General features: G+C 47.5%; 2 protein-coding genes, 1 long non-coding RNA gene and 1 pseudogene across 6 annotated transcripts in view; 2 read left to right on the top strand and 2 right to left on the bottom strand.

Annotated features, from left to right (window-relative positions):
- Positions 1-29,785: 29,785 nt before the first annotated feature.
- On the bottom strand, positions 29,786-34,650 carry LOC144163628 (uncharacterized; annotated as a pseudogene).
- A 3,320-nt stretch (positions 34,651-37,970) lies between these two features.
- Positions 37,971-76,329, top strand: LOC144163622 (uncharacterized). The gene is made up of 3 exons (XR_013320954.1): positions 37,971-38,008; positions 46,712-47,366; positions 75,956-76,329. It is a non-coding gene; the product is annotated as an uncharacterized LOC144163622 (long non-coding RNA).
- Positions 76,330-84,444: 8,115 nt separating this feature from the next.
- On the bottom strand, positions 84,445-97,436 carry LOC144163623 (uncharacterized). 2 transcript variants are annotated; one of them, XM_077694428.1, is made up of 5 exons: positions 96,907-97,436; positions 95,658-95,775; positions 95,022-95,093; positions 93,402-93,460; positions 84,445-85,676 (listed from the first exon to the last, which is right to left on the bottom strand). In XM_077694428.1, the coding sequence occupies exons 1-5, from the start codon at positions 96,963-96,965 to the stop codon at positions 85,529-85,531; spliced, it is 456 nt and encodes a 151-aa protein (XP_077550554.1). In that variant the 5' UTR covers positions 96,966-97,436; the 3' UTR covers positions 84,445-85,528. The 2 variants fall into 2 exon arrangements, with proteins under 2 accessions (XP_077550554.1, XP_077550555.1); XM_077694429.1 differs by lacking the exon at positions 95,658-95,775.
- A 29,604-nt stretch (positions 97,437-127,040) lies between these two features.
- Positions 127,041-144,179, top strand: part of LOC144163629 (uncharacterized) — an 86,878-nt gene continuing 69,739 nt past the window's right edge. Inside the window, exons 1-2 of one of the 3 annotated variants that reach the window (XM_077694434.1) lie at positions 127,041-127,166; positions 136,764-136,865. The gene's annotated coding sequence lies outside the window, so the exon portion shown is untranslated. Of the gene's footprint in view, positions 127,167-134,629; positions 134,772-136,763; positions 136,866-144,179 lie in introns of those variants that run through there. The other 2 variants (XM_077694435.1, XM_077694436.1) reach the window with 2 other exon arrangements.

The raw sequence follows: 144,179 nt of genomic DNA on the forward strand, positions 1-144,179 counted from the left end.
CAACCGACACTGCACCTGCTGTACCCAAGTACTGCCTGGCCTTTCCTTGGTGCTGCGTACGCTTTGCCGCCAGGAATGGTCAATCCTTAATCCATCATCTGGCCGCTTGGACCACCCGTTCAGAAGCCAGCGCATTTGCTCGACGCATCGGTCCAGGCACTGCTTCCATATCAGTGCACCCACCGATTATGTACTTTCAAGTTTGTTACTGCACGTTGTGGAACCTGTCATGATGTATACCTGTTAGCTGTGCTGTGGCCTCTGGTTATTAGAAACAGTTTCATGAAGCAGTGTTGTGCGTTTGGAGTGTCTCATTGCTTAGCAGGGATATTGATGCGAATCTGGGGCCAATGACTAAAGTGCAAGAATAGAAATTGAACTAACTTTGTAGCAAGTATCCGTATGTAATCAAGCCAAGCAAACATTTATAATATTTCGATATGGTTTCGAACTTGCAATACAAATTGGTGTGAAACTACTTTCCATTTCAAGTAAACTACAATTTTATCTACTTCAGATCATACTGGTATTAATCACATTATACCGAAAAGTACATCCCGCAGTGTGTAGAATTCTGACGGCCCTTTTTCGCAGTCTCTCATGACAGGCACGATTCTCAATGATTGGAGGATAGGTGAGGTAGCACCAGTCTTTAAATTAGGGAACGGTACTTCACCATAAATTTCCCTAACAAGCACCATATGCAAGGTTGGGGAACATTTCATCCATTCTCAAGTCTCTAATTATTTGTTATATCACATTCGAATATCAGCACGGTTTTCACAAGGGTTACTTGAGAAACACAACTTTCAGGATTTGTTCACGATCTACATTGTTTCATTGATGCCAGCTTACAAACTGCTGCAGTTTTTGTCAATTTTTCTAAAGTATTCAATCGTATTACACACTCCAGACTACTTCTCAAACTTCACCCTAATGTTCTCACTTGAGTGAAATATTTTCATTTTCCTCGAATGCAGTTTACTTCTAATAAGTATATACTTTTGTTTGAGCTACTTTTGTTGTCCCCCGAGGCAGTTTGCTTGGTCCTGTACATTTTAATCTATATTAATCATCTTCCGTGTTGCGTATACTCCCATATAGGTCAATTTGCAGACGATGTTGTAATTTATCACAATTTCTTTCAACAATGACCGTCAATGCTTTCAGTCTCATCTTAGCACAATTAACTTATGGTGCTGCAAATGGCTAATGTCATTTTTCTCTAAAATAAAGTGCCTGACTTCGGCGGTGGCAGGTCTCGAATTGTAAATACTTCATTAACAACAGCCTGATTACCTTTAGAGACAAAGGTGTCTTGGTAGGCCGGTAGGAGAGGGGGGATTGCATGGTGTATTTCAAAAGGTAGATCGATTAAGAAAATATGACCTGTGATTAATGGTTTCATTTGTACACCAAAACTAGCTTTATTTAACATGTTTAACCGGCTGCAGTGGCTCAGTGGCTAGGGTGGTGTGCTGTGGAGGCGAATGTCGGTTAGATACCGCTTGGAGTGGCTGTTTGCAGACAACACGGGAAGATGGCTGTGTGTCAAGATTTCGGTGCGCACAAAAAATACCCAGGTGGTCAACATATTCCGAAGCCTTCCCCTACAGTGATCCCCATAGCCCAAGTGTAGCTTTGGTGTGTTAAACCACCTTTTCTTTCATGTTCTTGGATTGTTACCTGCTGCCGCAGAAGGTACTTTCTATAGCAACATACAGGTGAAATTATACATAAACGCCATACAATATGTTTTGTGGGGATCCTGGTGCCCGAGCCATTGCGCGGTAGCTAGGTTTGTGCCGTTGCGCAGCGCTTGTCCCCCCCCCCCCCCCCCCCCCCGAAATGCCGGCTCGTCTCGGCGCCACTTTGTAGAGCCGAGCCGTCTACTCAAGATCTTGCCTGAGGTGAAGGCTGCAGCGACCGTTGCGGCGATAAAACACTGTCACGCAGCGGGGGCTCCGTCCTGGAGCTAACCTCACCTCATTGGCCCGTTTGAACGATTCCCGAACCCCACCCTCACCGGGACGCGAACGCGCGCCGTGCGCGGGGGTCCTTTCGAAGAGACGCTAAGGAGTGACAGCCGAAGGTGCGTAACTGTTTTCCTCACCGCCCGGTCGCAGCTCTTTTGCGCTGGCTCTAAGTCCGCTAGCCCTTCCAACTGCCGGCAGGTGCCTTCGGTTGATCCTCAGTCCGTTCGCTCACATATTAGCCGTACCTGACACTCGACGATCACGCCGTGCGGTACGCGCCTGTGAGCGAATGGGCCCCGTCTTCCTCGCTGCTGCAAGCCGATCTGGCCAGTACGGCGATGCGCGCGCGCACAACGGTTGCGCCGCGCCCCGGATTTTGCCCTGACCGAAGAGCCCACTGGCTCTGCGCGCCGGCGCGCGCACACTTGCGCGTGGCGCCCAATCGCCCCTTTCACCTAAAGGGAAGTGCGTACCTGTACTGTAAATTATGTAACTGGGACGTTGGTGTAAATTAAACGTCTTCCCTCCGTACCCTGGGCATATTCCTTTGTCACCCCTTTCTCCACCTGCCCAACAGAGGCGGTGTTATGTTGGCGCGACGGCGTTTCAGTATCGTGAGCGTGCTCAAATAGCTCGAACCCACGGTGGTTTGGTTCCTCGCAGTGTGCATGAGTGCGTGCCTTGCGCAATGCTAGGGTTATGCATATTGTGAGGTAGAGAGACCACAGTTTCCAAGAGCTAAATGTAAAGACCATATTGAAGTGCGTTTGTGGGTCTATCTCATAGTAGTAGTGAAAGGTTCTATGCTTGGGTGCAAGTTAAGAACGGCAATGGCTCATGTAGTATAGTCCAGCGTTTGACGGAATACCGTCAAGACAGGTAAAAGCATTATTGAAACGATGAAACGTGGGTCACTGACCATGTCCAAAAAGCGTTATCAGTGGTTTCGCCTTGTCCCAGTCGTCCACGTGCCCCATCCTCTCACAGTGTTCTGCCAGTGCACTTGTTTTTGCATGGCCCTTGTTCACTTGGTTCTGGTGCTGCCTTAATCTTCTTTTCAGATTGCCCATTTCGGCAATGTACACGAATTTGCATTAGGCGCACGAAATCTAACAAACACCTGGAAGCTTGGCGCATGAGAGGGGTACTTTCATGCTGACAAGGTCAGAACGTAGCTTGCTAGTGGAACGTTCACGATGTGCACACCGCGTTTCTTCAAAATGCGTGCGAGAGCTTCACTGATGGTTGGGGTGTAGGTAATTGCAGCGCCAGGGTTTGTATTTGGGGAAGTTGCTACATCATTTAAAGAAACCGCATGATGCACGGGACAAAGAGCAGACAAAACAACACAAACTCATGGTGCTGCAAAAGGCTAATTTTCACTTATCTCTAAAACAAAGTGCACGACTTGTGCGGTGGCAGGTCTCGAATTATAAATACTTAATTCATTAACAACAGCCTGATTGCTTTCGCTTGTGTCGTCTTTTCTTCCATTTGTCCCGTGCATTAGACCTTTTCGTTGCAACAAGTTTTAATGCAGTCCTTCTGGCTGCGTAAAGCATTTTATTCGAAAAGAAACGAATAGGGCGACAACCAGGAATCCGCATTGAGATGAGCAGGCAGAAGCGTCCACTAAACGGGCTTCCATTCCCATCGGTGAAGCTTTCGCACGCATTTTCAAGAAACACAATGTGCACATCGTGCACGTGCCGACTGGCAAGCTGCGTTCTGACCTTGTCAACGTGAAAGACCCCCTCTCATGCTCCAAGTTTCGAGGCGTTTATTAAATTCCATGCACCGAATACAAATCAGTGTACATTGGTAAAATGAGCAATCTGCACAGAAGATTAACGCAGCACCGGAACGAAGTGAACAAGGGCCTTGCAAAAACGAGCGCACTGGCAGAGCACTGCGAAAGGATGGGATACTTGGTCGCATGGGACGAGGCAAATGTATACTGAAAACCAAGGGCAATCTTTCTTCTCGATTGCTTGTAGAGTCCCTCATCATTCAGACGATGCCCGAAACTATCAACAGAGCGGGCGACTACCTGCAGCATATCTACGAGAACTTATTGCACCGCCTAATGGCCAATATATGGCTTCGTTAGCCGTATATTCGCAGCCGTAGGGGAACTGATACATCAAATGGCTTTTTAAATGCGAATGCATTTATTAGTTGGGGGTTGTCTTGCGTCCATCGAGCGGCTTGCGCCTGCATTCCTCCAGCGCGAGCGCACGTGAGCGCGAGCCTCGTAGTTCTGCCTTCGTCGTCGTCGTCGTCGTCGTAAATGCGAATGCATTTCTTAGTCGGGGGTTGTCGTGCTGCTCCGTCGGCGTGCGCCCGCAGGTGTTATCTCTCCGCGCTCAATGCCGAACGCATGCGCTTGAAGCGAGCTGTACTAGTTTGCTCGAAGCGGCAAGGACTGCGAGTACTGCGGTGTTAGTCTCGTGTCTAACGTGTATGGGAACTTGATATCGCAAACCCGCCGCGGTGGCTCAGTGGCTAAGGCGTTGCGCTGCTGAGCACGAGGTCGCGGGTTCGATTCCCGGCCGCGGCGGCCGCTTTTCTGATGGAGGCGAAAAGCAAAAACGCCCGTGTGTACGAGTTTTCGGCGCACGATAAAGATCCCCAGGTGGTCAAAATTAATCCGGAGCCCTCCACTACGGCGCGCCTCATCGCCTGCGTTGCGTCGGCGCGTTAAAACCCCACAATCAATCAACTTGATATCGCACGCCGTTGCCACGTCTCCCGTTCAAGACACGTCTCCGTACAAGGACTTGTACACCCTTGCCTACACCGGAGACGGAGTCTTTGTGGTGACCGTGTACATCGCGCCCAACCTCACTCGAGACGCCGTTGCCGCGCAGCTGGACGCGGCTATGGAATGTGTGCGCGTGGGCTCCAAACCCTCTGACCCCATAGTCTTGGTTGGCGACTTCAACGTTGACGTGCGCAAGAAGAGTGGCGAGTGGCTGGTCGAGTACATGCAGACCAGGCACTCTATGCATTGTCTCTCTGCCGGCTTCGACACGTGCCCCACTACCATTCACGGGAGTTGCATTGATCTGGTCTTTACGAGAAACAGACGCGCGTATGCTTCTCAAAGACCCTTTGACCGTGCACTTTAGCGATCACAAGGCCGTGATTGTGGCCGTCAGGTACAACGATAACACAAACAGGTGCTGATGAATAAATGATTACGTTCACACTCTCGTCATTAATTACGCCATTACTCGCAACACACTCATCGGTGCACCCAATGCATTCGCATTTCTGCACGATTCCCTTCGGGGAGGTGCGGGGGAATTTTTTTGACTTGGTCAGTGACCTATGTTTCATTGTTATAACAGCTCATATAGTGTATCACTCCACCGAAGCAACATACCCGGATGTCAACCCGCATGCTTCTTGAAAAGAGATTGCACTTATGCGTGACATTCCCTTCTTTTAAAGACGATAGTCTTTCTTGGGCTACTTAAACCCAGAAATTTTGGTCTGTCTGTATGTCTGTCTGTCTGTCCGTCTGTGACTCGATTCAGCCACCCGGCCAAAGTAAAACTATGCCTGCGCAATAGTCTTATATACACTCTAAGCTGGGTAACCCTTAATAGAGGTATACATTTTCGAATTTTTGTAACCTATAATTTATAAGGTACAAATGTAACCTATATCTTCGTAACCTTAATATACGTATACACGTAAGGGTTACTCAGCTATGGGTTACATTGCAGCTTTCAGCATGTATACCTTTATATAAGTTACATGTACCGCCGTCCAAGGTCACACACCTGGAAGGTGTCATGTTGCGCGCCAGGCGCGCTTTCGCCGGCGCCGCTGTGGCGACACCCCGAAGGCGCCTTTCCCGCGTGCTAATTAAACATCGCGTTAGTGGAAGACGATATGTGCGACCATGCTGTCCATAGCACCGTCGGGTGTCTTTTATTCGTCCCTTGAATAAACTGCCGGCCACACGGCTGGGGATAAAAGAGAAGTTACTTTTACAATTCCTAAAATTGCGGTGCCAGAAAGCTTGAAAATGTTCTCTTAATATATATGCATTGCATTACCTGTTCGATAATCGTTACCCAGGTTGTCACCCAAAAATCTTAAGTCTTATAAACAGGAATAACTAAATTTGATGTTTGCATCAGCTTTGTGCCGTTTAAGAAACCAGTATCAAACATGCATGATAAGTCTTTTGGTAAATTGTGGGCATGAATTTGAGCTTTAGATAAACAACATTAGGCTTTATTGAAAGCGAGCTTTAGTGGAAACATGCACTTGATAGCATACTTCAAAAGGACGCCAAAGTTGTGATAACATAGCCTTAAGCCAAAACTTCTTGTCTGACAATTTAGGCCAATATTATCAAAAGAGAATTGCAGTACATGCACACATGTTTGGCATCAGAAGTTTTGAACATTCACATTTATTATTATGAAACAACTGTGGGCTATTTATTAAAAAGCAAAGCTGCGAACCACCCCAATGTTATTATCGTTCCTTAATGAGTATTAGACGAGTGCGGATTCCTGGGCGAATTGGTGTTTCCTATATTGCTTTCGACTTCCTGGTAAAATTCGGTTTATTCATATATCTTTAATAAATGTTGCGTGAACAGCTTCACAAACATGGCCAAATATAGATTCTTTACCTCGATATTTGCACGGATGCATGCAAAGTATTTCGAATTGTTTGGATACTGCCATTGAACAATTTCAGACGAATTCGAGTTTGAGCTACATTTATAAGATGGTTCTCAGAGGTGCACTTTCCCAGTACAGCGTTATTGTCATGGTTCCCCACAGAAAAAACGCAGAGTGTCGGAAAGTAGAAAGAACATTTATTACAAATTGACTGTTTCATACAAAGCAGTGTTTATAGCTATGTTCCCTACATTCTCCTTTCACTAAGAGTCTAATATTACACTTGGAATTCACTCGCCTTTACGAATCCATCTTTACACTTCCCTCTCAGGTTCCTCTTTACAGTTCCACCTGCGTTGTGATTCCCACACCAAGTTATCGTTTTTTATGCAGCACTAATAAGTTTCTAGGCCGATTGAAATCTGTCTTTTGGACAAACTTTAAGTGGGATCTATAATTTCACGCATGAAAAAAGGCGCTTGGAAAAATTCAGAGATAGGCTTCGCAATTTACTTGGTACAGAAGCAGGTACAAAATCAGGGCACGCTGAAGATTTCCCGAGGTCATCTGAATAACTTGTTTCCTGCTGCCGCAGATGCAGGTATATATGTGAGAGGCCGTCACTTGAATTTCCCCACCTTGAGGAGCCATCTAAAGAAAATTTCAGAAAAAGACCAAAATCCAGTGCAACCATAAGCCCCTCACACCAAACCACAGGCATGTGAAGTACGAAAAATATATTGCACGAAAATGAAGACGGAGACCAGACAATGAAATGAAAGGCCACACCAACGAAGGAGTGATTTACGGCCTTTCAAATAATTTCACATCATTTCAGTAATCGTTACACAGAGTAATTTGGCCGCATTGTTCAGAACAACGCGAAGCCACTATAGTCATGCCGGCCAACCTTCCCGAATTTTAATCCTTCCGTATCCCAGTTTATCTCGCGAAATGTTTCTGCATGCTCACCCAGAACACGCAGAAACTTTGGGCTACGAGGTAAACTGACATACATTTGCAAAAAAGAAAACAAAAACATTTCCGCGCATTCATGTGGAGTCACTAGTACACGCAACAGAGCGAACGTCGCACTAAACCCAGGAAACGTGCTTTCACGATGCTGACGCCGTCTGCGTCACATTTTTGGCTGTACTTAAACATCTCCCTCCCCCCCTTGTACTGGCAGTTTCATTTTGAACAGGGATCCCACGTGAAAGCCGAAACGTTTTCATTTCAGTAAAGTGTTCTTATCGGTGGTTTCTTCCTCGGCTATCAGTAAAAAGGAATCGCCAACTTACATTTTTTCTTCGTCCAGATGTGTTGTGGGAGAGGATACATCTAAAACTTGCACCGTTCTTCAAGTGGCATTCGCAGGAGGTCTGTACCTGTAATGACTCGAAGGGTTATTTGGGTTAAAATGTAATAGGCTTTAGAGCTGGGCAGTTGGTATACATTCATAATGAAAGAACACCTCAAACTTGACAAGACGAAGAAAAGAACACAGCACAAGCACTCACTAACCACTGGAGCTTACTTAAAGAGGTCTTTTCGAAAAAGAGTTCCTTCTTGTTAATGAGATAAAACGCGCTAACAAGACGAGGACGAAGAGAGAATACACAAGCACAAGCGCGAACTTTCAACAGAATGTATTTCGGAAAGAACCCCTTTTATACACTTGCTCTCACCACAAGGAAGTATCGCGCATGCGCACGTTTACACATCTCGTAAAAAACAAATTTCTTTTTCGGACAATGATACAGAGGGCGTGCTTACGCAGTTTGCTTTTAAGCGATTTATCATATCTGCTTCTATGATTTCGCGAGTTATTTTTTCTCTGTTTTTCCTGATTACAACACATTTTTGAAAATCGGCTTCACACCCCCCTTCCCACTCGCACGTGCTACAGTGGTGCGCCAGCCATCCGCTACTCCCATTCCTCACATTAGCGCAGTGTTCACGAAGCCTATCGTTCAAGCAGCGCCCCGTCTGCCCTATGTACCGTTTTCCACATGAAAGGGGTATTTCATAGACAACATTTCCCACGCATTTGATATATTTAGTATCGTGCTTTTTGGCACATTGGAGGGGAGGTTTTCTAAAAGGATTGCTGGCTTTACATAGTTTAGTCAATTTGTCCGGCGCAGAAAACACAACTTTGATATTGGCTCGCCCGCCAATTTTCTTTAGATTGTGGGAGACACCGTGCAAATACGGTATAACGGCGAATTTTGGGCGGCTGTTTGTTGCTGCGATTGGTTCATCCCGCGTTGCGGCACGTATCTTTTTTAGGAGGGACTCAGCAATCGAAATCTGCACGTGGACTGGATAGCCAGACTGTGACAGTCTTTGCGACTGTTGACTAAGGCTTTTAGTCATGGTATGGGCACATGATTTTTTGATTGCATTCGTGAAACACATGCTCGCAATACCTCTTTTCACCAATTTTGTATGCGCTGAATGGTAAGGTAGGAGGGGCTTATTGCTCCGCGGCTGATAAGTCCAACAAGTATGATCCGGGTTGAAAGTTGCGAGGGTGAGTGCAAACCTAACGGGGGGAGAGGCGCGCCAGCTGCAGAGCATGTGACGTCACGGCGCGAGGAGAGGGGGAGCAGACGCAAAGGCGCCAGCGCGCGGTCACGTGGGAGTGTGACGTCACGGCGCGAGGAGCGGTGCGGGAGCCGGCGCGGGCGCGCGCAGCCACGGCGCGGGAGGCGGAGCGCGCGCGGGTCAGGTGGGGTGTGACGTCGCTGCGCCGTTGCTACAGACACTCCTCTCCGCTCCTCGCGCCGTTGCTAGGGGAGAGGAGAAGGAGCAATGCGGACGGCGGAAGGTTCGGGGTCGCTTATAAAGTGCATCGCACTTAAAATACTCCATGAAGATGACACAACTGAAGAAACGAGTAGGGCGATCGAAAAAGGGAGAACGAACGGGACCGCCGCAAAACCATCGGCTTGTCAAACTCTCGCTTGGAAAAGTGTGGGCTTATGTTCTCCACTCTCGGCATGGGCGATATCAGTTAAGGAGTGGTAGTATCATTTTATGCATTCTAATAACTATTCGTGAGCGGGTTTGCGCAATATTTCTTTTCATGACTGGCAATTTACGCTCCCGTTTTCTGGTATAAGATCTGTAAAATTTAAGGACATTTACCCCAGCTTTCTCAAAACTATGGCACTAGGGTTGGTTTATAAAAGGATAAACTACAATTAATTACAACCGTTCCATCGATCACGTAATAGAAAAATCCTCAGAGTGTAATAAGTCCCTACAAATGGCATTTAACATGCGTTTGAATCGGTAAACACTTGGACAGTGCTGGAATAAGACATATATACAGAAACTACGGACAACACAATCCTTCACAACAAGAGCGAAAAGGTAACGACAAGTGAGTGAGTGCAACATGGAGATATAGTCTCGCCGAAAATTGTTCCCATCGTGTCCGGAGGGGGCATTCCGAAAGCTTGACTTGTAAACGCAGGATTGCGACTGAATGAGGAATACTTGAGCCATTTGAGCTTTGCAGATGACCCAGTCTTGGCCAGTGAGTCGGCCGAGCACATTAAAAAAAATGCTTGAGTTTCTGCAAAGCTTCACGGCGGAGCTATAAATAGCAAATATATAAAAGTAATAATAAATAAATATACTGCAAGCGCCCTCTTCAGCTTCGGTAAAGCAACGTTAACTCAATTTGCAGATTATAACTGCCTCAGGCATGTTCTCAATGCTGACCTCAAACTACACACGAGAGAGACATATGGCACACAATAAGGTATGGGCTGGCATGCCCTCAAGAAGCACCCCATAGAATGAAAAGTCAGCAGCTTCGGACAGTGAAGAGAATAGAATAGAAACTTGCGAGATTCATAATTAACCTGATCCGTCAATGCCAACTGGGAACATTACATGACTACGCTACTTGAACTAAAAAACAGACATTCGAACAATCCTCATCATATCAGACTCCAACTTACACTCCGACTCCGACTCCAACTTAATGGCTTACCAGACGCCTAAACGGTCTCCGCACCCCTCAAAAACCGCCTTCACAAATCAGCAAACTCGAATAACAACTCGATATCTTGGGACTGATGCCACACATGTGCTAAACAATATATTCAAGAACTATCAGCAGCAAAAGAAAAAAAATTACACCATCTTTCCGTAGGGGAACCCTGAGTAGTATGCGAAGCAACCATGGGGTCGACTGGAGTTCCCATTAGTTTTCAGTTCGTCGTTTCCGTTGAGGTTCAGCTTCGCGTGCCTTCGTTGTATCAATAGCTTTTCGACGTAGTTTGAATGAGTGAAGGACATAAGGCGCGTTCGTAGCACATGCTCCCGCCTCGGTTGGTAGCGCAGTGGGAAGAGCGCCACGTACCTCCCGTTGGGGCTAGAGAGTCGTGGGATCGAGACCGGGCGCCGCTTAACTATTTCTTTTTATAGTAGACTGCGCTGACGTCAGCTCAAACGCTGACGGGGCTGAAGAGACGCGCATGCGCAGTAGAGAGCGGACGGCGGACAAGGGAGGGAGGGACACAGCCCCGTGCGTGAGATGCTCCGCAGCTAAAAAATTGCGCCCACGTCCCCGCGACGGGAACCCTGTGTAGATGCGACGCATCGCGGGGTTCACTTGGTGTTTCCGTTGGATTGATTCTGAAATCGCGTGAAACGTGTCGGGAACGCGTATGATTTATGATTATTATTATGTTTTATGATTATTATTATGTTTTATTGGACAATCGTTGTCAATCTCTCTAAGTGGTATGCGTGGGGCTTCGCTGTCGCAACGACCTTTATTTACTCCATCATTGCTGCTGTAAGTCGGAGCTTATTTTCTTTTATTGCAAGTGTTAATCATTGCCCCATCATGCGTTGTATCAGTAGCTTCGTGACGTAGTTTGAATGAGTCAAGGATATAAGGCAATTCGTAGCATTTGATTCTGTCTCGGTTTTGTGGCGCAGTGGGAAGAGCACCATGTACTATTATGAGCAATATGAAAGGGAACACAGGAACGCATAGAAAACACCCTCAGACCCAGCTATGCGTGATACGCAGCGGCCGCCGTCGGAAACAAAGTGGAAAGGGGGACGCTGTTCTAACAACTGTTCCCATTCCCGCCGTGCGTCTTATCGGCTCTGCGACGATACCATATTATCGGCGAAATGACGTTAGCTGCTGCTTTGTAGAAATCCCAGCGTGGTGGGAGTGCCAACAGTTAGAGGAAGAGCGCCCTCCTTCCCCCTTTGATTTTAACAGCGCCATCCGCGTATCGCTCCGAGTCTGTTTCGAGGCTGTTTGCCACGCGTTCCTGTGTTCCCTTTCATATTGCTCACAATAGTACCTCGCGTTCCGGCCACAGGGTCGTGGGATTGAAGCGGGCGCCGCTAACTATTATTTTTTTTATTGTGCAGGGGGAGGGGTGTGGACGGACAACTCTGTATGGAGGGACAAGACGAGTGAATGAGATGCAGTCGCATCTAAAATTCTGCTCCGAAGATCGTTTGTTACTTATTCATTCTCCAGCCAAACCCAAATGAGTTTTGGGACATCGCATCCTATCACCCAAGCCCTTACTAAGATGCATATCTGTTATAAATTCAGAGGGTGTAGCAATCGACTTAAACCAATGCGCCACTTCCCTAAACAACCATTTCTCCTTTGTATTCAGCGAACCCTAGCCGTACTGAAATGTCTGACTATATTTGGGTCCTGAGGGAATATCTAAGCTAATAAAATCTCAACTTCCATCTTCAAACAGAAGCGATCCATTAGCAGCTAACTACTAAAAAATACCTTACTGCTATCCAGTCTGATTTCGCACGGAAGATTTACACAGTTCCTTGACGTCGGGCAGGTCCCAGATGACTCGAAAGAAGAACAGCTTGTTCCAATTTTCAAATCGGGCATCCATCATTACAGCTAATTATGGTCCAATCTCCCTGACTGGCATCTCATTAGGCTGCTTCAACACATGCTATGCTGTAACTTAATGAGCCGTCTAGAATCGATCGACTTATTTTCCCCACACCAACATGGCTTCCAAAACTACTCGCACCTATTACCCGACTTCCCATATGACTTACCACGCCAATCTTCACATTGGTGCTATTCGACCACGTTCCTCACAGCGCTACACTCCACATACTTTCAAATCTTCTCATTCGTGTTAACATAATTTTCTGAGATAATAATTTTTTAACCAATCGTAAACAATATAAAACATCCGATGACCGTCATTTGCCTCTGACTATGTAACGTCGAGAGTCCCGTATAGGTGCATGCCTCTCCCCACTTTATTAAAACGGGCTCAAGAACTGAAACCCTTCCCGTTCCTGCTTTTCCTCCTTTTTATTGACAACCTACCAAATAATATTGTCAACAAGTTAAGACTGTTCGCGGTCGATTGCGTCATTTACACTGCCATCAGCAACCATGAAGACAGCATTGCTCCTCAGCAGTACCTCTTCGAAATTGCAGCACGGTGTGATAAATTAATAATGCCACTAGACATTGAGAAATGCAAACTGGTATCATTCACGCGTAAAGACACAGTAACGCAGTTCCCCTACAAAATCTAGTGGTCGGCGATTGCCCCTGCAGCATCCTAGAACTATCCCGTTGTTCACTTCTCATCGTCTCCATCTTGGGCATTGCACGTACAAATGATCTGTTCAGATGCTGCAGGCACGCTCGGCTGCCTGCGCCTGAACCTGAAACGTACATCTCCGGACATCAAGATACTAGCCTACATAATATTTGTGTGACCTAAACACAAATACGCGTCTTGAATTTGGTATCCCTCTCAAGCATACCTGACAGTAATTAGGAGCCGTTCATAATCGTACAATAACGCGTGTTCGATTCCCAGCCGCGGCGGTGGCTTTTCTGATGGAGGCGAAAAGCAAAAACGTCCGTGTGTTCGACATTTCGGCGTTTGTTAGAGATCCCCAGGTGGCCAAAATTAATCAGCAGCCCTCCACTAGGGCGCGACTCATCGCTTGCGTAGCGTCGGCGCGTTAAACCCCACAATCAGATCACCGTTCAGAATCGAGCCGCCCGCTCCACCTGCTCACAGTACTCCTCACATATCAGCGTTACCGCACGAAAGCAGTCTTTAAACCTGCATTCTCTTGAATCGCGCCGAATCATATCACGTCTCTGCCGCCTTCATGCGTTTTATTATCAACCGAAAGCCTGACACTGTCTCTTAAAACCACCGAACTCAATCTCACTCCGTATCAGCCATAGAAACGCCATAGCATGACTTATGAGCTCCACTTCATGAATACTCAACTCATTCTTCTCTCAAGAAATAACTCTCTGGAACAATCTACCCAAAACTGTGGCCCCATATGCCGCGAACGCAAACTTTTCAGCGACATACCTATACGCCGTCTGTATTAACATTGCCAAACGCGTGAGCCAAAAAATGGCGGAACAGCCACATTCCTGTTGCTATCTCTTTCCCTTTCTCACTCGCTAGCCTTCCTGTGGGATTGCATATCCACCATCCAGCACCGCTCTGCGTAAACTATGCGAAATTGTGATTCCTAGACGGGGCCCATACGCCTTCTTGTTTTCCTTTATGCTTGTCTGTGATAAAACCTCTGACAAAAAATTCCTTGCGCTGCCGCAGGATGATGCGCGCTTCTGCGCACTCACCTACTTGGACTATAGGTGCTCCTGTTCCATATAGCAAAGCGTGTCAAGCTGCAAGGGTATACGAAGCCCTTCGGGAACGCAGGGCTCAAGCTAAGCGTCTGAGGCCGTCAATTTGGCATTCGAATTAGAACTGGAGCGGTATTTCCGTGATTGTCCGTCTTGAAAACTAGTGTTTTGGGTGCGTTTTATTGTGACGTAGTTCCAGCTGTACGGGGGCTTTGGGTTGACTTTGGCGCAGCAGTCTTTGCAAACACATTTTAAGCGTCTAAACCTATTTTAAAATATCTTTTATGCGTTTATTGCTCCGCCAGCGAACTAACAACAACGCGACGAACAATCGTCTGAGCACTACTAATCGTCTGCTTCGAGAAGCCGCGGCTCATAGCTCCGCCGTGCTTTCCAGGCGTCACATCTGGGTGTTCGCTTTTTGCCAATCAGGGCTTGCTCAAAACGCACATTTTTGAAACGGACACAAAAAAGGAAAAAATAATAGAATACTGCCCCTACTATAGCATCCGAAATAACACTTTTTATGTTTGCTTTTTGCCTACCCGACAGTACATATGTCCTTACCACTATTTCAGTTTTTCCCCTGTCAGTCACTCTTTTTAAAATGCCGCAGGTATGAAACCAGGGACAGGTTGAGTGAGATCCCTGGTGGCTCCGTCACGACACCGCTCCAAGGCTGAAACGTCAATGAAACGATTCTTCAAAGAAAACACGAGAGCTGACAGACATGCAGCGTAGAAGTGGGCGGAGCGTTCGCGATTCGCGGGCAGTGACGTAAGACGGGACGTCCCGTCCGCCGGCCCGTGCCACATTGCGGACGATCGGCTGAGCTAAGAGTCCGTATACTGTTGCTATTGGAAAGCGGGTGACTCATTAGGCAATGTTAATAAAGGCGGTGTTGGAAAAACAAACCACACATTTTTCATGGTATGTACCTTGAAAATGTATTCGTCTACTTTAATGATGTTGTATCATTGGTACTTTTTCATTGTATTTTTTTTTTGTACTGCAGTTTGGTGCTGCCGTTATGCCACTTATATATCTTATGTCGTTGCAACGCATTTTTCGTTTTGTGTGCGTGTGTATATGTGTTTCTTCTGTTTTAATTTTGTTCCCTCGAAGCTGCGTCATACGAGTCTGTTCACCACCGCCCTCTCTATCTAACTCAGTCGGGCCTTTGACGTCGAAATAAATGAACGAATGAAATGAAAGGAACCTACGCCTGCTGTCGGTGATCATGTATGGAGCGGTAACTTGGCGCCTTACTAAACAACGGGATAGAAAACTTGGAACGAAGGAGGAGAGGAGTAAAGCCATAGGAAAACGACCTCCTGGAGCAGGGAATAAATTCGAATACAGGATATCATATTCCAAATACTATAGGAAACGTAAATGCACGTTGGCTGGCCACGCAGTTAGGAAAAAGGACAACCGGTGCACCTCGAGGTTGACACAGTGGAAACGGAGAGACGGGTCAAGTGGGGGAGGGCCAATAACTCGATGGAGGGACGAAATATTAAAGTTAGTAGGCGGATAATGCTATTATGACGAAGTTAGACATTGATATTTTATAACAAGCCTGATAAGCGAGCTACCGAATAGGTATCGGCGCATAACCATGTTGTAATGCAGCTCTCGTGTTCAAAAAGTTTAACTACTACGGCTCTTGTGTTCCAAACTTTTAACGAAGGTGTTAAGGTTGAATATTCACCTCTATGACGTAGGGCAATGTTGGACATATTGACTGTGCATGATTAGCCGCGCGCCGACAGCCCCGAGTATCTCCCCCGCTACCGAAATGCAGCATCCGCTGCAGGAAATTGAGTTAGCACTCAGTACGGTTGAAGTGAATAACGAATGCACAGCGGTCGTATTGCGCCATTTTCACCGGCATTTAGTTTTTGCACATATGTTTAAAAAGATTACGCATAATTGTGTAAAGGAATGAAAGTTCACCTACCCATATAAATAGGAATGTGTCGCCACAAATAACTAGTGTTCAGAAAAATTTGAACGAAAAACCACTACCAAACTATCAAAGAGGCTGCGATGCGTGTAAATAAATATTAACTGTGGTAGACTGCAATTAGAGGCGAACAAGTCGTTTTTTGCAGAATTTTTGTGTCCTGCCTAGCAGATTAATATTTAAGTCTTTTCCCATAACAGGGCGCTGTTGGCTCACCGTAGTAAACTAACTGAGAATCTTAAAAAAAAGCGTTGATGCTTAAATAAGTGGGGCGCTAAATAACGACACACCTGCCTTTTCCAGCCTGCATTGCTGATACGTCATAATATTGGTTTTCTATGAAAACGTCTACGTGCAAGTGGCACGATTAGCACCTTGACGGTAAAACCCGTTCATGAATGGGTTTTATAACTACGGAAACATTTTACTTTCTGGTTTGAGCAGCGTAACATGTCACAGCAATTAAGATTACATGAAATTTCAGAAATAAAATATATTTAGAATTGTGGTGAGCTGGTCGCACTTGCTACGTGCAGAGTGCGTAGTGCAGCGCAGAAAGGAAACAGAATTGCTACAGTGAGGAAAAACATCGCTTCGTGTGGCCATGATTGGATAATAACTGAACGAGTCTTCATAGGTGTATTAGTTACAAAATTTTCGCAGACCCGCTACACACGTAATTCGAACTATGCAACACACAGAACACAAATAAGCCGGAATGGGTGTAAATTGCTTGTTGCATAACTCAGTACCAATTCGGAGTTTTCAAAACTCCTTCCAATGGCAGTTTCGACTTACTCCCATTATTTCCTCAGTTTTTTCAGTAGCATATTGGAGTTTCATTTTACTGCCACTACAATGGGAGTTTCCAGGGGTACCATTGGGAGTGTATTGTTTTTTCCTCCAACTATGAGTTTTCAGGGGGCGTGTTGGGAGCAGTGTTGACCTGCATTCGAGGTTTTTTTGTGTGTGTTTTTGTGCGCTTTATATGCGCTGCAGTGAAATTTATTACTGTATTTTGGAGTTCTTAATGAGGGCACAGGCCGCATTTTTGTTTTTCGTTGGGGATCACGTAATTTCTAGTCTTTTTCCGCTTCAAACGTTGAATGGCGAAACGTGAAAAGTTTGTTTTCTGCACAGTCAATTTATTGCATAAAAATTACATGAATACGATATACGTGTTAACACGTTAATAAGACAATAAAAACACTGAATCAATAAAACACCGACATCGAGAACACAAGGTATCTTGGTAAGAACTTTATCTACTACAACACTCCTCAACGAAAAAAATTTAAGCCATTTGCAAACAATGAGGTCAGCATGTCGTCGGTGCGCTGTTTGCTTGCACCTGCCTCCCAAACGCTGACGTTGCCGCACCCCCTGGCACGTTCCCCTGGAAGCCACAGCAGCACATTCATTAGAGGGATAGCAAAACGCTTTAAATCTGCGGTAACAACTACAAAAGCATACTGGGCATCTGACCTGAAAAAAAAAAGAAACGGCACTGTAAAGACGCTGAACTTGTCACTCTTGTGTCCAACTTTCCGTAATGTCTGAATGTTTATTTAAAGCTGCGCAAAATTGCACTTCTGTCCGAGACACCTACGCGCTCACTAGTTCGTCAAAACGAAGTGCTCTGCTGTTCAAAAGGGTGCGCGACCCTTGTGGCGACCAACTTCTCAAAATACTTCCTTTCCCTCTTTTCCTGGCGGGTACTGTTCTGGGAACAAGCTTCAGGTTTTACAACCCGCACTGCCCCTCTCTCCCCTCACCGAAAGTTAAGGAAAAATTTCGGTCGGTGTGACGCCTGCGCCTGCCCCCCTTCAAAAAAATAAAAAATAAAATAAGCAGTCGTCTGTCGACTCTACGGGTGTAGGCCCGTTCGTCACATGGCGTTTCGTCATAGGCCTGTTCGTAATAGGCCGTTTGGTCACGTAGGATCATTCGTCATAGGCAGGTTCGTAATAGGCCGTTCAGTCACATAGGATCATTCGTCATAGGCCAGTTTGTCACTTTTGGAAGTTCGTCACAGAAACGCAAAAACAAAATTCGTGGCTTTTTTTAGACGTAAGTGGTGATGAGGCATGACCGAGGTCATATGCCAGGCTGGCGGATGCATTGGTATCAGCAGGAAACCGCAAGCACCATTTTAACACAGCCTTGATATATGACCCGCAGTGATACCAACAATTGGAAAGCAGAAACCACCGCAGCAGTTTGGTCCCTGACAGTTCCCAACAATTGCCTATCGGAGCGCAGTTCTATATAAAAGTTGGTCTGAGGCACCTAGAGCGGCACAGTCTTTGGCTTCACCCGCAGAATCCTGTTCTGCGTTTCAGCTGCATGTAAAAGAAACAATATACTTGCATTAAAATACGCACGAAACCAACAATTATGACTCATACACTGCTTTTCAACATACTATACAACTTTATTGGGTGTTAGTATGATACATTTCAGATTTGAATAGCTGTCTATTTTAAATTGCACAGAAAATGACCAACGTACAACGAATAAATACCACAACGATAACACTAGACTCCAAGTGGCATTTTCACATATTCACCTTTACTCAAAAACATGGTTAAAAAAGACGGTACTGGGGGCAACTGCTTCACAAATAAATAGACGTGTGCGTCTACCGCGGCACTGACACAGGCATTATACAAGAGTGATCATCAAATATGCTGTCTTATCAGATAAACCAAGGTAATTCAAAGGCGGAATGACTCATTGCGCTTGCCATACTATGTTTACGCAAAACTGTTTGGGAAAATGCAGTTTGCAATTAAATTGTACGGAAAGGCCTAAAAACAAGCTATACACGGTTGTATTATCACAAACTAACAGTGCAGTGCAAGAGTTTAGGAAAACAACGCTCGAGCCAAGATTAACGATAAAACCTTTTCACACGAGAGGTCATATATAGCATGACTCGATTAATTTGTTCGACAGCACCTTCTGGGTACCCCGGACCCGAAGGAATTAAGTGGTCGTGCGGCAAAGATATGTTAATGATTAGTTTGCATGGCGGGAAAACAAAATGTAGAAACCACATACAGACCAATGGCTGCTATACAAACACTACCTTTTCCGCAGTGCTTGCCGAAAATGTGACTCCGTTTTCTAAATATGTGACTACCAATTCGCCTGTGTTTTAACAGGTTTTAAAAAAGGCGAAAGGAGCAACTGTTTCTGATAAATAGCGATTTTAAAAGTTCCCTCAGCTTTCTCGCAGTTCTCAAACTTTCTAAACGAACTAGTTTAAATTGGTTTTAATGGGAATCGCTAAGATCCCAGTGCAAATTGTTTCGGTGTCTGCTCTTGCCTGGCGCGGTTGTCTAGCCCCGAGCTAGCACGCCAGGATCGCTAAGTTCCGCTGTCTTGTTTCGAGTTACCGCACGTTTACTTTTTTCTTCACTTCTTGAACAACATAAAACCGTATGCATTGCACTATGCGCACTACATACCGCACTTAAGTGTACTGCACTGCGCTCTTGAGAACTGACTTCAAGTAGTGGAAGGCATATTGCTTCTTACTGTAGAACGCACGAAATACACTGGGCGGCAAGCTAAATGTAACTGGTAGCGAAGCTTCCATAGAAGCCCACACGTTCAGAAAATGGCGGCTCTCAACCTGCTCATGGGGCTCAGCGCCATCTGTATGAGGAGGGAACACTTCCGCGGAACAAAAAATAAACCGGATCTGACGCAAGATCCGGTCAAAACGTTACGTCATTTTGGTACCATTAGCGCAAAAAACTGACTTCAAAATATCTTTAGCACACCTCTGATCGCTGAAGGCTCATGTCACTGCCATCTGATGCAAGTTCGCGAGCCCTTGGCGTGTATGCTTCAAGTCAATGCTTTCTTAGCTAGTACAGACTCGTGACAACAGAAACGTACTTAAGCATACTGTCGTATGATTGGCCTCGGTGTTTATAAAAACATCTTGCATTTTCTGTGAAACTTTATTCTGTCTTCATTTATTTCCAGTGCTGTACAAAAGCAATCAGTTGCATATTTTGATTGCAGTGGGTGGCAAACCGGGTACCGGGCACGTACCCCCTCTTCCCCGACCGGGGAATTTGTTTTTCTGTCTTGGGATGCAGAGCACGCTATGACACTGAAACACTCTCCCCGACGCCCCCCCCCCCCCCCCGCCCTCCATTTAAAAAAATTCCCGCGCCTTCCCGCGACTGGAACACGAGTAAATGCAGAGCATTGGGGGTCGTTAATCTTCCGTGATGCTGGAGTAGCAGACACGAGTAAACGTGGGAGCGAGCGTCAACCAAGGAAGGAAGGAGCAACGCAGTGACTGAAGCACGAGCGACCGCTAGCCGCTTTATATTTTCAGCGCGCGCAGTAGAGGGAGAGCAGTACGGGGGGGGGAGGGGGAGAGCGCGCATGCGCAAGCAGCGCGCGCCCTTCCACGCCCCACCCCGCTGCTATCACGCACCTGTTACGCCGAGACCGCGACGGAGCAAACGGGCTGACTACGCCGCATGCGCGCGCCAGTTGCTGTTGAGAGAAAGGAAGGAAGGACGAGAGGCGCACCTGCTGCGGACGCGGAGCTGTGGACGCCGTCCGACGCAGGAAAAGGCGAGGCTAAAAAATGCTCTGCATTTAAAACGTGCCCACTCCTTCCCCCGATACAACTTTCTACCAACGCCACCACTGGGCTGTTTAATTGCGTCGCAAATACGCAGGTTGCGTGCGTGCCTTAAGTATAGATCAATGTTATACACTGCTTGCTCGGTTTGTGTGCTTCAGTTCTAAGAGACGGAATAAGGCATCGTCATGCTATAATCAAGACAATTGAATTTTATTCTAGTACAAACATAAAACAACTTTACTACACTGGACAAAATCAGCACATATACAATAAGTACAAAATGTATTGGGCACTACATGCATTACGATTTTCCTTACGAGCAGAAAAATTGACTTTACCCGTAACACTTAGTATCAGGACCAATGAAAGCCTCACCAGCAGAACTACTTCGAAACAAGAGAACGTAAACTAGGTACTGCATCTTGACGCAGAAAACCGGGCCGCAGTAATGCCGATTCACGAAAGTGCAGCGAGCACACAGCAGCTGTCCCGGCGTCTTATCAAGTAGACATGGGTTTCTCGAGAACTTCACCCAGGATTCACGCCGGCAATGTCATGGTTGCATTGTTTAGGCAAGTGTCGCAACGGATAAGTAAAAAGAAAAAAATAACCAAAGCAAAAGAAAGCCATGGTATTATGTAAAAACACATAGCAGGAGAGATCTGGCAGCAGCGCAGCACGGAGCAGCACAACAAAGTGCAACGATGGAAATATTGCTTGCGCATACAAGCGCGGGAAGCAGCGATCATTACAAGCGTTGCAATGCAACAGAGAAGGCACTGAGATAGACAATTAAAGCGAATCGCTTGAATTCAAGTGTGAATACCCTGCGAAGTCCTAGAGTAATAGACGCCACTTGCTCCGAGCCAACCTGAGGTGAAATCAAGAGATACTGTGACATAAATCTTTAGACCCATTATTTTTCGAAGCACCACCACATCCCCTAACATAACCCCCGTGCACGTATTAACAGTACTATATGTTCGCGTTACCTGTGGAAATGAGAGGAATATGGCGCAGTGAAACGCCAGGCATACGGGAGTTGCTGTTGCAACCTTGTACAGCACATCGTTTCGGTAGGTACCGAGGAAAGCGCTCCGCTCCAACCGTTGGAACCATCGTCCCGTAGTTCACCGTGCTCGCCGGGCACGTTACTAAACGTGCTCACCCACGATACAACGCACCTCGACACTCCACGCACAGCAAAAATTAAGTGCACACCAAATAAACAAGGAAGAACGAATGCAAACGCGCACCACCAAAACACGCGAGGGGCGTTTCCTAGCAGACGATCTTTAGGCGCGCCTTTCCGACTGCATCACAAAGAAATGACATGTGCCATTCTTCAGAGGGCGCTACAGAAAAGGTTTTTGAGAATGAGCAACATATTCATCGGTTCTTTGCACACTGTGCCTAAATAAATGTGATTCAGAAATAAATACAGTTTGTAAAATATAAGCGTTGCTTTATTGTTGAATAAAACTTGGTTTTTTTGCTAGTAGTGTTTGTTCCCTCCTCACCTAGTCGCGCTTCAATCGCTACTCCCACAAGCCCCCATGTTGATGTCGCTGGCAATAGGATCTGAACCACTTTTCGCCCGAAGCTTCGCTACCATTTATATTTACCTTGCTGGGCGGTTTGAAAAATGATAATGGGGAGTAAGTGTGTCTGAAGCAAATACTAATTTCCAAATTACGGTAAGCATATGTATTGCGTGAAGAGCTATGACTACTAGCATTGCTCTTAATCTAGGCAGACTATTGTCATTTCATCAATTCAGAGTAAGTTGTTAAAAGTATATAAACCACAACCGAGGCGGCAGGGGCACGAGTGCGGGCGCGTGAATAAATATTGCCATATCACGGCGCCACGTAGTGCCAGTGTGTCCGACGCTTTTCCGAGACATCATTCTTACCTTTCCCTTTCCTCTCCAACATCCAAACACTTGCAACCACCCGGCTGGCGGTCCAGCTGTTATTACAACATGCAGACACAAGTGCCCGACTTCAGTCGATGTCATACCTAGTAGTATAGCGACACGTATGGATTGCAGGAAATGTTATGGGTTTGCAGTTTTTGCAGTTGCAAGGGTTTGCAGTAGTGGTCGCTACACGAGAAAATAATTACCACAGTGAATTTTATAGGCACAATGCCACTGTAATAAGGCCGAGTACTTTGTCAAGCACTACAGCCAGCTATAGAAAACTCACCTTTTGAATTCAAAAATTCAAGTCCGTCGCGATAGTGGCGCGGAAGGTGGAGCTTTCCATTTTGATTTACGCGTGCTTGGGGGTCCAAAACAGAGTGTCCCTAGAATACTCCGTGGACTATAACGCGGACCGACACTCACACGCTCATCAGAAAAGAACAGAAATGCCATAACATCCCCCGCGACACAGCGCGACGTAGGAATCTGCTCCAGATCAAGGCACTGACAGTGCGGTCTTTTTCACAGGGCTGCATTTGGCGATATTTGAAGTCGTCCGGATCCTATATCTCCGTGGTGATGACTCGCCGAAAGCAAAGGTTTACCGAGCCGGTTGTTTGCCTGGTAATCCACTTAACGAAAAAAAAAAAAAACGCCGGCAACACTGGTAGGCCCAAAATTGCAGCCATACAAATAGCCACATTTTATTTGGAGTCGGACGGTTTATCGACGAGATAACACGACCGTAGAGCGACAGTGAACATCGGGCGATAAGTTACGACATTAGTTACAATGAAGATTGCGTTTGATATTCTTGGGTCGCCTGATCACGCTGACAGTTTTTTTTTGTATAACTAATACAACAGGGCAGCCATTCAATTCATTCATTGTAACAGAAATGTGCATGTCGTTTGCCAATGGAGACTCCGGGCGACCCTTGTAAGCGTTGTTTGTGCGCAGAAGCAGCATAAATAAATAAGCACGCGGCCGGAGAGCGGGCTAACAACACAGGGTAATTTTTGCGCTGCATCGCTGTGTCGTAAGCAGAATTGATTGATTGCGGGGTTTACGCACCGACGCAACACAGGCGATGAGGCGCGCCGTAGTGGAGGGCTCCTGATCAATTTTGACCACCTGGGGATCTTTAACGTGCGCCGAAATCTCGTACACACGGGCGTTTTTGTTTTTCGCCTCCATCAGAAAAGCGCCGCCAAGGACGGGAATCCTACCCACGACCTCCTGCTCAGCAGCACAACGCCATAGCCACTGAGCCACCGCGACGGGTCGTAAGCAGAATCACGTTAGATTGCATGTTGAAGCGTTTTATATTACTCTTGCTCATACTTTGGTGCTTCTGAAGCTGTCATCGTTCAGTTGCGTCTGACATCTGCTCGGTTAGTACAATATTTTTAGCGGGTCTTCACAATGTCAGAATAAACGCTCCCTGTTAGCGAATAAGCAATCGCCATGTATGTGGTGGCGTGCGATTATCGGCGCCGTCTATTGCGGCCGCGCACCGGTGTTCAAATTCCGAGCGTGCACGCATGCCTCCTGCATCGTAGGACAGACATAAGACAGACGTCGCTGCAAAAGAAAAGACGTCTCTGGGGAGAGCGAAGAAGGGAAGCGCCGTGTGCGGCAGGCAAAGCGACGAGATGGTCAACGGAGCAGAAAGAGAGCAAAGGGAAAGCTGGACGGCCGGCGGTGCGGAGATATTATCGGCACGAGCAAACGATTTTTTCTAGGCCACAGTTGGCGCTCCTCTTCATATCTTACTTCGTGGCCGCGACTATCGCTTGTATGACAATTAGGAGCCGGGAAGCTACGCCTGATAACCGCGGAGCGCGCCGATGTCGCCGATACACTCATTCGTCAAGGTTGACTTCAATCTGCCCTGTAATGAACAAAAGAGTCCCTTTTCTTTGTTATTTTAGATGCCAAGCATCTAATTCTCGGTGCTGTGTCTCTCTCTGCCTAGTTGTCGTTATCCGCCGTCCGTACTCTACTGCGCATGCGCGTCTCTTCAGCCCCGTCAGCGTTCGGGATGACGTCAGTGCAGTCTACTATAAAAATAAATAGTTAGGCGGCGCCCGGTTTTGATCCCACGACTCTCTGGCCGCAACTGGAGGTGCGTGGCGCTCTTCCCACTGCGCTACAAACTGAGACGGGAGCATGTGCTACGAACGCGCCTTATGTCTTTCACTCACTCAAGCTACCTCAAGAAGCTACTGATACAACGAAGGCACGCGAAGCTGAACGCCAACGGAAACGACGAACTGAAAACGAATGGGAACTTCAGTCGACCCCGTGGCTGCTTCGAACACTACTCAATGTTTCCCTGCGGGAAGATGGTGTAATTTTTTTTCTCTTGACCCAGCAGCTTACTAGGAGGAGCGTGGAAAAATACCATGCATTGGGTTTGGTTCTCTTTGTCATGGTGAGACATGTACTGCCCTCTTATGTTGTGTTTACGCCAAAACAATAATTTTTATTTTATTGCCCTACACAAAAGCAAAGTACGGCACGTTATTTGTATGCTCCATGATCGCTCACTTGGAAATAGTCGAAACTATTTGTTCTTTCGGTAGAAAACATGTTTTAACCCGCGAATCATTGGAAACTGCGGCTGCTGCAAATTCGCGGATATTTCGCGGCGCCGAAAGCCGGGGCAATTTTTTGCCCAGTATGTGACTGGCGTTTTAACCGGAGGTGTCGTCACCGGATGCCTAATATCACGTGATTTTGCGCTTCCGGTTCGCGCGGTGATGCATGGGCTCGTTGAGAACTGTGCCGCGAGAGCTGCAGCTGCGTTCTACCTCCAAAAAATGGTTCATTGCTCCGCGGTAGGTTGTTAGAACACAAGTCAGAAAGGTAATAAGATGTTTCGGTTCCCGTGAAACAAAGGACGGAACCTGCGATGGGCTGTCGCTGTGAGGCGAGCGACGCAGTAAGGCGACTTGTGGCAACCAAGCGTTGAAGCCCCCCTGTGTAAGGCCCATTTCGTTACAGGTCAGTAGTGCCTTATAATGTTTTCCTTCAAGTAGGAGTCGCATAAAACAACGATTTCTGAGCTATTAACACATCGAAGAGTCGAGTAGCAGAAGAAGTGGGCGTTGTGTACTTTTCGTATCAAAGAGTACATGCCATCTTCGAAATCGACCGCGGATTGTTATTAAAATACAAGTGCCTGTTCACGCGGACGAGTACTATGTATGAACTGTGTGTAATGAAACGTAGTGATCAAACATAGCCAAACTCGTACGCTTTTGTTTACCCTTTGAAAAATATTTGTCGCCGGCAGTGCGCGTTGCCGGAACGGGCTCGCTCCCGTTGTGTGGCCTTGCTACCTCGGCGTTTGTTATTCTCGATTCGGTATCCAATTTCGGCCGCGGCGGCTGCTCTTACGCTCGTGTGTTGGAGATTTCTGTGCACATTCAAGATCCTCAGGGGGTCGAAATTGATCCGGAGCCCTCCACTACGGCGCGCCTCATCGCCTGCGCTGCGTCGGCACGTTAAACCCCACAATCAATCGTTATTCTCGATAAGATATCAATTTAAGATTTAATGAAGAGCACTCGTTTTCGAAATCCTCATGGCTGCACGGGCCGCAGGCCCGCTTCGTTTAACCCGTGGTTGGCTGTAGACTTTTGCAAAAGACCACTTCCTATAAAAAAACGCAGAGGACCACCCGTCTTATGCGGATATGTTTGTGTGATTACGTAGCACGAAGATTCTAGAATCGCGCGACTGTTTCCAGTGTGTTAACTAATGTGATTGGCTCCTTTATTGTCTTGATTTCATGTGCCTTTCTTTATGTAGGATCACCAAACGCTGATCCCAACCACGTAGACTATATCCAGTCACTCTTTTCCCACGACGCTACAACCATGCAGCAGTCAGAATTTAATAAAGGCATGATTAGGGGCTAGTTGGTACAGTCTTGGATTCGATAATAACGTGCGCTGCATGTTTGGACGCGGGACACGGACAGTGAAAAAGACAAAACTTTACGATGGTGCGCAAACTAGCAACTGGTTTATTGAAAGCTTTATCGTTATTTACAAGCATGCGATGGTGAGTGTACATTAATAGGGTAAACATGATATCTTCGTGCGCGTGCGCTCATGTGCAATCGGACTTTTCTATCATCATTTGTATCTCTTTTTCTGTGAGCAGTGAGAAAAAAAGACAAAAAGGGAATGAACACTTTTATTTGCAGCTACGTGTCAACAAAATTCTCGATTTCCCTGTAATTCATATTTCCAGCTACCAACGCCACACGCTGATGACTGCAAAACGATCATTGGCGCTACAGCAAGCTCGGGCAGCCACCTGCACAAGTGCCACCTGCACAAGCGTGCAATGTTGAGGATTCCGAGCAGACTATGGAGTGCCAACAGCGTGTGGAGACCAGCTCTCCAGCGTATGTTACATGTTGTGAGTATTGCAGTTCCTTCGTTCATGTCTCAGCAATGACCTTTAATTTATTTCAGATGCATCTCCACACTGAGTGTGGAGGTGCAGACAGAGCTCGTTCCTGCTCGCTGCACAAACTGCACCCACCTCATAGAGGAAACGAAGACTCTTAAAGCAAAAGTTTCTTCGCTGAAGATTAAACTTGAAGCAATTCGGAACAAGCAGAAGCTGGACAAGGACATTACTACCACGCGTGAGGATGTGGTGCTTTTTTATGCAGGCAACTTTACTAGCTTCGTTATACATGAACTTACTGCTTCTTCTGTGTGAATCCAATGCTACTTTTTGGTGTAAACATTACCGCAGGATTGCCCTTTCACAGTTTGCCGAAAGTGCTGCGCCAGTGACCTACTGCGGATTCCTTCCGGTGTTTGTGTGTGTTCGCGCGTTTTTTCTCTCCCTCCTTAATAATATTGTAACTGTTCTCTCCCTTCTCCTATTCCCCGCACTAGCAGGCGCAGTGTCCACCCCAAGGTGTGAAAATCAACGCCTGCTGGTAAACGGGATTATTTTTCTGTCCTTAAATTTTTTCATAAGAGTGCTTGTTCTAAATTTTACTATCGCTTGATGTGTTAGCGTCTCACTGCACGACCTTTACACTTGTATGCCCCGTTTTTATTTTGTTATGTCAGATCAACGTGTTACACCTTGCAGGCATAGCAAAGGCCCATTTTATGCTCATCTTGAGCACGCTCGCACCCCTCATGCCTGCTGCCCGAAAAAGTTTCCCACTGGGTGCTCAGCTGCTAATGTCCCTGATGAAGCTGAGGCACAACATGTCCTTTCAAGACCTCGCCTACCGCTTTGAAGTCTCCCCTAGGACGGCAAGTCACGCTTTTCGGGCCTGGCTGATATCTATGACGCAGCTCTGTAGGGGCCTGATTGTTTTTCCAAGCCCCGAAGTAGCTCAAAGCTGGCTCACGTTGAAAGAGCAGAAGCACTTCTCCAAGCTGCGAGCTGTCATTCACTGCACCGAAGTGCCCGTTTTGAGGCAAGGTTTATGGTGCATCAAAGTGTATTTCGGGGACGTGCCTTCACCTTGGTTTGCTACCTGTTGAAGCTGCGTAACATATGGTTCTTAAGGAAAAACTGAAAATCTTAAAAAAAAGACTAGCTATTCTTGAATTTAGTTTTTGTTTTATGCAACAGGAATACATGTTTTCTTTAAAGCGTCTGAACATGGACACGCAGCAGATCGTGTAAAGCAACTATAAACAAAATTCCACTCTCAAGTGCCTTGTGGCGGTCAACCCCTATGGAGCAGTGGTGTTTGTCTCTAGGGCATGCGGAGGGAGGGTCTCCGTCAAAGAGCTCGCCATTTCCAGCGGTAATTATTGTTTTAGTACACCCCCTTTTTTCGGTCGTATACTCGGCTAGTTAGTGAGGGAAACATTAAGCTTTTTTTCAGGATTTATGGACCTACTCGAGCCTGGGGACCAGGTGCTGGCTGACAGGGGAGTCTTGTTGCATGAAGAATTGTTCGAAAGAAACGTGCAGCTAGTCACCCCCAGCTTCACGAAGAACCGACAGCAGCTGTTGGAGCGGGAGGTGACTAACTCTAGGAGAATTTAATCGTCCCGGATAATAGTAAAAAGATCCATTGGCCACCTTAAGAAATGGAAAATAATGACCGAAACTGTGCCGCATACACTCGTCAAGTTCTACGACGAAATCATTGTGGTGGTGGCCGGGCTGACCAAACTTTCCCCAACACTGGTGAAGAATGGTAAGAACAACCAACGACTAAACATAACAGTTCTAAACATCTTTTAATGACAGAGTGGATCATCCAAATCTTGCTCATGAAGACAATATATTCAATGAACTAGCAAATGTGCATTTTTATAAACATCGTAGGGTCATTGCAACGAACTATACAGGTTTAAGGACCCCTCCCCTTGCTACTTGAAGGCGATTTCACACGTAAAATGACACTGAACAGACGTAAAACTGTCACATCTGTCAGTAATGGTACGAAAAAAAATGCAACAGGTTAAAGGGGTCGTGAAGAAAAAATTGCGCACATGCGCACATCGTCGGTCGGCACAGGCAACTAGCAGTGACGTTTACTTTGCACTCAGTTTATTTTAAACTTGGTTACTTCTGCCTGCGCCACTCGCCCGCGTTGTTGACTGAAAGTTCGACCATGTTGATTAGTGGTAGTAGACATCAAACAGCTCCCGTTCAGGTGCTAAGGGAGATTCGTCATGGCGCCGGTGTTGTAGCTTTTATCTGACCCTTCGCGAGCCCGTGCTATGCCGACATGTTGTGCAGACGACGGGGAACTGTTACTGGCTGATTTCGCCGACGTCACTTCCCGAACTGAGGAGAAAAGGCTTGGGGAAGCTGTAACTGCATTATTTTACCTATTTGTCCATATTGTGCAACGAAGCGGCTATGCATAGCTTGTTTATCGAAGTTCAACAGTTATAAGCACCCACACGACACCATTTTCTTGAACATCTCTTCACGACCCCTTTAACTTCACATGACGTAGATTACATCAGGATCATTCTTGGAAGAATAATCTCACGCATGAAACTGTTTAGGCTCCCTATGTTGGTGTCCATGAATGCCTCATCTCTTACAATCGTCAGGATGGACCCTTGTCCCGTTGGCAGATGGTAATAAAAAAAGCAGTGGAAATTCCCGTTAAGTTCAAATGGAGCTGTGCGTGAACCTGGTAGTAATATGCACGTGTCAACTTCAAGGTCCCTTCTTTGGTAAAACAAAAGTCAGACATATGCTTTCCCGCCTCTAGCAGGTCTTTTGGCTCGCAGTATTCCAAAACATGTGAGCACTTCACTTCTACCAAGGTCGGCTCATGGCAGTCACAGTAAAACATTGCACCTGGGCTACACCCAAAAAAGGGATAGTCCGCGTGAATCATCAGACCACAATTCTCAAGCCTTGCATTGGTGTGCGATGCACTGAGATACCCTAACAATCTCCTTTTTGCCTCGCGCTTGGTCCTGATACCGTACTGCACGGCAGGGGTATTCAGTGGCCGTGGCTTCAGCATTTTGTTCACCAGTGGGGCACACTTGACCCGCTTAAACCGACACACATCTTTAAAAATGGACGCCGTAATGCGGCCCTTCCGGTGCCTAAACCATGCGGGAATCCCTTTCTGGCCCCGCGTTGCAAACTCTGCGCGGTTTGCTTCATGCTCTGTTACTGACAAGTTACCCATAATAAACTCCGATAGCTCTTGAACATTTTGGCTCACACAGCCTCGGGAGTTCAGCTCCTCGAGGTTGAATTCGCGGAGTGGCTGCTCCAGGCTCAATGTGAATTCCCGAGCTTTCTGCTGCGGTTGCTGAGGGTCTGCTGGCCTTGCCCAGCATCCGGTCAACGTGAACACTCTTGCAGTTGGTATCACGTGATAAAAAGTAATTACCCTTGAAACATAACGCTATTGCTTAGAAGGCAGCGTTTTTTAGGACTCTGATTTGGACATTTCGATAGTGTTAGCAAATTTCATGACTAATTTCAACAGCTTGGAGTTTTCTTCATGCGCACCAAAATCTTTAGGACACGGTTAGCCGCAATAAACCTTCGCTGGATTGTGAGCAAACACTTTCGAGTCTGCCAAAGTCAGTGTCAGACTAGATTATAGAAAAGACCTTCTGCAGCAGCATTCGAACATGAGTCGCTAACATTTGTGCTTAAAATGTTGCTTCCACGCTTCTAGTTTAAATCGTTGCCACATGATAAGCTCAGACAGTTTAAAGAGAATTCAGACAAATCACTTCTACACGGGTGTTATTGTGATTTGCATTTGAATCCGTCGGCAGACATTTTTGCGGAATGTGTATATGCATAATGACTCCGGTTTTAGGTTTGCACTTTTTGAAAGCGATGAGAACTTAGTATGATGCTTATGAATGAGCAGTGATCGCTAGAAAGGTAGCACTTCGCTCACCATTTCGAGTTTTCCTAGAAACTTCTCAACGTTTGGCGTCCCATTCAGCTTTGGCAGTTCCTGCTCTCGAGGACGCGCATTCTCCTGTGTATCACACCTGTGGCGCACATACACGATGTCCTTAGACAATTTCGGGACTACCTGCAAATAAATGCGTGCGGATATGACAGAACATTGATAAAACTACTCGAGTTTGCTTTCAGAGCCTAACGTGCATAATGATGTGTACCGTTTTCAGGGTAGGCTTCACCCACTTGCATGGGAGGTCTGTCGGTGCTTCCTCCTTCAAGACCTCTTGGGTCAGGAAGTCAATTGCGAAGCAGACAGAAGCAGCGTGGCTACAGACTCGTCCCAGCCTGTAGACGTGTAATTTACAAGGCACAGCTGAATGGAAAAATATGTGCTTCAGCCGCTCTGCCTCTAGCATAAGCATGCAGCAGGCCCAGGGTTATGCCTCCATGTCAGAGTTAGGGGCAACCAATCCAATAATGTGTTCAGTGTTCCTACAAATGAAACATTCTTTCTCTGCTAAGAAAATAAAATGAAATGTTTGAATGAATCAATACTTAAGACATTACTTGTCATATCGCAAGACTTAAGCACCCTCACTGGATAAAAATTTTTGTTATGTGTTTATAGGTTGGCTATGGTGCGCGCTAAGTCACCTTCACCTACTAATTAAACGGCACTAATCTTACGATTAAAATCATGCCAAGCTTTACTGAACCTTGTAATTGTTTGCCAGATTTCAGTAGCGCTACTGCAATTTTAGGTTTCGCATAAAATACTTGCGGCTCATAATAGTGTTGGGCCATTCTATAGTGCTGTTCAACACACAACTGCAAAGTGTTCAGGTAAGGCATGCAGTCTTACCCAGCCATGCAGGTGCACTGGGCATCCAGGGTTTCCCCAGATGGCCTCACGCCTATCCAGCAGGTGTACGGCTTTCCCATTCGCTGGGACGGGCTCACTTCCCCTTTCAAGACAGATATGCCGCTCTCCAGTTGTGCAACCTTGATTCCATTACTTTTCCTATAACACAGAAACCATGGTTCAAGACTGAGATGCACTTTCGCAAACCAAAGACGACTGGATTCTGGATTAAAGAGAGTGTGGCCACTCGGCGGCACGACGTGAACTGGCACCTCATGTTGTTCCTTCTGGGCGACACCGTTTCCAGCATTCGTATGAATTGCGCATGCTTCGCTCGCTTCACATAGAATCAGTCACTTCTCAGACGGCTAGGTTTTGAGTACACAGATTACCTAGGGCAGTACTGTAAGAAGGATTTTTTTTACGCAGTGTAGAAGAGTGAGAATCTAGGTTGGCAGGGGCAGGCAAGGACTAGGAAAACAATAATTTAGGCTCTGGCTAGAGGCAGGGGGAGCTTGCAAGCCCTATTAATCATTAGCTGTACTTAATCTGGGTGAGTGAATTGGGGCTGACAGATATGGCTGTTAGTTTCATTGGCAAATATTTGGAGATATTTCTTTTCTGTAAACTTTTCCCCCAATAGAAGGGATGTGACATCTATACAGTATATTTTATAACCGGTGTCTCCTGTGACTATGTGAATGTATAGGGGATGTATATTGTCATCAACAACTTGCAGGTGAGATGAGCACATTGATTGAAGATGAACCATACCATGAAAGAATAACACACAAAAAAGTACAAATACACACAAATCTTTCCATTTTTGAAATATTTGTCTGCCCGTCCCTCTTCGTGTTTTCCACTTTCATAGTGTGATTTATTATCAACAATAAATTCAATTTTGAATTCAATGAATTCAATTGAATGTACAATGAATTCAATATCTACAATGAATTCAATTTTATTTGCCGCTAAAAAGTTGTGCGCCCTACACAGGCGCACATTACGCTTTTTCAGACTACGTATGGGGTACGGTGAGCATGCTCATTCTATACTCTGCCTCACAAGTTGTGTGCAGCAAAGGTGTGGGATCAAGTAGTGGCTCTCAGATTGCTTTTCTTTCACCAGCACTTGTGAATGGTAAATAAAGCTGAAAGCCACGCTCTTGTGCACGCACATTGGACCATGCTGCACACAACTCCTGCGATAAGTATTATCCTTGAGCAACATGTAGTACTTACCAGATTTCACATACTAAAAAGCCTGAACAGACCTGAAAGCCCTCACGGTGTCGCCATCCCAGCACAGCTTGTCTACGAAGTACACACAGATGTGCTCGTAGGTGATTGGGGACCACAGTTCTTCCCGTTCCGCATAAATGTGGTTGCTACTTTTTCCTAAGTCGAAACCTGAACTGGATTCGCTGGAATACGAAACAAACAAAATGATAAAGCAAACGAGCTTTGCCGCTTTCACTATATAAAATGTTATAAGGGCATTCAACAAAATCTTGCAAACAAATTCTAACCACATTAACGTTATCCTCACACTACTCTGGTACAAATAAACACAACCAGACACACGTATCACATGGAAACGAACTGGTCGTTTGTAGCACGCGTTTATGAACGTTCTGTTATTCGCTACCATTATAAGGGCATTCGGTGTGATCGTGATAAACACAGGAACGCGCTTAGTCCGAGTGATCGCATTCGCTGGAGTCAAAGAGCCACGTGATTCTGCAATGGCACGCTGCTCACACACCCTTCAGAGGGCTGGCGTCGTGATGTTAGTCTTACAATCACCATACTACACGCTCACGTTTGCAACGGGCGCTACGGCGAACGAGTATTCCGGGTATTTCAAGACGCCCGATTTTGTTGTCGACCTTACGGTTACGACACGCATATCACTATGCCCCTCTTCGCCCCGCGAGATGGTCATGACGGTGAGCGAGAATTACGGTGATTTCACGACCCCCGATTCGACGGCGAGCGAGCATGTCAGCGAGTAGTACGGTGATATTATGACGCCCAAAAGTGTTGTCAAACTTCGAGTACGGCAAGCATATCACGACGCCCGTTTTCACGCTTTGAGACGGTCGCGACGGCGGGCGAGTACTACGGTGAGTTTACGACACCACGTTTCACGACGGCAGTTACGCCAGTGCTTCGGAGCGCGATTAAAGCGCGCCAAGGCACCGATCGGGTGTTGCAGCTAAACGTGTCCCAGAACTTTCATTTCGACACTGATTTCAGTCCGTGATACGGTATGAATATTCAGAAGCAAATAACGCTGCCTCAAACAAAAACTTACCTAAAACAACTGAACCCTTACCCGACGGGCGAGATAGGCTTACGCAAACACTAACGCACCCCTCGTCCCTCGCTCTCTCGATATGGATGTTTCCGCGTAAAGGCTCGTTTACCATGACCATAGTAGTAACCTTAGGTGTATGAAAACTAATAACTTACCAAGCAGCAGATAATGGCGCAGAATCACTCCCCCTGTTGAGTCTCGAAGATCGGGCTCGACAGCTACAGACCTAGCCGCCGCCGCCATGGTTCTGCTAGCGACAAACTGGAAGTGAAACTACCCATGGAGCCTTGCGGCAGCTGGGAAGCGCCGGTCACCTATTTTGCTACAAAAGCAGCCGCCATTTTCAAGCTCTTACTTAACATTACGTCACTTTTACGCAGCCTAAGTGGCCAATGCATGACGTGATGGTTCCCGCCACCTGTTTAACTTACGTCATGCCTTTCAGCCAATCACAGACAACGCGTGTATTACAGGCATTATTGTTGTTGAATAGCAAAGACAGGCCTGCGTTGTCATGTCTAGTTCTTTTAGTCTGGTTTTTCATTGCCGGCCAAGAATTATGCGCTTTCATAAAGAGAAATAAGGCAAACTTTAGAACTGGTGCCCGTAAACGTCATAAACCGTCAAAATGACGACAGCACACACAACCGCTTTGTCAACCGGAAGCACGTGACCAAATCAGAAAAGACTTCAGGCAAATTGCCCAATTCCCCGGAAATTTGTGCAGTCGAGAATAAGGCCCTAGGGCCCCTGAGATCATAGTCTGAGACCGTACGAATGGTGGACGCTGACATGATACAATTTCCATGGTTGCCAGAGCAATTGTACTCCGCCTGCTAAAAACTTGTTCAGTAATTATTCAACTAAAACAAAGAACTGAAGCCCAATAGTTGCATATAATTGCCTCAGTAATAATTAATAGCTTTTTGAAAAACCTTCAGTGTAATTAGGCTGTAATTATCGAATAGAGAGTAAGTGTGTAGTTTGATTTCTTTTAAGTGCACTAGGAAGTGGCCAGACCGTGGCGCCTGTCTTGCGCAGTGCGGGCGTACAGTATCCAGCTCAGATGTGAGTACGTGCAAAACCTCGGCAAGCCGGCTGCACGCGCTCAGCAAGTGCCTCCCCGGGCGCTTTCGAGGCCGTCATTCGTTGCTTCACGTTAAGAACCTTATCTATTGCCCCTGAAGTGACGCCAGAACAGCGTTTCTGATATGGACTTTGCTACCGCAAGTTCACTACACGCTATGGAGTGGCAGCCAGCCATCGTTCCCGCTGGAAAAGAAATAAAATCAGCATTTCTAATCGTTCCGTTTAAGTTGTTTTATTCATGGAACTTCGTACAGCTTTCGTGCTTCGAACGTTCGCGCAAACGTTCATTAAGGTACAACGAAAAAATAAGTAACAGAAATCGGTTTCTTCTTTAATCAGTGACTATAAGTGAACGTTCTCTACTCGCTTTGCGTGGCAAATTACTGCCCCCATTCAGTCCCGAAAGCTTTTCCTTGGAAGTGGTGGAAATCAGCTAGGACTTCACGAATACAGAGAGAAAAGGAAACTGGAGACGCCGCTGACTGTATTTCGCATACTGCCTTCGGCATGCATTCTTCCAATCCGTTGGCCTGCGATCAACCGTGGTCTTCGTTCCTGTGCTTCAAGGGGACTCCCCGGCGATATCAGCGTTGGCCCATGCGATAAATTTTTTTTTCTGTCAATAAACGTTTCGCATTCAGATAAAGCCGCAGTTCACTTCCCTTGTATTGGAAAGCACTGAGCGCCGCGCAAAATGTCACAGAAAGGAAAATAAAGCGACGCGGCGCAAAAATGCACAGAGATGATGACGGAGATTCATTTTAAGTGCGCCTCAGTACGGATGAGCGGATTCCTTGGCGTTCTCGAGCATGCGATAAGTCCCATTCGAGTTTGATCGCAAGTGTGGTATGAGCGTTGCTACGTCTCGTTCAAATAATTGATTGATTGTAGAGTTTTACGCGCCGACGCAACGCAGGCGATGAGGCGCGCCGTAGTGGAGGGCTCCGGATTTATTTTGACCACCTGGAGATCTTTAACGTGCGCCGAAATCTCGTACACACGGGCGTTTTTGCTTTTCGCCTCCATCAGAAAAGCGGCTGCCGCGGCCGGGAATCGAACCCGCGACCTCGTGCTCAGCAGCGCAACGCCTTAGCCACTGAGCCACCGCGGCGGGGGTCTCGTTCAAATAGTCTCACTACGTATAAGTCACACGCTAAACCGAAAACACGTTGGTTACCGACCCACAGGAAATAAACTACGCAATGCCGTCGACGCCACCAACACAAGCCTCGCCTGGCCAGCAGGCCGCCATGTTACAATTAATCCCGGCATGCTCGCTAGCCGGGCGCGAAACGCCAGAGCAGCATGTTGCCAGAATAATACCCATCGCTTTCGCCGTTTTTAGTAAGCACAAATGCAGCTGGCAACCTTCAAATCGTTGTATCATGTCCGCCACTGCGTGTCGTAGGAATCCAATGCATTAGCTCAGCGGCACGCTTTCCCTCTAGAGTCAGTATATTATCTCTATGCTGGAAACACTAGCCGAACAACCAAAATGGGGACACAATGCAGGTCTCCCGTCGCAGTTTTGCTTGGCTGACGTGCCAAGATTGTTATACTGCAGCGTTGATTCGCGTTGTTTTTGCGAGGGAGAGCGCCTAATTTCAGCCGGCTACCTTATCTTGACGGGGGTACAAGATCGGAGCAATGAAAACGCCCAGACCATCGCTATGTGACCGGAAACGTCGGGGGCAAGGAGAAAGACGTGTTTGAGGGGGGTAATCCGTTGGGCTGGGACAGCGCGGGCGGGCGGCGCGTTAATGTCACTGTCTGGCGAGGAGGGAATGCAGCTTGCGGAACAGCCCAACAGATTGCGCGTCAAGCGCGTTGCCTTAGTTTACATGTTCTTTTACGGACGAAACACACAAAAATCGCAATATCATAGCATATATTGTAAAAATTGCCAGATTTCTATTTGTAAAATAAATAAATAGAAGTGCGAGACACTTTAGCAACCGTAAGTAATAAATACTGCCATTGTTCCAAGCCGTACTGTGCTTGAAAAGGAAACCCGCCTTCTCGCCATGAGTGGGTCACTCTCGCCTCTCGTGGGTTTCTCAGATTGGCGCGCGCTTTTCATGCTGCACAGGCAGGACGGCAAAGTTAGGACTAGCCGAACAAGCAAAATGGCATAGAACTATGAACGCCGAAATCAGGTCTTCCGGTTCCCGAAGTGCCTGCCACGTACGTTGCTCGCGGGCGTTGGGAACACAATCTTAAGTGCAGGGTTTCACTAAACGTAAAGCATTGCTTCCGCTGTCATGCGCGATAAGAGCCGGCAGATAGCGGCATAAGATCCCGCAGCTTTAGTGCGCCTGGGCCCAGCAAACACTGCTGCATCCCCTAATCACGTATCGCCAGCCGCTTCATCTGTCGCGTATGCAAGCGTTTTCCCTCTACCCGACGCTCCCTCTCTTCATCGGTGCGGTGGGGTTTTTTATGCAGCTGCTTTGTACGATGACGTGCAGTCATCGTATCGGCATCGAGGCGGCGGGATCTCTGCTTGAGAAAGGTAGGAGCACATTTTGCAAACGCATGTGTTGGTCGTTCTCTTACAGGTGATAGTGTTTGAGTGCGTCCTAGAACTTGCGTGTACGGCATCTCGTTCGCACTCAAGCCGAAGAAATTATAACTCCGCGATGGCGTCTCTTGGCTTATGCACATGTTGATATGCCTTTTAAATATTGTTTATGAGGAATCCCAAAATCACACTGATACATTGGTTATGATTACATGTATGAGCAAAAAATCCGAAAAATTGAAGTTTTATTCTTCACTTTTTATGGCTATAATTGGAGAGTAACGAAGTGTTTGACTCCTAATTTAAGATAGTTTGACCCAAAGGTTGAGTATCTAGGCGCACCGATTTCGGTGGGCCGTTGGTATCCTGTCCTGCCAAGGTTTACTTTATTGAGGCTGTAAGTTCAAATATTCCACTCCCCCTTTTTGAAGATTTGCTACGAAAAAACGTAGGAACCGGATTTGTACAGGTAATATTTCTCACCAAACACCAAGTCGTAATATCCAGAGGAAGAACATAGGTATTGAAACCTTCCTAAAAACCACGACCGGATTTATAAGTAGCGACATGCACATGCTCGGCGATTCCGCACCGTGTTGTACAAAACGGCGTTCCAAGGAATGGCGTTCCTGGAACTAGTTCCTTTTGGGAGGAACGGAGGAACGCAACCGTTACCGTTTCATTAAGAGTGGGTTGGACTGTAACGGTAATTCGTTACGTTTACGGAGGAACAGCAGAGGGAACGGTGCTCCTTCAGGAAGCGTTCCATCGCTAGGATTTGGCTGTCTTTGACGTCAAGGCTTTAGGGCGCTGTTGCTAGTACAAAAGGCCACAGGCCAGCCGCTACTGTGTCTATCTCCAATTATGCAGCCCAATTTGCCCGTCTTTCCGTAAAACGTGCTTCTTCGAACGTCAAAGACAGAATAACCATGCAGCGGTCGCGCAGCCTGTCGGGCAGGCTTCAACAGGTTCGCACGGCCCTGTCGGACCACAGGCTGCAGATGCGCAGGAGAAGAGCTGCGTCAGCGCCGCTTTGATTCATCTTCTGCATCGACCTCTTCTTTTGTGCATAAAACTGGAACGCGAAACCCGAGCAGGAGGAGAGCGACTGTACCGTGTTCATCGCACGCATGTTATCTACAGTACAGGAGGCGTGCCAGCCGAAGGGGCCGTACCAGACTTCTCTGCTGTGAGTCGACGGACATCAGGGTCACCGGCGTTGCGCCACCACGTGTAAAAACAAGGCGTCAAGACCTTAGCCTCAGATTCTTGAAATATTGCCGCTGCCGCCGAAAACGATGCCACAGCTATCTGATCTCATGCGGAAGAGCAACCACACCTGAGCGAGCGGAATCTGACCTTGGACGTTCTACTGCCCTACGGCACGGCCATGGCGCTCGAACGCGCCACCTTAAAACTTTCTCAAAGACCAAGCGGAGCATCCGTTTCGCGATGTTGCCAGTGCCAGATTTGCTTTGACGATCTGTTTTCGATTTTTGCTGGGAATTATTGCGCCACCTTTTCTTCGCATCATAGCAGTGCGACGACTGTGGTGTATTGTTACGGAACGGTTCCGACCAGTGACTCAGCCGGGCACCGATAGCGAGCCGAGCAGTGCATTCTCACGTAGGTTTACCAACCGTTTAGGATTTTAAAGGACTGCCCGGACCTTTCATACAACGTCCCGAGTCCCGCGCCGTCCCTGTCGGGACAGCTATAGGTCCCGTATTTGTTTCAGACCGCCCGGTTAGAAAATGTTTCGATCTAAAGCACGCTCAACGAGGCGCGTCATGCTCCGGATCACAAAGTTAGCGCGGACTTGTCCAGGCAAAGCTTCAGGTAATGCTACATTTCTACGTGATGTGCGACAACGTTTAAGAGTACATTCTCCAGCAAAAGCTATTGTTGCGACTAGCATGTAGCTATATGAATTGCCACTTCAACAGGCTGCAACCATAAAGAAACAATGAATTTGTCAGGAAGGTACCGTCACAAAGAAAAGTGATTTATTTGCATCCCTATATTAGTAAGGTACCTCTCCCACTTCCCCCTTCACGACTTCCTTTATTGATGAGTTGGTAACCCTGTAGCCTGGTGGCTTCTGCCGTACGCGCAGTTTCTCCGTCCCGACAGCGAGACGCCGGAGGCCAAACTTAAAAAGTGTAGCATAAAATTACAGCAGAAAAGGCTGCGGAAAATAAGCCACCATGATTTCTTCATCCCGCAGAGTAACACTCTGAAGCTCTGGTATTGACAGTCTGGCTCAGATGCTCCCCCGTGCCAGAATTTAAGGAGCAATCCAGTAAGGTCAAACTTATGCGCACGGCACCACATAGTGTTTCAGCGGGCATCAAACAATATACACACAAAACAACCACTGTCCATGCCAAGCGCGCGTTGTATGCTAGAACACGCATATGAGCGCATGCGGAGGCAGTCTCCTGAGCCTGAGGGACTGAACCAACTTATTGTCAAGTATAACACGGTAGTACCCTCAAGAGCTTTGGTGGTGCGGCTTTTCAACATTGCCAACCGTTGAATTGCTCACTTCCTTTCATCTCAGAATTATCCGACACCGGATTTTAATTTAAAAATATATAATGTAACGGTAATGTAACGACACGTTACCATTTCCAAAGTGTAACTGGAACGCGTTCCTTCTCAATATAGGAACTTGCCACGGGAACTGATTTTGTCGGGTTTGAGGATTAGTGTGATCTCCAAATATTTCCACGTTGGCGGGAGAGTTCCTTTCATCCAGTGTTCATTCAGTTATATGTGAACACATTTTCGATGGTGGTGGGGTCCAGATTGCGCCGAAATTTTTGGGGAATCGTGTCCTGTCCAGAAGTGGTGTTCCTTATTAGCCCGTGCATCGTGATTCAGCTTCCTGAACGGTAAATGGTGTATCCAGTTCTGGGTTCGGTGTACCAGTGTACTGTGGTGGCAGCTGTGCGTGTGTCGTGGGCTGAGCTTCGAATGATTTCCGGAGCTCTTGCAGACGATCTTGAGCTGTTTCGGGGTGGTTATGTGATACCCTTTTAAGGTTTTGCACAGCCATTGGTTTTCGATTTTTTGGCGCCCATAGGAGAATAGAAAAGGTGCCAAGGTCTCCGGGTACCTAGGGTTCCCTGCCCTGTATTGCAAAATTGGTTGCAATTTTGCTGGCTCAGTTGTCGAGCATGTCCTTCTGCTACTTGTGTGAGCATGGGTATATGAGTGCGTAGTTTCCTGTTAGCTTTGCGTCTTTTCCAACTCTCGACGAGGCCGCTTCTAGCGTCCCTTAAGTGTTTGAGCTGATGGTCTATGGCTGGGGTGTCTTCGGTAAGAGAAAGTTCTTTTGTATGTTTGGCGTATGTCATGATAAGCTGAGGGGCCCAATCTTCAAGTACGTGATCGTTCCCTGGAGTCCTTCCTATCAGTAAGTCGGCTGTCGCTATTCTTTGCATGGTGTTTTGGTGGTGAGGGGTTCGGAGTTCTTCATTGTCATGGTCGCTTCCTAGTGTTTTATCTAGGCAACTGCAATATTCATTCTTGATGTTATAAGCTAACGTTATGTCGGGTAAAGTCTCACACGAGATGCTAGTGCCAATACGCGTGGGTGTGTCTGAATTGTTGCACAGATGAAGACGATATTGTTCAATTGCGTCATGAAGTTGGATGCATTTTAAATAGTTGCGATGGTAGCCTTACATCGTGTAATGGGTAGTAAACTCCCCCAGTATAATTTATGGCCTTTAGTGCGTAGCTTTACTTCTGAAGAGCTTATCAATTTCTGATAGGAGAGGAGCGAGTGGGCCGTGTGTATTTAGGACATATAGGATTGACTGCATCGTTTTTTTGGGGTGACCTCCACGAAGGAGTAATCAATGCTGGTGGTGAGGGCGTACTGTTGGGCCGTTTGATGAGTGCGGAGAAAAATGGCCATGCAAGCAAGGGTGTCAGTGGTGTAGGGTGTATAATGTGTGAGATTTACGTAGGTGACGTCTGTTACTTCTAGGGCGGTGATATGAGGTGTGTATTGTAGAGTGAAATGAAGGAGTGATCATTTCTTGCCGTAGTATGAGCGACGATTAATTTGCAGTATGAGGGTGGTAGGTGTGGTCACGGCTGTAGGCATAGAGGAAGGAGGTGTCCCCATCATCTCTGGTTGGTACTTTTCTCCCACTGGGATGCCGTGGGAGAGAGCTATGTTTGGATATCTCGCGCTTTTTCTTTTGTGTAATTTCTAGCGCGGTAATGCGTGACTCGACATCTTAAATTTTCGGGTTCATATTCGAAACAAGTTCATGTATGTAGCGTTTGAGGTCCTTAATCATAAGTGAAACAACCACAGTAGTGGATGCGCTTCGAATGTGGGATTGGATCGTGTGTCTTTTTTAGCAGTGGTGTTGGTGGTTGTATTTGGGCACGGGGCTAGGCTGCTTGCTGTTTTGGAAACGTAAATTTGTGTTTTCGACGAGTTTCTTGCGGACGTGGGCGTTTCCCTGACTCTGTGTACACCTCGTTCGCGGGCCCGGATAGGAGGCGGTGTTAGTCGCACCTTGTTGAGGCAGCCTCAGCTGGCTGTCGGGGGGTCACTTCCGCAGAGTATGTACGCTGGCACGCACTCGCGGTTGGCGGTAAAATTTTCCACGTTGCTCGTCACATAACGAAAGGCAAAATTGATTCTTCACGAACAAGTCTTTTTAACAAAGGCGACTAAGCGAGACCCCTTTAAAGGGCAGAAGTAATCTTATCCTTAAAGATGTAACACCGCATTCACTTCCGTTTTCTTGTAATCAATGTATAATAACGTACATACATCAGCCACTACAGCCGGTTGGTATTAAACAATTCCCTGTTCTTCTAACGTAACCTGTGACAATTACGGCAGTTTAGTTACTATTTTAAGGTAACGCAGTATATTACCAAACGATGTGGAAAGATAACTTTCTCCATCGTACATTTGTGGTCAATTGCAGCATAAAGAGGCAGCACAATGTAGAAACGCAGCCTGAGATACGTAAGCGTTTTTATTGGAAAATAGGTTAACGTCGACGCAACGCGAACGAAGGAAACGTTTGCCATCCTAGTGCGTTGTCACGGAATCTAAAATACTACATAGAAAAATTGCCATTCCTGGGCACACAAAGCGTTCATGGTACAAACGGAAGGTCCACATGGGTCAGCTCCGAGAGACAGTGCCGATACGCTGCGGGAAACCGTGATCCCAACCTCGCAAAAGTTAACCAGAGCTTCAAATGGGGCTAGTTGGTTTTTTACTCGGAACATTGCTGGTGCTAGGCGGGACAAGGACGAGGATTTACACACACAAATGAAGCGCACACTACCAACTAATTTATTAATCACAACAAAGGCAACCTATAAAGGAAAAAAATTCAGATGACGTGACAGGAAGAGTTAATCAATCTCGCTGAAAATGTATACAATATTTGCCATGTGCATGCTTTTGCCTACGAACTCTAAAGTAGTTTCATATCTGCTGTCGACAGTGCAATCGATAGCGAACTGATACAGTCTTTTTCTTTTCGGATGGCGTAGGCTTCCCATATCTCGCGGGTGATCGTGTCTGTAGATTTAAAGAGAACCGTGGTGCGTTCGAATTTTGTAAAGCACCCATGTCTGGCGCAGTGGGCAGCCAAGTGCCCTGCGGCTGAGACTTCCTTGCACATATTTTTATGTTTTCTGAGTCGTTCCTTAACGCAGCGTCCCCCCTCCCCGCATGACATAGGTATCTTATATACAACCCCGAGCGGCATGCGACAAACTTACGCATGTGCTTAATGCCACATCCTGTTTGTTTAGCATCTCTGGTTTTGTTAGTCATCTTGCACAATATTGTTTTGGCTGGTCCTCATCGAGAGTCCATCGCGAGCGCGGCTAAGCGAGACATAGACGCTGCGCGGGCTCCGAATTCGACGTCCGCGCTTTCGTAGACTTGACTAATCGGTGAGCATCCTTGCTTTGCTACCTTGACTAAGCAAGATAGCATAGAAAATACGCATTTACTCCCCGATATTGTATGGTATGTCAGTCGGCGACATACCGCTAGCGTTTGCTAGGCGGAACCGGCACCACCCGAACGAATACTGCTGCTCACAATAGCGAGGGTCACCACCGCTCAGGCTAGCAGCGAATCAGAACCTACACTTTACTGTTGTGTTCTTGTGCAGCTAGTAAAAACAAAACGCAACACACGCGCAATCACTGCAACCGATTACGTAACGCGGAGCTACTACGATTCTTTGCGTAACGCCCAGGCACCAAACACACGCAAGACAAGAACGGAACGCTTAACAGACCAACATGGCGGTTACATGCAATAACTTTACAGATAGCGCTGACATATGGTCAGAAAAACAAAATGAAGACGCCCACGTCTAAAAGTAAAATGCTGTGTACGCTAACGTACTTGCTGGAAGGAGTGGGTTTGAGAAACTCCCCTGGGCCTGTAATGTGCGCTTACGTATGCTCCTCACTGTGTTCTTGACTCGTAGGGAGAGGAGCTTGCCAGGTGCTGCAGTGGCTGGAAGGCCGAAAGTTTGTTTGTAAGCCCTGCACAGAACGGTGTCAGGCTTCGCCATTGCATACTTCTTGGGATAGAGGTATGACGCTGCGTGGACCGTTTCGGTTCATTATTATTGCTCAATAAGCCTCATCATGTGTGACTCCTTAAACCCTGAGTGTCTACTCGCTATTGAGCTGATCATGCGAGTTGTGCGAGTTCCTCGTCTGTGTACTTTATTTCCCGGATTTACTTTATGTGCGGGTCAAGGATGCGGATTCGCTTGACGATAGGGAGTTATTTCCCCTCCAAACTGAGCGCCCAGTGGTTCTGCTTATATGAGATGCCGTAACAACGGAGCTAAAGCAGAAGTAGCTGAAATTTCTCTGGCGCGCATTGGACCCATTTCGCTTACGCGTATTGTTGCGCTGTGTATAGCAGACTTTTTAATCTCTTCTGTACCTCCCTATTACATCGCATCTTTGTCAAAACCGTTCTTTCGGCACAGTAGCACAAATCTCGTGAAGTGTCGAGGGGGGCATCATAACTGCCGTAGTAAATACGCTTCGAGAAACAATGAGCTCTTACACTGTGCATATGTTCGGGCTACCGCATGGGGTGAGTGTATAAGATCTCAGATTCGTGTTGTGCTACTAGGTTGTGAGAAAGGACCAGATACAGTTTTGTGTTTGTACTCCACAGTGTGTTTCCTGTATGCTTGCAAGGGATAGCGCTATGGGCTTCTAGACAACGCTCCTTTCAAATGCGATAATAGGATTGTTTGTGCGCCATGCGGGGAGGCTTCCTTCAGTCCGTTTTAGTTATAGCAGAATGTAGTGTGTAGACAGTACGGGAGGGAAACCAAACATCGTTTCAAAAAGCAGTTCGCAACCTTACAATAGCTGTACGCGGTTCCGAATTGTCTTCTCAACGAAGTTCCCGAGGCAACACGTGAGTGATATGGGTCTCAAAATTTCTTCTGCCATCGTTTACTCGCCTTCGGAATGAACACAATGTCGAATGTTTCCAAGCTTCGGAAAGGGTTAACGAATTCGCGGTGCTTGTCGCATATTTTTCAGGGCTTGCACAGTATAGTCGTGTAGATATCTTAGGGAGCGTTAGGGTATCTCACCCTGGAGATGTGGGGCGGGTGAGTGTCACGAGCAACCCCCCAGAGAGAGAGCAACCTTCCGAAGCAGAAGACTAAAAGAGAAAGAAGAAAAAGGAGACATGGGTAATGTCATGGGCAAGCGTCCAAAGAGGGGACGGGAAGAAGTGGAAGAGAAGAGGAAGAGGCAGGGGCATGTAACGAGAAGACCAAGTGATGGCGACGCCATAGATGAAGCTGTAGGCCACGACCCTATAAAGGCACCCAGCCGGCCTTCAGATAGCAGCTACAGGTAACGATCCTGATCGAGGCAACGCGCCCATGACGGCTCCGCGAACGAGCACCGGTGGGGCTGCCTGGCTTCAACGCTCGGGCTGTGCACTTCAGACAAGTTCTGGCGGCACCTGGGGCAACGCACCGTGGGTTCCGGCAGCGTGGCCTGCAAACTTTTAACAGGCCAGCATCTCAAGTTGGGACTGTCTACTTCACCCTTCCGGCTTACAGCTGCAACCCGGAACGCACATGACGGGCAAATTTAGAGAATGCTAAATACTTAAAATTGTGCTCGCGTCAGAAACCTTTTAACCTTACCGCAATGAGGAATCGCGTGTTCTTTTGGCGTTGTGCACATTATTGTCCCGGTACATTAGGTGTCTTGTTTTTCTGCACCCTGTTTGCCCGGCTGATGACGTGACAGTGACAGACACAAGTTTTTCCTTGACTTAAGGTACTGCTACGGATTTGAATTTTCCCGAAGAAAAGCACTTTATCTGCAGATTGGGCCATCGTTTTATCAGCACTACAGTTGTTGCGAGACTTAACAGAGATATCAGAATTGTCTTGCACGCAATGCACTGATTCTAGCAACTTAATCAACTCCTTTGAACGGACGAGAGTTCACGCACGGATGCTCACTTGCAGAAGCCAGAAGGAGAGCTCTCATTACTTTCTTATGACCTGTATTACGGATAACAATTAGTGAAAAGAATCACGGTTTCTGCATTCAGTGTCATCGGACGCTTTGCGGAAGTATTTTTATTTCTTTTTCTACAGTGCAATGACTTTTATATTTGCGCAGGTGGGGTGCATTACAGAAACACCTGGAGACATCATCATACCAAATATCCTGTAAAAACCATACCACCTAAGTGGCTTGGAGAAGGCGAAGAACTTCGCACCCTTTATACGCGCGCCTTTTCAGGAATATTGAGATGGATAGAAGTGGTGGCCGACGCAAAAGCAACAAAAGTGGATCAAAAGCACAAGAAAGCAGAAAGAATGCTATATCTACAATGAAAGCCGTAGGCCCGAGCGCGCCTGAGACACGGGCAGACAAACAAAGAAAAAGAACGAGATCCATGAGCCGCAAAGGCACAACTCCTTCAAAAAAATCTAGAGGCAATGGTCAACGTTCTTCAGACTGCGAAGAGAACAAAAAGAAATTATTAGAGCTTGCAGGTCCTTCTACCAAAAGGAGATCTTCACCAGAAAGCTGCCAGGTGTTCTTCTGCGGGACGTCCTTGATGGCATCCTCCTCGACCTCTGGCTCATGTGGTGGCATTTTGAAAGGGATTTTTGATAAAGTCCCCTGTACTCAGCACTGGTTTGCTGCGTTTGTCTACAGTGACGATGAGGTGGTTGTATGCGAAGCAGCGAAAAATGAAATGGACGTCTTGAAGGGGAAGTGGACGTTACAGGATAAGGGATATATTGACAGGATCAGCAACTTCAAGGTGAGAACTTTTTTTATTCCTTATTAAACAAATGCCGCAGCGGAAAAAAAGCGTTATAGACGGCACATTACAAGTTTGAGAAAAAGAGAAATTTACATTCACAGAGGATATTTGTACAATTCAGAGCCGATTGTATTGAAGTATTGGCTTGACAAAAAGGAATTGGCAAAGCTTCCAGTGCTGGCACGGAATTTCCCTAAGCTTGAAAGAACGATCAATTTAAAGCGACACAATGTGGCGTCTGCAAGTGCATTTCTAAATTTCAGTAATTTGTTAAAACGAATACAAAACTTCGAATCCAGTTTTTTTTCGGCGCGGTGAAATTTGCTCCCAAATGGGGTTTGAGCAGTACAACCCGCCAGCCATCGGTGTCGACCGAGTAAGAAGCTTGCCACCCTGCGCTGTATTTTTCTTCTCTCTAGTCACTCAGGGTTAACTGTGCACGATACCAGACTAAGCAGGCCTATTCTAGAACTGGTCGAACGCACGTAAAATACGTTCAATATTTGTGTCCTTCGTACAAACACCTCAGGTTACGCTAAATAAAATTTAACACCTTTGCAGCTGTCGCCACAACGTAATTTACGTGTACATTTCGTGAACAGTCCGAGGCAAACAAAACACATATGTATTTGTAGGTTTTGTTATTGGTAACAACAACACAGTGCATACAAGGTGTAACTTCCATCTACTTTCGTTTTAAATGTTACATTTGTTAAATTAAAATACATTTTTTACGTTGTCATTTTAAACTTCCGGGTCCTCCGGCTCACTTCTCATTTTACAAGAGAGTACACAATGTCCATAAAAAGCCGAATAGAGGATCAAATAAAACAAAATATCACTAATACAAAGTAATAACCAATGGAGTAAAACAGAACCCTGTGGCACACCACAGTCACATCAACATAATCGGATGTTTTTCATGCAAAACAGAGCAGCGATGTTTCTGTTTCCATCCAGATTATAACATTTAAATCTTAACTAAATAGCGGTAATTTTTCAGGGGAGGCAAATGCGAAGGCGGATCAAAGCTTTTCAAAAATTAAAAAATACAGTCACTATGCCCACCTGCGTCAATTCAAGATAATAAAAAGCGTGACAAAATTTGTTGTTCTCCGCGGTACAGGACAGTGTTCTCAGAAATATGTTGTAATTTTCGATTAAGAATTTGTTCTGTATCGTGTGTCGCATATTTATTTGTATAGGGCGTCCTCAAGTGATCTACGGTGAATTAATTTCTGTGAACTTTTTTTTTATTTCTTCAACAGTGTACATATCTCATAGGAGACCAGGGCTAAAGGCGAAATCTGCGTGACGGGGTCCCGGCCCCCTTCTCGCGTTAATAAATCAATTCACATAATACATTAAACAATTATAATACAGTACTCGCAGCATAATGCAGAAAAGAAAACATTGAAACCGTGCACTTATCAGGTTCAACAAAGTAACAGAGTATTTCTGCAAATGAAGAAAAGAACATGAACATGAACCAGCCTTACCCTCGCGCAGAAATTTTCATTAGCTTACACGTAACAAACACAAAATCAAATACAAAAACGGAAACCATAATAAACACACAACCAAAAAGATAAAACTTGTACTGAGGTTCATTCAGGGCGATGCATTTCGGCAGATACCAAACTATTTCAAAGTTGTTTAGTTCCCTTTCTCTAGTCCATAAAACACCATAAGTACATTGTATAGAGCCACAGGTTGCTGAGTTATCTCTAAAACATTTTTGTTTACTAAAACCGTCCTGCAGTTCGCTTTAAAAGTGGATTGGATGTTGTGAAAACTCGAACTCACTTCTTGCTTATTTAGCGCTTTCGTTGACTGAGAATCAATAGTTTGCTGCCCGTAATTCGTCCTTAGAGGCCATGCCCTTCGTTTTAGATTCTGGATGATATTCGCCTGCGCTTTTAAATGGTAATATACAAATACCGCTCCTGTAAATCCACTGCAGAAGCTTAAAATAATAACCTTGGTCGGCTTTCAGCATGTTGTTTCGTAACTAACAGCTTTCATTTTGGGACCACATTTGTGGGCCGGTACCACGTGTACCATCCCATTAGGTCACACATCTGTTTGTGGTTTATACACTGTTTATTGTTGCAGTGAATTCCTTGACAGGATATCTGCAACACAAACGCCGCTTTTTTGCTCAAGCGGGCACGTGAGGCATTTTGCCTTAAATTCAATGCGCCAACTGCTGGCATTTCAGTGCTTGTGTCCACACTAGCATACGAATGCGCTAGCACTAAGCTATTTATATCTGCAAAACAAAAGTTTTGGTCGTTGTTCCTTGCGCATACCCACTTTGTGGCTCGGCAGGAATTGAAACCTTGGGGACTGATGATCACTTTGCAAAGTTATCAAATATATGAATTGTAAACATACACCTATAGAATAGCGTGTGCAACGTGACACCTGGACGTGATGGCATGTGAGTAGAGATGGTGCACACAGGCTGTGCATAAGCCTGATTCTAGGGAAACTGGGATGCGTCCCAGCCTGCTTGGTGGCGCAAATCACGCCGTATGACAATAAACGAAACCATAAAGAGGTGAAAACGTGAGGAAGCCGGAAAGAAGCGTGACATTCTGTTTTCAAGTCAGTGCAGGCCAAGCACTTCTGGTGCAATGCAGAACAACCGGTCTCTTTTTTGCCTCCTCAAAGCAATTATGAGCAGCCCCAAGCATCTCGTATTTTATTTGTCCATAATAGGTCTATGGCGGGAGAAGCTCTGGGCTGTTTGGAGCTGCTCAGAACTGCGCTGAAAAGAGAAAAAACCTAATAATTAGCAGGATAATAGGCTTCTATCTCCCAAGCAGCCATATAATCTACTAGTTAAAAGTAGGTTGACGGATTGTTGGTAATTCCGTTGTTCTTGAATTGGCGCCCCCTCAATGATCCGAGAACCGGTGGTGCAGTCGAAGACAACGAGGCCTATTCCAGTGGCAGTAGACTTTAATGTACGGAGAGTCAGGGATGTAAACAGTGCGTGAGACGACGGCGTTCACCCCGGCGTGCACCAACACAACCGTCCCTCGTGTCGTCCCACCGCCGTCTCCCCCAGAATCCCCCGATCAACATCCAACACAGCATACACAAATCACAACTTCATATGCTGCCCAATCACAGCCAAGAACACAGGTACTCTCCAATCGCCCCGACTATTCATCCTCGCCATTGGTCCTGCCTTAATCCCGTCACCTCCTCACCCTACTTCCCCTTTAGGTGGAGGAAAAACGTTCTTACGGGAAAGGAAGAGTCAACGCCCTGACAGCCACTGAACGTTACCGCGACGCCATCGCTGGCGCCTTGCTTACTCAGGCTAAGTACTGCTAGACAAGGCCGGCTCCTCAGATCATCCGCCACAAACGCGCGCCGCGTCCGCTGTCAAACGGCGTCGAGCATAGATCAACACGGCGACGTCTCGTCCCGCTAACGACGGAAGCACTCGGTGTGTCTCGCCGCCCCGTGCCCCCGGTACCGTCCTCAGCCGACAACAACAACAGTGAGGGAAACAGCAAAGCACTGCGCCGCCGCCGCCGCCGCCGCCGCCGGCTTTAGGCGCCGGGCACAACTCCCGGGCAATTTTCCTCTCAAGCAGCCCCCGTCCGAGTGAAAGCGGTGGGAGGCGAACAATGCACACTGCCGTCGCGTTGCAAAGCGGCTCGGGACACAGGAAGGACGTACGCTGACCCCTACTCGCAAAACTTACACCACAACAAGGTAACATACATCAATGACATATACCAACTTAACTCCTCCCCCCTCAAGAATGTTACCGGACACTTGCTGTCCGTGTAACATGACAAGAAAAAAAAAATAAATCTACTCATTCTGTTACAATACCATTACATCTGTCAAACTCCAGCCCTCCATAACCGTTGGACAAAGAAAAGCATCACTCTACACTGTTCCCCTAATAATCAAGATAACATAAAACATACTTTTAGGAAAGTACACGTGAAGTAAGATAAACACAAATACGCCTCATATGCAACACATCGCAACAACCCGAACATGCAACCATGCAGCGTGCACCATTGGAGAGGCCCACACGGCATGCTCCTGAGGTCTATTTGGGAATCGCATAGCACCCCTCAAAACTGACGATACTGCTTCACTGCACACCAACGCACACACACACACACATCACCCAAAAACACCTTACACTCCTATAACACCACAACACAAACCCCGCATCAAGGGAATCAAAACTCTTTAGGTCAACAATTCTATCATCAGCCCAACAGAACCCGTTACTGCAATCGCATGTGTTTAATAACCACCCAAATGGGCCTGGGTTAACCGCGTAGAGTTATTCGTCATACCCTAGCCGCGATAGGGCATCCGCTGCCTTGTTCAAGGCACCCTTAACATGGGCGATTTCCAAATTGTACTTCTGAAGTGCGAGGGACCAGCGCATGAGCCTTGCACTAGAAGGCGCGGAACGGGTCAGAAAGGTAAGCGGATCGTGGTCCGTCAAAATCTTCACCTTATTACCAAACAACCACGTGTCAAGGCAGCCCAGAGCCCACACGATAGCGTACGCCTCTCTTTCTATGGCGGACCATTTCCGCTGAGCTGGGGTAAGCTTCTTACTCAGAAAAGCTATTGCCCGGTTAACTCCGCTCTCTTCCTGCGAGAGGCATGCCCCGATCGCCACCTCTGACGCGTCTGTCGCAAGACAGAAATCCTTGCGGGGGTCTGGCGCAGTGAGTCCCGGGACGGCCGTTAGTGCTTCCTTAACTGATTCGAAGGCAGCTTGTGCCTCCCCGTTCCAAGGCAAAACATTCGGGACCCGCTTGCCCGTAAGCGCTGTCAGCGGGAGCACCAGGTGGGAATAGGCGGGAACGTACTCACTGTAATAATTGAGGAGCCCGAGTATGCTCTCAACTCGCGCTTCGTCCTCGGTGGCTTCAGCTGCTCGATCGCCGCAATTCGGTCCGGATCAGGGGCATGCGTACCAGATCCCACCACGTGACCCAGATACTTAACATGCGACTGCGCGAATCGGCACTTGGAAGGGTTCACCGTAAGCTTTGCGTCCCGTATCGTCTGCAACACAGACTTCAAGTGGGAAAGATGGTCCTCCCAAGTCTCCGAAAACACCGCCACATCGTCGATGTAGGCGCACGCATACTGGCGGTGGCCAGCGAGGAGTCCGTTAACTACTCTCTGGAATGTTGCCGCGGAGTTTCGGAGCCCATAAGGCATGACCTTCCACGCATACAGGCCATTATGAGTGGAAAAAGCGGTTAGGCTCTGAGATTCCTCCTCAAGGGGAATTTGCCAATACCCCCGGGTCATATCAAGCACGGAAATATACCTAGCCCCAGCTATGCTATACAGAAGCTCAGTCACGTTCCCGAAGCTATCTGCTACCGTTATGGCGTTAAGGCTTCGGTAATCCACACAGATCCTTATGGAGCCATCCTTCTTCAGTGCACACACAATCGGGTGCGCTCCCGGGCTGTGCACAGGATATATAAAATCCCATTCCAAAAGTTCCGTTATCTGCCTCTCAACCTCCTCTCTCATCGCCATGGGAACCTTGTACATGGGCGGGCGCGCCCGGGTGGTTCCGGGAATTAGCGTAACGCGGTGTTCGCCTACAATGCACTTCCCTGGTCTATCCGAAAAAACATCACCGAACTGCACCAGGACTTCCTTAAGTTGCCTTGCCTGCATGGCGTCCAGACTAGTCACCTGGAAGTCGGTTTTCTCTGCTTTAGCCGACTCTTCTATATGCGGGGCCGTTTCTATGTCACCAAACTCTGCGTCTGTCTCAAACACCACGCCTACGTTGCTAGCTCGGACGTAGTACGGTCGCAACTTGTTCGCGTGGACAAGTCTCTCGTTACCTTCTTCGTCACGTACCACATAGCTATCGTTACGCTGCCTCTCTTTTATTGTGACAGGACCCGTCCACTTTGGTTGCATCTTTCCACCGGCATCCGTCTGCACAACCAGAACCTCATCCCCTACCCTAAATTCCTTCTTCCTGGCTCGCAGGTTATACTTCTGCGTATAGGCCTGCTGAAGTCTCGAGCTTCGTTCGTTGACCACCTCGGCCGCAGCGCTCATTCTCTCCCTAAGTTCCATGAGATAGCCAGCCGCTGGCTTATTCAGACCCGATGGGGGAGCCCATTCGCCGGTCCATGACTTGCGCAGAATGCTCAGAGGCCCTTGGGGAACTCGGCCGTACATTAATTCAAAAGGTGACACACCTGTTACATCATGCGGCACTTCCCGGTAGGCCCAGAGTAAGCATGGAACATAGCGATCCCAGTCACCGCCGTGTTCATCTATCACGTGGCGAAGCATCGCCTTGAAGGTACCGTTCCACCTCTCGACAATCCCATTGCTTTGAGTGTGCTCTGGAGTCGCGAAACGCACACTTACGCCCAACCTCTCCATGAGTTCTGCAGTCAACTTGGCGGTGAAGTTGGTGCCTTGGTCGCTACATATTAGCTGCGGCGTGCCACATCGTGAAAAAACCTCGATCAAGCCCTGGCAAGTGGCTTTTGCTGTTAAGGACCTCAGGGGAATCACCTCCGCCCACCTGGTGCAGAGGTCGACCACGCTAAGTGCGTACTTATGACCCCGCGCTGAACCTGGCTCGAGCGGCCCTATGCAATCCAGGTATACCACTTCGAATGGTGTACTCGGTCTCGTGAGTGGCGTAATAGGGACTCGGTCTGTCACGAGCTTACGAGAATGAACCTGACAGCCATGACAAGTTTGGCAGTGCCGTCGGACGTCGGAAGCTACCCCCGGCCAGAAAAAGGAGTTTTTTATACGCCCCTTCGTCTTCTTCTGGGAGAAGTGGCCGGCACATGGGCTATCATGTGCTAACCCAAGCACTTCCGCGCGCCGCAATTTGGGAACCACGAGTTGTAAACAAGTTTTGCCCTCTACCACGTCCTTGTGGTAGAGAAGCCCTTCTTGAATTATCATACCGTGCGTCCCCTCCCTAGCTTGGCGCCAGGACTCTGCGAGGGACTCGTCGCTCCTCTGCTCCGCCGCGAACGACCTTTCAGTTTCGGGGAGGAAACCCTCGGCCTCGCTGTAACCCGTATCGCTTCCCTCGCCCGTCAGTGGCTCACCGTTCCCGGCCGTCAAAACATTCCCCGGGCGCGTTCGAACCACGTCTCCTCTCTCTTCAACAGTGGCGGGCAACGGTTCTTTAGGGGTCGTCGACTCATAAGTCACAGTGGCGGCACTTGCATTAGGCATGCAGCTAAGCCCGTCAGCTGGCCGCTGAAAAGTTGGCTTGTACGAATCCGCATGCGTCCCTGAGCCGCCACTAGCCGCCGACGCACTTGTGGTACCGCTTAATCTTCCATCCCCCAACGGGGTACCGCCGACCGGTCCCGACACAAGTGAGCTCGCGTTATCTTTCCTACTCACGCCTTCGGCAGCTTCCTGCATCGTCTGCTCTGCTACAATTTCTTCTTCCAATCGCGCCTGCTCCCTTAGCTCCGTTTCCATATCCAGCGCATTCGCACGCAGGTCTCCAAAAACATCGGGAGTGATTAGGGCCCCCACGTTACTGTCAAGTTCCTCTGTCACTGCACAGAGCACCTCCATCCGCTGAGTTGCGCTTCCCGATGCGTCGGGGACCCCAAGAGGAATATACGTAAGGTCTGCCGTGACTGACTTGCCAAAGGCACCCGTGAGCTTCACCTTCCCGCTACTCTGCCCCAAAATTTCAGTGGGCACGTCACCAGCTTTGATTACTGTGATGTCGGCACCAGAGTCAACACGAGCGGTGCACAATTTGTCACCAATGAGTACCTCTACCCACGGGCCATTCTTTGGGAGCCTGAAGTTGCTGTCGCGACTCACTCGTTTGACTTCCTCTCGCCGGTTGTCAACGTTTCCGGCCACCACCCTTAAAACATCCGCGTCTGGGTTCCAGCCCGACCTGCAGTTTCTCTTCTAATGCCCGTGCTGGCCGCACCCAAAACAACGAACTGAGTTCGCACGCGTATCTGGCCCGCGGGGAGACCTGTCCCGATTTCCACTCGGTTGCTGCCCGCCGCCGACCGGTGGTGACGCTCTCTGTGTGGAATACGAGACACTCTCTTCAAAGTTTGCCGCGATCTCGGCTATTTCTTTTGCCGGCATCCATCCCTTCAGCTCGCTTTGGGTGACATAGGCTCTGAGATTCTCTGGCATTAGCTGCTTTAGCCTATCAGCAACCAGAAGTTTCTGAAGCCGCTCAAACGTCTCAACGTTCCTGCTCCGCAGGTAGCACGAAAACATTGTTTCAAGTCTCGTGGCCACCTGGCTCCACGACTCGCCCTCCTGCCTGGTAACCGCTAAAAACATTCTGCGGTATTCGTGTGCGGTCATACGAAGCTCTCGGAGGACTACCTCCTTCAGTTATTTGTACGGCATGATTTTACCGTTGGCCTGGTTAGCGATGAATGCGCCAATTTTTTCGTTCAGGTACGGGAGAAGTATAGTGCCCCGAATTTCTTCAGGAATGTTTAGGGAACTAAAAAGGGCGTCCACCGTCTTAAACCACGCGGGAATAAGAGCGTTCTCTGTCGGCATCGGGGCGAGAGCGGTCTTTAGATCTTTTGCGTGCCGCGCGATGCCAGTTCTCTCACTTTCGAGCTCGCTGTTCCGCTGTGACATCTGTGCGGCTTTGAGCGTCATCATCTCGAGCTGCAGCTTCAATAGCTTCATTTCTGTTTGCACGATATCAGAACTAAGGTCTGTTGCCGTACCGGCAGGTGACTCGACAACCTCGGTATCCATTTTCTCTGACTCCGTACGCGCTCCCGAACGCAACTGCATGCACAAAAGGACCTCAGGAGATGCAAAAAAAAATGTGTCGCCTCACCCAGAAAACGTGCGATGCGTAGCGCCCGGTTGTCCGCACATAGTAACACACGCCAGTTTGTGATTCAGGAAGACGACAGCAACGCTCCGTCCAGCTGATCTCGTCGACGAAACGTTCACCTGATAGTCGTCCTAGCAACCACTGGTCCACCGCCAACACTGACGAAAGGCCACGACTCCAGTCCCACAGCCGTGAATCTTTGGAATTGGGCTCCGCTGCTCTCTCGACGCACACGATAACTCCAGTCACCTCCTCTGCAGAGCAACAACTGCTGCAAAGCACTCCTCTTCTGGCATCCCAAGAAGTACCGCTACGTCGAGGTCGCTCCCAGGTTCACTCGTCCGCCACGAGCAGTTTTTTTTTTTACACCCCCACGAAGAAGACACAGTCCAGTTTTGTGCCGCGAGGCGTCTTCTTGAAGTCTCCACGTCGAGGTTTACGCGTGCAGTGCACCAACGGCTGTCGTTACCCGTTAGACGCACCAACGCCTGATGATTTCCGAGGTATCTCCTCCTTCCGACGCTCCTCTACCAGCCGGCTCCTTGACGCACCAATGTCGAAGTTTACGCATGCAGTGCACCAACAGCTGCAGCCATCCGTCAGACGCACCAACGTCTGACGATTTCCGAGGAATCTCCTCCTTCCGACGCTCCTCTACCAGCCGGCTCCTTGACGCACCAACGTCGAGGTTTACGCATGCAGTGCACCAACAGCTGCAGCCATCCGTCAGACGCACCAACGTGTGACGATTTCCGAGGAATCTCCTCCTTCCGACGCTCCTCTACCACCCGGCTCCTTGACGCACCAACGTCGAGGTTTACGCGTGCAGTGCACCAACACTTGCACCTTTCGTGACAGGCACTGACGTTATGACGCCTCCCAATCTCTCCGCCGTCGACTTGCCTTGCTGATCTTCGGCTCCCCTGTCTTCGAACTGCGGGGCTAGCCAATCCTGTCGACTGCGCCAGTTAAAAGTAGGTTGACGGATTGTTGGTAATTCCGTTGTTCTTGAATTGGCGCCCCCTCAATGATCCGAGAACCGGTGGTGCAGTCGAAGACAACGAGGCCTATTCCAGTGGCAGTAGACTTTAATGTACGGAGAGTCAGGGATGTAAACAGTGCGTGAGACGACGGCGTTGACCCCGGCGTGCACCAACACAACCGTCCCTCGTGTCGTCCCACCGCCGTCTCCCCCAGAATCCCCCGATCAACATCCAACACAGCATACACAAATCACAACTTCATATGCTGCCCAATCACAGCCAAGAACACAGGTACTCTCCAATCGCCCCGATTATTCATCCTCGCCATTGGTCCTGCCTGAATCCCGTCACCTCCTCACCCTACTGCCCCTTTAGGTGGAGGAAAGACGTTCTCACGGGAAAGGAAGAGTCAACGCCCTGACAGCCACTGAACGTTACCGCGACGCCATCGCCGGCGCCTGGCTTACTCAGGCTAAGTACTGCTAGACAAGGCCGGCTCCTCAGATCATCCGCCACAAACGCGCGCCGCGTCCGCTGTCAAACGGCGTCGAGCATAGATCAACACGGCGACGTCTCGTCCCGCTAACGACGGAAGCACTCGGTGTGTCTCGCCGCCCCGTGCCCCCGGTACCGTCCTCAGCCGACAACAACAACAGTGAGGGAAACAGCAAAGCACTGCGCCGCCGCCGCCGCCGCCGCCGCCGGCTTTAGGCGCCGGGCACAACTCCCGGGCAATTTTCCTCTCAAGCAGCCCCCGTCCGAGTGAAAGCGGTGGGAGGCGAACAATGCACACTGCCGTCGCGTTGCAAAGCGGCTCGGGACACAGGAAGGACGTACGCTGACCCCTACTCGCAAAACTTACACCACAACAAGGTAACATACATCAATGACATATACCAACTTAACTCTACTTTACCACTGTTATACAAAAAAACTGAGGACATGTGATATAAGGGTGAACTTTCCATTAAAATCCCAAAATTACATCAACTACCCCTTTGTCAAAACAACAACAATGGGGGAACGCAAAACTTTTTAAAATCAAGTCCAATAAAACACAAACCAACCAAGACTTGAGCGGACCTATTTGTTTATGATAGGTAGTATAACGGTAACGCGATTTCTACTTTCTGTGTATAGTAAGGTGGTGTGGTGTGGAGGGGTGCATCTTCTATTTTATTCCGCACGTCCATCCCTCTAGAAATCAAAATTGCTTCGACTATGACGGAATGGCGCGCAATAAAAAAGTGCCGGAATAGTGGAACCGTATAGACGTCATGTTTATAATGAAAGGAACCCAGGTTCGGTTGCGACACCGTGGAGCGTTTTATTTTTCTTCGCTTCACCTCTGATCGTCATCATCGTCAATAGAACTTGGCTTTCGTCAAGCGTGTTTTGGGTTGATCCCAGACGACAGCAACGAGAATCTAAAAGCTTGGATTAAAAAAATGGGATAAAAAATCTTCGTTTCCAGCTTAGAGAATACGCTTTAAAAGTGCCTGTGCTACCCGCGAGTCCAGAGAAGCCATTTTTTCTTTAGTTGCATTTTCTAGGCCAAACAGCCAGCCAGGTTATTGTAGCAGTTGATAAAGAAAATTGGGGCAGCAGTAAACCTGACCACTAGACGGCCTAGGTGTAAGAGGAGGAGCCCGCGTTGTGCTGGCTTCAAAACGAATTATCACGCATGGGTCCTTTAAGGAAGTCGTGCACGGTTCCTTTCAATTGACAATTGGACTGTCCACCACAACTACTCCCTGTGCATTTACAATGGGGCGCTCGATAGACATTCGGTTCAACAGCCTTCCGAAGGCCTTTAAAACGACCGTGGAGCACAGGTATTACACGCCCACAGGTGACTGCTTTCGAACGACATTTCCTGGTTAGCCCAGCCTCGAAACTTGTTTAATCGAAGTAGCAGTTGATCCGCATGACGAATGCCACACATCTAAAGGAGCTCGCTCGTTTAGTAAGCGCTTCTAAACAATCTAAAACGTTCAAGTAATCTATTGCTTGTTTATCCTTTGTTCTTGTGTGTAGTCCAAAGGCTTTCTGCAATATACGTGATGGGAGAGTAAAACCTTGGCAGGTACAACGCCTAGGAAAGAAACTAGCAAGGCTCTTGTCATGCAATACTATTTTCTTATCGCAGATTTTTAGGAATCCTTTTCACGGTAATGGAATTGCTCGAGCGACGCGCATTCCTGCCCTGAGCAGTATGAATTGAAAGTAACTATGAAAAGTTTAGAATGGACACTTGGAAGGCACGCTGCTTTAAAATGATTGTGACAGGAGGTACGCTGAAAAAGAATCAATTAACTGCTCAATCTCTGACGAGAAATACAATAACCTGTGAAATTAGGAAAAATAGAAGGCAGGGCAAGTTTTTATTTTATTTGACGACCCAAACACTGCGAGTACACGAACAGTCCCAATGATGTACCGTTCGATTCGGTGTTAAACTGAGTGAAGGGCTTTAATGAGGATGGGCTGATGGCGCTGCCGTAATCAATAATTGGAATGAGTGTCCTGCAGCACAATAATTTGCAAAGTTTCAATTGCAAGTGGGGAAGGGCTACAGATGCTCAATCTGTAAAATAAAAGTTGTGGTTAGGGCAGGTTACATGGTTACTGATAAGAATCATCATCATCACCATCACCAGCCTATCTGCACCCACCACACGGCGAAGGCTTCTCCCATTATTCTCCAATTACCCCGGTCCTGCGCTAACTGCGACCAATTTATCCCCGGAAACTTCTTGATCTCATCTGCCCATCTAACTTTCTGCCGCCCCCTGCAACGCTTGCCTTCTCTAGGGATTCACTCTGTTACCCTCAGTGACCAACGGTCATCTTGACTTCGCATTACATGCCCTGCCCACACCCATTTCTTTTTAATTTCCACTAATCTGCCCTTAACACGTGTTTGTCCCCTGACCCCCTCCGCTCTCTTATTGTCCCGTAATTTTACAACTATCATTTTCCGCTCCATTGCCCGCTGAGTCGTTCTCATTTTAAGTTGAACCCTCTTAGTGAGAGTAAATGATTACGGTTCTTTCTTTCGATGTTGTTGAAGATGATGATATTGATGATCTGCGTTGGTGCCTGATGGTGACGGCACTGATGACACGACGACGATGGTTGATGGAGGGTTTTTCAAAACTGTATATTTACACGGAGAGACATATGCAGGATATTTACAGACTGAAGATAGACCGAGTAAGAAATAAAATGGGGTTCTATGTCAGCTAAAACTTTGTGCACGCGGCACCCCCGTCAGCGATGGACCCTGACCTTAAAACTACCCAAGTGGTGAGATCCTCCCTAGCCTGACCTGGCTAGCCCGGCAATACGCCGGCCGTGCATAGCACATTAAAACCCTGAGGATTCGACCCTGAGACCTCGTGTCTCGTGGTTTTGATGGGTTACTTACGCTCCACCCCCGATGCACAGGCCAATCAGTATCTCCCGGCGACCTGATGGGGTGTATCACCAAAGCCGCGCCTAAACCGCGGTAGGCAACGCCCTTCCGTAACCCTCAAACCCTGCTCATTCTCTCCCACCAGAAAAACAAGGAAGAGATCAAAAGTACACCAAACAAATACGACAAACACTCAGACAACCGGGGAAACACGTGCAAGCGCCCGGGGCAAGCTTCTACGCACGCCGCCTCCCTTGCCCGTTCCCACACCCGCACTTTACGCGTATAGGCTCCGGAACGATCGCCGGGTGGCGCTGCACTCTCCCCGGAGGGGGAGTACGCCGGGCCGGCGGGCTATTCGGCACGTGCTTTTTTCGCTGCGCGCGTGCTGCATTTCTCGCGCTAGGAAGAGGGCTGGGTAAAATTTTCTTTCGACTTATGAAAGCATATACATTAGCAAGTGTCCAGCAAGTTCGGTTTACACGTAGAGTAGCTACTGGGTCCATTTTTGCCGGTGCATGTCTTGTCGTCTGCTAGAGACGCGTCGTCTGCTACGCGCCGCTCGAACGGCCGAGCGCCCCGGCGGTTTCACAGGATAAAGAGTGCTCTTGTGAAGCAGTCGCCTCCCGGCCCGCTCCTCCGCGTCTGGCAAGTGCACGCGCAGCTCGCGCTGTCTCCCGCACCGCCTGAGGCATCCAGCCCCCTACTCACGAATGCGAAGAAAGCGACCGCCTGCTTCGCGAGCCACTTAAGCCAGCACGTACAAAGGGCGGCGGGAACACTCCTCACTCGCCCGAAAGGAAAATATTAACTGAAAGTGAAGCAAACCCCCCATATTGTTGCATGGTCAGCTGCCACGACAGTAACAAGGCGAAAGAAGAGGATCCATTCGTTAAATTCTGCATATTCCCGCGAAAGCGCACCAAAAGGATAGATCACTGCGGTTCGAAAGGTGAAATAAGTTGACACATTTTTGTTTGTATCTGTGTGCTTTCAGTTTACATTACCCGGCTTTGAAAATGCAAACTAGTGTTCTAACGAGTCCTCCCCTCTACACTTTTTTTAATGCATGCTGCCAATGATTGTTTTCCGCTATAATAAATGAACTTCGGAGTTGTTTAGCTGGTGCCGTTCGATATCGTCCATATATAACACAATAGGTTGACATTTTGCATGGGTAAAAAAAAAAATAGTTTCTAGCGATTTACCTGGGTGTAGAAGCTCTGGTCCGTCTTGTCATTGTGACTTGTGTTCTGGACGGGATTTCTGTGTTGTTCGCTTTTTTCCCACATTTAGCAATACTGGTAATTAGAAGAGGTATACATCAAATTCTGTATATTATAGTAATTAAAAGTTATACGCCACAAGCTGCTCTGTTGTTTCCGCGAACTGTCACGCTAACCCATACTTGTACTCCAAGCGGGTGACAAACATTGCAAACAAAAATTTCTTCAAGGACAAGTAAAATGGAAATGCGGCGCTGTCAGCGCACCCCTTATTAGCGTGTGCCTTTCTAATGCGTTTTTATAAGATGCAGCTGATTGTTTCAAGAGTAAGAAATAACCTATTAACCATAATCAATCACGTTTATCTTACATTTCTTGCAAGCGCCAGTGTTTCTGCAGTCCAGAAAGTCCGGATGTCAGAAGCGCGAGCACGCGAAGGGAGTAACAAACAAGAGAAAAGTACGATGTGACCAGCTGAACAGTTGTCGCCTTGCAGAAGAAAAGAGCAACCGACGACCGCCGAACAACGCGTTTCCCCCCCTTAAAATCGTCGGGGCAGTCTGCCGGTCGAGCGGCGGGAAGCAGGCGGCGCGTCTGTAGCAGACGACAAGACAAACGTCGACAAAAATGAACTCAGTAACTACTCTACGTGTAAACCGAACTTGCTGGACACGTGCTCATGTGTATGCTTTCATAAGTCGAAAGAAAATTTTACCCAGCCCTCTTCCTAGCGCGAGAAATGCAGCACGCGCGCAGCGAAAAAAGCACGTGCCGAATAGGCCGCCGGCCCGGCGTACTCCCCCGGAGGGGAGAGGGCAGCGCTTCCCTCGCCCGGCAAACTTTAGCTTCGCCTCCCTATAACGCCTTGTCCAAAGTTCGACCGCCACCACAAACACGGGGTGACCCGTATCCGTTTCCCTTAACGAACGCAGCGGGCCCTCAAGGCTCTCCGCCATTCACGGCGATCCTAGGCAGAAACCATATGAGGTGCGCGGACCCCGTGGCGTCGCATTCCCAACGAAGATCTTCGCACCTCCTTAGTGTGCGCGCGGGCCAACAAAGACCGAACCACGGCCCCAAATCGGCCGGCATCGTCCCACTACGGCGGACAGTCGCATTACGGCTAAGTGTGCATTACGGCGGAACGTGGCAATACGGCGGAGAGTCTCACTACGGCTAAGTGTGCATTACGCCTGAACGTCGCGTCATGGTAGAGAGTCTCACTACGGCTGAAAGTGCGTTACGGCTGAACGTCGCAACACGGCGGAAGGGGGACCCTTTCAACCGATCAGCCGTTCAAATGATTTGCTGCTAGTTGCGTTCAGCATTGTCGCAGCTGGGCGTTACGGGCAAGAGCCTGCATATATATATATATATATATATATATATGTTGACGTGTCTTTCACGCGTTTTCATTGTTTTCTGGGACTTTTTTATTTTTCGTTTGTTAATTGATAGCTCTCCAGCGTATATCTTCCACGTTTTTGCATTAAAACAGTAGCCAGTAAGCTATAAACCCCAACCCCGCGCGCAATAACCCTTAGTTGTGTTCGTCAGTGTATTTAAATTTCTATTGTAAAACAATTACGCCCACCTCCCCTCGCGGGAACCCTGGTGTGATGCGACGCTGAAGGGGGTTCCGCTGGGTGTTTCCGTTGGGTCGATTAGTTGAATTGCGTGAAACGCCTAGTGAACGTGAATTTGCGTCTTCATCACATCGTTGGGTTCCACGCGAGGGGAAGCGGGCGTAATTTGTTTCACGTTTGACCATGCATACATGCAATTTGCAAATGAGAGTCGTTGTTTAGGTGTCATGTTGCTGGTATTGAATCGCGGCATGCAACACAACCGCGCCCACACAACGGCGGAGAAAACAGGCCCAACCATAATCTGCTTCGCATCTAAAAGCAAGTTTCAGGTACGTTAAGATAGTTTCTTAAGGGGACAAAATCGTTGGAAGGAAAACAGGTCAGCCTGGAGCATTTGCATTTTGATGGCAGTTAAAGACGGTGGTGGCGTCTATATGCAGTATGCATTAATGAATTAAAACAGAGAGGAAGATCATTTGTTAAATTTAAAGGAGCAATGGGCCCAAGATTGAGCTTTGTGGAACTCCTCTATTAGCTGTGACAGGGTATGATGTTGCTGTAGAAATTAAAACGGTCGGTTGCATCATTAGTAGACGGCTTCGTATCAAGTTATGGCACGACCTACTATCCCATAATGCTCAAGCAAAATGAAAAGAACGTCATGGTCCCTGCTGTCGAATGCTGACTCGAACTGTAAGAAAACCCCAGCAGCAGCGTCACAGCAGTCAATCGACGATTTAATATTGTCTGTTAGGCACACAGTCACGATGTTAGTAGATAGGAGAGAACGAAAACAAAACTGAGAAAGGGGGAGCAAGCAGAATTTTTTAAGATTGCGAAAAAGACTGGTCTGAATGAGTTTTTGTAAAGCCTTTTTCGAGAAGAAAAGAATAGATTTGGGGCGAAAATTATGCATAAATTCCGCGAGACCTTTTTTGAGTACAGCAATATTGTTCAATACTTCAAATTTTTCTAGAAATATAACATATTTAAAAATTAAACGCGTATTTAGCCGTACCACCACCTTCAGCCCTAAAAAATAAACACTCAAAATACGCAAGAAATAAAACAAGTGGCGGAAAACAATGAAAATGCGGAAAAGACACGCCGAAATGTATATTCAGGCTCTTGCACGTAACGCCCAGCTGCGACAATGCTGAACGCAAGTAGCTGCAGCTCATATGAACGGCTGATCGGCTGAAAGGGTCCCCCTTCCACTGTGTTGCGACGTTTAGCCGTAACGCACTTTCAGCCGTAGTGAGACTCTCCGCCGTGTTGCGACGTTCAGCCGTAATGCACTTTTCGCCGTAGGGAGACTCTCCGCCGTGTTGCGACGTTTAGCCGTAAGGCACTTTTCGCCGTAGTGAGACTCTCCGCCGTGTTGCGACGTTTAGCCGTAATGCACTCTTAGCCGTAATGCGACTGTCTGCCGTGGTGAGATAGAACCATATTTGAGATGCCCTCGCAGTGATATCGCCTGTTCCTCACACGCCGATCTTACAGACGGGACCCATATTGCTGTTAATACCAGTTATGTAGCTGGACTTCCTTTATTTAGCCTAATAAAATCTATCGTATGTACATTCCCATCTCGGCTACACAAGCCACGGTATATGGGTGGTGCCCGTGTTGCCGTTGCGGCTTGAGCTATAAGAAAAGCGCGGACTTCACTTCTTGCAACACCATTTTCCTCAATAAATCTCAGATTTACAATCTGTTTTTTTTTTCAGCTCGACTAGGCGTGTGACAAGCGTACGTCTATCAAACTCTTCCAAAGCGCCCGTCTGCAGTGGCCCGTAGATTGGTTCCTTCGGTTTGCTGCTTGCAGCCACTGAACGCTGCGAGCAATCGTTATACAAATTCATATTCTTGCACGTTTAGAATGCGCGGCAGAAGAAATAGGGAGCTTTTTACCCAAATGCTTTATGTTATATATTCATCTGCAAATAAAACATCGCTGATGAGCTGGTGCATAGATCGTAGGAGTACATATCCATGCTTACTCCCGCACTGGACAAGAATGAAATTGCAATTTTACTCTTCGTACTGGAGAGGGGAGACGATGCGCAGGTTTACTCTTCACTGGTGCGGGAACAGTACTGGGGCTGCACTTCACCACGCACGAGAAGTGTACGCGGTGAGTTTTTTAAATGCGAATGCATTTCTTAGTCGGGGGTTGCCGTGCTCCGTCGGCGTGGGCCCGCAGGTGTTATCTCTCGGCGCTCCTCCTCACCCCTAGCAACAGCTGTGGCGCGCCTAGCAACCGGAGCAGGTGGTAGCTCGGGCGGGAGTAGCGGAGGGCAAGGGGAGAGGAGGAGCGCCCGTGTGAGGGCGCTCGCATCGCGCTGCTCGGGCGGAGTAGCGGAGAGTGAGTGGAGAGGAGGAGCACGCTCGGGCGTGTGAGGGCGCTCGCATCGTGGAGCTCGGCGGGAGAGCGAGTACGCGCGCGGGGCGGGCGTGTTGCGCGGGGCTCTCTCTCCTCTCCGCGTACCCTCTCTCCGCTCGCTGCGCTCGGAAAATGTATATAATACAGTGGAGCGCACGCCTCTCTCCGTTACTGCTTGCCGCAGCGCACTCATGCCGCAGCGCACTCATTCGCATTTCCGCACGATCCCCTTCGGGGAGGAGGAGGGAGTTTTTTTTCTCCTCCTCAAGGGGAGCGAACATCGAATCCAACTCCCCGCAGCTTTCGAGGGGAATCCGCCAACGCTTACAAAAGTACAATGACTACTGGACTCTTCAACTACTCCCCCAATTTCTTAGAGTGTATATGCCAACACTAAACGGCGTAGCGAAACCTTCCAGCAGATTTTACACAAAACGTTACTACAAAACCGTAGGGTAGCAGCGCCTATTTACGTACAGCATTCATAGGCTTGACTTTCATGAAATCAAAATAAAACTATGGGAACGTACTGAAAAGGCGACAATGCGCAATAAATGAAAGAAGGGGGTACCTGTTCACTTAAAGGAGTTGAGGAGGGCTGGGCACTCTGTCTAGGAGTAAAAACTTGTGTCCTATATTTGACTTCTTTTTGAAGCATTGGGCTACTCTTCCTGGGAGTGGCGCGTCGCCAAAACGAGGGGCGAAATACTCCTCGTACGAGTTACCCCTTCGATGTGGAGTATCTGAACCCTGTATGAGAATTACAATACCATCTTCACGGCAGCGTTCAGCCACTAATTTTAAGAGTGAATAAGTTGCATTTGCTGTGGCGTTCCCGGATACAACAGAAGGCTACTATTACTCTCTTTTGGAAAGCAACCCGTTACGCCCCAAGGACGTTCTGCTATTGCCCGCGAGGCAGGGTGTTATCGCTCCGCCTTCCCCACTACCAACCCCCTCCCCATGAAGGTGGTGTAGGCAATCACAAGCAATCAGCAAAAGCCAAGTAATTTTAAAACAAGAGACCCGCCGCGGTGGATCAGTGGCTAAGGCGTTGCGCTGCGGAGCACGAGGTCGCGGGTTCGATTCCCGGCCGCGGCGGCTGCTTTTCTGATGGAGGCGAAAAGCAAAAACGCCCGTGTGTACGAGATTTCGGCGCACTTTAAAGATCCCGAGGTGGTCAAAACTAATCCGGAGCCCTCCACTACGGCGCGCCTCATCGCCTGCGTTGCGTCGGCGCGTTAAACCCTACAATCAATCATTCAATCAATCAATTTTAAAACAAGAAAAACAGATGGAATCTCAGATTTTGTCTTCCAAAAAATAACCACATAGCAATGGGTTCGTTCTGCACTTTCACAGAAAAAGGAATTTATTGGGAATTAAAATATCACAGCACTAAAAACGGTTCCCACTCGGCTTTCACACAGAAGAAGACCAAGATCCTATTTAGGGCACATTTGAGAAAAATTCAAATAAGAATCTAGTAAAGCAGATGAAAACACTGAAACTGCAAACATTAGGTAAAGACAATAAAAATGACATTAACACCCGCAAATAAAAAAGGGCAGACATTAATTAGCACGAAAAGCTCTAGTATAAACGAGGCAGTGGGGGAATACTTAACAGTATTATAAAATACAAAATGGCCTTCTGTAGATTAATGAGTGCTTCACACAGACTGGAAAACCAGCTCTTATTTAGGACCCATCAAAACGTTTGCAAATATGTTTTGGAGAACAAAAAAAATTCAGGTTGGAATACTATTGAGGCAGTAAGAATACAATCAACAAAAATAAGATAAAAATACATATATGGATGTATAGTAGGGTTTAACGCGCCGACGCAACGCAGGCGATGAGGGGGGCCGTAGTGGAGGGCTCCGGATTAATTTTGACCACTTGGGGATCTGTAACGTGCGCCGAAATCGCATGCACACGGGCGTTTTCGCTTTTCGACTCCATTGGAAAAGTGGCCTGGAATTGAACCCGCGTCCTCTCTCTTGCGGCATGCTGTGTTTTTCTCCATTTCTGTGCGGGATTTTTCATCAACAAAGCATGATTAACTATACAGCTTGCTTTCCGAGAGGGTGCACGCTTTTCCTACGCAAGCACTGGCCGCAGCCGCAAGCAATTACGCGCCGCAGTGCTCTCAGCAAGACCAACAACCTCAGCTCCACATGCTGCAGTACTTGCAGTGCTTACAGCGTTCTTGCAGCATGGCGTCATGGCAAGCATGCGATCGAGGAGGGGACAACATATTGCAGCGGGGAACGCACCCTCGCTCCCGACATCTTAACTGCGCATGTCCGTGCTTTTTCCGCGGCCACTGCCAGGGTACGCCACCGGTATCTTCGGCCGTACGTTCCGCGGTTCGTATTTCAATTGTCAATGACTTTACCTGCGCTGTTAGTTTGTTAAAAACTGTACGCGGTTGTTTGTTTACGTAGAATATCGTCAGTAAACTGCAGGAAAAGACAAAATGGATGCACCAGAGTTTCCTTGGTGCGGTAAATGTCGTCATACCCGCTCATAGCAACCGGCGAGAATGAGAAAATGTTGAAACAATGTGCTAAAATAAAACACTCACTTATGGCCTAGCGCTAGTTCGATCCACAGCTTTAGATTCATTTGGTGTAGTAACGACATGGTTCAGAAATGCATACCCAAGAGAAAATATGTGCTAACTACTTTATGGTTAAATTCCCAGTAGAAGTTTCACTTTCAGCAATGTTTAATGTGTGTACCATGCCTGAAATCATCACGATGACGGGAGTTATATACCTTTAAAACGTGGGATTCATTTGAAACAAGGGTTCATTTAACTCCATTTTGAATAAAATTGGTGTGTTACTATGATTGGATGATGGGATGAGGCATTTATTTAATGGCAGACTCGCCATGTTATGAGGAATATGGCGAGTCTCTAGGCATACGTTAACAAAACAGAGTTGAGAAATTAATGTGCCGCATTTAAAGTGTTATAGTGCTCTTGGCATTAAAAGGAACTACAGGCCTCCTGAAACATTTCCGTAGAAAAGGGGTGGGGGGGGGGTGCGTACACAGACAGTGTAAGTGTTTATATGGAGGCTTTGAACAGAACAAGCAAGTTGGCGAATGAACACAGCATTTGTTGCGAAGTAAAACGAAAAACAATTCTCAGTATTTTTGGATCACCGCTCGTAACAAACATGATACCAGCGCTTATATATTTCAAGTGCACTGCCGCAGTGTCTGCAACCTCATTCTGCACGTGGCTTGACAAAGAGGGGTTAATATTTGTGCATGTCCCCCGAAAGTTTCCCAGCACGTGTTCTAGTACACCCGTGCTCCTTTGTAAAGGAATCTTGTAAGCACAGTTAATACTGTCTAGCTGCACCTGCGGAATCCACATCACCCTCCTTTATACTCCAGTGCAGTGTTCATTCTCTGCATCATCAGCTGGCCTGTCATAAAAGTAGACTAGGGTATTGCCACTATATGCCCTCTAAGGTGATGGTGCTCGCATCACGCACCTGCTGTAATCTCGTGGCCCGTCTTGTAGAAATTTCTTTACACGAGCAGAGATAAAAGTAGTCAACGATTTCTGTTTCCCCCGGTTCTTGTTCTGCTATTTGTTCTTCAAAACCTTGTGTTGGCCCTCTACACAATTATTTGCGGTAATGACTACATTGAAGTCAAGCCTGTATACGCTCGTGCCTACATGTCTTCGACGGTTAGCCATTGGCATTCTATGTACGCCCTCGGGTTGCTGTTCGAGCTGTTTTGCAATCATTGAAGTTCTCGCAAAGACAAATTTGCGATTTCAGTTCTCAGAGAAATAAGTACAGCACCCTTTGACTGCACATAGCAGTCCGTCTTTTTAATCCATTGGTGCGAAGCTTGCTCCCTGTGGAAGTCCCATAGAACAACTTTGCGTTGCGGAAAGCACTCGTTCAAAGCATTGGTTTCAGCTTGACTGCGGTCACCATCGAATATTCAGCACACAAGTCAGTATTCCGTTCCCCGAACGCTTTATTGGCTTTAGGTATGCAGGTTCTTGTATCGAACTGTAACAAAGCACCAAAGCTCAAGTGTCCAAATGCGTGTTCAGAATGAACAAAAGAAGCGTCAATTTTTAACTTGCTTATAGTAGCTTTTGGGGCATGAAACTGGCCTCATTTGGTATTCCTCATGGAAAATATTCTTGATTTAATTAGGTTTTTCGAATTATTTTATTTATTAGCTGGAAACAATACAGGGAACTGGGCCTCAAAGGTAATGAGGGAGTTCGCGAGAACTTTGGAAATTAGGGGCGCACAATATACTGGTGTGTGTTGTGTTCGCAAGCCGTCCACTTCAGAAGTCTTGAATGCCAATGCAGTACACCTGATAAATGGCTGGGGTAGAATATAATTTCCCGTGATTTCATCTCTGTTGTATAAATATGTAATCAGTGCTGAGGCGTTCGGTAAAGTGCTTCAGACTTGTGATTTTTTTCTCAACTCGGTATGAAACTGTGTGCCCTTTCCAGTCTTGAACGACACCCGAAGATCCTTATCGAAAACTAGAAAACCTGCCCAGGTTATCGCCATCTTTCATAAAATCTTGTAAATTTGGTCTCCTGTGGATCGCTATCTACATTGTGATCCATATTATTATTAGTCAATGTACTTGAGAGAGAAAAAACGTGTAGTTGAGCCAAATAAAATCAACAAAAACAAAAAAACGTGTGTGGAATTTTCCTATTTCAGAAAGCCGTCAGTTGTCGCTACTCGGCTCGTGCGGCAACATTTTCTTGAATTTATTGCCGCGATCTGGTCACTCCGCGCTCGCACTGCTTGGCGAATGGGGAAGGGCGGGTGGTGAGTATTCCCAGTAACGTTAGCATTCCTACACCAGGTGGCATAAGCTTCACAAGAGTGGCAGTTGTAGGGGTATGATTACCTGGCATAGATGCGGGGGTGTCGCGAGAGCGGCAGCGTGAAGTTTGGAGAAGGTATAGTGGAGGCGGCTGCGAATGTCCGTGTAGCATGAGAGAATGTGTTAGACGAATTGTGAACATTGCGTGCGGGCACGCCTGAAAAATGACCACGGGCAGCGGCGGGAGCCGCATCTTTCCCTGGGAAGCAGGCCATTCCAGGAGTCCAGACTGTTTGGTAATGTACTTATATTCCAAGAAAAATTAGGCTGCGGTTTGCGTTTTCCGTGGCAAGGCGCTGATGCAAAGCCCCATGCGGTTTCGTTTTGATTTGTTTACGCCAAAGCAATCCCCGCTGCGCTCACACATACGACGAAGAGCAGAAAACACGCTTATGGTGAAGAGATCCAAAGAGTCAAAAGGTCTAAAGAGTCAAAAGATCCAATAATCATGTGACAGCCGAGTCAAAAGATCCAACGGGTCAAAAGGTCCAATGTGGGTCAAAAGGTCCAAAGAGTCAGAAGATCCAAAGAGTCAAAGTTCCAATATTTCTGAAACCGCGTCAGAAGGTCCAACGACATGAGAACCTTCGTAGCCATGGCTAGGATGCGGAATTCATAGACTACGCCATTTTATTGTATTTTTAGTGCTGTTTCGGCTCCCGTACCCGAACTTTCACTTCTAAGCTGTGCAGTTGGCGCTAGAAATTAAGCCTTGGCTGATTTGAACGTTATAAACAACACCATTCATCATGCTTCTTTTTATTTCTCATTATTTTTTCAGGTTGTTCTCTTTTCTCGTTCCTCTGTCATTGGATACTACTACATTATAATAATTTGGTAGTTATTGCTTGTGTATAATGTGAGCTTCAGTGATGTCAACGAGCCACTACCCCATGTCGCTCATATTCGGCTAGGCTGCGCTGACTTGTATGATCGCTGCTAAAAATATTCCGGACAATTGTTCTTGCATCTTGTTAATCAAAGTCAACATCCATAAAACAAATTACCATTATATGGCTCATGATTACGCCCACAAAAAAAATAAAGAGTTCGAATATCCGTGCTACATTCCTACATTTTGGGAAGCTTTACTAGGTTTCCAGGCAATTCGAGTTGAATCACGTCATGATAACCTGAAGCCACTAGTTGCAGTCCGCGGATCTCTTTTTTTGACATTCTCGATAATGTAGTGCCAACCCCTGCTTGTCTGGCTTCGCTTCCATGTGTGATTTTGCCTTTTTGTGCAGACAAAGATGTACAGGCGGTTGGTAGCTGATGAAGACATTGGTCTTGGATATGAACAAAGCCACGGCAAAATTATGACCAGTATGCTTTGAGGAAGAACTCCGAAAATTACGAATGAGCTCTCCTTTCAGCAAATTAAATCTATGTATGTTCCAGAAAGCATTAAAAATGCCTTTGGGTATTTCAAATCACAAGCACATCTGCACTAAACACACCGATTTCCTGGAAATGGGGGTCGCGCCGGGACGGAAAACTTCAGTGGGGTAGAAGGCGCCCTTGTAACGTACTGGTAATATGGCATTATGTGTGTTGCGTTATCAGCAAACAGAAGATCACATGGATGCAAAATGCCAAGAAATTACAAGTTCTTTGTGATTGAGTTAGAAAGCGACTGGCTCCTATCCTCTAGCGAAGGCGATCAATTACGCAGCTTTTGTCACAGGTACTCGAAATTGGAAAAACTTGCTGCCCTTACTGATTTTTAACCAAAGATATGGGGATAATGAGTCGCTAGAAAAAAACGATATCTGCAAAAATATTATTGATTGATTGTGGGGTTTAACGAGCCGACGCAACGCAGGCGATGACGAGTGCCGTAGTGGAGGGCTCCGGATTAATTTGGACTACCTGGGGATCTTTAAAGTGCGTCGAAATCTCGTACAGACGGGTGTTTCTGCTTTTCGCCTTTATCAGAAAAGCGGCCGCTGCGGCCGGGAATCAAACCTGCGACATCGTGCTCAGCAGCACAACGCCTTAGCCACTGAGGCACCGCGGCAGGTGCAACAATATTATCTCGAAGCTACAGTTATTTCAGCAACTATTCCCCAGACAAAGAGTGCTTCATTTGGTGAGGCCGCATAACCTTTTCACTGCGTTAAAATAATGCAGAATTACGAGCAAGAACACGTGTAATAAATAAGTACGATTTTTGTGCCTGCAACTGCCACGACGCAAATATTTTGCTGTGTTGCGTACGGGAAGGCAGACCCGAGCCGAGCTCCGTCGCCTCCGACATACGTTTGGTAGCGTGGTTTGAAGCGAGCGGCGAGCGAATGTTGCAGCCGTGAAGAAGTCCAGAAGTCGTAGGCAAACGTAACTGTTTACTTCATATCAAGGGATGAGCCGAAGCCAAAGAACAATGCCCCGACGGGTGAGATTACAGTACAGGACTCGAGCAGGGTGACAACATTCATTCACTGCTCTAACAGGAATGTACTATCGGCGTCAAATGAAACGGGAACACGAAAATATGAACCAGTCTGTGCAAAATTGAAAAATACTGCTTTTAGAGCTCGTATAATGGCACGCTATTGGTATATTTTGAAACCCACTTTTTCCATCTTTGTCTTTGTAACTGAACCACGCGTCATTTTGGCTTGCATGGAAAGAAATCGCACTATTTGGGCGTTAAGGTTCATATTTTCGTGTTCGCGTTTCATTTGGCGCGTATAATACAGCGCTTGGGGGATATTATTTATACCCAAAGCGCCAACGGCCAAAACAAGCGTTCCCTCTAGATTGTGCACACGTCACGAACGACAGACACACACAACACTCTTCCCAGAAATCGTGAGAAGTCGGTAGTAGCGGCGCACGCTGAGTTCGACAGAGGGGAGAGAGGAGGTCTCCGCAGCGGACGCGGGGCTTCCGTGTCCTTGGGCAAGTCTCGGCGTGTTGCGTCGGCACGCTACCGAAGTTTGATCACGCCGATAACCAGGCACCACCGATCCAGACGTGTAGCGACGCGTTTGAATTTGTCAGCTGCAAGCGTGAAAGGTTCACGTAGTGGAGGCTTCGCCGCACAGCCGAGGAGTTTTGAAAGAAGCACAGCAGCGGGATCATTCGTAACAGCTGCCTGAAACGCGCGCTTGAATTGGTTTTTGTACCGAAAGCTCCATGTACCAAAAGGCCCCGAAATCGAAATGCCCTATACTGAAAAGACCGGGGCCGGTAAACGGCATTGTTAATGTGCGCTTAACTACTGAGATAATTTCCCATGGCCGTGACGCAAACGTATTTTTGTATGAGAGCAACATACATATACTTGAAAAAAAAAACTAGCTTATGGTTCGGAAATCGGTGCTTAGAACGAACGAACACGCTCCTTGTAGGGAAAACGAAGAGGTAACGGACCCTTAGCAAACAAAATTGCGCCAAAGTGAGGCCCATACAAAAACTAGATCACATGACTGGCCTTAGCCGCGTCAAAAGATACAAGTCAGAATGTCTAATATTGGACATCTTGACTCTTTGCACCTTTTGACTCGTCTTAACCCCGTCAAAAGGTCCAATACAAGTCAAAAGATCCAATGAGTCAAAAGATACAATGGGTCAAAAGGTCCACGGTGAGTCAAAAGATCCAACAAGTCAAAAGATCCACCGCGTCAAAGGATCCAATATTGGACCTTTTGACTCGTTGGATCTTTTGACTCTGGATCTCTTGACTCGGAATACGGAAAACACCGCGGGGAAATTTTTATTTTGTTGTTTTTTGCGTTTGACGTACCGCGCCTTCAGGCTCCGCCCATTAACTGCAGACCTGGATCAAGTGCTTCCCCCACGTACATCTCAAGAAAAGCGCCTCTGCGACGTTTGACCAGCCAACTTCACCTTCGCCTGTCAATAAGCCACAGACGCAGCGTAACAGAAACATCTAACAGCCGTTCTCGGTGCGGACAGTTTTCATTCTGCTCGCGAATGTGAATGAGTAAGTGGTCTGCTCGAGACCCGCGCAAATACGCCCTGCTTTCACACCGTTCGGTCTCCCCAATAACGTTCCGGGCGTGGCTCCCTCTCTTATACACAACGCTCACCTCCAGTGGCGGAGAATCGCCTGTAAAGTGACGCCGGAAACACACTGAGTCTATTTAACACTACAAGTGGCACAGGTCTCCCAAAGCGTTGGTTACAATAAAAAACGTGCAAATTTTACTTTCAACCACCTCGCAAACGCACAAACGGGTTGTTTTTAATGAGCCACTCTCCGTTAGCGATCACTGCATTTAGGACTCGCGTCGACTCGCTGGCGTATTCCGTCGGCTCGAAGGTCGGTGACTCGGAGGCAATGTTGCAATGCATCGCACGTTAGTCTCGGCTGGTTCCACAATTTTCGCAACGCGCTTAGGTTGTCGGGAAGCACTTCACATCGCCGCAAGTTCACACCGACAATACATTTTCGGGGATGCTAGAGCTCACACGACACACGACACCAACCGGCAGATATGCACTTTGTAAGGATCCGTAGAGGAGGAAGGGGTGAAGGAAGAGGAGTAGAATGAGGGGCTGTGAGGAACAACTTGGGAGTGTTCGTAAGTTTGCGAAACTTGAGGGTTTTCAGCTTGCCAACTATTTCTAAATAAATTAATTCATTCGAGTATATTCATTCGACTGCTTCAAAGATACTGAGGCGTTCTTCCTTATTGCTATGTGTTTTCGGTGAAATACCCTTTATACCTAATAAACTAGGGAGAGAGAAGGTCGCTAGGGAGAAACCGTGTTGTTTATACCGTTTGTTAGTTCTTCTGTTAAGAGCTTGCCTGTGTGAGTGACCTTCGTATCACTGATATTGTATATCTAGAGCAACCCTCATGCTATTTACTTGCAGATAGAAACTACTGCAACTGAAGTTTTGTGATCAAAAGCATTTGAATCCCGCAGGAAACTGCAGTGATACTGGAATACAAGAACCTCGTCCACACGATGTTATATCGAGTTTCACTGGATGCATGCTGCACATCGGCGTCACGTACCAGCCTCGTAGCGTGCACGCTCCGCGACGTGATTGTTTCTTGTATGATTTCCCCGGTGTGGTTGTGCAGGATTGCGTGGTTCATACCGTGCCGCATTTCGACGTATGCGTAAGATATTCACATTACGGCATTCAGAACTAAAAAAAGTTCATTTCAACTTTATTCAGAATGCATAAGAAGTGATGTCATATTTACGCAGAATGCACGTTTGTTATCGTTTCAGATTCTCATCACGGAGTGCAAAATATCCCAGGCACATATCAAGCGAACTGTGAACAAAATGACGGATTATGGAACATATGACGTTGTGGAAAACAACTGCCAGACATGGCTTCATCATCTGTTCACGAGGCTCGGGCTCCCCACAAAACACGTTGCTGCGCTGAGTGCCAAAGCAGTTGTAAATACTGTTCGCTCACTTGTGAGTGTATTCTCCAAATGACTTTTTGGAGCAAAGCCCAATTCTTCTGCGACGGCAAACTTGTTTTGGTTATTCAATGAGCATCAGGCGAAACAAACACGAACAGTCCGCCTACATAATATAGATTCATGTTTTAGATGATGATAATTTGAACTTTTCTGATTCCATGAAGAAAAAACCCAGTTGTTAACTTTTCTTCGCAAATAAAAGATTTTTTCATTATCTATGCGACGTTCGCAGTCATTCCGGCGCAACGTGTACGCGCTCAAACAGCAGGGCTTGGTTTTGGACCAAAGAACGCCTCCTCGCTTCTGTCTTTTCTAATGCTGAAAATGGTACGGCGCAAACTTGCGTACACCCTTATAAAAGAATCGCACAATCGCTGTAACGGTGCGCGAACTGAAGAACCGTGACTTGTGTCACAGTGCCAAATAACGAGCACAAGAAAAACAAAAAATGTGGTTGTTCCCTCTTCTATATAAGAACCCATAAAACACGAAAGTGAAATGTCTTTCACAGGAACAGTGTTATGCTTATTGTGTATCGATATGAACTTGCACATCGCTATTTATTGGTCTCCTCGATTCGGCTACACTTTCTGCACTAGTTCACAAAAGTGCCGTGCAAGTGCAGCGCTAGTTCTTTCGCACGCTACACCTTGCACGAGACGAGAACTCGCACAGGGGCTAGTGCAGAAGTGTAGAAGAACTGGCGCAGCACGGCGTCAAATCGAGTGCCGAAGTGCAGGTGGCGCAAGCTGCACTGGTAAATCGAGTGCGCGAGTGCTACACCACCTGAACTGGTGCAGAAAGTGTAGCCAAATCGAGGTGACCATATTTTTCGTTGGAATGGCACCGTTATACGCATCAACGCTAGACACTGGATAGCGCGCGCCAGAGCATTGCGTGAAAACCGACTGAAACCACGGGCGCTCGCAAACCGTCCATCCCAACGAAACCAAACCGGTTGCCAGGAAGTCGTTTGGTGAACACACGGTCCGCTGCAGCGAAAGGAGCAGCGTACCGTGTCACGAGCGCGACATCCGCAAGTGGGCTTCTCCGCAGCTTACGCTGCGCGGCCCCCGTAGACGTAGGCCCTGCCACATATCGAGGCGCCAACTGTCGGCGCTCATTAGCGTCATGATGCACTACTTCGCTTCGCCTCTCCTAGATGGCAGCACCATCTGATAGAAAAGAGATAAGCCGCATTCGTCGTCTTATTCACACATCTGTTCATAGCGCAGTCGGGAGGGGGTTTCGTATCCCCCGTTGCGGCGAAAGAGAGCTTGGCTAGAATCCCGGCGCAGCCGCGTTAATCGAAGTTTTTCTGTCGATGTTATTTCCGTGACGGATATGACGTCAGTTAGATTTTGGTGGACCCCGGCATGAAACACTTACGTGTTAAAAAAAGGTGAGCAGTCCAGGCAGGCGGTAAGGAAATCTTAAAAGGGGCTATGGCTGAACTCTCTTAGCAATCAATTGGAAAAGCCTGCTTACGCAACCGGCGTTTCCAGCCACCCGTGATAGCTGGCTTCCGCGCTGCACTTGGTCACTGTCATATTTAAGTGCATCCGAATTCGTTCTGCACGTCTGTGTAGGAAAACCCCGCAAGTTCTGTGCAGATGTTGAGGGCCGACTGGAACTTGCCGCTGTGCTAATGACCAGACGAGTGCGTTTGCAAACAACTTAACAAAGCAAATATTCTCGAACAGCACACATGCCGGCAATTACAACTCAAACCCACGCCAGCTTTCCACGACCCTAAAGAATACCAAACCTAAACAACTCACAAAGCGGAGTCCCCACCGGACGTTCAGCGTGATGAGGCGCTGTCCGCATGGGTACAAGCGAAGGTGCGAGGCGAGGTGTTCCGGGCAGCGGCGGTCCCAGAGATGGGTTTTAGGGGGGAGGGAGGGGGCGAATTCTTTTTTTTTTTGAAGGGGTGGTTGGGAGGGGGAATAAAGAACCGCTCCCCTCCTTGCGCCTATTCTGCGGAGGAGGTGATAACCATGCAGGCGTGTGCGCGTATGGGGTGTAACCCGCTTGCGCACAAATCACTTAGCGATCCAGTGGTTTCTGCCTTCCCTTAAGGCACATTCCCACTGGCAATTCGCCTCGTCGCGCGACGAAAAGCAACGTCGCAAAGCGATGAGCCGACCGTCGCTTTTCGTCGCTTTGCGACGGCGGAGCAGATCGCTCTCGGTTCGGATTCCCTCGTCGCGCGACGGCCCCGCAAAACCGAATCGCCAATCATGGCCACGGAGTAGGCTGACGTAGCCGGTAACGAAACGTGTGTTCACATCCGTCAATGCAAACGGGGGCACGCGGGCGAGCCGCCGCCGCTGGTCCCTTGGCCCGCTATCGCTGTATACCCGCCGGGTCGGGGCGGCAAGCAACTTCCCGTGCGCTTCGGTTCTTTGGTCAGTGGCTTCAGCGTACGCGTGCACTAATCAACGAATAGCGTGAAACTCATCAGTGTGGAGAAACAAGTATGGATTGTAAAAGCAAGTAATCATCGTATGTAGGTGGATAGCGAGACGGTAGGTTGACTTGCAGCCTCTTCGTACTTCTATCGGCGACTGGTAAACACGCGTAGAGTTCGGACGCGTCAGAACTTTGCGCCTGTGAGAAGAAACGAATTTTGTGGGCCGTGATGCGAGTGTTGTGGCATGAAAGCAAGCGCGTGCATTTCTCGTGCAATAATATGTTGAAAAGAGCCTTCTTGAGTTTGTTATTTTCTGCTCCTCCCGCCTCCCGCAATGCTTTCGGCATTGTTCCAGGTTTAGTTTGATTTCTACCTGCTTTTGTCGCGCTCGTGCAACATAATTTTCTTTGACTGCGAATGGTTGACGCACCAAAGAGGTCGTACAAGTCGGGAAGCAGCTGCGCTGAACGCAGTCGCATCATCGCTCATCGCGAACACCGCCTTATGGCCTCATCGCGCGACGAGGCAAATCGGCGGTGGGAATGTGCCTTTAGGCGGCGCAACGGCTGGCTTAAAGCAAATTATTAACTTTCCTTTAAAGGTGACGCCTTGCGCGATTCATTTTATTTTACTTCAATACTGCAGTGTAATTATCTTCCACGTATGATTGCCTTAACTGTTTATATTGACGATTTTCAGCGCGCTTTGTAGAATTATTTTGTTATTTTGTCTCATATTTAATGCTTAGTGTTATGTATCTCCCTTCTGTCATGCATGAAAAGGCAAGCAGGCATCCAATAAATAAATAAATAAATAAAACAATAAAAAATAAATAAAATAAATAAATAAATAAATAAATAAATTTCCAGAGGCGCAAGTTTGCCTCCGACGGGTTGAGAACCCTACGCATTCAACCTTGACCAATAAAATATTTATTGCCCTATTCGTTGCAGTATGCAAGGTTTCCTGTATGCATGCTACCATTGCTATGTTATTGGTTTGAAACAAATTATGTAACTCTAATTTTACGCCTTTCCTTGCGTGAACACAGAGGGATACAACTGCAGCCACCTGAAGCAGGGGGAGGTTCCCGTTTGAACCCATTCCCATTTCACCCTTCCCGCTTGTTCCGTCCCGTTTCAACCCGGCGCAAAACGACCTTCCCGTTTCGCTCTTTCCCACTTGGCCCGTTCCCGTTTGAACCCGTTCCCATTTCAACCTTCCCGTTTGTTCATTCCCATTTCAATCCGGGGCGAAAGAACCTTCCCGTTGCGTATTTTCTTATTTAGCCCGTTCCCGGAATAACGTACCCAGTTCATGAAACGTTATAAAAACATTTTCATATTGTTTTTCATTTATTTCCGTTTGTTCACAGCCGCTGCGATAGCATGCTCAGTACATCCAGAGTCCTTGACTGCTTTTCAAACCTGGGCTTCACTTTTTGAATCTAGAGACGACGACATTTGGTTACAATTCGTCATACCAATTAACAAATCTTTTAAGTTAACAAAGCCTAACAAACAAATTAACAATTAACAAATTAATAGACAAATCTTATAAATTAACAAGCAAATCTTTTAAATTAACAAACTAGAAAATGATAAAATCAAAAAGCCCAGAAAAGCGCCGCGGAAGCACAAATAAAAAATCGCAAAAACACCCTCACTTTGAAAGAAATCACGGAATCTTGAAGCGCAAGGACACAAGGGACAAGCGAGTGGGACAAGCGACAAGCGAGCTTGTCCCTTGTGTCCTTGCGCTTCATGATTCCGTCATGTCATACCAACAGGCCCAAAGCAGCACCCTCGTGAAAGAAATCGTATTTGGCAGACTAACAAATTTAATCTTTATAATAGCGCAAGTGTACATCAATGTCGAAAAGAAACAGATGAAAACTATAACAGATAAAAAGATGTATAAAAATAAAGTAACCCTATGTATGTGGATACATATGCCACATCTGGCTATAAAAATAGCAGTCATGAGAAGCGGCGAAAATAATAAACTTAGCTTTGCGTTTTATTGATTCTGTTTATTCCCGTCACTCTAGCGTACTCGATTAGCATAATAGGGCAAACCTTCAAAAACTTAAACAGCGCTGGGTCGTCTCTAGCCTAAATTTTCTTTACTACAGAAACTTAAAATTGTCGCGGGAATACTACCTCCAAGGACGTTCAGCGAGAAGACATCATAGTAAGACTATTAGGTAGCAAATCAGCTGAATTACTATTCGAAAGTTCTCTTTATTTCCTTGTGGAATTTCTTACTGGAATAAGTTAACTGAATGAACAGTGAACACGGTATCGTTAGAAGAATTTTCCCCACGTATTGTAAGTATGTGCTCTGGTTGAATCGTCGTATTTTAAAATTGGAATACATTACAAATGCATATCCTTGTTCGGACCCCTTTGCGTCTATTATATATTTATGTTTTTTTACTTATTTGTGTGGGGCGTTTTTAAACTACGCCAACCAATACTGATGTGTTTTTATGTTCATTCCTGCGTGAGCCCGACCAGGCCGTAAAGTATCGGTAAATAAATAAAAATATCTGCCCATTACTCACGTAGGGAAGGAATTTATAGCCAATTCTCAGATTTCTGCACATGTTTTTTGCCTTTTTTAAAGTCTCTTCTACGGACATCTTTGATCTATAGATCTCTCGAACCAGAAGACAAAGCTACGCTCCAAACAATGAGCACAAGAGCGTCTGATAAATAAATTTCAGCCGTACGATAAATAAATTTCAGCCGCAGAAAAATCCAATGCGTGCATTCCTCAAGATATTGGGTATCTTTATAGTACACTTTCGCCGCTACAAATTTTGTGTCAAGATGGCAGTATCAGCCTAAGGCATTCGTAAACTTTTATAGGCCAGAAATATCGGTTGATTCCGCAAAATTTGGTGCATACAAGTTTTTAGTGCATGACCCGTTGCTTGTAAGCACATTCTGGGGAACCATTTCATAGACGGTAACGCATGTTTTCAGAAATTCAAATGGGTTGCAACGATGCGGGTTCAAATGAGAAGGGCGCTTTGGGAGTGGGTTGTAACGGGAAGGGCGTTTTGGGAACGGGCTGAAACAGGAAGCGCCCAAACGGGAAGGTCGTTTCGGGAACGGGCGCACACGGGACGGGTCAAGCGGGAAGGGCGTTTCGGGAATGGGTTCAAACGGGAAGGGGTCAAACGGGAATGGGTTCTTTCGGGCTACACCCGAAGCAGGGCGTCATTCGCAACGCGTCTAGAATTTTTTGAACGTAGTATGACATTAGAAGAAAATTAAGTTGTTTTGGACTATTAAGTGGTGTGGAGGTATACTCAGAAAAACAACATTAAAATAGATTGAAAATGAAAGTGCCTGTTCGCTCCTTCTTAGGATCATCCCTGCGCAAGATCATCGGAAAAGTTGATCGAGTAGAAAATGTCTTTGCAAGAAAAATGGGCAAAAACTGGACATACTTTTTTGTGAAGGAGTTATATTAAATGCTCCTGAGTGTTTTGTTGAGAACCAAAACGCTTCGTAAAGGCATTCACGCCGGTTTTATATACACCAAAATTGGTCAAGCAACTGTTATAAAAATAGTTTAGGTAGTCATAGCATGAAAGTGTTCCGGAATATTGCCCTAAACAAATTGGCTAAAAGCGGCGCAATTTATCTCTCTGAAATTCAACCCACTCCAGTATGCACCCTCCGCTGCCGCCCCCCCCCCTCCTCTTTCCCCGTTTATTACAGGTAAGCCGCCCCACAGAGGATATCAGGACCTGGACAATACATCTATTCAAGCTCTAAGAGGAACTGAATATTTTCTGTGTTCGGCAGGAAGAAGAGGCACAGCAATTAAAGGAACGACAATTTGTGAGCACTGTTTAATAAATGAATTTTGCTGTAAACTGAGGCTGGTAATTAAACAAGGCTGCGCTGAAAGCGTGACGGCCGGTGGTAGCGCGCGACCTCACTTTGATGTGGCTCCATGGGACCCAAAATGCTGGGTTTGTGCTGCTTCTGCACTGCGCGAATGAGTCATCTGCTTGCGCGACATGCAGTGACCGGCCTCAGTACAGTTAACGTACTGTGGCTGAACTCCAATGCCCGTAGCACGGCCGTATTTCCGGTAGCTTTAGTCCGGCTGGATTCCGACGACCGCATCTCGGCTGTCCTCCGGCGGCCTTACTTCGGCCGTACACGGGTGGCTTTGGAATGGCCGGAGCCCTACGGCTGGAATCTGGCCGTATGACCGTAAGCCGGTCGACTGGCCGACGGACACTGGCCGTTGGACAGCCATGGGAGTACGGCCGTATGCGGCCAAAAGGCCTACATTTGGACATGGGCCGAACATGGCTGCCGGAAAACGGCCGGACAGAAAATCACCGGCCAAAGTACACCGGCCTGTTTTAGGCCGAGCAGTCCTGTGCTGCCTGGGCATGTATCCGCGCGACCGGCTTTGAAAATCGGGCGACCGCACCAGCTGTTGCGGCGGTCAGCTGTTACTACACGAAAGGCGCCTGGTTTGTGCCAAAGAAGTTGCTGTTACTCGGTAACGTAGCGGTGTTGTTCATCACTTTTTCCCCAGCGTTTAACAAGTGCTCAGGGTCGCGTAGCTTATTTAGAAGGTTTGTTCAACGCGCACGGAACATTTGGGCCGTGTCGGTAATCGCAACAACACCTAACGAAGTTTGTCGCTTAACCTGTCGATTGTCTCGTCGTGAAATTGCATGCCCAAGCGTCCGTTGAAATTGCATGCCCAAGCGTCCGTTCACTTGTTAGATTAGGAAAGAATAGTTTGAGGAACAGGTATTAATGCTACCTTTTGTTATAAACCGTGACCCAGATTACGTATATTGTAAAAGCGCCTTGTCAAATAGACGAACTTGAATACCAAGTTTTTACGTTTGGTTAGCCTTGATCGTCGCCGACGGCACGCATGCATGTCCACAAATATTTTGACCGTTTATGACTAATAGCAAAAGCTGGGTTATTTTTTTTTTCCCTTTTGATATTCAGTTTTGTAAGTTGTGGATATTGTTTTGCATGCATTAAAATGTTGTGCAAGCTGATTGAAGAGCGTTCTCGTTTTTTTAATCTTCACTGAAATAAATAGACGTTACTGTACCAGTGCTTCATTTCGAGATATAACTACACTACAGCCTGTATATCTCCGAAAGTGCAGTGAAATATTGCATTACTCACCCTACAAAAATAGTTCCCTTTCTGAATTGTCTGAAAATATTTCAGACGTTCCACCTTGGTTTTACAGACTAAATGGGGAAGACTGTATTCATCAGTCTTGCGAGGGTAACAGAAGAGCTTAAACGTTCTCTCCAAAAAGCACAACCGTTCAAAAATTGTCAAGTTATGCTCACCTGAACTCTCACCTGAACTAGAACTCACCAAAATTTTTCTGTCGGCCGTGTGTTTCTTCAGTGATTGCGTAGGTGTTAGGTCATGCATTTTTTGACATGCCACCTCTCACAACGTGCAATATGCTTGCAGATGTATCACTAGACAGCATGACATTTAATAAAGCAATCGTCTGAAAAAAGCCTCATACGAAATCTTTTGAGGTGTTTTATAGTCCTTACTGCAGCGTACATGTATCTGCTTTTGAAGTAAGTGTCACCTATGGTGAAGCCAGTTTGTTGTTCAAAAGGCCTCGTTATAATGGTGGTATACTGTAAATAAATTAATTTGGCTGTCAGCTTGTAAGGACAGCTTTCAATGAAAAACGTGCCTTGCAATGGTGACCCTAAAGATGTTTCAATTCAAAGTTTCAACGAGGAAGTCACACTGACACGCATGTTATTGAAAATAAGATATCAGTAGTTTTTATTCAAGTAGATTTTGAATTAAAAAGTAAATTTAGTTTTTTGAAGCAGGGAAGCAACCGTAAACAATGATGACACACTGTTTTCATTGGCATAGTCTACCTAAATTTCCCAGCGGTAATTCACTTATCACTAATTTTAGACATTACTTTTTTGTAAACAGAGTACATATGTCATTAGTTATTTCCCTTTTCCCTGACTACTCTTCTCACATGGATTAGAAATGTCAGCCACAGATACACAGAAACTTTATCAGTCACAGGATAGCAGAAACAGATTAGAGGACTAGGTCGAGGCAGCCGCTGGAAGCTTTCGTGGTGTGGGTTGCCAGTTCCAGTTGTTCTTTGAGATTTGCCGCAACAGCCAGCCACTCGTGTATTTGTGTGGTTGTGTAGTCTTGTCCAATATCAATGGTCCATGAAAAAACAATGTTTATGACAAGAAATGGTTCATTCAAATTGGCAACTTTTGCTGAGCAGTATGGAATAAAGCCAGAACAGAACACAGAAACGCCTTTAGGGGCACTATGTACTGCAGACAGTTACATTTAATTTTCCTAATTTCCATACTGAGAAGGTGCATGTCAGAAAGGCACTGGAAACAGTTGACTGCTTTTGGTGCACAATATGAGCAGCACACAAACTTTTCTCGAGAGAGGGGAGTAGTATCATGTAAAACATTTTAAAGTGCAGTCGAACAAAAGTCAATCTGCCTAAGATCTTGAACACGCAAGAAACAGTTATTCTTGTTAAAAAACGTGTGTTAATGACGTGTGTTAAAAAACTTTTGCTTTCCTTACAAGTTCAGTTGCGGGTTTCTTTATTTTTTAATTATACACAAATGCTCGGAAGTCATAAGTAAGGCACGACCAGACCAGGTAGGAATTGTGTAAGCTGTTTTGCAGATGTTACCAGCCTTCTTGTTGGGAGGCGGGCAAAACCTTGGGGAATTAATCACAGCGGCCTCTGCACAAAGTTAATCAATTCACCGTAACAGCTTGAGACTTGAGCCATTGTAGGAGATCAAATAGGCCACAGTGATTTTACATTTTTTTTTCAGTTTCAACAAAGGCTGCAGTGTACAAAAACGTCTTTTCAGTCTGTACCGTCCTAGATTCTCATGCAATGTCAAATGACACCGTTTTTGAGGACAAGTTCATGCCGTAGCTTCCAGCTCCTGTCTGTGTGCGGGCCACATTGCATGTAGGCCAACTGCACGGAAGGGTTCCAAAATCTGTGACACATTTTCTGACATCTTGCCCACTGAAGGAATAGCCTGCAAAGAAAAACAAAAAGACACCTGTAATTGCTCAGTTTATTGCACATTAGTACAGCTGCTTCTTAGTATAATATGTCACCACTTTGCCTAATCAAATTTAGAGGTCCCATCCAGAAACTGCGTTGTAGTTTGCCAATAGTTATTCTATTTTCCGCTTAGCTCGACCACCTTTTAGTGGTCCTACAGGAGTGTAATTGATGAGCGTCGAGTGTACGTGTTGTAGACTGAAAATTTTCAACCTCATCAGGGCGCGTTGCAGACTGAACAAGTACAACTTTATCAGCTTTTCCATCAATCTTTATTAGAGTGTAGGACACCATGCTTGTAAGGAATGAGGCCGTATTTCTGTTTTCTCTTGTCTTCTTTCTGTTGCCGTACACGGATGCCCTCCTTACATCCTTTCAGAACGTCACACGCACAACTGTTATCAAGAGATGCTCGGGAACCGGGCTTTGGTCAGTTAAGTCCAGGCTTTCTGCCGTGCTGCGAGATTTCCTGGGGCTGTTTAGAATACACAAGTTAGCTACACCCCGCTTTACAATCTTTGAGTGTCCAGACGAGAAAGGAAGTAACGGTTGGCATGCTCGAGGCTCGTACTGCCAACACGGACGGCCATCATAGAATCGTTGTTTTAGGTCTATGAATTTTATCGTGTTGTCCGGGAGAAGTTAACGGGTTAACTGAGCGGCTGCAAATGCTGAGGGAAAGTACTGAGTGTGGCAGAACAACTTGATTGATAGGCAACAGCACCTTTGAACACAAGGTAGTCGTGAACAAAGCGAACAAACTTAACTTTGTTCTATCTTTGCTGTAGTGGTTCAAATAGCCTGTTAGTCTGTCAAAACCACCGAAGAACACCTCAATGAGAACTGGAGCCACACAGGACCCAATGCACATTTTGCTTGCTGGCAGATAAATGCTGTCACACCAATCCATGAAAGGTGACTTTAAATAAAGTGAAAACAGTTCGATAAACCCCTCCACTGTCAAACCAACAAAATTTTGAAACTTGAGCATCCCATAAATGTCGATGTTCTATAAACTCCAACAGTCGGTCATAAGGTAAGCTGTAATACAAGTCTTTAATGTCGACCAAAAACACTGTGAACGTCTGCTCGTGGTTGTCCTTAAAGAACATGGCCAGCTCCTCTGACCCCTTGGTCATAAACACGCCATTTAAATTGACCATTACTAGCTTCTTTCGAAGAAGCTAGTGAAGTTGTAAATCTACAAACTATCCTAAGCTTGTGCAACAAAGATATGCTGTACTGAGCAGTCATTCGCACAGACAGCGACTGTCTGTGCAAGCTGCCTGAACACTCTGGAACACAAGAGGCTTCCCCAAGAGCCAGAAACAATAATTGGCTGCAGCATTTATTGACACCCAGTAATAACGGTTATAGAAACTGCATCACACACATACAGCTACATAAGTGCTAGGCTGAATGGCGATAAGAATCTGCAGGTAAACACGGAAACAAAGCAGCTCTTTTTGCACATTTGTACGACCCCTGCATTACGCAGAGGGGTAATATTTATGCAATATTTGCCAAATGTGAACTCACTAACAACTGGAAAGACGAAATCGCAATGTTTGGAACCTGTAATGTTGCCCGAACGAAGTTTCTCACTTTTTTCATCTGAGCAAGTGAAACAAACACTACGACTTAGAAAGAGGCGTAACCATACTGCTAGATGTGGAAATTAACCCCACAGCAAGGTGTACGAAAAAATATTAGTTTGTTGGCTGGCTCTCAGACGAGGGCATATACCTATGTAGAAGATTGGCAAAGAAGCTGCCTACCGAATAGTCTAACTGCATGCGGGATCCCTTTCTTCTCTTTGGCAATGTGTTAATAAACACCTTCTGTTGAATGGTGCAGCTGATGGTTGCTCGGTTTCTTGTCTTTTCACAAAAGTTGCTGCTGAAAACTTGGGAATTACTTGACAAATCATCTCCTCAAAACCACTGAAGAAGCATCCTTTTCAATTGAACCCAAGCCCGGTGCTACTACAATATGTCCAGTTCAGACCCAATGCTTTCCAGCTGCCAACAAGCTTTAGGCTGTCCGAACCTGAACGCACTGGTGTGCCATGCCATTCGTGAATGAACTCAGTTGATCCCATGCCGAAGCCCTCACAAGAATGGATTGACACAAGCGCTAGCAGGCCACCCTTTGAGTCGGTGTACCCACAATGAACTTTGGAAACTCAACAAACAGACTGAAGAACTTGCGTATGATTACAACTCTGAGCTCGAGTGGAAAGCTGTGGAAGCATGTCATGTTTTCATATGTGTGGCCAAAGCTAAACTCTCACGTCGGAGCGAAGAAAATCAATACCCACAAATGGCAAAAGCCCCGATAAATAATGCAAGGTCACTGAGTGCACAAGGAACGTTCGATAGAGAGATTTAAGGCGAGCGCCCCTTTTGGGATGAGTATGAAGACACCACACTACAGCACACAGCTGTCAACTATTGACAAGTTCAAATAACTCGCCAAATACCTTGTTGGGAAGGCACACGACAAGATCAGCAGACTTTCCCTTTCGGACAGCAACTACCAAATAGCGGTCAATCTACTGGAGGAACACTCTGGAAGGAAGGACCTTGCGATTAACCGCAACTCACTTCCTACAGCTGCAGGCTGTTGATTCAGCTAAGAGACATTTGCTGCGACGTCTCTACGACCAAGTGGTTAAAAACGTTAGTTTTGAAACACTAGGGGTGAAGCAGAAGTACAGTGCTTGCTCAGTGGTTATCAAGAAGCGGCTACCTCACGACTGTGAGCAGAAGCTGATGCAGCTCAGTCCACTGACACATTTTCGGTGCTCCTGGACGTCTTTTTAAAAAGAAGTCCACAGGCACGGAAGCAGTAGAAGTCCGTAGCAGTGAAGAGGCTTTGAAACTGTATCGGGTGAGTTTACTCGCCAGAAAAAGCCTTTACTTGCACTTACCACCATTTCCAGAAATAACAAAGCTGCCAGTTCTGCAACGCAAAAACCAACCTTTACTAGGTGTGACAGAATTTAACCCTCGAGCAAAATTACCTACTCGAATGAAGCAGCCGTTGCTGCAAGAAACTTCACTGCACCAAGGACTATCGAAAAGCATGATTCCTGCGTTGGCAAATGTGTCACTGCCGACACTAAAAAATTCTTGTGTGACCTTAAAGATACCAGTTGTTTGGCAACAGACACCCAGGAGCAGTTAGTCTGTCACAAAAGGAGTCCAAGTGAACAGCACTCTGACACGGGGTCCGGACAGTTTATCGAACGGCGTTTTATCGAATGCCGTTTCATTGAAGTCGTTTTATCAAACGCCGTTATATCGACGGGCGTTCTATCGAATCCGTTTTATCAAAACTTTTTCGCAGCCTTTTCATTTGAGCCTTCTGCAGTATATTATTTTCGTTTCCTCTATGCTACGTAATTCAAAGAGATTGTCTCCACAGTGGTTTCTTATTATTTACCAAAATTTGTAGTATTTAAAGTAGGCGCATTTTATTTCTTGCATGCCTCTAATGTTTTGGGGATGCGCAAGGGATTCTCTCCGTCACTTTCTTATTCCGTTCACTGGGCAGGCGGAACGTCTATAACGACTCTCCGTCTCTGTATATTCCCCCATCTGATCCACAGCATACACGCCATTGTAGCGTATAGGCTATAATGCCCTGATATGCTTCTCAGTTTTTCATAGTGCGGCTTTGTATCGGCACATCATTACTTTCCCGCGTGTGTTTATGTAACTCATTTCTTGGCACTTGAGCAACCCCATCGCGTTGGCTCAAGGCGGTGTTAATGACTCTATGCTGTGGTGCTAAGCCCAAGGTCATGGATTGTATCCCGGCCGCGGTGGGCATTTTTTGGGTGAAGGCGAAAAGCAAAAACCCCATGTGTCACGATTTTGGCGCGCATAAAATATTTCTAAGTGGTCAAAATTAATCCGGAGCCTTCAACTACGGCGCGCCTAGTTGCTGAGGTCTTTCTTGGACGCGTTAAACCCCAAAATCAATCAAATCAGCGCTTGTGCGTCCAGTGTCAAAACTTTCAACTGGACAGCTAGTAAAAGCCTGCTCCGACATATGTGTTTCTAGCTCTTTTGATGAGTTCACATATGACGAGTTGGCTGTGACGGGTTCACTTGTGACGAGTTCTCCCAGACTCCACCACCTCTGTTGGAGCCTCACTTTCATGGTCGTCCCCCCCTCCCTCCTTCCCGTGTTCCATTCATATAGCACTAATCTTTCAGAAGTTCTTGGCACGATATTTCTCCAGATGCAAACAATGCGACCACATGGTCCGCGTGGGAGTTGCGTGCAAACCATGTGACTAGAAAAATTGGGGGAGGACAAGAGTTTTTACCACGTAATGATGAACCATGGCGGAAGGGATATATTTGGCAACACCAACCTAAATACACATCCAAAGTATATTGCTCACGCGGTTAGGTTTGTTATTATAGTATAGTGTTGAATTCTGTCATATAAATAAGAGGGACGTACATGCTTGAGTGCAATCAATGAAGACGCAAAAACATTTAAAAATCTAATCAAACAAAGGTGATCGAAAACACGAGAGAGATGCTCCAACAAATATAAGCAGGTTTTGTATGTAATGCACGGCAGAGAAAATGTAGATTGAAGCTAACTGCAGGTTAGGTTAATGCGATGGCCAGTTGAACGAAATAAACCCCGAAAATTACAATGAAAGCCGCCAAACCACACTTTCGATAAACGGCATTCGATGAAACGGCGTTCGATAAAACGGGCATTTGTTCGATCAAACGGCGTTCGATAAACTGTCTGGGAACCCTCTGACACATGTGACGGATACCGTTTTGCTGCAAACAGCGACAGTTTGGGCAAGTGGTTCTGCTAGGCTGCAACTTCTTCACTGCCTTCTCGGCGGTAGTAGCCAGTGGACATTGGTCATGGACATGGACAGCATAGCGAAAAACCTTCATTGTAAAGTCATCGGAAAAGAGTCTCCCAAATTACAAACATAGGCAAAATGCCCTCTCGCAAGCAAACCCCAAGATGCGTGGAGCTGCTTATTCCAAGCCAGCACAACAAGTTTGTCTTAGTCGAAGCCCTAGAGGTACCCTTGACATGCAGTGCAAATCCAGTCACGGTTTTTACCTTTTGCATGTGAGATCAGTGACCTTTACCTCGCCGATGATGCTGTCGCATCAGATGGCATAATCAAAGCACTGATAGGAGTCGAGTACTGGAAAGTCGCAAGTGGCAAGACTCGATGGCTTAAAAACGGGTTAATGGTAGTGAGACGTCTTTAGGGTGGATGCCACAAGGCCCATTAAAGAGCACCCAGGAAGACCTCGTTGCAGTAGCTAAGGGCGTACAGTGGTGGACAAATGAAATGCGAACATGCAAATGTGAACCAAAACATGCAAAACTGAAATACTGTTTGTGGATGTCCAATACTGGGTTGCTGTTGCTATAACTGCAAAACCACGTTTCCCAACTTGGTTACTAGAGTTAAGCTACGCCTAAAAAAATTGGACTTGAATAGGAAGAAATTGCCCTACTGTGTGTACTGCTTCATATTTTCATGATCACTTGTTCATGACTATGTCAGGACTTGAAGAAAGGCGATGTACAGCTGGATGACATTACAGCAACGTTAGCACGCACATCTCAAGAACCGAAGCCTTATCCAAGGCAAAGAAGAAAAACGACTGTACACAAGGGCAATGTACGCAATGACAGCACCTCATCAAGCAACACAGTTTCTGCATAGATTGAAAGACAAACGTGATTTGACGATGGCCAAAGCAAAGAGCAGGAGCTGTCGAATGATAAGCAGAGATAGCTGTTCTGCACTGTAACAAGCTCAAGCAAACCAGCCCCTTGTCAATGTTTCCAGCCCTCAACAGAGCTTCACTTTTGGTATAGAGGTACATGAAGAGCACAAGGACACCCCGCCTATCAACGAGAAATCAGTTTAAGCGGCTCTCCTAACAACACACTCTCACAAGTGCCCTCCGCCACAGCAGCAACTACATGGAGAGGCCTCTTTGTGTGAAAAGCAGACAGGCTGTGCATCCGAGGGCACTGGTTCCCTTCTCCAAGCCTACAGAGAAACAGTGCACGCAACCCGTTGAATACAAAAACTGTCCCACTGCTTGACGACCAGCTATTATTTTGACGTCCTGCAAGAATTTTGATGAAGCGAGCAACATAAACTCGTCATCTTTTGATTGGCCACTGGGCCACAAAAGCTGCTTTGTAGGCAATGCTGTTCTTGAAGTAGGACACGCAGAAGCACTGTTGGAAAGTTCGCCTATGAAATTCGTACTCAACTGTTAAACATGTAGTTGCAGCCAAGGAGCGCAACAAAAACATAAGTGTCGCAAGCAGTGAGGATTCGCAAGAGACGAACAGCGAAGGCACTGCAATAATGCAGGACCCTATTTCCATGGTTGTTAATACCAGGGATTTCCAGCTGCCTCTGAAGAAGTGGAACAAGCTGCACATCTCGGAGAATAGGACCCTGGCCATGCGCAAGACGGGTCAGAAGAATCGAGGCAAACAAGTCTAAGTGAGCTGTCGAAGAATGCAAAGAAGACATGACTACTAAAGACGGCGAACTCAGGAAAGCAGAGAGCAGTGAAGAAGCCATTGCAGTCGAAGTTTCAACCTTTCAGAGGCCTGAGTTAGCAAACTCCTTGAGAAAGACGGTGAAGGGAGTTCAGCAACAAGGAATATATTACACGTAGAGGGCAATGTGATGCGACAATTGACCTTTGTTCTTGAGTCTTAGCACAGCACAACTTGAAATAGTGTAAATGCTGTCACAGGTGGGAGGATATTGGGAAAAGTAGTAGTTAGTTGGCTGCCCCTCAGACAAGGACGCATACGCACACAGAAGATTGGCCCAGAAGCTACCCTCCAAATGGGCTGACTGCAAGCATGATCTTCTGCTTTTGCCTTTGGTTATGTGTTAATAAACACCTTCTGTTCGATGGTGCACCCAAAAAGTGCTGGACTCTGGTCTTTTCGCTAAGCAGGGTGTGAACAAATCACCGAGTCCTATGTGCATTTATTGGCTATGTTTGTTTGCCATGCCACGCCTTACTCTGGCAAAATTGGGTGCATGGCAGCTCTGGAACTTGCACACACCAGAAACTAAAAAAGACCCACAAGTTCAAAGATCAAGATGCTATTATACCAAACTGAAAACCACTACTTCAACGTCCCGTCATAATTTCAGAATTGGTGGGGAGGGTGCCTGATGCTGAGTGTCTTGCACTATAAATAAAACAACTAATTTCCCTTGGAGAAGTGCAGAATTCCCACATACGTAAGGGCTCCAGAAATTCACTTCCAGGTAATTTTATGAGCTGCCGGTGTTCCTGCATTCAACATGAAACCTTCACAGCTCAGATGCCAAAGCACTATGCAGGAAGACAATATTGGAGTGGGTTTGGAATTCAGATTGTGCTCACTAGCAGTTATGGGCCGAAAGTCCTCTTCCACTCTACTATTTGTGCATGTCATTCTATTTTATCAGTTGATAGGCCTAAGGGACAGGCCTTTACAACGTATTTACAACGCAATAATATCAGAAAGAAGGAATTAAAAGCAACAGTTCAATGTCGCATCAGATTTTGCTCGAGGAAAACAAGCAAGCTAATATTCATGCTCTCAGCTGTACTGCTATATTATTCACACGGTGTAATAAGACAGCGTAAAAGTATACCATTCTGGGTCTGGTGCAGGTTCCTGTACCTTGGGGTCTGGCCAAAGTAGTGCTGCACCCTGCAGCAGAGAATTTCTTAAGCACAAAGATTTGCAAGGAGTAGGCACAAAGTGCACGCACAGAATGTATTTACATACACTTGTTCACTGTTAAGTCCAGTTGGAGGCTATTATATTAACCAAGCTTCTTCACACTCCCCCTCCCAATTTGACAAATACGAGGTTGTCTAAATCAACAGGGCCTTCCGATTTGAAAATTCTGGGAACCTATACGGCTTTTCAGAATACAATTCAATCACTCACTCATGGTGTCTATGTATTATTTTGACTCAAACATTGCTAAATTTTGAAATCAACCTTGCGAGATTATTAAAATAAAGGGTCCCAGGCTTTCAATGCCACCACCCCTCACTGCACAGCTTGCTGTTTTGTTTACTTGTAATTGTTTATAAGATTAACCCAATAAATAAAGTGCTTTAAGAAAATTGAATAAAAAAGACAATATCAGATAATAAAATACAAATAAACGTTCCAGTTAACCTGAAAAGTAAAAAAAATAATGCCTTTTAGCCCCCAGTGTTGCTTCCTAAGGGGCCTGTTGCAGTTCATGTAGAAAAAAAAGGAAGGAAGGTTCCTTATTGGTACTGGTTCACCAGGCATTAGAAATTTTGTGATGTCAATAGTTTATTGGAATTTTCTTCATTCTCTTCGAACCGATTTTTCTTGTGTACTCCGAGTCATCCAAAAAATGTGACTCCACCATACAGTCTGAGCTCTTTACAAGAAACATGAAAGGTGCAAGTTGAACTGTATGTATGAGGTGGTTAATTTTGCAATATTTTATTGTGTTACTGACACGACCTACTTTCAAATAAAAAAAGACATACAGAGCTCTAATGGTAGTTTGGTTAGGTCATTCGAGCAAAGTCATTGGCAACATTCTATTGTCTGCCATATTTTAATGCATTACTTGGGTACTTGTCCCAAAATCGGTGCTAGTGTGAACTGAGCCCGGTAGGTAATGTCCAACCACTCATTCACGCTCTGCACTCCAGTCATTCCACAACCAATCCTCACCAGTGCAACCATCATGCTTGCTCTTTGCAGTCTTTTTTAAGTGAGGATGGAATGGCGTCACAGCCTCAGATGAGGACACTCCCCACTTATGTGAAGATATGACTAGCATTCCTAATAAGGAACCTGGTACGTTCACACAGTTTTTCATGTCAGTGAGCAGCATCATCCCACCTTTTTTTTAATATTTCATCATTTTGCCACAGGGCGTCAAAAACACGGGGAACCTATCTTCACAACAATATCGGTTCTCAGTTTAACCTTTACGCCAGCATGTATAAGGGTGAAAAAGCAGTTACTGCGCTCTTTACGCCGTACTTTCTAGTGGTAAGGCGCACAGGATGCCCTATCACCAAAGGGTCACAGAAATGCTGTGTGATGCTTCCATCACTGTGCGGCCCCACTGTTCAGCAGCATGGAACAACCTGACAACTGCCTAGGCAAAGGCAAGTTCCCCATCTGTGTGCTTACTTCTTGCCCCATCCATTAAGGAGGATACTCAGACATGGCACAATACTTAGTGAGGTTCTTTAAAAAGTGTGCATACCACATCTAGGTTGGAGGAGGAGCTGTCCGTGACTTGCGACTTGACCACAGGGGCGCTTGCACGCGTGTGAGGCTGCGGCAGAGTAAAAATGGCTTAGAGAATGTGCGGTTACAAACCAGCTAAGACCATTCGAGACCTTTTGCAAACCCACTCTCAAGAAGGTTGCTTAAGACAGCCGCGCACTATCGGCTCCCTCACACTGCAAATTACTGTGGCTTATAAAAACAACATATAAACTTTCTTCCCGTGTATCAAGGTAGAGCTTGTGCGTGTGCTTAGAGCTAGCACAGTGGTCATAATGGCTCCAGCAAGCCTCAAAGCCTGGAAGAGAGCGATGCCTCAGAAATTCAAGTGGCACAGAATGTGAAGGGAGAGGAGGGAGGTCAAAGACAAAGAAAGGAACACAGGGAAAGGGAAGGAAACACAACGTAGGAATAAAAGTCCTCAACAAGTAACAAAACATATGCATTCAAAGGACATCAGCACCCAAGTTCCTCAATTAATTTGTTGCAACATGTCTGTTCGCCAATGGACAGGTGAACCAAGCTAGTCACGCATATGGGCTTTGTAGACAGCTCAAAATTCTGCTGGACTTGTGCAGACGCCTTAAAAATGTAATGCCAACTTTGTGTATACCATTACAGACATTCTGACCGTGAAAAAAGGTTGATGGTGCCCTTTTTGCACTGGTACTTGACGATAACCAAGGCCATAGGAATGTCGGCTGCAGTAGAGCATTGGTTTGCTGCTCAAACTGTAAGATAAAAAGGACGTTAATAGCTTATGTCACCTAGTCTGCAACAGTACGTTTGCAGCAACCCAGAGGTCTCTACTACAGGCCATATCACTGCGAGCATAAAGCAAAGCAAACAACAATACAGACAAAAAACAAACACGATTGAGCATCCCACGAAACCGATGGCACCGCTGTTAGTGAATTCAACTATAAACATTGTGGTCCCATCTGCTGGTTGCAACAAGGGCCTCTCAGTCTGGCAACAAGTCTCGATTTAGTTGTATGTGACACCAAAAGCATGAGTATCCAACCTCATGAATGCTGCTGAGCCAAGGAACAGGAGAAACAAAACGTTGCAAGAGGGGCTTATTACTGTCTGAATTACATGTTTGGCTAGAAATGCATAATAGTTCAGATAGACGCATATTTATTTACGTTCATGTAAAGATGTTCGCGCTGTTTCGGGCTGTGTAATATTTGTTTCCTTGAGTTTGCGCCCGAATACTGCTCGAACACGTGCCTTAGTTTCCTTCAGCCGTCTGCAATGTGTTATGTATTGCTTATGCACAGGGAGCGGAGACAAGGCTTTTACGATTGATCTGGAAAGCGTTGCTCGCGAGAGGCTTGAGGCAAGCAATTATCCCCCGCTTATCACACTTTTTAAAAGTTCAATAGGTCCACTGACATCCCCCAGAACTTTCTAGACATCTCCGTGAGCACCCAGCGATACATGCATGCACGTAAAAAAAGGAACTTCGACGGTTTCGACTATCGAGCGCCATTTCGTATTTCGCTGAGTGCGCTTTTAACTTTCGGCATGATGCTTCCATAACGGCCATGAAGCGCGCAAATGTGCACCACAAAGTTTTTTGTTGTTTTAAATTTCGGTGACAGTGCGGTGGCGGTCCCCTAAGATTCATATCAACGGAATCTTACGAATGAGCCTGCTTGATTTGAATTGCGTCTTTGTTATTAACTCGCGAAAGGCGTGTTTTACGAAGTTTAGTTTGTTTCAATCCTAATTATGCGGTGCAATGTTCGCATATTAACAATTCGACGTAGGCGCGCGTGGTTACCATTTCATACGTGGAGAAACACCCAAGCAGAGGAGAACACGCAAGAGACATCATTTTCTAACTGCGCACTTACCTCGTATAGCTCCGCACGTTTCCAGGCGTCCAGTCGTTACGGTGATGCCCTGTAACCATCGCGCCGCTTCTCTGGGTCTTTTGAGAGCCTAAACAGGCGAGGTATCGTAAGCGCTGCGGTTGCTGCCCCAACACAGCAGCCACCGATCCCAATTAAACACGGCGTCGTCGGAGTGGTCGCAGCTCGGCTGGCTCGGCGGTGGTTTGGCGTCTCCGAAGTACGACCCACTCGGCTCACTCTCCGCGCACTGCGAAAACGCTGATAAATCCCCCACGCTGATAAGACGTACTGTATCTTTTGGCCGGCGTGTAGCAAGCCTCGTTGTCGGCGTCGTTGCCGGGGCCGGAAGCGCGCGGGTGACGGGTCTGGCGGGTTTCTATGAGAGACGTCACATTTTATAAGCATGACGTCACCACTATTCGTGCTGAGCGTCCGCTCGCAGAAATGCATTGATGGCCGAACTCTTAGTAGTATAGAAGGCTCTGCTCTAGGTTAGAGTTCCTATATATAGCTCCCGCAGGGAGCTAAGAGTTGCGCGATCGCCCGCCATCTTGTTATCCGGACTGCTGCGGGAAAGCTGCCCGTCGGGAGTGTAGGAGCCTCGCCGCCACGCTTCTAACGGCGACCGACGCGCGGTGGGGGCGCTTCGGTCGCGGCGCCTTACGGCGGCTACGCTGGACCAAGCGGGTAAACCTGGCTCAAAAATGTGTCTAAACATGAATGCCGCCATGATGCCACGCTGTAGTTGCCAGATCAGTAGTTGAAGATATGGCTCACAATTTTTCTTGAAAATGAGGCACAAATTTAGGGCCCCAAGCTAAAATTAGGCAGCTTTTATGGCAATAACTGAGTTCTTTTACGAGTTTGTATGTTGTTTATTAGTTTTCTCGAAGAATTCATGCTTGACGAACAAAAATAATTGAAATATTAAGCAAAAAGAGGACGTCAGGCTGAGGCGCCAAATTCAGTTTCGGTATATTGTGAGGAGCGTCACTCATGTGGGGTTAATTTACAAAGGTTCACTCTAACACACCTTAGTGTCTGCTGTGTCACTACGTTGCTTGCGAAGACAAGCTTGCGAAGAGATAAAACAACCGCCAACTAATAATAATAATGGTAACTTTATTTGCACAATAAGATGGTTTTCTAAAGGAGGACAAGGCGAAGCCGAAAGGTAATCCCGTATGTAGGTGCAGAAATCTCCTGTATGCGTGTGTGCGATTGGTGCATGCTCCTTCGATCGCTGATACACGCAATCTGAAATTTTCGAGAATATATTTGATGCTTTGCATGACCCATTTCTTAAACTCGGTGGATCAGCGACGTTGTTTTATTACGTCTACTGGCACCTCTACTCTCATATGGCCCATGTATATACCTGCACAGAGGAGGAAGGGGAGGAGATGGGCAGCCGTGTGGTGGGGCGTTAAGAAAACTTATTCTGTCCTTCCCTGGGTGCCTTTGAAAATGAACGGAAACGGCCACTTCTGTTCACGCCCAATTATCAGGACCACCCCGCCTGCAGGCGGTTTTGCCTGAAATGCCTGCGGGTTGGGCCGGAAATCTGTCTGTCAACAGAAACCGCCTAGGAAGCATGTTGAGGTAACACACATATGCGCTTTCTTGGGTCGCGATGGGACCGTCATGTATTTTGTGGAAGGCGAAGTTGACGAAGGATTTACATCTCCCTTGAAAAGTAAATTAATTTCAGTGTACCTATAAATTATTATTGCCCCTCATTAGTTCAATCATAGTGGTTAATTTTGAAACAGCTGCCAAACATAACTATTGCTGGTGAATCAGATTGCCTAGCACGAGACTATTAATCGCTAATATAGAGTATTCAGACACTTAATGTGTATTGCATATGACAGTCATTAAGAAAGCGGATAATAAATTGAACTCTCAATTTTATTATTTGCAACAGTTACATATGCACGTATCGGTTCAGCCAGTGCCACCTGGAGACGTTATTGAGCTGTATACACCAGATAAAAGGAAGGAATGCGATATGCGAATGCGATACGCGATAGAAGGAAGGAATTCGATATGTCTAGCACAGCCTTCTCATTCATGCCACCATTAAACCGGTGGCCGCAAAGGTGTCACACCAGACCTTGTGGAATTTCCACGCTTCCATTCCAGCGTGCTCACAGCAACAAGGATGATGACGAAGTTGCATTACCGAAGCTGGGTTCCAGTAATGCTGTAGCTGATTCTGAACGTTCTGGCTAATGCTCATTCAGACTGTGGTCACCAGCATAGTTATTTTCATCAAAAATAATGGGCCATCACAATGCCATCAGCCCGTGCGTCATGTGCTTCACACCATAGAACATATTCCGTGTCACAATTCCGGCAACGAAAAAAAAAATTTGACATTGCCAGCCTTACCTTCTCATCCTTCCACCGGTTTTGTTTGAGGTGTGAGAAGTTATTTGTGCAAGCTGAGCCCAATAAAATCTTGCGCACAAGTTACTTTTAATACGTACTTTACTCTTTCGCTGCCAGAACAAGCAAAAATAAACACAGAAAAAGCAAGAGGGTCATATGTACAAGCGATTCTCATCCAACAAATTTTATTTCACCACCAGTAATACCACCAGACCTCTAGGGAAGTTTGTGATGGTAAGAGCAAGGCTTAGATGACGTAATGTGCGACTTTAAAGAAGGGAAGAAACTGTAGAAGAAAGATAGTGAGGTTAACCAAGGAAAGAAGAACTGCCCAGCTGGCTGTGCTACATGTGGAAATGGGAACAGGAAACTTGAAAGGAAAGGGAAGGACTGCCATGAAATAAAGGATAAAAAATTCGGGAGAAAAAAAAACATGGCGTGGAAGTGGGCAGTACAAAGACAGCACCATAGGCGAAAAAAAGAGAGGCATAAAACATGCAGGCAAAACGACAAAATGGGCAAGCGAAGGATGCCACATGCAGGTGACACCCCTTCAGCACCTGTCACTGTTTTTCTCTCTTATTCACTTGAATCTGCTTCTCAAGGCAAGGACTGATTTGGCTACTTTAGCTCCATCTTGTTTAAAACCACGAAATATGTCTGATTTTCTGTGTACATGATGTAAATAGGGTACATAATTTCTATATTTTTTTAATTCTCCTGAAGTCTCAGTTCCTTCGTGGCAAGCTTTCATGACTAACTGTCTCGTAAAATTGCATTTGCTTTGTTCATTTCTGCCTCTTTTATGCTGCCTCTGCTTGTATTTGTTTATTTCGTTCTTCTCCTCTTCTCCAGTGCTTAAGTTATTTTAATAATGATATTGTTTGCTTTTTTCAAAAAGGTCTTTTGGCTTTAGCCCTGTCTGTTTTAAACCTGCCATAGCTTTGCTGGAAATAGTTAGTTCCTCACACAATTTTCCTCTTTCTTTATTCTGGGAGAGTGGGCATGAAATTTTAAAAGGTAACGAGCCCTTAAGCGACTAATGAATACTTGCACTACTTTCTTTGTGGTTGGAAGTACTGAAAGCTATAGTTCCACAATCCCTTCAGTGAGTTTCATGATGCACATACCATAGTAATATTAGGCTTGGGTATTTCACGGTTATTGAATCGAAGCAAATGCAAGGGCCACTACCTAAAAGCATTTCAATTGGAGAAGAAAGTTGACACACGTGCTGCAGAGGCCTCGCAGACAGGGACTCGCACGTGCGTCGCTCGCTTGAAAGACAGCGCAACACCGAGCTCTGCAATCTATGCTCATCGCTCCAGGCCATCGACCCTGGGACCTGAACCACCCGGTCTACTCTCTTCGGCAAGTCTCCAGGATCATTCTGATCCATCATTCGTCGCATTTGACCGCATACACGTTGGGAACCCCTTCTCCGAAGGCGTAGTCATGCCCGGGACTCGCCAAGCCTAACCAAGGAGTTCGAATTCGGTGCCATGGCAACGGCGCGATCGCCGCTGTCGCCACGTGCCACCGATGCATCTCCAGCTGAAGCACGCGCTCTCACCACCGAGGAAACCCCTCGTGCCACCAAAGAAGCTCATCTTCGGTGCATCGGCATGCCCACGCAAGGAGCAAGCCCGCCCAGCCACAGTCTGCCTCAAGACAGCCTGCCGTTAACAACGACATTCGTGGCAGCTGAGGTACGCCGCCAAGTGACGCGGCACCGCCGAACCAGCAGCATCGACTGTGCACGCAGCTTAGAACTCCTCTTAGCCGGGTGCAGCGATATCCTGGCCAGCCATGCACGCGCCACTGAGCTGCTGCAAGCTCGGGGCAGGAGACCTCTCCCTCTCGGCGCTGTATCATCGACCACCACGCCCTCCCTGGTTACGTCTGGCGACCACTGTGCAGGCGTCGAAGCGCAGCACAGCCCTCTCAACGCCGATGCAGACGACCAGGTGGTCAGCATGGACTCTGCGCCGCCAAAAAAACGCGGCCGAGACCCCGCCGACGGTTCGGGAGAAGAACAAGAGTACGCCGAGGATACAGCTGGTGACATTTCAACAGTGGACCCAGGGACGGCGGCCAATGCGCGCGCCCCCATCCCCAAGCGCCACAACCAGACCAGCGATGCTCCGCAAGGGGTGAAAATGTCCCAGGCTGCGCAGATCGGCAAAACACGAAAGGCCAGGTCACGCTCTCACGTGAACTCTCCTGCGCATTACCGGCCCCTTGCTACCTCCACTGGACAGGTTGAGATGGCGGCTTCTGCGAGGGAGCTTCCTCAGTGTCCCGCTGCCTCGTCGAATGGTGCCCCCGCTACCTCGCCGAGTGGCGCCGAGCTAGCCAACGAGCTTGTGCGCTTTGCGCGGCGCGCCGCAGAGCTGCGTGACAGAGCGGCGGCCACGTCCGCTCTTCTGGCCGAGGAAGATGGTGATGCGGCGCAGTGCGTGGTCACGCCGATGGATTTTGCGGCCACAGGCGTCCCCACAGAAGGGCGACCCAACGCCGAACCTTCTTCGGACGACGTGGAGGGCCAGTGGACGCAGAAGTTCTCAAAGGCACACCATCGCAAAGCGCGGAAGCTTGCTGCCACGCGACCGATACACCAGCCTGCTGTCGGCACCTGCCTATTTCGTCCCACTGACCGCTCTGCCTCCTTCCTTGCGGTATCGAGGGAGGCAGTCGCCCGTGAATTGGCCGCTGTCGCCGGTGTCTCCCAAGTGAGAATGAACACTCGCTTCAACGTTGTTGCCGCCGATGCCGAGACTGCGGAGTGCCTCTCTTCTCTGCTGGCAACGGAGGAAATATGTGGTATACCCGCACGAGCCTATCGACCCGTCGAACGCGGCACAAGTCGTGGCCTGATCTTCGGCGTGGACCCGCAACTCACGTCGGACGAGATAATGGCCAACGTTAAATCCGATGTGCCGATAAGTGAAACGTCCCGGCAGCGCAATGGTGCAGTGGTGATGCACTTTGCGGGACCGGTCCCACCCGCCTTCGTCGCTGTCTACAAGCTGCTGCTCCCCGTGAGAGCCTGCCGTCCCAGACCTGTCCAGTGCGGCCGATGTGGGAGACTTGATCATGTGACGGCCGGCTGCAAGGGTACCGTGAGGTGTGCGCGTTGTGGGGGAGGACACAACTCACAACAGTGCACCGCAGGTGTTGCCCGCTGCTCCAACTGTAATGGCCGCCACAGTGTGACGGACCCCCGTTGCCCACGCTGGCAGCACAAGCGCCGTGTGGCCACATCCATGGCCCAGGCGCTAAAGCCAGTGCCCCGTGCTGAGGTCGAGGGGTCGGTTCTATCAGCGCAGCCCAGCTACGCCGAGATGGTCAGGCGGTGCAGCACCCAGCAGCAGACACGGCTTGGCCCACAGACTCCCCAGGGACGACTGCAGCCCCGGTCTCCAGCCCAGCGAAAGGCAGCCAGGCGCGCCACTGCCCAGCAGCCCGCCCCGCCCGCAGCCCCAGTCGTTGCGCTTGCAGCCCCCGGCCCAGAGCAGCTGATGCCCGTCCTCCTGGCCCTGACGCACAGCTTGGTGGGCCGACTGCCTGCCGATGACCCGGCAAGGATGGCGGCCACAGACGCCTTGGCCCTACTTAGCCCCCCCGCCCACCTACACCATGGCTAGCAGACCCAGTGGGAAAGGCCAGCGGCCACGCATCCTGCAGTGGAACTGCAACGGCCTTGGCCGTCGCAGCGCGGAGCTGACTGAGCACCTGTTGCGGGAGTCCTTCGACGTGCTGGCACTGCAGGAAGTGTACATCTATAGCGACACGCCGCGTCTGCCGGGCTACGTGTGCCATCTCAGCGCCACGAGCTGCCGCCTGAGGTCTTGCAGCAGCACACCGTGCCGCGACGCCAGCCACCCACTGGGAAAGTCGCGGGCAGCGGTCTATGTGCGCGCCACCCTCAACAGTGCTCCTGTTGACCTGGCCCCAGTTGCTGACGGCCCAATGGAGTGTGCCGCCGTGACAGTACGCATGGGGACAACGGACACTACCGTGGCCAGCGTCTACATCCGGCCGCAGAAACCATGGGACGCCGTGGCGCTGTGCCGGCTGCGCGCAAACCTGGGCTCGGACGCTGTACTGTGCAGCGACTTCAATGCACATCACCCTGCCTGGGGGAGTCATCGAGCCACCCGAAGGGGACGAGAGCTGTTAGACGCCATCACCACCTGTGGACTGCACGTGGCCAACACTGGCAGTCCTACTTTCGTCCGCCCATGTCGTCGCAGTGGCACGGTCCAGGAGTTATGCATCGACCTAACCCTGGTGACGCAGCGGTGCGCCTATTCCTGGGAGACCGCCGCCAGCACGTGGGGTTCTGCCCAGGCAGCACAGGACTGTTCGGCCTAAAACAGGCCGGTGTACTTTGGCCGGTGATTTTCTGTCCGGCCGTTTTCCGGCAGCCATGTTCGGCCCATGTCCAAATGTGGGCCTTTTGGCCGTATACGGCCGTACTCCGATGGCTGTCCAACGGCCAGTGTCCGTCGGCCAGTCGACCGGCTTACAGTCATACGGCCAGATTCCAGCCGTAGGGCTCCGGCCATTCCAAAGCCACCCGTGTACGGCCGAAGTACGTCCGCCGGAGGACAGCCGAGATGCGGTCGTCGGACTCCAGCCGGACTACAGCTACCGGAAATACGGCCGTGCTACGGGCATTGGAGTTCAGCCACAGTACGTTAGCTGTACTGAGGCCGGTCACTGCATGTCGCGCAAGCAGATGACTCATTCGCGCAGTGCAGAAGCAGCACAAACCCAGCATTTTGGGTCCAATGCAGCCACATCAAAGTGAGTTCGCGCGCAAGCACCAGCCGTCAAGCTTTCAGCGCAGCTTTGGTTAATTACCAGCCTCAGTTGACAGCAAAATTCATTTATTAAACAGTGCTCACAAATTGTAGGTCCTTTAATTGCTGTGCCTCTTTTACTGCCGAACACAGAAAATATTCAGTTCTTTGTAGAGCTTGAATAGATGTATTGTCCAGATCCTGATATCCTCTGTGGGGCGGCTTACCTGTCATAAACGGGGAAACGGGGGGGGGGGGGGGGTTGGGCGGCGGAGGGCGCATACTTTAGTGGGTTGAATTTCAGAGAGATAAATTGCGCCGCTTTTAGCCAATTTCTTTTAGGGCAATATTCCGGAACACTTTCAAGCTATGACTACATAAACTATTTTTATAACAGTTGCTTGACCAATTTTGATGTATATAAAACCGGCGTGAATGCCTTTACGAAGCGTTTTGGTTCTCAACAAAACACTCAGGAGCATTTAATATAACTCCTTCACAAAAAAGTATGTCCAGTTTTTTGCCCATTTTTCTTGCAAAGACATTTTCTACTCGATCAACTTTTCTGATGATCTTGCGCAGGGCTGATCCTAAGAAGGAGCGAACAGGTACTTTCATTTTCAATCTATTTTAATGTTGTTTTCATGAGTGTACGTCCACACCACTCAATAGTCCAAAAGAACTTAATTTTCTTCTAATGTCATACTACGTTCAAAAAATTCTAGACGCGTCGCGAATGACGCCATGCTTCAGGTGGCTGCAGTTGTATCCCTTTGTGTTCACGCAAGGAAAGGCGTAAAATTAGAGTTACATAATTTGTTTCAAACCAGTAACATAGCAATGGTAGCATGTATACAGGAAACCTTGCATACTGCAACGAATAGGGCAATAAATATTTTATTGGTCAAGGTTGAATGCGTAGGGTTCTCAACCCGTCGGAGGCAAACTTGCGCCTCTGGAAGTTTATTTATTTATTTATTTATTTATTTATTTATTGTTTTTTATTTATTTATTTATTTATTTTTATTCATTTATTTATTCATTGTTTTGTTTATTTATTTATTTATTTATTTATTTATTTATTTATTTGATACCTGCTTGCCTTTGCATGCATTACAGAAGGGAGATACATAACACAAAGCATTAAATATGAGACAAAATAACAAAATAATTCTACAAAGCGCGCTGAAAATCGTCAATATAAACAGTTAATGCAATCATACGTCGAAGATAATTACACTGCAGCATTGATGTAAAATAAAAGGAATCGCGCAAGGCGTCACCTTTAAAGAAAAGTTAATAATTTGCTTTAAGCTAGCGGTCCCACTTTGAGATATGTAGAATGGCGCTTGGACATACTTGTCCCCTTCTACAACAGTTTTCGAATAATAGATATTACGAAAAAAGTTAAACCTGTGGTTTCGTCTGTGATCTTTCACGTCCTGCCATTTCAGTTTACTTTTACTTTCTCTCATGCTAAGTTGAGCGTGCCAATTACCTAATACGAATTGCACTGACATATTCTGTATGTTTTCGAGCGTATCAACGAGCTCTTTGGTGTAGGGATCCACGAAAACACATGCGTACTCCAAGATTGAGCGCACATGAGTGAAATACGGTTGTTCTTTTCAGTTAGATGGAGGTTCACTGAAATTTCGTCTCAGAAAGCCAAAAACATATGCAGCCGTAACTTTTATGGTGTGAACCTGCCTATTTAACCTCTAACCACTCCCTAAATAAACTCCTAGGTATTTATATTCCTCGGCCGTTGTCACAGCAGCATAATTTACGGTATACGTATCCAATTGGAATGAAGGTTTTCTTGTAAAGGTGCCGTTAACACACTGTTTAACATCCAAAAACTTTTCTGAATCAGCACACCAGGATGTTATTAAATGCGAATAAAGCTGCAGGTATACGGAATCACGTTCATTGGCTATAGTCCGGTTAACTACACAGTACTTTTGAACAAAGCTATAGGGCCAATAGTAATAACAATGCAAAAACCGATTCATTCAGTTCATAGGATGAAATGTACTACGCAGAAGGTGATATGCAACACCATAATTTGCTTTTCTGCAGTCCAAGAATATACAGTCAACCACTTTAAGCTTATCTATTGCAAGAGCCAAATCGTGCGTGAACTCAACAATCTGCGTTGAGCAAGAAAATCCTGACAAAATCCGTGTTTGCTAGGATGCTGGCGATTATGTTTACCCAAATGAGTCATGTCCCAAGAGTAGCTAAGCTCACCTTCAAACATCGGAACTAAATTAACAGCTAGGCTTCGTCAGTGACAAGGCTCTGTTGTTATCGCAAACTTAAAATAATTTTTTTTCTAAATAGGCAGTCGCAAAATCCCCTGAAGTAACATAGTGCAGGGCATGAAGTTGATCCTACCAATGCACGAGCGAGTCTCTTCTACGTTTATCACCAACAACATAGTGCAACATTGGTTGTCGCAGTTTAATTGTAAGCAGAATAACTTGCGCTTTTGCTCGCACTTGCCTTTCTTTGGTGGGGAGTCCTTGACATGGTAGCGGTTTAGCTCCTGCGTGGTTGCCGCTTGCTCGACGCCCTTGGAGGCCAGTTATTTTGGTGAACCATCTCCATCTCGGATCGGACATCTCTGGTGGATCGATGTCTCCAATGCTCTCCATTTCTTGAGCGGGCGAATAGCCTCGAGATGATGCGTCGACGAAGCCGGAGGCAGAAGCTTGGTAGCGGCGATGACTGGCGAGGCTTAGCTCACCCGTCGGTGTGGCACAGTCTTCTTGTGGCAATAAATGACATTTCGATGGCCTAAAAGGTTCCCTGCTAATGTCCAGTGAGTCCTTGTACCTTGCCCGTTCACCGAGAACACTCATTACTGTTTGACAAACGATGTTCGTTCATTTAAAACGTAGAAACACGGAGCGGATGAAAAACGCGTCCCCGTCGTTCGGCTCCCTAACGGCTCTTTGTTCCCCCAGAAAAAAACCGGTCGGTCTCCTTCCAAACACGTCTGTGCATGAATTCTCGGCGCCCAGGCGCGAGCCGTTGTTCGGCTGGATGCCGTTTGCCGAAAAAAGGACGTATAACCAGATACCTTACGTAGGCCGGTCTCCTCTTGAACACCGGTTGCCAAATATTCTGTGGCCATTCGCTGGCCGTAATTCGGCCGAAGACAGCTAACCGAATGCAAAACGTATATTCTGGGGCCGTACGTCCGCCGGACGCGCGGTTCACCGTTGAAACAACGAATGCACGGCAGCCGCGCTCCGGCCGGTCTCCTTTCGAACACCAACTGCCGCAAGAATACGCATATTCTGTGGCCGGTCGCTTGCCGTGCTTCGGCCGATTACCGCTTTCCGAAGAAAAAACGGATGCCCTAAGGCCGTACTTCGGCCGTTCTCTTTCTCAACATCGGCAGCCGTAAGAGAACTGAATATCTGGCAGCCGGTTAGCTGCCGTTGTGCGTCCGGAAACGGGCGGACGGAAAAATGCCGAAGCGCTGGTTGCCGAATGTTGGCCGTTCAACGCATGATCAGTGGCTGCCAGAACCTGGATGCTGGCCGGACATGCCAGAAAGCGGCCATAGACGGGCCGGTCTTGGGGCACACTTTCTGTGCCGCCTGGGTGACCACTACCCCATACTGGTCACCCCCGGGAACCACCGCAAGCGAGCCGACACAAGGGCTTACGCAGTCACTAGCTTGGTCGACTTCCGCAAGGAAATGACCAAATGCACCGAGGATCCTGAAGTCGACTTCCTCGCAGCAGTCGTGCGGAGCGCCGACAAGGCAACGGTACGGGGAGAGGTACCTCTCTGCACGCCACTCCCGGACATGCAGCTGCTACGGCTTCGGGCCCGCCGCAACCAGCTACAGAGGAAGGCTTTGCGAAGCAAGCGCCCAGAGGATTGGACGGAGTACTGGCGGGCGGACGCCCAATGCCGCCGACGGGCACGGCAGCGTCGCAGGAAGGGCTGGGAGTCGCTGTGTTTGTCCATGGACTCTCGTAAGGACCCGGGCAGAGCCTGGCGTATGTTTAAGGCTCTGCTGGGGCCTACCACCACCAGCCGGCGTCCCCTGCATGCGGTCGCCATATCCCTGGGCATCACAGAAGGGGCCCTGGCGGGGCTGTTCGCCGACCAGTTTGCCAAGGCCGCTCAAACCCCGCCTCCAGTTCCTGCGGCCTCACCCGACGCGGAGCCAGCCGCCCCACACGACCAGAAAGTGGTGTCCCTCTGCTCCACGGACATCACGCTCCGTGAGCTGCAGACTGCCCTCCTGGTATGGACGGGGTTACGTACCAGATGCTGCGGAACCTGGACGTGACTCAGTTAGAGCCGCTTCTGCGACTGTTCAATCGGGTCTGGCGGACTGGGGTCCTCCCTCCACCCTGGCTCGTGGGGCTCATCTCGCCAATTCTCAAGGTCGGCAAACCCCCGACGGAGCCAGAGTCCTACCGTCCCGTGTCCCTGACGTCGGCTGCTGGGAAGGTCATGGAGAGTGCAGCCCTTGCCCGTCTCGAGTGGATTGCTGACCACAGCGGCGTCTTCCGGGAGCAGCAAAGCGGCTTCAGGCGGCACCGCTGCACGGCTGACTCTCTGGGGGACGTCATCTCCATGCTGGAACAGGCCCGCCATGACAAGGAGGTGGCCTTCCTGCTCCTGCTGGACATGCGGTCGGCATTCGACACGGTTGCCCACGGGGCCATCCTGGAGGGCCTGGACGGCATGGGCGTTGTGGGGCGCCTAGGAGGCTACATCCGGGCGTTCCTGCGTGACCGGACCCTGCGGGTGAAGGTAGGCCGGGCGACCAGCAGTCCTCGAGACGTCCGCTCCGGGGTGCCCCAGGGAAGCGTGCTCAGCCCGTTTCTTTTCAACTTGGTGCTGGCTCCTCTCCCCGACTGCATCCCTCCAGGCTTGCGACACCCAGTAGAGGTGGCGGTGTATGCTGACGACGTGGCACTCTGGACCCATGGCCCCACCAAAGACTGCCATATAGTCAAGGCGTGCCTCCAGGAGGCTCTGGGCGCAGTTGCGGTCTTCCTCGAGAGCCGTGGGCTGCAGCTCTCGGAGGCCAAAACGCAGGCCCTTATGCTGCACCCGGGAGGATGGAGGGCTCGACAGGCAACACCGCCCATCACACTCAACGGGCGACCTCTTCCCTGGCGGCTGACCGTGAAGTACCTGGGGCTGCTCATTGACTGCCGGCTCACATGGCTGCCCGCTGTCAAGGCCCTCCGGGCACGCAGCGCACAGGTGCTCCAAGGGGTGCGGCAGCTTCTGTCACGAGGCAATGGTTGCTCACACCAAGTGGCGCAGCGCGTGTTCCACGGCATGGCCTCCGCAGCTGTGCTGTACGCGCTTCCACTCGCCTACCTGGGACCACGACGCTGGCAGGAGCTGGAGATCGACCAACGCCGCGCCATCCGCCTCTGCCTGGGCCTCCCCTCCACGTCGCCGGTTGCGGGAACTTACACCGAGGCGGGCACCTGGCCCATCGAGATGCGGGCCTTGCAGACGGGGCTGCGGCACATCCAGCGTCTGCTGGCCGTACGTGACGGGGCTCCGCTCCTGCAGAGGTTCCGTACCCGGCCCAACTCGCACATGGGAGCGCTGCTCACTATCTTCGAGGAGGGCATCGAGGTTCCGAACCGACCCTGTCTGGAGCCGCCACAACCAGACACCGGGGAGGCCCTGCAGATCACCACGACCCTCCGCGGGGTCCGCAACAAGCGGACCACACCACCCCAGGCCATCCGCCAAGAGGCGGCCGTCCTGCTGCAGGACAAGCTGAGCAGCTACCTGCATCTCCTCACGGACGGCTCCGTCAAGCACAGCACGTGCGAGGGGGCGGCTGCGTGCGTGTGGTGCCTGAGCTGGGAGCCAGCCGGAGCTGCCGCCTGCCCTTCCCCACTTCCTCCACACGGGCGGAGCTGGCAGCGCTGCACCTGGCCGCCGACCTCCTCCTCGAAAGGGGGCCCCATAACCACCCCGGGGCGGTCATCCTCACGGACTCCAGGACTGCCCTGCTGCGGCTGCACGCGGCCGATCAACCCACCAACAGCAGCGGCTACCCGGAGCGCTCCCTTGCAATCAAGCTGCGCACTGTGGCCTCCCGAGGCTGCGACCTGCGGCTCCACTGGCTGCCGGGCCACAGTGGCATCCGGGGCAACGAAGACGCCGACGCCCGCGCCAGGGAGGCCCACCAGGAGGGCACCCCAGTCTCCGAAGACGTCACCGCGTTCGACGAGGCCCGCACTGCCCTGGCCCGCATGGTGCAGACGATGCACCCCGACCCTCGGGTCGTGAGCGGCCTGGCGCCCAGACCGTTGCCCGCACGCATCAGCAGGGGCGCCCGCTGCCTGCTTCTCCGCATGCGGCTGAACTGCTGCAATGTGGCGGAGCGTCTGCACCGACACGGCCGCAAGGACTCCCCTACATGTGCGGACTGTTTCGAACTGGAGACGCTCGAGCACCTACTCTGCTTCTGCCCCCACCACGCAGGCCCGAGAGCAGAGCTCCACCGAGCGCTCCAGCGTCGAGGCCTTCCCAGCGCCGACATGGAGAACCTTTTGTTCCCGAAGGGACCTGCGGCAACCCAACGGGAAGTGTTCACTTATCTGCTTCACTTCCTGAAGACGACCGGCCTCACGCAGCGGCTGTAGCCTGGAGTGCAGTGATTGACTGGTGTGCCCGGACTGACAGCGTTCTAGGACTGACAGCTCTCTTTATACCTTTCTCTCTCTCTCTCTCTCTTTCTACTTTATCCTATCACTCCCCCTCTACTTCCCTTCCCCTGCACTGGGTTGTATGCAGGTGAGCTCCCTGCCGAGCTCAAAATATCCCCAGTGAATTTCCTTTCATTTTCCCGTCGCGAACCACAACCCTCCCCCTCGCAGACAGGTACAGGCACAGGCACAGCAAGCGTGTTTGTTTAGCATAAAGTGCAGTGACAAATACAAATTCCATTTACAAGCATTTCTTGGAAGCTTTCTCCAGTTTGAACTTCAATTCGCTAGAAAAGCAAGTAGTTCTAAAGAGCACCTCAATAGATTGCGAAAACAATCAGCTGACGCATACGGGGGGGAGGCGTGTGAAACATGGTAAATTAGCGCAGTGCAGACGGGACAGCCAAGAAAAGACTACACAGGACTAGCGCGGCATATCAACTGAGCTCTTTTACCACACACAAAATGATATATACAAAAACAGCGCATGCGGGAATACGGGGGAAGGCACCAGGAAAAAAATCAGGCGAAAAAAGAAATCAGGGGGAAGTGATTTCTTTTTAAAGAAAGAAGGAAAATAAATGAACTGCAGATATTATTAAGCTCTCATGGGAGCTCACCTGCATTTAACACAGTCCAGAAGCGGGAATTGTAGGGGAAATAGGATAGGAGAGAGAAAAGTAAAGATTAGAAAGGTGAGGAAAGAGTAGAGAAGAGTAGTTCCACTGTGGTCGATTCCGTCGCACACAACACACCACGAACACTGTTGGCTGGCGTAATGCTGCGTCCGGGAGGCGAGTAGCCTCGAAGGGAACGGTGAAGCGCGGAGGACAGCTTGGTGCGACGAAGAGCGACGTCTGCGGCGGTGCCGACCGCTTCAGTTCGCTGGATAGGAGTGCCGCCGACGGACGGGTACTGGGGGGGAGGGACAGGAGCTGGCACTCGACCACCCACACCGGCAGAGCGAAAGCCAAGCGACATCCAACGGTCCGCGGTTGCAACGGGCCGCCTAAATGAAGCCCCACCGAAGCACAGGAGCACGAAAAAACACGTTCGCTCCACCCCGAAGCGATGACCGAGCTCCCCTGACGCACCCGCAAAAGCTACCTCTCTGAGCGTACGAATAAGCTACGCGCTACCCTTCTCAGTTGCGGAGAATGCAAAACTGCATCTAACCCCACAAAAGTTCACTACCTATCACAGGAAAAACTTTACACAACGTTTCTGCCCAGTAAAGTTGTCACGGCGCGCACACAGCATGGAGGAAAGCCATGGCACGCAGCAACGGGGGCTGCCATGATATAAGGCGTATGTCGCTAGGTGAAAACCCACTACTGCCGCCAACTCTAGTAGGCAAAAAGACAGCGGGCCACGCTGTGAGGGTGGCATCATGTCTGCGCCCGGGTGTAGCACTGTTTCAATGCACGGGCTGGCCGGGCAGTTTTTCCTCTAGGGTCAGTAGTATTAACTCACGCTGTCGCTCACGCTGCTGCTGCTGTTTCTGAGCGGGGCGCGGTGCCGCCCGCATCGGTGGCTCCGGCGCAGCCGTAGTGGGGGCTTCCCATTACGCTATCCCTTCAACATCTTTCGCGAAATGGTGTTACGATACGCGTGGCGTGGGCACCAGGTCACACGGATTTCCAGTCGGGGAACCAAGCAGCACACGATGCTGCCAGGGAGAGCGCTTCATTACCTCCCTCCCCTTCTGCCGTCGTGCCTTGCATGAACCCGCGCCTGGAACTGGATGCTAGGCGTGTTCAACGCAAGATTACCCTATTACGTCAAACTCCTAAAGGATATCTGCCACAGAGCCTTCAAATACCAAGGGTTGCCGAGATATTCATCAATAAAAGCATCGCCAACAGTGCCTACACGCCCTCTGTTACGAGGAAATGGTACCATCCGAATGGGCAACCACCCCCGTATTGCCCTTATTGCCAAGAGAACGTATCATCTGACCTTCACCACCTCACGTGGGTGTGCAGCCATTTCGCGCTCCAAAGACAGGACTTGCTCCGTCACGTCCCTCCAGACACGGACACTCTGCACCCTCCAAATCACGAAATCGGTTTTCTGCAAGCACTAGGCAATTATGGCATACAGAGTGGCCTTGCGAGATTAGTGTAGCCTGGGGGTGACTACCCATCCTGCGAAGAGCCTTAATATCATGGACGCAAAATGAGTGCTCAAAGAAGGGACGTTCAATTGTGCGACGAAGACCTTTTGCTACCCCCTTCCCTTCACTTCCCATTCCCCCATGCACGGCCTCCGGGCCTCCCCTTTCCTCCAATAAAGGCTTGAATCAATCAATCAATCCCTGCGGGAGCTATATAGAGGAACTCTACACGAGGTGGCGATGCCTGGCCGCGCGCCTCTGAGTGACCATCCGCCCCCCCCCCTTCCCTTCCTTCTGCGGTCTCCCCGAGATGCTCGGACCGCTTTTTATTTTTTATGTTTTCTTTAAAACCGCACGTCCAGATGGGCACAAGGCCACCATACGCACGCGTGCCGCCGTGACCAACTCGGAACTGCGCCTTCGAAAGCGGGCGCGAGTTTACTCTAGGCGCTGAGAGGGCGCTCCGGTCGCGAGTTGCGCTGTGTCGGCGGCTGCGGCGGCCAGGCGGGTAAAGCTGGCTCAAAAATGTGTCTAAACACGGATGCCGCCATGATGCCACGCTGTAGTTGCCAGATCAGTAGTTGAAGATATAGTTAACAATTTTTCTTGAAAATGAGGCGCAAATTTAGGGCCCTAAGTTAAAATTAGGCAACTTTTATGGCAATAACTGAGTTTCTTTACGAGTTTGTATGCTTTTTATTAGTTTTCTTGAAGTAATAACGCTTTACGAAAAAAATAAATGAAATTATAAGCAAAAAGAAGACGTCGGGCTGAGGCGCCAAATTCAGTTTTGGTATATTGTGAGGAGCGTCAGTCGTGTGGGCCTAATTTACAAAGGTTCACTCTAACACGCCTTAGTGTCCGCTGTGTCACTTCGTTGCTTGCGAAGACAAGCTTGCGAAGACTGCCGACGATACGGAATAAAGCCGCCGCCGCCTATCTTCGAGGACACCTTCTCTACATGTCCGTGGTGGCTGCTGCCGATTTGAACTCGCCGTCAGCCGGTCATATCATGTTACGCGAGACATGTCTGGGAAGATCGGCTCCTTTTAATCGTATATGATTCGTAAATTAAAAACAAACAAATTTACGAACCATTTTACCATGCCCAGCGTATAACTAGGCTCTTGTTTACGGGTGCTGTTATACTTTCACTGAACGGTGTTTTACTTGAGTCAGAGATAAAACAACCGCCAACTAATAATAATAATGGCAACTTTATTTGCACGATAAGGTGGTTTTCTAGAGGAGGACAAGGCGAATCCGAAAGGTAATCCCGAATGTAGGTGCAGAAATCTCCTGTATGGGTGTGTGCGATTGGTGCATGCTCCTTCGATCGCTGAAACACGCAATCTGAAATTTTCGAGAATATATTTGATGCTTTGCATGACACATTTCTTAAATTCGGCGGATCAGCGACGTTGTTTAATTACGTATACTTGCACCTCTGCTCTCATATGGCCCATGTATATACCTGCACAGAGGAGGTGGGGGAGGAGTAAACTTCGTTCATGTGAGATGGGCACCCGTGTGGTGGGGCTTTAAGAAAAATTATTCTGTCCTTCCCTGGGTGCCTTCGCCAATGAACGGAAACGGCCACTTCTGTTCACGCCCAATTATCAGGACCACCCCGCCTGCAGGCGGATTTGCCTGAAATGCCTGCGGGTTCGGCCGGAAATCTGTCTGTCAACAGAAACCGCCTAGGAAGCATGTTGAGGTAACACACATATGCGCTTTCTTGGGTCGCGATGGAACCGTCATGTATTTTGTGCAAGGCAAAGTCGACGAAGGATATACGTCTCCCTTGAAAAGTAAATTAATTTGATTGCACCTATAAATTGTTATTGCCGCTCATTAGTTCAATCATAGTGGTTAATTTTGAAACAGCTGCCAAACATAACTATAGCAGGTGAATCAGACTGCCTAGCATGAGACTATCAATCGCTAATATAGAGTACTCAGACACTTAATGTGTATTGCATATGACAGTCATTAAGAAAGCGGACAATAAATTGAACTCTCAATTTTATTATTTGCGACAGTTACATCTGCACGTATCGGTTCAGCCAGGGCCATCTGGAGACGTTCTTCAGCTGTATACACTAGATAAAAGGAAGGAATGCGATATGCGAATGCGATAGAAGGAATTCGATATGTGTAGCACAGCCTTCTCATTTATGCCATCATCAAACCGGTGGCTACAAAGGTGCCACACCAGACCTTGTAGAATTTCCACGCTTCTATTCCAGCGTGCTCACAGCAACAAGGATAATGACGAAGTTGCATTACCGAAGCTGAGTTCCAGTAATGCTGTAGCTGATTATGAAAGTTCTGGCTAATGCTCATTCAGATTGTGGTCATCAGCATTCTTATTTCCATCAAAAATAATGGGCCATCGCAATGCCATCAGTCCGTGTATCAGAAGCCAAAATAAACACAGAAAAAGCAAGAGGGTCATATGTACAAGCAATTCTTATCCAACAAATTTTATTTCACCACCAGTAATACCAGAAGACCTCTAGGGAAGTTTGTGATGGTAAGAGCAAGGCTAAGATGACCTAATGTGCGACTTCAAAGAAAGGAAGAAACTGTAGAAGAAACCTAGGGAGGTTAACCAAGGAAAAAAGAAGAAGAACTGTCCAGCTGGCTGTGGTACATGTGGAAATAGGAACAGGAAACTTGAAAGGAAAGGAAAGGACTGGCATAAAATAAAGGATAAAAAATTCGGGAGAAAAAAAAACATGGCGTGGAAATGGCCAGTACAAAGACAGCACCATGGGCGAAAAAAAGATAGACATAAAAGAAGCAGGCAAAATGACAAAATGGGCAAACGAAGGATGCTGCATGCTGATAACACCCCTACAGCACCTGTGACTGTTTTTCTCTCTTAATCACTGCAATCTGCTTCTTCAAGGCAAGAACTGATTTGGCTACTTCAACTCCATCTTGTCTAAAACCACTGAAATATGTCTGATTTTATGTGTACATAATGTAAATAGGGTACAGAATTTCTATTTTTTTTTAATTTCTCCTGAAGTGTCTGCTCCTTCGTGGAAGCTTTCGTGACTAACTGCCTCGTAGAATTGCATTTGCTTTGTTCATTTTTTGCTCTTTTATGCCGCCTCTGCTTGTGTTTGTTTATTTCGTTCTTCTCCTCTTCTCCAGTGCTTAGGTTTTTATCATAAAATTGTTTTTTCTTCAAAAAAGGTTTTTTGGCTTTTAACCCTGTCTGTTTATTGGCTTTAAACCTGCCATAGCTTTGCTGGAAATAGTTAGTTCCTCAAACAATTTTCCTCTTTCTTTATTCTGGGAGAGGGGGCATGAAATTTTAAAAGGTAAAGAGCCCTGCAGCAACTAATGCACACTTGCACTACTTTCTTTGTAGTTGGAAGTACTGAAAGCTATAGTTCCACAAACCCAGAATGGAAATGCGCGTTCTACATGATATCTTCTAGTCTCTGGTTTGCTTTGGTCGAGATTTTGTTTAAGCTGCTATTCAATAGAATTATTGCGACCTAATGTAACCGGACAACGTTAATCATGTACCTTGTGTGACGTCCCCAAGCGTACAATCAATAACAAATCTTCTAAGCATACCTCGAAAAATGGAAAATCTCTTGAGAGAGTTTCTTGATGCACATAACTTAGTAATATTAGGCCTGGGTATTTCACGGTTATTGAATCTAAGCTAATGCAAGGGCCACTACCTAAAAGCATTCAACTGGAGAAAAAAGTTGACACACGTGCTGCAGGGGCCTCGTAGACCGGCACAGGAACAGGCACAGAAAGCATGTTTGTTTAGCATAAAGTGCAGTCACAAATACGATTTCCATTTACATGCATTTCTTGGAAGCGTTGTCCAGTTTGAACTTCCATTCGCTAGAACAGCAAGTAGTTGTAAAGAGCACCTCAATAGATTGCGAAAACAATCAGCTGACGCATACGGGGGGGGGGGGGGGGGGCAGGCGGAGGCGTGTGAAACATGTTAAAATAGCGCTGTACAGACGGGACAACAAAGAAAAGACTACACAGGACTAGCGCTGCATATCAACTGAACTCTTCTAGCACACACAAAATGATATATACAGAAACAGCGTATGCGCGAATACGGGGGAAGCCACCAGGAAAAAAATCAGGGGGAAGTGATTTCTTTTTAAAGGAAGCAGGAAAATAAATGAACTGGGGATATTATTAAGCTCTCATGGGAGCTCACCTGCATGTAACACAGTCCGGAAGCGGGAAGAGTTGGGGAAATAGGATAGGAGAAAGAAAAGTAAAGATTAGAAAGGTGAGGAAAGAGTAGAGAAGAGTAGTTCCACTGTGGCCGATTCCGTCGCACACAACACACCACGAACACTGTTGGCTGGCGTAATGCTGCGTCCGGGAGACGAGAAACCTCGAAGGGAACAGTGAGGCGCGGAGGCGAGCATGGTGCGGCGGTCCCGACCGCTTTGGAGACGGGTACTGGGGGGAGGGGGCGGGAGCTGGCACTCGACCGCCCACACCAGCAGAGCGAAAGCCGGGCGACGTCCAACGGCCCGCGCTTGCAACGGGCTGCCGAAATGAAGCCCCTCCGAAGCACAGGAACACGAAAAAACACGTCCGCTCAACTCAGAAGCGACGACCGAACACCCCTGACGCACCCGCAAAAGCTACCTCTCCGAGCGTACCAAGTACCCGCTATTCTACGCGCTACCCTTCTCAGTTGCGGAGAATGCAAAACTGCATCTAACGCGGCAGCATGGCACAAAAGTTCGCTACCTACCACAGGAAAAACTTCACACAACGTTTCTGCACATCAAAGTTTTCACGGCGCACTCACAGCAACGGTGGCTGCCATGATGGAATGCGTTGGTTACTAGGTGAATACCGACTACTGCCGCCAACTCTAGTAGGCAAAAAGGCAGCGGGCAACGCTGTGAGGGTGGCATCATGTCAGCGCCCGGGTGTAGCACGGTTTCGATGCACGGGCTGGCCGGGCAGCTTTTGCTCTAGAGTCAGTGTATTAACTCTTAGGCGGCGGCGGCTCCGGCGGCCGCGTTGAAGGCATGCGCGGCCGGTCGGCTGGGCTCAAAGTTGCGGTCGCGGTGTAGTTGCGTCTCTGCTGTACACGTTTCTTCTTTTCGCTTGCGTTTGTCTTCGCCCTTGTGGGAGAACCTTGCCTTTTTAATGCATTCGGTTTGGAGTGCTATTGAACAGTGCGGCCGCGGGCGAAAGCCCGCCGCCGCACTCTTTAATAGCACCCCAAAAAGCCCCAATAGCCTCAATAGCACCCCAGAAAGCCCGCGGCCGTGGCTGCGTCAGCGCGCTGTGTTTTCTTTCATGTGCTGGGCTTAGCGCAATGCCGACCTGCTTAATTAGCAGCCGGCTGTACGAGATTTTCCAGCCCACTTAAGCAGTGATGCTTTGAGAAGGCTGGGCACATGCATCCTGCATGGGGTACATCCTTATGCATTCACAAAATGTACAACTGTATACAGTTGTACTTACGTAAGTAGGAGGAGGAGGGAATCTAGCTCCTCATGCTGGCAAAACTATTATTAAAACAAAACATACAATGAACAACAACGCAAAAGTTTTTTAACATAATATAACCAGAAAACCTACAATTCAAATCTCAATAGAAAACTTCGTAATTTATCCGGGATTTTGGGTTAGTTTTGATTTCTTTGAATATAAAGGATACGCGGATGTCTATCATAAAGAAAGTATGCAGTTGCTGCTCATGACTATGAGGAAATATCATTCGTGTTGCAATTATTTTGCGCGCCTGGCGTATGACAATCGAAATTTAAAACGCTGTCGTTCTTGATATTTTAGCCCCCGCTAAAAATAACTGGGCGTACTTACATTACTCCTTGCATAATACAGCCAGTTTGAAATAAATTGCGAACTGGAATAGCGCGGCAAGAATATGTATAGCAACTTCCTAGAACAGTTATTTGTTTTTGGAGTACGAAGGCAGAACTGGTCACAGCACGAGATGCCGGGGCGGAACGCTACGAGAGGGCAGGCATTTGCACGAGGACAAAGGGGTCCAAGAGCGAAAAATATCACTTGACCCCTAACCCTACGTAACGTATTACGTCACGTAGTTTTCTTTTTTTTACTTCGGGCTGTGTTATATTTTTCTGCGGTTTTTTTTTCTCGAGCACGCGCTGCGTTTTCACGGCGTTACACGTGCGCTCCGGCAAGTCGACGTTTTCATGAGGTGCCGAATATTATTCTTCCTGCCTGTTTCTGGGTGCAAGCGCACCGAGCTTTTCTTGCGCGATGACATCCCGACGCTCATATGCGGTTTCGGTTATGCTTTCCTTCCGAGCGGAGCAAGATGGCAAAACACTTTCTTAATTAAGCGCTCCGCACGTTTGCTGTGCGTGTGGGGGAGGGCGCGCTAGCCTGGTAATTGTGTACACTCTCGGAAGCAAACAGCTACAATAAATGTAACAGGAGGCAACGAAATTTTCTTGCCCCTTGTGTGGTGCTTCCGAGTTCACTCCTCCAGAAGAACATATACGCGTGCTCCAGTCGGCTGAGCTCAAAGTTGCGGAGTAGTTGCGTGTTTGTACAAGTTTCTTCCTTTCGTCCGACCGCGCTTAGTGGGCGCTGAAGGAAGGCGCAGTTCCCGTTAACTTTGCCAACCTTCCCAGCAACTTGCTGAGGAAGCAGTCTCGGCGGCGATCTCCGGAAAAGAGAAAGGCAACATCTACATACGAGCTAGGGGATTACAAATGGAGAGCACTTGCTCACCGAGCTACAAGAGGAGCTGTCCATGAGGCGTCTGTTCCCCTGCAGTGCACCGATTTTGCTCAGATAGTCGGGAATAGTGCGGCAATACGGCTCCCAGCCAACTGGAGAACGTCAACACTCGAAAAAGAACCAGGGAAGCATCGGTAAATTGTTTTTTTTACGTGGCTGGAATAAAGCGGGCGCCTACACAATCCTGAAGAGCGTTGTTGTGCGGGACGATATCACCTATGTTGTCCACCGAAACGGCAAGCTGCTCCAATAGTCGTGTGAGGAAATATTATTCGTGATGCAATGAATTTGCGGATTCGCATGGCAAGCGAATTTCTGTGTACCCTTGACAGCCACTGCTACGCGAACGTTCATTTAAATCGTTCTTGATCTTTTAGCCACCGCTTGAAATCCGCGGGAATACGTACGGTACTCCTTGCATAATACCGTCCGTTTCAAATAAATTGCGAACTGCAATGGCCGCAACAAACTGATGAGCAACTTCCGAGAACAGTTATTTCTCCTGCAGTACGCAGCCAGGAGTGATGAGAAGCGGAGATGCCGTGAGGAACGCTCCCCCCTAGCAGACGACGCTCGCTCCCCTAGCGCAACTCGCAACCGCAGCGCCGCGGTGGCGAGAGTCGCGGCAGGCCGCCTTCTCTCCATGCCCGGGAGCTGAAAAAGTATCTATATACGTTGGCCGTGACCGCCGTGGCGGAGGTACTCATTCAAGCACTCCTCCTTCCGCATTCGCGCTGTCTTTGACCCCCTTCTCTAGTCGCCGTTGCTCCTTCCCTCGCCTTCACGTCACCCTTTCAGCTCGGCGTTTCTTTCAGCGCGCAACCGCTTCGCAGTTGCCGCCCTACCCAAATTCCAAATCCTACCCTCTGTCTCAAATAAATTTTTCGGTTAGTATTTCCCGCTATCCTCTCCTTTTATATCCCCTTCCCGTCCCACTTGTGCCTCATAAGTTGGCGGCACCCCACGCCAGACAGTTTCAAGCCCTGTTCCCTCGCTCTTCGCCACCCCTCTCCCCCCCCCCCCCCAAAAAAAAATCGCATCGCATCGCGGTTCGTCCACTCATTGGAAGCTTGTTACGGGTTAAAGAAAATGGTGAACTAGACAAATTGACAGTGGTTCTCTTCACTACTGCGCGGCACAACAGACTGATCGGGTGGCAACATGGTTCTCAGCGCAGATTAACTGCATGTTTTTATTGAGGAGACAAGCAAGGTATAAGACGATCGAATCAGCGCTTGCCCGCAAAGAACGGGTCGTGCATTTAAAAACGTAAAAAAAATATGCAAACGACGTACTTCTGGCTTCGATGCAACTTCTTTGAGTTCCCCTTATTACTCTTACCTAATAATCAAGAAGAGCTATCTCGCGGTTATTGAGTATATTATCATCGAGTATTATGTAACGAAGTGAAGGGCTAAACTAGCATATTGGAGAAACTGAAGCGAACTGGCGAGCCGCTATAGACAGGGACACAAACTTCGAAGAAGCAGTAAACAGTGTGTTCTTCAGAGTAGAGCGTCAGGGGATAGAATGCTGCAGCGTTTACTCTAGTTTCTGGGAATACCGAATTAGGGCAAAAACGTTGTCGATCAATCAAGAACAGTTTAGGATGATGACCGCAGAGCTGCACTCACCCTTTCTGTATCAAGCGAGGCTGCACAGCACACAAACGTGGAGGAAACGTGCATTTCGCTACAGACTAACCAGCCGATATAATTCGCGGCAACGTTATTTTATATCAATAACTACCAACGAAGATGTGCCCTGATTGTCTGTTCGCCTCGTCGCATAACGTTTAGGAATTGGTGGAAAGGTTCTTTTTATGTAGTAGAGGCTGCTTAGTTTTGTGGGAGTACGCCACAATGGAGTTATAAATCTATTCCTTATTTGGATAGGATAACATGCTGGTGTTAATAAAGAAAATGGTTTAATTTGGTTAGACGACTCCTGATATACGTTTCGGCCGAATTAACTACAAAATTAAAGACCTGAAACAGTTGTTTACCATTTGACTTGCGAACCTGAGGCGAGATGCCTTGAAAGAAGTTGCACGTTACTAAAGCACTATACTTTCCGCCTTCATTGATGAGATTGTTTCGGAGAACATGCCGCATTCCGTGTCCTGTCAGCTTAAAGGAGCCATGAAGACAAAATACAAGTTGGGCTTATTAGAAAGACGGCTTAGTCCCCATAACAATGATACCAATATCATCGGAATCTTCGAACAAATAACGGAGATATTAAAGAAAACGTGTGAAGCCGTGGGGACACCCTAGCCAATTTCCCGCAACTTTTCTATGACGTCACAGAACCTTGTTGGTGCAATTGGCGGCCGCCTAACTGATCTGTCGCGACGACACATGACTGGACGTCTGTAATGGGGCCTCTAGTTCCATTTGACCGCATCACTTGAATGCTAACGTGCAGTTAACGCGCTGAAAATTATATTTTATTCTTGGCCCGTATGACGTCATTCCTGCTCGTTACGCGTCACTGTGGCGCGAAATTTGAAAGTTTTTAAATACTTCTTGCTTTTTTTGCGTTAAAAAAACACCTTTGGTGGCTCTAATTGAGCTGAGCGAGATACTGAATCCTAGTTCTTTCAAATTAAACGAAGTGGTATTTTCTCTTCATGGCTCCTTTAAGAGCGCGCTCCACTTTTAGGGGAGGAAGCTTGTCAACTTTATAGTTTATACGTAGACGTTTTGTGCCCAAGCTATTCCCCCAATGTTTGAATCATATAAGGCTTTAAATGTTGAAAATACTTTTTTTTGAACAACTAGCGGCCGTAGCGATGTACGACCAGTAGCCCTTTGACGAATTCCCATATGCGACCAATTGCCGTGACACGAATTGCCTTGCTAGCAGATTTTCTTATTAGGAATAGTGTTTCGACAAGCGGCCCATAGACCACAGGAAGCCCTGTTTAAAAGCACCACTGAAATCGCCACCAGCCTTTGGCCGGTGGCCAGCGGACTTCTCTAGCCACTTTCTTGAATAAAGTTTATTTCCCTCTATCTCTCTCTGTCTCTCTCATACACACATGTGCCCGTGTACACCCGCCCGCATGCGTATGAGCAAAATGGTAAGCAAGGATAATTTAAAATTCAACAATTATTGTGACTGTAGCTTGACTGCCCCACACCTGGAAGGTGTCATGTTGCATGCCACGCGCGCTTTCCCCAGCACTGCTGTGGCGAGCCCCCGAAGACACCTTTTTTGGCGCGGTAAACAAACAGTGCGTCACTGGAAGACGATATGCTCGACCATGCTCTCCATTGGCCGTCTGAACTCGAAGAGCCCCGGGTGTCTTTTGTTCTTCCCTTGAACAAACTGCTCGCCACATGGCTGTGGCTAAAACATAAAACAGAAGTTACTTTATAATTCCTAAAATTGAGGTGCCAGAAAGATGAAAATGTTCTCTTAATATTGTAACGGAAGTTTTTCGTCCAACACCGCTACTGTTGAAGGATGAGTCCGGCGATGAAGCACTCGAAGTTTTCAGAGGTTCAAAAGGTTAACTTGTTTAATTATTGACACTTCGATTTAAAACATAGCTGCAAGGCGTTACAACTGATACATAAAAATAAGAGCAAACAGGCAATCAAGAGTAGTTAACGAAACATAGTTGGCGGGCGATGGGCTCCCGGCGCCTGGCCCCGACGACCGGCAGCAAGTGGCTCCCCTGGTGCAGCTCTCTCCCAATAGCCGGCGGAGCCGCTTTATATACGCGTCCAGCGGTCCGGTGGTGGACGTACTGAGGGAAAAAAGTGCATCCTGGAGCACGCGGACCAAGGGGAAAAACACAAGGCACAGCCGCAGCCAATCCGAGAGACGCTTCTTAGCTCCAATCAGCTACATTCTCGAAAGGAAAAATGAAGCAATCACAGAAGACACAAAATTTAAACTCGAAGGCGCAAAAGAATTACGGTTGAGAATAAAGTAGTGTATACAAACTCGAAAGGGAAAAAGACAGGCGGTCGTTTGTACTAGGCCAAGGGTTCGGAGCACAGAGCGGCCTGAGCAGATGCAACGGGGGGTCGGAGACGCCACTGCGGCGCCGTAACCTAAACTGGGCCTATGGCTCGCTCCCCTCAACCGCCGCGTCCCCCGGAAAGGCGACGGGCAAGCACACACGCCGGAGCCATTTCTCGGAAAAAAAGGGGGCCAGGGCTTCGCCGCGTCCGAAGCGTTTTCACACACAACAGTTGGAAGCAAGAGGCTTGGCGGCGAGCACAGAACGCAAAACAAACAGACAACATCAAGAGACCTCGGCTTCGCGACAATATATATGCATTGCTTGACCTGTTCGATAATCAGTATCCAGGTTATCACTCAAAAATCTTCGCGAGTATTGGCAACGCTTAAGGCGTATGAACATGCATGACTAAATTTGATGTTTCCATCAACTTTGTGCCGTTCTAGAAACGAGCATCGATCATGCATGATAGTTGTTTAGTAAATTGTGGGCATGATTTTAAGCTTTATTTAAACAACATTATGCTTTACTGAAACCAAGCTTTATTGAGAACATTCACTTGATAGCTTACTTCAAAACGATCCCAAAGTTGTGATAAGACAGCCTTAAGCCAAAGATTCTTGTCTGACAACTTCTGTCACGATTATCAAACAATTATTGCAATAGATGCACGCATGTTTGCACATTTAACAGCAGCACATTTCGTGAAGTTCGGCATCAGTTGTACATTCACATTTTTTGTTGGGAAACAGCTGTGGGTTATTTCCTAAAAGGAAAGCTGCGAACCACAGCAATCTTTTTATTGTTCCTTAATCAGTATTAGACTTTAATTGATGATTCGATTGATTGTAGGGTTTAACGTGCCAACGCAACGCAGGCGATGATGCGCGCCGTAGTGGAGGGCTCCGGATTAATTTTCACCTCCTGGGGATCTTTAACGTGCGCCGAAATCTCGTACACACGGGCGTTTTTGCTTTTCGCATCCATCAGAAAAGCGGCCGCCACGGTCGGGAATCGAACCCGCGACATCGTGCTCAGCACCGCAACGCCTTAGCCACTGAGCCACCGTGGCGGGTAGTATTAGACGTTTCCTATATTGCTTTAGATTTTAATTGTAGAATACGGTTCAGTCATATATCCTTGTCAAACCTCTAATAAATTTTGCATTAACAGCTTCGAAAACACGGCCAAATACGCAGATTCTTTACCTTAATATTTGCTTAATCTATGCTGCGTTGAGAGCTTCGAGAACACGGCCATATAAGCAGATTCTTTACCTTAATATTTGTTTAATAAATGCGGCGTTGACAGATTCGAGAACAGGGCCAAATATGGAGATTCTTTACTGTAATATTTGCACTTATGTATGCAAAGTGTTTCGACATTTCGAATTGTTTCGATACTGCCATTGAACAATTTTAGACAAAGTAGAGTTTGAGCATAATTTATGACAAGGTTCCCAGATGTGTACTTTCCCAGTCCAGCGTTAGTGTCATGGTTCTGCACAAAAAAACGCAGAATATGGGGAAGTAATAAGAACATTTGTTACAAAATCACTGTTTCATACAAAGCAATGTTTGTGGCTATATTCGCTACATTCTCCGTATCAACCAGACTCTGTAACATAACACTGGGATATTCCTTTGTTCTTACAAATCCATCTTACAATTACCCCGTCGGTTCATCTTTGCAATTCCCCCTTAGTTGTAGATTCTCACACCAAGTTATCTTTTTCATGCAACGCTGACAAGTTTTTAGGCAGATTGCAATCCGTCTTTTGGACAAACTTTCAATGACATCTACACTTTCCTGCATAAAAAAGACACTTGGAAAAATGGGAAGAGATAAGCTTGGCAGTTTATGTATAGTACACAAGCACAAAATCAGGGCACACTGAAGATTTTCCGAGGTCATGTGAATAACTTGTCCCCTGCTGCCGTAGATGTACGTATGTATGTGAGGGGCGGTCACTTGGTATTTCCCACATTGAAAAGCCATCTACACAAAGTTTTAGAAAAAGAACAAAATCCACTGTATCATAAACCCTTCACATCAAACCACAGGCATTTGAAGTACGAAAAATACATCGCACGAAATGAAGACGCAGACCAGAGAATGAAATGAAAGTTTACTAGAGAGATATTGATTTACGGCTTTTTGAATGGTTTCACATCACTTCAGTAATCGTTAGACACAATAATTTTGCCGAATTGTTCACAACAAGCAAAGCAACTATAGTCATACCAGCCAGCCGTACCAAATTTTAATTCTACCGTGTTCCAGTTTATCTCGCCCAATGTTTCTGCACGCCAGAAGAGGCAGAAACTTTGGGCTACGAGATGAAGTGGGGTACCGTACATAAAAAAACACTTCCTCGCATTCATGTGATATAACTAGTACACGCACCAGAACGAACGTCGCACTAAACCAATGAAACAGGCTTTCTCGATGCTGACGCCGTTTATTTAAACATCCCCACCCCCTCGTACTGGGAATTTTATTTTGAACAATGCTCCCATGCGGAAGTCGAAAAGTTTTTCTTTCTCGGCTATTAATAAAAAAGAATCGGCAAATGGAACTTACCATTTTTTTCGTCCGGATGTGTTGGGGGAGTGGAGGATTGCTACAACGAAATATCACAAACCTCAACGGAATACCAATCCGAAGATGACTCATTAAATGCGCCCTCCCTATCATGTTCGGATATGGCAATGGAGTTGTCTTCCTAAAAACACTGTTACGAGTATCTGACTGTGCAATTTGTTTTCTAGTTGAGTAGTTTTGTAGAAAATACTATACTTTGATCTCTATTTTGTAAAAAGACTGGATTTTGTCTTGCATGTTGACTATCTTTTGCTGGTACTTAAGTAACAGTGTTATTTGGCCTATGTTGTTTTTGGCGGTTCAGCAGGTTGACTTTTGATCTCGTGTTTCCTGTAATTCGCCGAGAAGTAAAAGAAATTTGATGTTTGAAAGATAAAAGGCTACAGCGTACCTATGGATGCTAGCGTCCGAGAGCGAGATCCGACTGCTGAATGCAGCAGTGGATCTGCTGCATTGGGACTTTCAGTTTGATAAAGGTGCGTACGACGTTCAACTGGCCTCTGCTTAAGCTATCGTCGTTCGTTGCAAATGCTTTCCAAACAGAGAGCAGCGGAACTTCAGAGCGATGGCCATGTGATATGCCGCTAGCAAGGCCAAAACGCCGGCAGATAGTAGAGCGTGCGAAACACTTACGCGCGCTATTCGGAGAGGATTACGAAACCTCTGGAATATTCCAGTACACTCTAGACAAGAGGAAACGTGTTATCGTTGGCGTGCCCGTGCACGTCAGACACTCTCCCACGTTGCCTCTCTCTCTCTCCCTCTCAGTGGAGTGCAGCGTTACCGACTACTCACACCGAGTCCTCTCGCAGTTGTCGTCTGCGTGCCTTATCTGAGGGGTCTTCTTCTGCGAAGAGATATTTATTCTCCGTGGTGAGAGGTAAGCGAAGGTGCGCAATTGGCGTGCGTGTAATGCGGTTTGTAATATATGGTTGTGTTTTCGTAATACCGATACTGGACTACTACTCACATAATCAGCGCAACTTTGCACAACTCAACGGTGTTAATTGGTCAAGGAAACTTCAGCAGTGCGTGGATAATCACTGAATGGTTGACTGTTGCATCAAAGGCTCTTTTACTATGCTGAGTCCGTCGGCCGTGGTGAAATATCGAGAGCCGCCGTAGTGCAGACAGCAATCTATTCTCAGTTTACCTCTGCACGCGGAAAGTGGTCCGAGCATTTTTACTCTGTTCCGTCAACGAAACAGCACTACCGCCTCGATCGGCTCGAGGCTGATTTCCGGCGTATCCAGGCGCAATCGGCGTGAAATGAAGCAGGGGTTACTTGGAGCCGGGCGGCAGCCGCGCGGCGCCGAAGTGTGAATGTTTGCATGTACAGCATCCCGATCTGCCTCCGGGATAAGACGTTTTATTAGTCCGCTTTCAGTTTTTATGAAACAGCACGTCTTTAAAACATTAGGTTCCGCGTGAGCAGGTGACTTCAGGCGGTTTTACAGGCGTCTTCGACGGCAAGCAAACCTGGTAGGAAAAATTTCGGGGGGGAGGGGCATGAAGGAGAGGGCACCTGCCTCGTGTTTTCTCTACCCCAGGCTTGGCCCCTGGTGTCGTACCTCCGAAATGCCAGTTTGCAGTTCGCGCGGCTTCAAGATTCGCAAAAGTTTCGCAATTATTTTAAATTTATTTGGCCACTCAAACAAATTCATTTTTGTTTATTTAAGAGATATAGAAGTATATACAGCACACAAAATGCACATAGAGAGTTTAGGTTCTTCCAGTTTTTCAATATCCGGAACCATTGAAACGAGAACTTGGTTTCAATGATATGCCTGCAACAATCGTAGGTGGTCTTCTTTGCCTAATTTTTCGCGTATTTTGCCGTTTTTAGGGCAAAATCAGAAGGGAGAAGACGTCTAAAACAGCGCAATTTAGTCATCCTAGGCTTGTGTCTCGTGTACAATAAGAGGTGTTTTGTATCTCACATCGCCACATAGTCGTTGTAATGATAGTCTTAAGACCGGACAGTTTTTCGGAAGAATACTGTCTGAGCACACCTTCAAATTCTGTATTTACCCCATGGTTCATGACACACTTAAGACCCAATCGTAAAACAAACGCACTTTAAAACCTGGGGGCAGTACCGCGTAAATATGGCAGAATGCAAACTTCCTTAGAAAATGTTCGCTGAAAGGGCTGTGAGATTACGAAGTCCACGAGTGGCCTGCGTGAGTGGCCAAAACAAGGGGCGATCTCATGTTGGGTCGCAATGGGATACGTATCCTTCCTTGCAAAAGAGCAAATAGTCGATGCACAAGAATAGTAGGAGGCACAAGAGCTGGGACGGCACATAAGTGCACGAACGTGGCTTAGGATTCTGTAGCGCCTTCGTATCGATCAGGTGACGTCAGAAAGGCCGTAGCCCAGCAAAAGGACGGGAGCCTCAGAACAAAGTCCAGGTCGGTGTGCCGGTGCCATGATTAGATGTCCATGTCATGTGGTCCATGCGTCCAAGGTTGCCGCTGCTACAGATCATGCCGTATTCCGGCTGCTTTGCTTCTTCTTGGGGGCTTAAAGACGATAGTCTTTCTTGGGCTACTTGAGCGGGAAAAGTTTCGTCTGTCTGTCTGTCTGCCTGTCGGTCTGTAACTCGATTCAGCAAGCCGGCCAAAGTAAAATAGATGCTACGCAATAGTCTTCTTAACCCACAGCCAAATGTAAACATGTAAGTCCGGTGGCAACGTTCATACTTCTCAACATTGTTAACATGAACAAGACATCACGCAAATATCAGGCAGAAAGCCAGTACATAAATGATATTTACAGTGTTCTTTTATTAAAACCATTTATTTACGCTTCGTTTCGGCAATACCAAATGAAATACTACATGAACTGCAGAAAGCCGTCGCCTGCTGTTGCCTGCCCTCTGGCGGTTTTTAAGAAATCGAACGGCAACAGTAACGAAACGTTCCACTAGATTGGCCTCACGTTCTATTTGGAGTGCTCCGACTCAGGACGTAATGCACCAGAAGGCCAACATACCCAGAAGGCACCCACAAGCCGGACAACAGGCGCAATGACGACTCCAGACGAACAAACACTCTGGGGAAAGTGATATCTACACTGACGCCAGTATTCGAGACGGACGCATCGGTGTAGCATGGAGATCGCCAGACGCACTACACCTCGATGGCGCGGCTGTGCTCGGGATGAACAACTGTTCACCCCTTGAAGGGGAACTAAGAGGAGTACTGGCCGTACTGTCCCGTTTAACGTACCCTGCGAATACACCTCAAATGGCACGCATAATAACCGATTCGTATGACGTCATGCAAGAACTCCGGAAACCATATTCAGACTGCCCTACAGCCAACATCATTACATACTCCCTTCAACATCTCTCGCGAAATGGTGAACCATACGCCTGACGTGGACAACAGGTCACACGGGTTTCCGGTCGGGGAACCAAGCAGCACATGGTGCTTGGTTCCTGCAGGGAGAGGGCTGCAGGGCGGCAGGGAGAGGAGGGCATAGATTGCCCTTCTACAATATCCTACCGGACGCCTTGCTAATCGCGTTCTCCACTTGCAGGACTAGGATATTCGAGTTGTTTATAAATCTGTCCGCAACTCTGATGTGGACGCGCTCTCGCGCTCTCCTCTGCTTGGAACGTCTTGAGGGAGCCGATCGACCCTAGTATCGACATTGGCCTTCAACAATACAGCTTCCGAGGAGCGAGGTGACCTATGCATGGATTGTCTCGATTATCGGGTTTATGTCCTGTATGCCGACCTTTGAACAGCCTAAAGCCCTTCGACGAAAAGCCTCCCACTTCGTCATAGGGGATGACCACCTTCTCTATCCCCGATATTATATGGGATACGTCCGAAGTGGCTTATAGTTGTTCCGGGCAGTTGACGTGGAGATGTTTGCACTGCTTACCCGGCTGATACCAAACCGAATTCCTAATATGTGCACATGGCTCCATCACAGGTACAATTAGCGCGGAATGTACAGTTTCGTGCGTTAATACATTCGTGCCTCCACTGAGTGCCAGGGCTGCGAAGCGCCTATTCCGCTGCCAGCCGGCACTCTGCGGCCCTTGTCCTGGCCTCTTCGTTCTGATGGTCGTGCTGGTATCGGCCCATAGAGCCCCTTGCCATGCACTCCTTCTGGCAATCGCTGGATTATCGTTGTTGCGGACAACATAGCACGATACGCCGAAACTACAGCGCTACCCTCTGCCACGGCGTGTGATTTGGCTCGGTTTGTGTTGCGTTCCTTCGTCTTGTGCATTTTAGTGCACCACCCGGATTACTCAGCGACAGACGGCGCGTATTCCGCACTGTGTGTGTTGAGTAAAACTCGCATTTGCCCGATCATTCTTTCTGAAAACGCAGCCTGCTACCCAAAGCAAAATTCTTCAGGTTTGTACACGTGCATAAAACACGGGGAACAGGTATGCAATATTTGCTATAAATAAGTTCCAAGTTCATTGACTGCAAAGCTATGTTCCGGCTCCAAACAAGCTTCCATGACGAGTACACTGTATGTAAACACTGCGATTGCTATGCTTACGTATTCGGCAATGTAGCCACAGTCACACAGACATCTCTTTCTAAGTTCCCACTGCCAGCAACATTTTATACTTTGGAGCTGTTTTCCTAAACGCTGGTATGATTTTGATAATCGAGCGCTTGTAGAATTTTAAAATGTAGTGGTTCGATTGCCTGCGTATTGTCGTACTGTTATCCTAGTAGGTTGTTGCGATTTATTTCAATCGTTCTTTTTTGTGCTGTTTGCCCGCCACTTTTTTAAACGTGTATTGTTTCCAGTCATTTGAGGGTTCTGGGTTTCTTATGTAAAATATTTTCATATTCCTATTCATATACCCACCTCTGCTGCCTCGGACTGCAATACGTATGAAAACAGGAACAAAAATAAATAAAAAGATTCCTCTTTGAACGCCCCTCCCACAGGGTACGGTTTGGCATACGCTGGAATTACTCTTAAGACGAGTTGCCGGGGGCATTCACAGTAAGGGAAAACTAAAGGCGCAAAACACATTTCGGGACCCCCGCACCAACGATGCCAATGGTTAGCCGACTTAATGATTACTTCTGCCATCCGGAGCATGCGTATTAACGAACATTACCTTAAGTATTGCAGCCCTGCAAACAGTAGCTATAGCAGCACATAAGCCGCGTTTACATGAATGCGACAAAATGCGATAGCAGCGCGTCACATTTCCTAGCGCATCACGAGTAATGCGATGCACTAGCGTTTACATGTACCGCATTCCCCCTGGTGCGATGGTGGCGCCATACGGTGTCGCATATCGAAGGTAAAGCAGCGTTTCTGGAGCTTCCAAAGCTTGCGGCACGGCTGGTTCTTGTTATTTTTTCACGACTCGCATTTTCTGGCGTCTTACACTCGATTTAGACGTTTTTAAATGCAAAGCTGCGTTTGCAGGGCTGACTTTTCTTGTCGACATAATTCCTAATGCCATGCGCCCGCGTTTACATGCACTTCGAAAGTCGACTTACGCGTCCCAATCCACCCCTGCCTGGCGCATTTATGCGACGCGCTTTCCTAGCGCATTAGCCCCGTTTTCATGGATGCGATGCGCTAGAAAATTGATGCGATGCGATGGGATGCGCCACTTGTCGCACTCATGTAAACGCGGCTATAGCCTCAATTGGCAATCGACTCATGTGTGCTTCATTTTTCGCTCAGTGAGCATCAAGGCAGATTAAATAATCTGAAACATACCTGCATTGTTACACCTTATGAAGGTAACAAAATCCTCCCAAGTTGGGCTAAGGCACCAACCAATAAAAATTGACTTTTAGGCATTCAAAGCCCAGCTGCAGGAATATTTGGCGGTTGGGCTACGAATGTAGTGTTCACCCTTTTTAAACTTGAAATTGCCCTTGAAGTACATAACCCCCCTTCGACAACAGGCTCCGTCGGGATGAGAGTGGTCACTGGATGAGATTCACGTCGAATATGACCAGTGTTGCCAAGCATTTCAAGGCGCTTACAGTCCTATTTTACGCGACAAGCATGACGCCTGTGGAAAATCACTCATCGATTTGTATCATGGCTGAAACCTCGCCTCCACGCTTGTCTTTGACACGCCCTTTGGTTCTCCCTCTTTCTCCTCCGAGTGAGAACCTAGGCGGAGTGTCTCGGGTTTTCTCCAATAAGCTTTGTCAGACTTCGTTGGTGGTACCGTTCCAACAAGGGAACGGTTCACAGTATGTTGTAATGTACCAAATTAACAAACTAACAGAAAGAATGCGTCAGCACACCTGATTTTTGGTTACTTTCTGCTGCTACAAAAAAGTAGCGTTTCACCATTAGCACACACGTTCCTCCATTCTGCTTCCGCTGCAACATTTTCTAACCCATGGTTCAAATGTTACCGAGGTAAACTGAACTAAACCGCCAGCAAATTGATTGCCGAAGCACACAGCAACCCGATCTAGAAACCGAAAGACACCGGCTTTACTTTTAGAGACTCGAATTGTTGTCACAACGTTCGAACAAGGAAGAAGGAATAAAAAAACATCATCTTATGGCCCACTCATAAACGCCGTAATAACAGCATAGTATATTAAAAACTAACAATACTTCAGCGCTGCGTTCGTGGATATGGGCCACTTTGGACATCCACGTCGCGAACCAGGTCACCTCTCTAGCATCAGTCAACGCAATAATGTTTTAATAAAGAGGGAACTGTTTCCTGTAACACGCATGACAGCTACGTGCTAAATAAGAGAGTGTGCACTGAATGGCGAATAATTCCATAGCTAATAAATAACCGAGACTAATACCTACTGAATTACCCTGATCCGACTACGGCTTGGCGTAGCCTTTACCCGTCGCTACAAGCACCTCATCGGCGTTACGAGTGACCCAAATTGTGAAACATGCCATGTACCAGAGACTATTGCGCATGTTCTCTGCCACTGTCCACGCTATGCGCATCCTCGAGAACAATTAGCGAGAACATTGGCCCGTTTGGACTGTCGTGTGGTGTCGGAGGAAGTTCTGCTGGGACCTTGGCCAGACGCGAAGCGTTCCCACAAGGCATTTACAGCTGTGCTGACATTTCTGCGCTGCAGCGGCCTCTAAGAGATATTGTAGTTGAGGCCCGTACGGCTGAACTTTAACACATGCACAGTATAGGTATAGGCATCTTCTATACATAGCCATTATTCATTTCTCCGCCATCTTCATTTCTTTCGTCCTCCATCCACGCTCTTTCCTCCCCTTTCCCTTCCCACGCACAGAATAGCTGGCCAGATATACTACCACCAGGCCGACCTTTCTGTGTTTTTTCATTTCAAGAAAATTCCCCTCTCTCTCTGATCGCCTTACAGTAAATCCACGTGCCCACAATTTGTACCAGACATTTATTTTAAGCCAACTAATATTTACCTCAGAGTGCAATGCAATACTTTTATTTCTGCATATGTATCTAGTATTGTTACAACGAAATATCACAAACATGAATCGAATACCTATCCGACAATGGCTTGTAACAAACCTTTTACGTTGTGATTAGAGAATGGAGGTGTCCGAACATCGTAGTTTCGCACAAAATACGGCTCTTTGATCTCTCTTCCCGCATAACGATCGATTTAGTCTAGCATATCGGCAATCCATTGCTTGTACTTAAATCACAGTGTTATTTGGCTTATGTTGTCTTTGGCGTTTTGGCTAGTTGAGTTTCATTCTTGTGTTTTCTTGTGTTTGCCAACAAAGAAACGAAATTGGATATTTGAAAGGTAGAAAGGTTCTTTTTTCGACAACATGTAGAGGATTGGTGAGCATTGAGCGGGTAGAGTTGTTAAAATATCACGTCACTCGTAAAATGTTCTCCTGTATGTGCGTCGAAGAAAAAAAAAACAAATGAACAAGTAAATAAAGTAATGAAGGCCAGTTAAATCAATAAATCTCATAAAAACCAAGGAACCTATGACACGAACGTTCCACAGAGAGTAGTCACCCATCTAATTTTGGACGTAAAAAAAATGACTACGGCGAACTTATTAGTGCTCGCGAGCGAGAACGAGACTGGATTATGGAATGCAGCAGGGGATCTGCAGCAGTTGGAGTTTCCGTTGGACAAAGACCCGTACACCGTTACCTGGCTGCTACCTGGGTTTATCAGCGCTTTGTGGCAAGCGTTTCCGCCAACTGAGAGCAACGGAACCTCAGAGCGACGGCCATGTGTTACGCAGACAGACAGGCCAAGTCGCCGCCGAACAGTAAAGCGCGCGAATAATACGCGCCCGATAATCGGTGGCGATGACAAAGCCTCGCGAACATTCCAGTACACTCTAGATAAGAGGGAAAGTGTTATCGTCGGCGCGCCAGTGCGTGTCATCCTCTTTCTCTCTCGATCGGTGCGTTACAGCTTTCCAGGCTCCTCACTCCGGTCCTTTCGCAGTTGTCGTCTGGGTGTGTTATTTCCCGTCGTCTGCTTCCGTGAAAGGATATCTTTTGTCCGTGCTGAGAGGTAAGCTAGGATGCGCTAATGGCGTGCCTATAATATGGTTTGCAATAGACGATAGTGTTTTCTTAATACCGAAACCTGGACTACGATGCATGTTCAGCGAAACATTCAACAACTCAACGGCGTGTATTGGTCAATGAAAATTTAGCAGTGCGTGGTCAATCATCGAACGGTTCACGGTTGTATCAATGGCTCATTTACGACACAGGTCCGTTCCGTCGTGCGGAAATATTGAGAGGCGCCGTAGCCTCGCGAGCAATGAATTCTCCGGGCACCTCAGCACGCGGAAAGCGGTCCCACCTACGTACTCTTGAAACGCAAGGTATAAGGGAAGTGTCGTATTACAGTAATGACTGGTTGGAAGGCACAAACGTGCACTCGACATCCTGAATGCGAACATGTCGTATCGAAGTTAACCCCGTCTGATTCTGATGACACTCCTGTAACTTTTGCAAATGGGGTCACGGCGTTTCGAACTCTACTCGGCTTCTCTGTCATGGGTTGCAAACTTTGACCTTAAGCAACAGTTGCTTAGAAACGGGACATTTTATTTCTCTTTACTTGCCTCTTGTTGCAATACCCTCGACGTGCCCTTTTTTCGCGGTGTTTCCTTAAAGTGATACGCTGTATCTTCGCCCGGCGTACTCCGAATCGGTGCGCAGCGTTCGGCTTCTGTGCTGCATTTGTGGATACGGGTCATGTTGGGCATTCAATTTGCGAATCAGAGCGCCTCTCTAGCATTAGTCAACTTTATAATCTTTTATTATTCAGGAAACTGTTTTCTGTAACACGCATGACAGCTGCGTGATGAGAGAGTGCAGAGTCCGCACTGAATTGCAAAAAATTTCATACATAATAAATAACCGCGACTAATTCATACTGAATTACTCAGAGCCCGTTGTCGTCTTACAGCAAATCTGTCTGCCCACAATTTGCACCTAACATTTGTTTTTAGCAAAGTAATTTTGACCTGAGAGTGCAATGTAATACTTTTATTACTGCCAATGTATCTACAATTGTTACAACGAAATATCACGAACATGAATGGAATACCATTCCGACGATGGCTTCTTACATGCCTTTCACATTGTGATAAGAGGATGTAGTTGTCCTAACATCGTTGTTACCAGCACCTGACTCTACAATTTTCCTTCTCAGTTCAGTGGTTCTACCCAAAATATGGTACTTTGTTTTCTATCGGGAAATAATGCTGGATTTTATCTGGCATATTGACAATGCATTGCTAGTACTTAAAATGCAGTGTTATTTGGCTTATGTTGTCTTTGACATTTTGGCTGGTTGTGTTTTATTCTTGTGTTTGCCAATAAGTAAAAGAAATTGTATATTTGTAAGGTTGAAGGTTTTTTGTTTATTTTGAAAACATATACAGGATTAGTGAGAAATGAGTAAGTACAGTTGAGGTATCACGCCACTCGTAAAATGACCTCCTGTGTACGCGTGTAAGGCAGATAAATCAAATAAATAAATCAATAAAGAAATTAACAAGAAACAATTAAACCAAGAAATCTCGACAAGACCGATGAAACTACGACAAGAGATTTCCACAGAGAGTAGCCACCCACCTCCATTTGGGACGCCAAAAAAAGGTTCTACGGTGACGTTATGGGTGCTGGCCAGCGAGAACGAGATTGAATTGCGGAATGGAGCAGGGGATCTTCTGGAGTGTCAGTTTCGGTTTGAAAAAGACGCGTTCGCCATTTAACTGGCTTCTGCCTGTGCTATGGGCGCTTTGTGGCAAACGTTTCCGCAAACTGATAGCAACTGAACCTCAGAGCGACGGCAATGTGGTACGCAGACAGCCAGTCCAAGCCGCCGCCGAACAGTAAAGTGCGCGAAACGCTATACGCGCGCAATAATCGGTGGCGATGACGAAACGTCTAGAATATTCCAGTACACTCTAGATAAGAGGGAACGTGTTATCGTCGGCGCGCCCGTGCATGTCATCCTCTCTCTCTTTCGATCGGTGCGTTACAGGTTTGCCGGCTCCTGACTCCGGTCCTGTCGCAGTTGTCGTCTGGGTGTGTTATTTCCGGTCGTCTGCTTCTTTGAAAGGATATTTTTTGTCCGTGCTGAAAGGTAAGCTAGGATGCGCTAATGGCGTGCCTATAATATGGTTTGCAATAGACGCTAGTGTTTCTTTAATACCGAAACCTGGTCTACAATGCATGTTCAGCACAACATTCAACAACTCAACGGCGTTTATTGGTCAATGAAATTTACCAGTGCGTTGTCAATTCCCGAACGGTTCACTGTTGTATCAATGGCTCATTTACAACACAGAATCTCTTCCGCCATGACGAAATATTGAGAGCCGCCGTAGCCCTGAGAGCAATGAATTCTCGGGGCGCCTCAGCACGCGGAAAGCGGTCCCACCTAAGTACTCGTGAAACGCAGGGTATAAAGGGAGTGTCGTATTACAGTAATGACCGGTTGAAAGGCACAAACGTGCACTAGACATCCTGAATGCGAACATGTCGTATAGAAGTAACCCCGTCTGATTCTTATGACACTCCTGTAACTTTTGCGAATGGGGTCACGGCGGTTGGAAGTGTACTCGGCTTCTCTGTCACGGGGAACAAGAGTCTACTCGAACTGTTGTCGCACTGAAATAGATCGGGGTGCCCGCAACAGCTTTACGTATTTCACTTACATTCGTTACGGTCATGAAAGGCCACGCACCGGTGGACATGTTCTGGAGTATAGCCCAAGCAGTCCGAGTAAAAAGTGGTGGCCAGGTTCAGTTCCAAAACACACCCAAACTTTTCAAGGCGGTAAATTCCTATTCCTCCCTTCAATACGGCCTTTTGTTGCCTATGCTCTCTACCCACTGAGTTTTTGGATTAAGGAACAAAACACTGAAACAAGTATAGCGCCGGTTTATTGACGTTTAAAGTGTATGGGTTCCATATCGCAGGCCTAAATAAGTGTTCTTTATCAGATTTTCTACGATTTAAATTCAAAATATTTTCTTCGTCTCAAGAACTTAAACTCTACGCGTATTAAAAAATACACGGCACGTATGTTCATTTGATGCATACTGTGCTCATTTGTTAGTTGCCGATACCCCTTGAGCTCGCCCCAATGTTTGACCAGCAATTGCGAATTTTGACTATTCTTCAGCATTATGGGGTTGCCTTGCTGATGCGTGCTGAAGATGTTGTAAGGAAATGACGATTTTTTTTGTTAGTTAGCCCAGCTGCTGAAACCAGGCCGGGTTAACAACAGGAGTTCTCTCTGCTAGTTTCGTTTTCCCCGTTGCGGAGGCGATTCACTCCTGTCCGAACCTATCTTAAACACTAGTCTTGTTGTTTTTTCTACTGGCTCGCAAACAAAGCCGTGTGTTCAGTTTTCACTGAAACCGTGCAGCACCGACTTTCGCACTGCACAGTGTAGCAGCCCGAAGTACTTGATGCTAGTCATGAATCATTTGTTATTGATCAGAAAGTTGAGAAAAAAGATGTCTGTACCTTGGTATTCTGGGTTCTGCCAAAGAAACTCATGGAACATTTTTTACGTTTTTTGGTCGTCTGTATTCTGTCTGAATGTATGTTAGTGAATTATTGTGCATGATGTATTTCTTTACTACAATGTATATTTTCTCTCAAGCAAAAGTTACACTCTTTTTTGTGTAACTTTTGTGTACTCCGGCTGCGGTAGTCAGAGCGGATGGTAGCACACTGGCAACAGCAATATTTCAGACCGGCTCTACAAGTACAGCTAAAAAAGCGGCCATCGCATTAGCGGTGGTGCACGTCCAGACGTCCAATATTACCGTGCTCACCGACTCACAAACAGCCTCCCGACGGTTCGCAATGGGGAAAATCACCGGCCTTGCAGCTGCCATCCTCAAACAACGACTAGGAACTGCCAGAGACCCGCATTGTATGGATTCCAGCCCATACGTCCCTAACTGGGAATAAGGTGGCTCATTCCACTACCCGCGACCTTAGCCACCGGGCATTCTCAGAAGGGGAAAAAATGACCCGCTTAGCCGCCCTCTGGTCCTGCATCCACTCTCACAGAACTACTCCGACCTGCTTAATCACTACAGAGCATGCAGCAGGCCTCTACCGTCCCCAAATCTATGCCTAGGTCGCCTAGGTGTGGCCGACGCACACATTTGGCGATGACTCCAGACCGAGACTTACCACAACCACACCTTCCTCAATTGGAGTTCCCCAACCGCATACCCCCCCAACTGCCCATACTGCCCCGGCACCCCAAATACAACAACTAATTTGGTATGGATGTGCCCTGTCACCCCCCCCCCCCAACCACACAACCATGAGAAGTGGGAGAGCTTGCTGCACAGTGGCTAGCTCGCGGATCAGGAGTTTCTTGTGACGCGCGCCCGGAAAAAACGTTTTCCACTCCACTCGACACATTCGCTGGTGATTACTTTTATGTGGTAAATACATAATCGCTAAACGTTTCATTTTCATCATCAGAACAACTATATATGTTCTCAGCACTCCGGGAAAATTGTCTGACACTACCATCGCTGCGCGCACAAACACTAACACAGCGCGGAACGCCTGACCCTTTCCTCCAACGAAAGCTTTACTTCGGTACCAGTCGCCAAAACGAGTCTGCGAAACAAACAACCAAAAATAAAACAGGACTCCCCTCTGCCTTTTTATCGCTTCCCGGGATTTCCTTTCTGTGCCTCCTTCTGTCTGGCGTGTGTCGCTGTTCTCGTGGTTCTGCCTCTTTCTTAATGACTAATCTCAAAATGGGCTCCGCGTTAGAAGCAAAGCGGTTGTTCGCAGCTGCCACCACATTTCTGACCGTGTCCATACGTACCTTGGGGCGCGAAAGCTTAGGCGCTTGGAGGGCAGTTTTCAGAGAAGCCCGCTTTTTTACATGACCCCGGCAGCGAAGGGCCGCAGAGGAGTTCGCCGAACTCATACTTCCTTCTAGAGCACTGCACGGGCCTGATTTTAAGGCCCGAGCCCGGCCCGAGCCCGCTTTGTGAAGGCCGAGCCCGACCCGGGCCCGTAACACCGAGCCCGGACCCGGCCCGGGCCTGGGCATTCATAAGTGAGCTTAGCCCGGGCCCAGCCCGGGCCCGTCGTCTCAAGCCCAGGCCCGGCCCGGGCCCGTCGTTTCAATCCCAGGTCCGGCCCGGGCCCGTCGTCTCCAGCCAGCCCGAGCACGATCTTTTTATTTTAGCCTAGGGAGGGCCCGCATGTGTGTGACAAGGACTGGTCTTAGACGTTGAAGAAAATTTGTTTATTATATTTGGTTGAGTGTCTTCGTAGTGAGAAATCAGACAGAGCATCTAGTCTGTACAAGCACGCCCTGAATTGTAATGCAAAAAATAAGGGTTTAAAAGTACACGTAGTTTAGCTCACACCGTCTGCAGTTCACGCCACATGGGCGTAATAATAGCTCGTATTCTTACACGAGAGACACCATCACCTTTGATGACCAGACTCTTGGCAACCTCATGTGGTTGTTTCGATCACAAGTTGGTATTAATGAAATTTCTTGCTCTCCGTTTTAATCCACGAGTACGTGCGTGCGTTGACATATTTTCCCTGGAGTGGTTGTTAAGCGGTGGCGCTTCTCTAGCACGCGAGTTTGATTTCCAGCCACGGTAGCCGCATTTAGATTGGTTCGACATCTAAAACACACGTACGTAGACATAGGTGCACAGCTCCAGGTTGGCTTAATTAATTCCTTCTCCGCTAGGGCATTCCTTGTAACCGTATCTTTGATATGTTATGCACCAAAATATGAAAATCTTGATGCAGTACATGAAACGTCATTAAAGTTACAGTATAGTGACTATCAGCCCTAGCAAAACACGTTTTTAAAACAATGTGTACAACTAACATCAAGAAGCGCGTAAGAGTATACTCAGAATATTCAATTTTATGCTCTTTTCTACACTTCACGACGGAACTATTAACGGCCGGGCCAATGAATTCAAGCCCGAGCCAGGCCCGGGCCCATGGCGTCGAGCCCGAGCCCGACCCGGGCCCGCGCCACTGAGCCCGAGCCCAGCCCGGGCCCGCGGCACTGAGCCCGGGCCCGGCCCGGGCCCGCCGATAATCGACTTCGGGCGGCCCGGCCCGGCCCGCGGGCCGGGTCGGGCCCGGGCTTTCGGGCCGGCCCGGGCCCGTGCAGTGCTCTACTTCCTTCGCTCAACGTTCATCTGAAAGCTTTGTCGACGGGCGGGATCCGAAGTTACAACCTGACTTTGAGCGTAAATCAGTAGCTGCCTTTATTTTACTTTTCCCATGTTTTTGGTATAACCTGCAACTAACCTTATTGAAAAAATACTTTCATATAACCAGCCGATCAACCTCATCATCGTTATCCAATCTGTGTGACAGATGTAGCTGGGTAAATCAAGAGTATATAAATTTTGCGTCATACCTCATATTGAACTAGCGGAATAGGATTTAATGGTTGCTCGAAATATAGCTTTATGGGCTAACACTTTTATATTAGCGGCTGGTGGCTTGGAGCCTTATGTCACTATGTAGTTAGCTAAGGAAGCTTTTATGGATGCAGGCCTGGAGATTCTGCGCCAAACACTTTCCTAAAGACGGCTAAATGCTGCTTAATTGTGACACGTTTAAAAATATACAGTTATATATTGCTCTGTAGCCAGCTGCATGCAGATGCTTTTGGGGCGGCCTCTCTTTAGCTTTAGGGCACATGTGCTCCAATAGCTGCCAAAAGACAGTTGAATGGGTCCAAGTATGTAAACTTAGAGCTGGACAATGGCCTATAGCCAGTCAAAGAAGCATTTATGGCTGTCTCTCTTTAGCTTGAGGACAAATTTTTTCCATTACCTGGCAAAAAACCGTACAATAGTTTCAAGTCTGTAGACTTGAATCTAAACAATGGTCTATAGCCTGCCAAAAGAGCTTTGTCGCGTCTGGTGTATAGAACTAAAGCCATACATATTTCTTTAGCTGGCTAAAGTAACCTGAATAAATGAGACTCTATAGAATAAACACATTAGGATGTTCTATCATCCTCTAAAGAGAATTGTATGGTTTACAGTATCTAATGCCGGATGCATAAAAAATTCAATAGCTGGCTGTAGGCACAGGACACTGAAGTTTGCCCGCGACTGCTGCGCCGCCTCTCGCAGCCTCTTAGCAACTTTGGGTCAGTGGATGTCGCCACCGGCCGTTCAGGGCACGTGAAAACGCGCGCTGCGTGTGGCTTGACGCTGTGTGGCGGGCGTTTTTTAAGAAACATAGTTATAATGGCAAGTGCAGTGCTTGAAAGGATCAAAAGGCTACAGGAAAGAATTCGTGGCAGCGCCGCTACTGCTGCGTGAAGGACTACCACAATCGCGAAGGGCAGCCTGGCATCGTTTTGTGCTGGTTTATCGGGCAGACGTGGGAAAAGGAGAGTCGCAAGAAATGGATTTCAACAGTACGAAGAGTGAAGTAAGTAAGAAAGCCATGACATTTTTTTTTGTCAGTGGAAGGAGTAAAATTGTGAGTACGATTGCCGCTTATGCGCTGCGCATACACGAACGGCCACAAAACAAACGTTTGCTTTCAGTGTTTCATACACATCGCACACTGCGATATTTGTGCATCGCATGCCGCAGTATTTCTATAACACAGGGTATTACGTCTTCCCCCACTATTGTTTTATCAGCAGTAACTTTTTTTATCGACAGTCACGGCAGCGAATGGACGCCAAAAGGCGGCACAAGATTATGTTCCCAGCACTTCGCGGGTGGTGCCAAAAGCAATGTCAAGACGGTGAAGACGCATTTCGCCTCCTGCCCTACATTGTTCCCCGAAGTATACAGAGTTCGGCCACGCATTCCAAGCGAGAGCGTGGCAAGATATCAAAGGCAAGGCGGCATCCTTTAATGCGTTTTGCGCACTCATAAAGTTGACGTTATTATTTTTTAAGCAGAGGGGGTGGAGGAGAAGCAGGAGGAGGAAATATTTTGTGGAGAATTCTGAACTGCCAGAACAAATTGTATCACAATTAGCCGCTAAGACTACTAACTCTAACGTTACTCACAAGAAAGAAGCCGAAACTACACCGAATCTTCGTACAACAATTAGCCTCTAAGACGACTCAACATTGCTCACAAGAAAGAAGCCGAAACTAAACAATCTTCGTACAACCCGCAGCTCCGCTGTATCAAAAGATTTCCCACTGGGTGGAACTGGGTTTACTTTGTCCTCAGCTAATAACATTTACAATGCGTTGAAAATTAGTGGCAACACCAACCGAGCCGAAGAAGGGCCACCGAAATAGTAACTGTAGTGTGGTTGCGCGAACAAAGAAAAGAACGCAAACACGCCCCTCCTGCCGTGGAGCGTCTTTGTATACGCTAGAGCCACTTTATTGGGCTGTGATACACGAAAAAAATGATATTGAGCTGAAGAGAAGCGCTGTAGATAAGCTTTGCTGAGAATGGGACTTCGTAACGATGTCTGTCCCGTCAATTTCTTTCGCGGCGTACACGCGCCCGGCAACGTACAATCTCTGTCCCTTCTCGCCCACGCAAGGCCGACAGCAAGCCCCGTAATTGTCCGGTAATCGCACAGAAGCACTTGAGACACGGGGAAACTATTTGCCAGAACAGTTTTCGAGCACAAGGCACCTTCCAAAACAATTGCAGAATCGCAAAAATTACCAACAAGTGTCGAACATACGAACGGGCGGCCGCCGTCTGCCTCTCACCGACCCAACGTTTGCTCGCGCTTCCGCGGGGCGGCGCTGAGTGTACTTATTCGCCGCGCCCTCTGAGCAGTGACCGGTGCCTATAGCCCAATTTATGGCCTTTTATGGGTGACCATGGGATGCATAGGCGGACATAGCTTACCATAAATTTTTATATAGACGCCCATAAGCCATTATTGTATTGGACTTTACGAAAGCACACGTAAACATAGAAATACTGGTGCGTACTGCTGTTCGTACTGCGCGCACTATGCTTGGTTTAGCTGCACAGCACTGCGGGTGTTTGGGGTTGTCTCAAACGACACTGGCCGATTCACGCAAGCAACGGTTTCTTACGTGACCATATTTGTCGAGCGAGCACTATGTTTGACGAAACGATTACCCCCCCCCCCCAGAACAAAAACAAGCCCGTTTTAATTACGGTCAGAAACAAACCAACAGAAAAGGGCTTGCAGCGGTATGGTGGCGCAATCTAGGTTCATAACGGTAAACAAGGATTCGCAATCGGCTGCACAGCGGTCGTTCGTTTGATGCCATTGCGGACCACGAAAACACACGATTTAGCGGGAAAATCAAAATTTTAACAATAAGTGATTAATTTCTCAGTGAATAAAGCACCGTTTGCTGCCGAACAAGCCACGAGGCACAATAAAACACGAAATCGTTAAATAAAACAATTTTATTTTGTGTTCATAGCCCCTTTAAGCACAT

The sequence above is a fragment of the Haemaphysalis longicornis genome, unplaced genomic scaffold (assembly GCF_048455015.1).
Source record: "Haemaphysalis longicornis isolate Haplotype H1 unplaced genomic scaffold, Haemaphysalis longicornis Haplotype H1 scaffold_126, whole genome shotgun sequence".
Taxonomy (NCBI): Eukaryota; Metazoa; Arthropoda; class Arachnida; order Ixodida; family Ixodidae; genus Haemaphysalis; species Haemaphysalis longicornis.

Excerpts from the sequence above, each read along its gene's own strand:
- LOC144163623 (XM_077694428.1), bottom strand. The coding sequence starts at position 96,965 with ATGGTTACAGGGCATCACCGTAACGACTGGACGCCTGGAAACGTGCGG. Across the intron at positions 95,776-96,906 it reads AACGTGCGGAGCTATACGAG|TTTGAGCAGCAAACCAATGC; the intron begins GTAAGTGCGCAG and ends TTTATCTTACAG. Across the intron at positions 95,094-95,657 it reads CGGTCAGAATGTCTGTAATG|CCTCACACGCGTGCAAGCGC; the intron begins GTATACACAAAG and ends ACTCTGCCGCAG.